The sequence below is a fragment of the Bubalus kerabau genome, chromosome 4 (assembly GCF_029407905.1).
Source record: "Bubalus kerabau isolate K-KA32 ecotype Philippines breed swamp buffalo chromosome 4, PCC_UOA_SB_1v2, whole genome shotgun sequence".
Lineage (NCBI taxonomy): Eukaryota > Metazoa > Chordata > Mammalia > Artiodactyla > Bovidae > Bubalus > Bubalus kerabau.
This window is the reverse complement of record NC_073627.1, coordinates 156,959,762-157,103,940: the sequence shown is the minus strand read 5'-3', so window position 1 is coordinate 157,103,940 and position 144,179 is coordinate 156,959,762. Positions and strand designations below refer to the sequence as shown.

The 144,179-nt window shown below is 40.7% G+C and overlaps 1 protein-coding gene and 2 pseudogenes across 7 annotated transcripts; 1 reads left to right on the top strand and 2 right to left on the bottom strand.

The window, feature by feature from the left end:
* The first annotated feature begins 38,806 nt into the window (after positions 1 to 38,806).
* Positions 38,807 to 119,727, top strand: SPIN1 (spindlin 1). 7 transcript variants are annotated; one of them, XM_055579142.1, is made up of 7 exons: positions 39,071 to 39,228; positions 72,084 to 72,301; positions 78,992 to 79,070; positions 93,627 to 93,675; positions 106,995 to 107,248; positions 111,980 to 112,213; positions 116,191 to 119,727. In XM_055579142.1, exons 2-7 carry the CDS (start codon positions 72,296 to 72,298, stop codon positions 116,388 to 116,390), a joined length of 822 nt encoding a protein of 273 aa, XP_055435117.1. In that variant the 5' UTR covers positions 39,071 to 39,228; positions 72,084 to 72,295; the 3' UTR covers positions 116,391 to 119,727. The 7 variants fall into 7 exon arrangements, with proteins under 7 accessions (XP_055435123.1, XP_055435122.1, XP_055435117.1 ...); XM_055579143.1 differs by lacking the exon at positions 39,071 to 39,228 and adding an exon at positions 39,804 to 39,959; XM_055579144.1 differs by lacking the exon at positions 39,071 to 39,228 and adding an exon at positions 39,805 to 39,979.
* Positions 54,028 to 54,506, bottom strand: LOC129651010 (FAU ubiquitin-like and ribosomal protein S30; annotated as a pseudogene).
* On the bottom strand, positions 90,981 to 91,654 carry LOC129648511 (40S ribosomal protein S3-like; annotated as a pseudogene).
* Positions 119,728 to 144,179: the final 24,452 nt, after the last annotated feature.

Sequence of the window (144,179 nt, the reverse complement as noted above, 5' to 3'; positions counted from 1 at the left end):
CTCTGTTTCTCTAGTGAAGGCTGTGTTTTAAAAGCCACTATCCTTCCCCCCATACATCACCACCTTCTTTCCTCAGCTTAATTTTCCTTAGCAGTTGGGCCCTTGTCTCTAGTCTCCAGCTCAAGAAGAAATCACACTCTAGAAAGATGATCTAAAAGGTTAGCTTAAAATTTCATACATTATCATGCTTTAGGGGATACTTTAGATGTCACTCTTGTTATTCAACCGCAGGCCTCTATGTTTCATTGCGTAGAAAAATGTTTATGGTGCATTGCGAGATTAAAACCAAAGTCAGTTTTCATAACCATTAAAAAAAATTGTGCATTATCTGTTCTGAGTTTTCTATAGAACTTTTAGAAACTATAACATAAACTATATTGGGTTGTATTGGTTCATTTTTTCCATAAATTTCATTTAATATCTAGAAAACTTTTCCCCTAGAACTCTAAATTTTTTCAGCTGTAGACACCACATATTTTTTCCAGATGGATCCTCAAAACATAAATCTGTGTTCTCCTGCAGAAACACTGTCAGCAATCTGTATCAATGGTCTTTTATCTTTTTAATGGTGGCTAAACAGCTTTTGATTCCTGGATTGGGAAGATCCCATAGAGAAGGGAATAGTCACCCTCTCTGGCAGTCTTGCCTGGAGAATCCCATGGATAGAGGAGCCTGGAGGGCTACAATCCAAAGAATCAGACGAGACTGAGTGAATAACACTTTCATTTCCTTTCCAAACAGTTCTTAGAAGTGATTCAACACGTTAAATGCAGAGGCTAGGAACTTTGCAGAGAAGAGTGGTCCTTGCTCCTTTCCCACTGTCACGTACTTGTGCAGTGGATCAATTTTCTTTCATGGCCCCATTTCATCTCTGTACTTTGCAGAGAGTGAAAATGGAGTATTGATATTTGCATCAGTAGCGCTAATATAATCTGTATTGCTTTCATTGATTTATTTTCATTACTAGGCAACATTTCTGATGGTGGGTTACACAAGTAATATCAACATACTCCTAACTAATCCATGTTTGTTCATGAATCAACCTAGCTCTTATATTCTCTGTCTCTTGCTCTTTGCAAAAAATTTTGTTTAAAAAAAAAAATTAAAGGACGGTTTCCCTGGTGCTGGTGGTGGTGGTGGAGGATTTGTCGCTAAATCATGTCTGACTCTTGTGACTTCATGGACTGTAGCCTGCCAGGCTCCTCTGTCCATGGTATTTTCCAGGCAAGAATACTGGAGTGGGTGGCCATTTCCTTCTCCAGAAGATCTTCCTCATTGGTAAAGAATCAACCTACTAACCCAGGAGGCACACATCAGATCCCTGATCCAGGAAGATCCCACATGCCATGGAGCAACTAAGCCTGTATGCCACAATTATTAAGTCTGTGCTCCAGAGCCTGGGAGCTGCAACTACTGAAACCCATGCCCTCTAGAGCCCATGCTCGACAATAAGAGAAACCACTGCGATGAAAAGCCTGCATACCACAACTAGAGAAAAGCCTGAGCACAGTAACAAAGACTTACTGCAGCCAAAAATAAATAAATAAATAAAATTAACTTTAAAAAAAAGGAATTAAAGGGGGAGCAGATGGAGCACTCTTCAGCACACATTGTCTTAAATGTGAAAATAGGCCGGGATTGATAAAAGGATCTTGCAATGTCCTCCTGTGAGCTGCAGGGACATGGGCTCATGTGCAGACGCCTCCACGAGGCTTTGCCCCTGCTTTGTGTTCTCGCCACCCTCCCTCCAACACGAGAGGTTGACAGACAGGTGCTTCTCCCTTAGTTCTGAGAATCCAGAAGTAACACTTAACTATCAATCCCCTAGTGGTCACTGCATGCCCTTGCCCAGCACCACTTTGCCCACACCTCATTTTTCTATATTTTTTTAAAGAACGACATGAATTTCAGGAGGTAGTCCACTGTCCACTTACCAAATACTGAAACTGACAGCTCTCTCCCCAAATTCCCTCTGGCCATAGTCCAGTCACCTGTAGGAACAGATCAAGAAGTGACAACTGGGCCATTTCTCTGTTTCCTTCTCAAACAAGCTAAAAGAAATTATTCTGATGCCTGTTCAAATGGTAAAGAAGACTTTTTTTTTTTCCCAAGACAATTGCAATAAGGGGCAAGAGATCAGGCTTGACTCAGAATGGAGCAAAGACAGCTGGGGGGTTACAGCCAATGAGAAGACTGTGAGGTTGGTGGACATGAAATGGCTAGGAGGAAACATCCAGGATGGGGGATTCTTGATGAAGGTATCAAGAATGAGCCATCCAGGGTAGGGAGATGAAGAGTTTGGTTAGAAATAAAGGGTGGGTGAATCTGGTTAAAGTGATATAGCAGGATCTTTTGCCAAGATAATTTTCCACAGGCCAAGGATGAGGAGCTTGTCTAAAGCCCGGTCAAGCAGAAAGTCTTTGTGAACCAGCTGACTTAAATTGGGGTAGCTAGTAGACCAAGATGACTGTAAGGTTCATTGCCTTCATCAAGAATGCCTTGGCCAAGGACCTGGTACTGACGGCGTCCTTCACCATCTGGGGTCTGATTATAACTCTGCCCACAATAAGCCCCTACACCAAGTATGCCACCATGATCAGCCAGGCTATATTCTACACCTCCCCAGTGCTCCTTCTAGATGCTGAGAGCCTAACCAACAGATTCAGCCAACTCCAAGACCCCCAGGGCTTAATCTTGGAGTGACTGAAGATACTGTGAGCACCTACATTGGCAGGGAGAAACCTCCTTCTCTGTATCCCTCAATAAATATATGAAAACTGGGGCGGGGTGGTGTGGGGAATGACTGTATGTGTCTGCGTAGGTACTTGTGTTTAATTATTGGACTAGGAGAGGCAGAAACAAGTGCTATTTTAGATGAGACAATCCATGCCCTTAGGCCAAGTTACTCCAGGCTACTTGGGGATCAATTTCCCACCTCTACTCAGAGATTTGAACGAGCAAAGGTTTGTTCCATCTGTTTTTTGAAATATAACTATAATCTCAAGTGAAACCATCTGCCTCAGATTGGGACTCCAACCCATATGCTGGTACTCAAACCCAGCCAAAATGCACACTACCTGGTTTCAGGACCTAATGAAGCTCAGGTTCTTGATGTCTCGACATAGAAAGAATACAGTAAGAGACAAAGTAATAGGTAAGAAGTGAATTTATTCAGATTCAGAGAGGAACACACTCCACAGACAGTGTAGGCCATCTCAGAGGGTGAGTTTGGCCATGAAAAGTGGTGTGGTTAGTTTTTATAGGCTGGGTAATTTCATACCCCAATGAATGGGAGGATAATTCCAACTATTTTTCGGAAAGGGTGGGGATATCCAGGAATTAGTCAATGCCCACTCCTTGGTCTTTTGACAGTGCCTTAGAGCTGTCATGGCACCTCTGGGTGTGTCCTTTAGCTTGTTGATTGAGTATCAAGATCTAATCAAAGTTGACTTGTCTGCCATCTTGGACCCATTTGATTCTAATTGGTTTATGTTGTGTCCTTGGGCCATGTCATTCTTTTAAAAGTTGTGCCCTGCCCCTTTCTCTCCTGTTATAGAAGGACAAAAAACTGTTTGTCTCAGGGACAATCCAGCAAGGGAAATTTCAAAGAAATGAGACAAGAGTTGGGGGAAATGGCCCACAGCATTGTCGTACTCATACTGCAGAATGCGTCTGGCTGGCTGCACCCCCAAAATGTCTGGGCAGTGTGCATACTAAAATCTAAGGGTAAGAAACCTGCCTTTAATCCCCAAATATTTACTGAACACCTAACTGAGCTGGGCCCTGAGAAGGTGCCCAGATCATGGTGTCTGGTCCCATCACTTCATGGGAAATAGATGGGGAAACAGTGGAAGCAGTGTCAGACTTTATTTTTGGGGGCTCCAAAATCACTGCAGATGGTGACTGCAGCCATGAAATTAAAAGACGCTTACTCCTTGGAAGAAAAGTTACGACCAACCTAGATAGCATATTCAAAAGCAGACATTACTTTGCCAACAAAGGTCCATCTAGTCAAGGCTGTGGTTTTTCCAGTGGTCATGTATAGATGTGAGAGTTGGACTGTGAAGAAAGCTGAGCACTGAAGAATCGATGCTTTTGAATTGTGGTGTTGGAGAAAACTCTTGAGAGTCCCTTGGACTGCAAGGAGATGCAACCAGTCCATTCTAAAGGAGATCAGCCCTGGGTGTTCTTTGGAAGGAATGATGCTAAAGCTGAAACTCCAGTACTTTGGCCACCTCATGCGAAAAGTTAACTCATTGGAAAAGACTCTGATGCTGGGAGGGATTGGGGGCAGGAGGAAAAGGGGACAACAGAGAATGAGATGGCTGGATGGCGTTACTGACTCGGTGGACGTGAGTTTGAGTGAACTCCAGGAGTTGGTGATGGACATGGAGACCTGGTGTGCTGGGATTCATGGGGTCACAAAGTGTTGGACACGACTGAGCGACTGAACTGAACTGAACTGAACCATTATCTTCATTACCTCTACCATAGTTTGGCCCCAGGTAAATAGCAGGGAGGGAACACAGCTTCACCCATTAACACTTTTTTTGTTTTTTGTTTTAATGAACCCATTTTTTAATGACTCCACTTTTTTTTGTTTGTTTAAATGAATCCACTCTTTTTTTGTTTTAAGGATTAGCACATTCTTATGGAGGCCCCACATGTATGTAGTATGTAATTAAATTTTATTTTCTCTTGTTGACTTGTCTTATGTCAGTGTGATTCTTAGACCAGCTAGAGGAACCTAGAAAGAGTAGAGGGAAACTTTCTCCTTCCCCAACATGGCACCATGCACTTCTTTCTGGCTAGCATTGTATTGCCTCGTTCACTTTGCTGCTGCTTTTCCGTATTCTGAGAAACACAGCAGGTCCCCAATGAATATAAGGGTGTCCACCCCCACTATGAGGAAAGGTATTGGGTTTGTAGGGGAGGAAAAAACTCTCTCCCTCTCTCTTACTAGGTTCTCCAGCTGGGGCCCTGCAAAATAGACTGATAAGAGAGACAGACTAAGAAGAGAAACTTGAGAGTTTCCTAGTGGCCCAATGGTTAAGACTCCACACAGCCAGTGCAAGGGGTCCAGGTTCAATCCCTAGTCAGGGAACTAGATCCTCCATGCTGCAACTAAGGCCTGGTGCAGTCAAATAAAAAAAGAGAGAAAGAAACTCAAATAGAGTTTGTTAATGTGAGTAGCACATATAGACCTAGGGAAACTCAGGGATGTGGGCATTTAACAAAACAATAAATTTCTAGAGAAGTGACCAGACTCAGAAAAAGATGTTCAGGATTTAAAGGCAGCAAACTTTGGAAGGTAAATATATGGAGAGAACTCATGGAAAAGAAGAGTTGTTTTAATCGGCTCATTACCTGCATCCCTGTCCTGCTATTTCAGGGGCTGAGAAGAGACTCAGATCAATCCTCCTCTTTCTGGTACAGGACAGGGAAAAAGCTTTACAAATGGGAGTTTATGTGCTTTTAGGCAGATGAGGGAGGTGTTTGGCACCTGCTGTTTCTCAATTGTCTTCAGCTCAAAATAATCTTTATGGCCATGTGGCGTATTTTTGGGGTGGCCTGTTCTGACCCCTACAGCCCTTAATAATCTCAAATCTTGATTGGTGGCCAAATACGCTGCCCTTATTTGAGGACAATCACGGTGATGCACAATTTATGTACCAATAGTACAGTAGTGTTTAAGACCCTGGAAGGAGGTGGGGCAGACTTGTCACCTTGTTCCAGAATTTTTAGGCAAAGCCTACCTAATGTGACAGGTTGTATGTCCTTGACTGTCAAAGAGTTAGATTTCTTTCTGCAAGCCTTTTAGTGAGTTACATTGAATGCCTGTGATGTGCATCGGATCCTGGTTTAATACTTTTATTCAATAATAATAACATATATTTTCCTTTCTACTTCTGTGGAGCAGTTTTCTGGGGTGGGAAAGAATTTTGCAATTGTATTTCTCCCACACTGGTCGAGAACAAGCCTCAGCACACCTGGCCGAGTGCACCTCCAAGCAGTTGCAGACAGCCCCCTGATCCAGTGAGTGCTCTTCTCCTTGCCAAACCTAAAGCACTAGGGTGCTCTGGAAAAGACCAAGGCCCTGTGGGAGCACAGGCCAATTATCACTGATCAAAATTTCTGGGGTAAATCTTCCCTGATGTCTAGGTGGTAAAGAATCGCCTGCCAATGCAGGAGACACCGGTTCAATCCCTGATCCAGTAAGATCTACATGCTACAGCCAACTAAGCCTGAGCACCACCACTGCCAAGCCTGTGCTCTAGAGCCTGGGGACTGCGACTACCATGCTCACTGAACTACTGAAGCTACCCCTACTGAAACCCGAACATCAGGAGCCTATACTCTGCAACGAGAGAAGCCACTGTGATGAGAAGCTCCTGTACCGCAGCTAGAGAAAAGCCAGAGCGGCAACAAAGACCCAGCACAGCCAAAAATGAACGAAGTAATAAAAAATTTAAAAAGTAAAAATTCTGGACTAGAGCTGGGAAATCAGTTGTTGCTGTTGTTCAGTCACTAAGTCATCTCCAATTCTTTGAGACCACATGGACTACAGCACACCAGGCTCCCCTCTCCTTCACTATCTTGAGGAGTTTGCTCAGATTCTTGTCTATAGAGTCAGTGATGCTATCTAACAAATCTCATCCTCTGCCACCTGCTTCTTTTGCCTTCAATCTTTCCCAGAATCAGAGTCTTTTCCAATGAGTTGGCTCTTTGCATCTGGTGACCAACTTATTGGAGCTTCAGCATCAGTCCTTCCAATGAATATTCAGGGCTGATTTCCTTTAGGATTGACTGATTTGATCTTGCTGTCCAAGGGACTCTCAAGAGTCTTCTCTAGCACCACCGTTCAAAAGTATCAATTCTTCAGTGCTCAGCTTTTTTTCTGGTCCAACTCTCAAATATGTACATAACTACTAGTAAAACCTTAGCTTTTACTAGATGGACCTTTGTCTCTGGTTTTTAATATGTTGTCTATTCTTGTCATAGCTTTTCTTCTTTTGATTTCATGCCTGCAGTCACCATCCACAGTGATTTTGGAGCCCAAGGAAATAAAGTCTGTCACTGATTCCACTTTTTCCCTACTATTTAATTCCAGAAAAACATCTACTCGGCTTCATTGACTATGCTAAAGCCTTTGACTGTTTGGATCACAAGAAACTAGAAAATTCTTAAAGACATAGGAATACCAGATCAACTTACTTGCCTCCTGAGAAACCTGTATGCAGGTAAAAAAAAGCAACAGTTAGAACTGGTCATGGAACAACAAACTGGTTCCAAATTGGGAAAGGAGTATGTCAAGGCAGTATATTGTCACCTTGATTATTTAACTTATATACAGAATACAACATGCAAAACACCAGGCTGGATGAAGCTTAAGCTGGAATCAAGATTGCCAGGAGAAATATCAATAACCTCAGATATGCAGATGACATCACCCTTATGGCAGAAAGTGAAGAGGAACAGAAGAGCCTCTTGATGAAGGTGAAAGAACGGAGTGAAAAAGCTGGCTTAAAGCTCAACATTCAAAAAACTAAGATCATGGCATTCAATCCCATCACTTCACAGCAAATAGATGGGGAAAAAATGGAAACAGTGACATATTAAATGCAATACTTTAACAGCATTGTCTTTTAGGATAGTAAATAGCTCAGCTGGAATTCCATCACCTCCACTAGCTTTGCTCGTAGAGACACTTTCTAAGGCCTGCTTGACTTCACACTCCAGGATGTCTGGCCCTAGGTGAGTGATAAGACCATCATGGTTATTGAGTCATTAAAACCTTTTTTGTACAATTCTTCTGTGTATTCTTGTCACCTTTTATTAATCTCTTTTGCTTTTGTTAGGTCCTTACTGTTTTTGTCCTTTATCATGCCCATCCTTCATATCATGAAGTCCTGATATCTCCAATTTTCTTGAAGAGATCTCTAGTCTTTTCCATTCTATTGTTTTCCTCTATGTTTTTGCACTGTTCATTTAAGAAAGCCTTCTTATCTCTCCTTGCTATTTAGAAATATTACTTTTAGAAAATATTACATTTAGAAAATGAATGAATGAATCATTAAAATATATACATAGTGACTTCTAAGCATTTATGCACTGATTTGCCTTGATATTATTTTGAATTTATTAATAACATGCTTTGAGAGATGAGAACTTTGTCTACTTACCTACATTAAAAAAATAAGCTGCCATTAGAATCTGTCCAAATAAGTCTTCTATCCTACTTTTTCATTTCTAATTAATTTTATTTTTGGTTGTGCTGGGTCTTCATTGCTGCATGTGGGCTTCTCTAGTGGAAGCCAACTAGAGAAACTAGAGGGAATTTATCTCTAGCTGCCATGCTTGGGCTTCTCATTTCAGTGGCTTCACTTACTGCAGAGCATGGGATTCAGTAGTTGCAGCTCCCAGGCTCTAGAGCAGAGGCTCAGTAGTTCTGGCATGGGTGCTTAGCTGCCAGAGGCATGGAATTTTCCTGGACCAGGGATGGAACCCATGTCCCTTGCACTGGCAGGCGAATTCTTAACCACCGAGTCACCAGGGGAGTCCTCTTCTATCCTACTTTGTGCACTTGTTGGCTTGACGTGAGAACCAGGTAATGTAAAATTTTTTCTACCAAAAATGAACTGTCCTTTGGTTCAGTTAAAATTCTAAATGAGTAACTTATACATGTGTTATGTTCTTTCCTTTCCTGACTGTGAAGTGAGCTCTCTGGCTTCCACACTGTCTACGGAAGCTGAAATGAAAAGACATTTGAAGTTCAGTGTTTGAACACTCTAGGATTAAAAAAGCTTTACAAGTAAGTATTAATATAACTTTATATTAAAACCAAAATGACACCCAAAAAGAGGGAGACCTTTTGCTAAATTGTATGAAAATAATATGTGATCAAGGATCCCTGTGGTAATAACTTTGTAGCAATTGTTCTAAACCAAAGGCAAGCTAAAGAATGCAGCATTTTTCATGCCATGTATACATGCGATTGCTATTTAACTTGCATTCCATTTTTCTCGTGTTAAACTAGTTAAACTAGAATGTGAATTTTATTGTTCTTGAGCTTGTTTCTGAGATAGCATGTAACATGTGTATGAAGTAACAGGCGAGATGGTTAAAAGGAAGCATGTGACTGAGTAGAGCTAGTGGATCTCCCAGGGGCTGTTGCTGGTCCGTGATCCCCTCGTTCAATACACATGAAGGTCCTAGAGGACTGACCATTCACAGATCACAAAGGGAGGGATTCTCCTTTCAGTAAGAGTAGAGTAAAGGGGACAGAAATTATCTTTTACCTTGCCCAAATGAGAAACGAAAAAAGCTATGGATTACTGCCTTGTTGGTTTGCTATCCATGGAGCATAATGGGGTTCCCAGATGTAGCTCAGCAGTGGTAGGACCTCTGGGTAAAGGAGACACAGCTCAGAGATGGAGGTGGCCAAGGCAGCTATGCTTCACAGGTGAGAGTGTCCAAAAGGAGAGATCTCCACAGAGCACTCCCCAAATCTCTTTGCAAACATGTGAAAGAGTTCTGAAAAATGTGAGTATGTGAAGAGAAGGCCAGAGAAACATCACCAGAGAGGATCAGGGGAACAATCCCCACTCACACAGTCCAGAAATAATTCATGTTCCACCAGCCAGACTGGAAAGACTCCCAATAAACAGGGCATTGAAAAAAGTAGTCAATAGTGTATTGTCTTAGGAGTAGGGACAAATTAGCCCTAGAGTAAAAATCAAGTCTCAGAAATATCAAACTATTTCCAAGGACTTACAGTACGTATCAGAATAAAGGCTAGTAACATTTAAAGGAATGATAAAAAAAATTCCTACACTCAAGAATATATTTAACATATTTATCATACAATTAAAAATTTAACAAATAGGCAAAGATCTTGGAAACTATAACTCACGATTAGTAGAAAAATAAATTGATACAGTTCCAGAAATGTCACCAATGATAGAATTAGTAGAAATGAATGTTAAAATAGCTACTATGAATGTTTTTCAAATGTTCAAGAAAGCAGAGAAAATTATATGTATAGAAGAGTTATTGGAACATATAAAGAGAAAAATAGACCTATATAATAGAAAGAACCTCAAGAAATGAAATAAATGATGCCTGAGATGAGGGGACATATGTATTCCTATGGCTGATTCATGTTGAGATTTGACAGAAAACAACAAAATTCTATAGAGCAATTATCCTTCAATTAAAAAATAAATAAATAAGAAAATTACAGTGGACGGAATTAATAGCATTTTAGACAATATCCAAGAAAAGATAAGTGAACTTGAAGACCTAGCAGTAGAAATCATCTGAAATGAAAGACTATCAGTGAACTGTGAGACAACATTCATGACAGTATTTTTGGAACTTGAGTCCTAGGGAGGGGATTTGATGAAAACCATAAAACTACAGCTTAAACAAATGAACAAGAACAAAAATAAAACTCAGCAACCCCAAGCAGAAGTATCATGAAGAAAATTACTCCAAGTTATATCATAATGCTGCTGCTACTGCTAAGTCGATTCAGTCGTGTCCGACTCTGTGCGATCCCATAGAGGCAGACCACCAGACTCCCCCGTCCCTGGGATTCTCCAGGCAAGAACACTGGAGTGGGTTGCCATTTCCTTCTCCAATGCATGCATGCATGCTAAGTCGCTTCAGTCGTGTCCGACTCTGAGCAACCCCATGGACAGCAGCCCACCAGGCCCCTCCGTCCACAGGATTCTCTAGGCAAGAATACTGGAGTGGGTTGCCATTTCCTTCTCTATATCATAATAAAACTGCTTAAAGTGATTGAGGAAGAAAAATCTCCCTGGCATCTGGAAAACAAAGGGCACATTAACAACAGAGAGATGAGGATGGCAGGGGGGTGGGGCAGTGGCCAGGGAGCCTAGGGTCGTCTGCCTGTAATGTTGGTATGTCCCTCATCTGTCCTCCTGGGCCCAGATCACAGGCCAGCTCCTGTGAGAGACAGGAAGGGACACTGCAACTCTTGATTTTTAGGGTCTGTTTTACTGATGGGGCAGGTGAGGGAAGATACCCCTCTCCCCTCACTATGTATCTGTCTCTCCAAACTGTCTTTGTGTTTAGAAGGGGTAGAGGGATAAAGACTTGCCCTAGCTGGATCTATGAAACACACTGACAACAGACACAGTAACCAGAACAAAAAGTATGTAAATTAATTTATTGTTAAGAAAATATATTTATTTATTTGGCTGTGCCGGGTCCTAGTTGCAGTACTCGGGGTCTTTGATTTTCATGAGGTACGCAGGATTTTTAGGTCCAGCATGCCAATTCTTAGTTGTATCACGTATCTGTTTCCCTGACCCAAGATCAAACCTGGGCTCCCTGCATTGGGAACATGGAGTCTTAGCCACTAGGGCACCAAGGACATCCCCCAAATAACTTATTTTTAACATCACAAGATTGGAGGAGTCTCAGGGAAAAAAAGTGAATACCCAAAATGGTGATGAGATTTGAGATCTTATATACTATCTTCATATGGGCAGGGAAGAAGGGATATGAACGTTTTAGGGGAGAGTAAATTATTTTAAAATAACAACAAATACAAGAAAAAAAAGAATCAAACAGATGGAAGTTATGGTCATTTGTCTGAGTGTGGTGGTGACTTCCAGTCTCTTCTCCCATGATAAGAATTAATTTTCCCTGCTGGGTGAAAAACTCCTGGGAGGGAATTAATGGCAACTGAGTTCTTTTGGGGGGATTTGTCTTTAGGCAGATAAGCACTTGCTTTGTTCAAGTGCCTTCAGATCAAAATAATCAATATACCAAAGAAGCATATTTTGGGGTGGTGTTCCTGAATTCCTTCAAAGGACCTGGGAATTTGTGGGTACAGAGTTAGATAGACTCCAAGTAACATCACTTAAATATCTAAAGAGTCACAAAAGACAAAGATTAAAAAAAAATACAAAACCTCGAAAGGATGTTAAGAACAATCTTAAGGGGGAGGCTGCCAATCTTAAGATAGGAGAATTAGATAGTGTACAACTTGACTGATCAAAACATGGGCTGGGAGATCCTTTGGCACAGAAATATGTCCCTCATTTTGAGAAGGATCATCTGGATTTTCTGGAGCTGAGAGAATATCGTGCTTGGGATGGTTACTTCATGCCATTCAGGTGGGATCACATTCTTGTGTCTTTACAGTGTCAATGTGTCTTAGTCCAAGGGCTTCCCTGGTGGCTCAGATGGTAAAGAATCTGCCTGCAATGCAGGAGACCCCGGCTCAGTCCCTGGGTCAGGAAGGTCCCCTGGAGAAGGGAATGGCTACCCAATCCAATATTCTTCCCTGGAGAATTCCATGGACAGAAGAGCCTAGTGGGCTACAGTCCATGGAGTTGCAAAGAGTCTAACACAGTTGAGAAAGAGTTAAAAATACTAGTATTTAAATTATTATATATAAAATAGATAAATAATAAGGACATACTATTTAGCACAGGGAATTCTACTCAATACCCTGTAATGACCCATATAGGAAAAGAATCTAATAGTGGATATATGTATATAAATAACTGACTCACTCTGCTGTACAGTAGAAAACATAACATTGTAAATCAACTATATGCTAATAAAAATCAGTTTTAAAAAATGTTAAAAGCAGGTGTAGACCTGATTCATAAATCAAGAATATAGTGTTAATATTTTTGTGCATACTTAGTATTTTATGTATTTTTGAAGTTTAGGATATTTAGGGCCCAACAATCTTGCAATTTTAGTTTAAAATGCGTAATTAAATAACTGATTAGACTATTTTTAATTTTCAAAGAAAACCTTTAACTTTGTAAACATTATTACCATGTAAAAGAACTTATAATTTATGAATCTATGAAGATTGATGACTACTTGGGAAAATTTTGTTAATTAATCAAACAACTAAAGTACTTATGCAGGAAATCAAATTTTTGCTTTTCTTAAATTGGTGTATAGTTGATGTAAATCAAGTATATTGTTAAATGCTTAAGGAGACTTAGGTTATATAAAAGTATATCATTAAAGTTTATTTAAAGATTGGCTAGATTTTGGAATAAAATAATATGAATTATGTTTGCTTAAAGAAGAACTAGGTTTTTACAACTTTAGAATTCACTAATATTAAATTTGTAACTTTGATAAACCAAGTCAGTTCAGTCAGTTCAGTTGCTCAGTCATGTCCAACTCTTTGTGACTCCATGGACTACAGCATGCCAGCCTTCCCTGGCCATCACCAACTCCCGAAGCTTGCTCAAACTCATGTCCATCAAGTTGGTGATGCCATCCAACCATCTCATCCTCTATCGTCCCTTCTCATCCTGCCTTCAATCTTTCCCAGCATCAGGGTCTTTTCCAATGACCCAGTTCTTTGCATCAGGTAGCCAAAATATTGGAGTTTCAGCTTCAGCATCAGTTCTTCCAATGAATTCAGGACTAATTTCCTTTAGGATTGACTGGTTTGATCTCCTTGTAGTCCAAGAGCCTTCTCCAACACCACAGTTCAAAAGTATTAGTTCTTCAGTCCTCAGCTTTCTTTATGGTCCAATTCTCACATCCATACATGACTATTGGAAAAACCAAAGCTTTGACTAGACAGACCTTTGTCAGCAAAGTAATGCCTCTCGTTTTTAATATGCTGACTAGGTGTGTCATAGCTTTTCTTCCAAGGAGAAAGCATCTTTTAATTTCATTGCTGCAGCCACCATCTACAGTGATTTTGGAGCCCAAGAAAATAAATTCTGTCACTGTTTCCATTGTTACCCCATCTATTTGCCATGAAGTGATGGGACCAGATGCCATGATCTTAGTTTTCTGAATGTTGAGTTTTAAGCCAGCTTTTTCACTCTCTTCTTTCACTTTTATCAAGAGGCTCTTTAGTTCCTCTTCATTTTCTGCCATAAGGGTGGTGTCATCTGCATATCTGAGGTATTAATATTTCTCCTGGCAATCTTGATTCCAGCTTGAGCTTCAAGCAGCCTGGCATTTCTCATGATGTACACTATATAAAAGTTAAATAAGCAGGTGACATTATACAGCCTTGAAGTATGCCTTTCCCAATTTTGAACCAGTCCATTTTTCCATGTCCAGTTTTAACTGTTGCTTCTTGACCTGCATACAGATTTCTCAGGAGGCAGATCAGGTGGTCTGGTATTCTTATCTCTTTAAGAATTTTATAGTTTGTTGTCATCCACACAGTCAAAGGCTTTAGCATAGTCAATGAAGCAGAGGTGTTTATGGAATTCTCTTGCTTTCTCTATGATCCAATGAATGGTGTTAATTTGATCTCTGATTCCTCTGCCTTTTCTAAATCCAGCTTGAACATCTTGAAGTTCTTGGTTCATGTGCTGTTGAAGCCTAGCTTGGAGAATTTTGGCATTACTTTGCTAGTGTGTGAGATGAGTGCAATTGTGCAGTAGTTTGAGCATTCTTCAGCATTGCCCTTCTTTGGGATTGGAATGAAAACTGACCTTTTCCAGTCCTGTGGCCACTGCTGAGTTTTCCAAATTTGTTGGCATATTGAGTGCAGCACTTTCACAGCATCATCTTTTAAGATTTAAAATAGCTCAACTGGAATTCCATCACCTCCACTAGCTTTGTTCACAGTGATGCTTCCTAAGGCCCACTTGACTTTGCATTCCAGGATGTCTGGCTCAGGTGAGTGGTCACACCATCATGGTTATCTGGTCATTAAGATATTTTCTGTACAGTTCTTCTGTGTATTCTTGCCACCTCTTCTTAATATCTTCTGCTTCTGCTAGGTTCATACCACTTCTGTCCTTTATTGTGTCCATCTTTGCATGAAATGTTCCTTTGGTTTCTCTAATTTTCTTGAAGAGATCTCTAGTTTTTCCCATTCTATTGTTTTCCTCTATTTCTCTGCACTGATCATTGAGGAAGGCTTTGTTATCTCACAGTGCTATTCTTTGGAACTCTGCATTCCCCTGGGTATATCTTTCTTTCTCTCCTTTGCATTTCGCTTCTCTTCTTTCCTCAGCTATTTGTGAGGCCTCCTCAGACAACCATTTGGCCTTTTTGGTTTTGATCACCGCCTCCTGTACAATGTGCTGGTTTTCTTCTGGCCACAGGCAACACCTTCTGGATGTTTGTTATCTGCTAGTATGCCGAAACAATGGAAACAGTAACAGACTTTATTTTCTTGGGTTCCCAAATCACTGTGGATGGTGACTGCAGCCATGAAATTAAAAGATGCACGACAAACCTAGATGGCATATAAAATAGTGGAGATGTGTTTGAAAATGTAGGATCTGTCAGCTCCAGCTCCCCTGGGGTCCCTGCTATCTTCCTCCCCGCCCCGGGTGGGGTCATGAGAACAGGGCCCAACATTTAGGAAACCCCAACACAGGTCGGTTCCCATGACTGCTCTGGGGTCAACGTCCCCTGATTTTCTGAAAGAGAAGATGAAGGGCCTACTGGGCCTGCCATGGGAGCAGGAGGCATCTCAGTGCACCTCAGCCTCGACTCAGAGCACACCTGGGGCGGGGCAGGGGTGAGATGGCCTTCTCACTGTCCACCATATGCAGACTGTGGGCCATGCACATGCATGGCCAACCTTTAAACTTTCAACATATTAAGTTCAGAGAGATCAAAAAAATGAGTGAACCCACCCCAGGGGAGGGAGAGACGGCAGGGATCCCAGGGGAGTTGGTGCCAACAGATCCTACATCTTCAAGGCCAAGGAGATGGGGGTCATGAGCTTTTCCAAGGTGGTGGGAGTGGTCGCCCCCCCCCCGCCCCCCCAGGGAACAATGACTGTCACCTCCAGTGGACATGGCTGTACTTCACACACAATTCTAATATTACTAACCTCCACCCATAGTTCTTTAAGATCTAGTCCCTTAAATCTATTTCTCAATTCCACTGTATAATCATTAGGGATTTGATTTAGGTCATACATGAATGGTCTAGTGGTTTTCCCTACTTTCTTCAATTTACATCTGAATTTGGCAATAAGGAGTTCATGATCTGAGTCATAGTCAGCTCCTGGTCTTATTTTTGCTGACTGTATAGAGCTTCTCCATCTTTGGCTGCAAAGAATATAATCAATCTGATTTTGGTGTTGACCATCTGGTGATGTCCACGTGTAGAGTCTTCTCTTCTGTTGTTGGAAGAGGGTGTTTGGTATGACCAGTGCATTCTTTGGGCAAAACTGTCAGCCTTTGCCTGCTTCATTTTGTACTCCAAGGCCAAACTTGCCTGTTATTCCAGGTATCTCTTGACTTCTTACTGTTGTATTCCAATCCACTATGATGAAAAGGACATCTTTTTTTTGGTGTTCATTTTAGATGGTTTTGTAGGTCTTCACAGAACTGCTCAACTTCAGCTTCTTTGGCATTAGTGGTTGGGACTTAAACTTGGAGTACTGTGATACTGAATGGTTTACCTTGGAAACCAACAGAGATCATTCTGTCATTTTTGAGATTGCACCTAAGTACTGCATTTCAGTTTTAATGTCTGAAAATTAATTTTCTGTTAGGTCCATACCATTTCTGTCCCTTATTTCGATAAAGGACAGAAATGGTATTGACCTAACAGAAGCAGAAGATATTAAGAAGAGATGGCAAGAATACACAGAAGAACTGTACATAAAAGATCTTCACGACCCGGATAATCATGATGGTGTGATCACTGACCTAGAACCAGACAAGCTGGAATGTGAAGTCAAGTGGGCCTTAGAAAGCATCACTACGAACAAAGCTAGTGGAGGTGATGGAATTCCAGCTGAGCTATTCCAAATCCTGAAAGATGATGCTGTGAAAGTGCTGCACTCAATATGCCAGCAAATTTGGAAAACTCAGCAGTGGCCACAGGACTGGAAAAGGTCAGTTTTCATTCCAATCCATAAGAAAGGCAATGCCAAAGAATGCTCAAACTACTGCACAATTGCACTCATCTCACATGCTAGTAAAGTAAAGCTCAAAATTCTCCAAGCCAGGCTTCAGCAATATGTGAACCGTGAACTTCCTGATGTTCAAGCTGGTTTTAGAAAAGGCAGAGGAACCAGAGAGCAAATTGCCAACATCCACTGGATCATGGAAAAAGCAAGAGAGTTCCAGAAAAGCATCTATTTCTGCTTTATTGACTATGCCAAAGCCTTTGACTGTGTGGATCACAATAAACTGTGGAAAATTCTCAAAGAGATGGGAATACCAGACCACCTGACCTGCCTCTTGAGAAGCCTATATGCAGGTCAGGAAGCAACAGTTAGAACTGGACATGGAACAACAGACTGGTTCCAAATAGGAAAAGGAGTTCGTCAAGGCTGTATATTGTCACCCTGTTTATTTAACTTCTATGCAGAGTACATCATGAGAAACGCTGGACTGGAGGAAGCACAAGCTGGAATCAAGATTGCCGGGAGAAATATCAATAACCTCAGATATGCAGATGACACCACCCTTATGGCAGAAAGTGAAGAGGAACTAAAAAGCCTCTTGATGAAAGTGAAAGTGGAGAGTGAAAAAGTTGGCTTAAAGCTCAACATTCAGAAAACGAAGATCATGGCATCCGGTCTCACCACTTCATGGGAAATAGATGGGGAAATAGTGGAAACAGTGTCAGACTTTATTTTTCTGGGCTCCAAAATCACTACAGATGGTGACTGCAGCCATGAAATTAAAAGACGCTTACTCCTTGGAAGGAAAGTTATGACCAACCTAGATAGCATATTGAAAAGCAGAGACATTACTTTGCCAACAAAGGTTTGTCTAGTCAAGGCTATGGTTTCTCCTGTGATCATGTATGGATGTGAGAGTTGGACTGTGAAGAAGGCTGAGCGCCAAAGAATTGATGCTTTTGAACTGTGGTGTTGGAGAAGACTCTTGAGAGTCCCTTGGATGGCAAGGAGATCCAACCAGTCCATTCTGAAGGAGATCAGTCCTGGGTGTTCATTGGAAGGACTGATGCTAAAGCTGAAACTCCAGTACTTTGGCCACCTCATGCGAAGAGTTGACCTATTGGAAAAGACTGATGCTGGGAGGGATTGGGGGCAAAAGGAGAAGGGGACAACAGAGGATGAGATGGCTGGATGGCATCACTGACTCGATGGACGTGAGTCTGAGTGAATTCTGGGAATTGGTGATAGACAGGGAGGCCTGGCGTGCTGCGATTCATGGGGTCGCAAAGAGTCGGACACGACTGAGCGACTGATCTGATCTGACTGCATTTCAGACTGTTTTTGTTGACTATGAGGGTTACTCCACTTTTTCTAAGGTATTCTTGCCCACAGTAGTAGATATAATGGTCATTTGAATTAAATTCACCCCTTCCTGTCTATTTTAATTCACTGATTCCTAAAATGTCAATGTTCACTCTTGCCATCTCCTGTTTGACCACTTCCAATTTGCCTTGATTCATGGACCTGACATTCCAGGTTCCTATGTAATATTGCTCTTTAAAGCTTCGGACTTTGCTTCCATCACCAGTCCACATCCACAGCTGGGTGTTGTTTTTGCTTTGGCTCCATCTCTTCATTCTTTCTGGAGTTATTTCTCCACTGATCTCCAGTAGCATATTGGGCACCTACCGACCTGGGGAGTGCATCTTTCAGTGTCATATCTTTGCCTTTTCATACTGGTAAAGCAAATATTGACTTAAAAAAACAAAGTTTGCTCCACAGAGTAGGTAAAATGTGTATGAACAGCTATTCTCAAGGATATCTTTTCTTTGAAAAGAACGAACTTTTCCAATAAGAGAGGTGCTCTGTAGGGTCAATAAGTACCTTCCCTGAACAGTAAAGGGGCAGGTGGAGCTCATTTTATACATTTCAGGCATTCTTTGTATCTTTTACAACATGTATGCATCAACTTTCTGATAAGAAAGTGTTTCAACTAGAAAAACAATTCTTTATCTTTCCTTTGTGCCCAAGGATGACCTATCACTCATGTTGACTTACAAAAATCACACACAATGTGAGATCCATGAGTTGAGTATGTTCAGGGTCTTACTGAAGATTATAGCCTGGGAGACAGTCTTTCAGCTCTGAGAAACTGTTCTGAAGCAGTAGGGGAGAAGCCAGGATATATATGAGGTTTTTGCTGGAAAACAAAACCAAGCAAAAAATGAATCATCATGGAGTTGACATCAGATTACTGCTAATCCTAAAGAATAAACATCTCAAGTTAATGATTTTAGTGCTTTTCTGTATATGAAAAGAAGCAAGAATTTGGGGTCATTGAAAGTTTTCCTTAGATATGCATCTTAGCTATTTAGGGATGGGTACCCAAAGCACAGACTGCTTCCGGTTTTTCTCCATTCTGAATTTCCCCTCAGGTGCACTGTCTTTGAGCAGCTGCAGTGACTAATGTCTTGATCTTTGTAGAACTGGAAGAGCAGGTAACATTTTATTTTCTTTACACTCAGAAGTCTAACTCTTCATCTGCAATGATGGAGGAGGGGTCTGGAGCCTGCTGAGGAGCCTGCTCACTGCTTGGAACATAAAAGGTGAACAAGGGTAATAATGGAATGATTTGTGAATTACTCCTACAAGAAGAGCTTCCAAGGGCCAGTTGATGTGACATTTTTCCTTGAGAACCAGAAATCATCTCTCCTGGAATTAAAAATTCTTCACCTCCTATTAGCACAAGCAGGTAGATTCTTTACTGTCTGAGCCTTCAGGGAAGCTCACCTATTATCTCAGCATTATCATTAGCACAGAGTCACTGCAAATACTCTAGCTGGGTGAACTTATACTGAATTTAATTGACATCCAAGGCAGAGAAGCAAAAGCTACGCTTTGCCAATTTTTTATATATAGATTAGCAGTAGTATATATGGACACACATTAGGAGCACATTCACTCATGGAATACTTGCTCAAAAGGTTTTCAACTTTGAGATCAACTTTGGTTAGACTGATGCTGAAGCTGAAGCTCCAATACTTTGGCCACCTGATGGGAAGAGATGACTCATTGGAAAAGACCTTGATCCTGGGAAAGACTGAAGGCAGAAGTGAAGAGGAAAAGTTAAAACTTGACATAACCTCCTTCTCCTTCTGCCTCTGTAACTCAGCATGCTCCTTACAAAGTCTGGATCATGTAGGTCACATAGTCTCAGAAAGTGGGGACTCACAATACTAGGAACTGGAGCTTATCTCCCTCACCCTTGTCCTGCTCTTTGCAATTGCCCAGCCCCTGCAAACCCACTTAAACATGCCTGTCCATGTATAAAAACTCTGCAACCCCTTTGTTCAGGGCTCAGAGCTTAGAGTGTTAACTCCTCTGGGCCCACTGGCATAATAAACCTGAGTTCTCCAACTGTCTGAGTGTGGTGCTTGGTTTCTCGAGTACTGGTTTCTGCAACATTTCTGGAGGCCCCAGAGAGATTCCAGCCATGCAGGCCCCTTGAGCCACCAGACTGGTGGGTCTGCTGGGCTGGAGTGAAGGAACCCAGAGAGGAATGAGGAGGTGCACCACCTGATGGTATTCTGGGTTCTCTTTCGGACCAGTGTTCTGACTCCTGAATGGCCGAGCCCCAACCATACTCATTGGAGGGTCGGACCACCTCACCAGGAATGGCCACAGGATCAGGTAAGGCCCCGGAGCCAGTCCCCAGTTAGGTCCTATCCCAACGGGTAGGAGAAGAAACTGATCATCTTCTTGAAGTTCCCAGGAAGGGAGCATCAGATAGGGAGGCATTGTGACTGATAACTTCCTTGGAGCTCCCAGGACAGGAGCAACAGTTAAGGAAAACTGGAGACTTGGAAGAAAGGAGGCATTGTGATAGCCTCTGAGTGATTGTGATTGTGTGATTGCTGATTGAATAGAGTGAGAGAAATTTTTCTTTTGGAAACTGCAAAACCAATTCTTTTTGCATATGCAATTAAAAACAACTAGCTTGTTAAAAGGCCTGCCTAGGGAAAAGCTTGATGTTAACCCTTTCCATGTCCTTGAAATACACAGCCCACTTTGCCTGAGACCTCAGCCTTGGGCAAATTAGAAGTTCAAGCAAGGAAAAAACAAGGGGGTCAAAGAGATATTTTAAATCTCAAACAGAAAACTATAAGATTTCTGTCTATCTGTCTGGATTTATGTATGTCTCAGTGTATGTCTTTTTCTGATAATATTGTTAAAGTTAAATGAGTTCTAATTTAATTGGCCTAACAATGTAAGCTGGAGAAGGCAATGGCCACCCATTCCAGTACTCTTGCCTGGAAAATCCCATGAATGGAGGAGCCTGGTGGGCTTCAGTCCATGGGGTCGCTGGAAGTCGGGCATGATGGAACAACTTCACTTTCACTTTTCCCTTTCATGCATTGGAGAAGGAAATGGCAACCCACTCCAGTGTTCTTGCCTGGAGAATTCCATGGACGGAGGAGCCTGGTGGGCTGCCGTCTATGGGGTCGCACAGAATCGGACATGACTGAAGTGACTTAGCAGCAGCAGCAGCAGCAACAATGTAAGCACTTACAAAGCAAACAATTCTAAATACAAGAAAAGTTAACCTAAATGAATTTCAGATTCACGTGAACTGGGAAATATTCAATATTAAATATCTAGTATTAATGTTTGTTTGCTAATCTAATAAGGAAAATAGGATGTATGTTTTTAATAAAAAAGGTACAAAAAATAAAATTACGTTTTATGAAGGGAAAAGAAAGTAGGTCTGACTTACAGGTGGTTGTTACAAAAAGTGATTAGAAGGTTTGTGGAAAGTGAACCCTGAAAAAAAAGTTTTGTGTATGGTTAGGATTGACTAAGTTTAAAATATGTTTAATTAAGTTTACCTAAATAAGTTTAAAGTAAGCTGGTGCAAAAACTTGAATTTGGCCTTTCTCTCGGTTAAGAGGACATATTTTCTTCAGATGCTGAACTGCTCTTAATAATAGATTTAAGTTTCTTTACCTCTTAATTGATCTGTTCTATATTTACCTTTGAAATCTTTGTTAACTTTGGCAAAGTGAGTAACTCTTATTTCAAAGTAACTTATATGATCCTCCCTGACTGAATGTTATAAACCCTTTTGACATTTATTGACAAAACTTCCAATATAACTTGACTTCTAGCTAACTTTGGGATGCTTCAGAGGGACCCTGAGACATTCCAAAGAGCTATTAAGCTACCTTGGTTCATTGGACATGTTAAATTACATAAGAAGTACTTTTAAAGGGGTGATAAATCTTTTCAGGTTATACTGTATGGTTGATATTACTAATATAGATATCCTAAAATTATGTAAAATTCCTATAGATCTGATATGCCCTGATAGAATATGGTTAATTATAATTCTAGTTATCATATTAAAGTGTTACCTATCACAATGACCAGGTTTCTTTGTCAATTGCAATAGAATCAGATTTTAAACATGCCTTCTATGATTTTACTCTCATGCCTTTAGAAGAATACTGCTAAGAGAACTGCTAGAAGAACTGCTAGTTCTTCAAGATTTATGGAAAAGACTTTCTAAGATTAAACAGATAAACAAATTTTGTTATTAACAGTAAGCTGGTGAGAGGGTAACAGGCAGGAAGGCCTGCTGCTGCTGCTACTGCTGCTAAGTCACTCCAGTCGTGTCCAACTCTGTGCGACCCCATAGCCGGCAGCCCACCAGACTCCCCCATCCCTGGGATTCTCCAGGCAAGAACATTGAAATGGGTTGTCATTTCCTTCTCCAATGCATGAAAGTGAAAGGTGAAAGTGAAGTCGCTCAGTCGTGTCCTACTCTTAGCAACCCCATGGAGTGCAGCCTACCAGGCTCCTCTGTCCATGGGATTTTCCAGGCAAGAGTACTAGAGTGGGTTGCCATTGCCCTCTCTGGGCAGGAAGGCCAGGGGTCTCCAAATGGAGGAAATAGGCTGCAAGTGTCAGACATTTTCCCACTCCAGTACTCTTGCCTGGAAAATCCCATGGATGGAGGGGCCTGGTGGGCTGCAGTCCATGGGGTCGCTAAGAGTCGGACACAACTGAGCGACCTGACTTTCACTTTTCACTTTCATGCATTGGAGAAGGAAATGGCAACCCACTCCAGTGTTCTTGCCTGGAGAATCCCAGGGATGGGGGAGCCTGGTGGGCTGCCGTCTATGGGGTCGCACAGAGTCGGACACGACTGAAGCGACTTAGCAGCAGCAGCAGCAGCAGTCAGACATTTTTATCTCTCTTAAGCGTCAGGAGGAAACAAACTAGTGATATTTTTTTTCCTTCTCTATACAAATTTAAAGGAGGTTTCTCTTAAAATACTGTGTTGCCATAATGACACCTGGTTTCACCTAAAGCTAACTATTCTCAAACCTTGAGTTAACCAATGCATTTTTCTTATGGAAATGTTTGTCTTAAGCTATGTTAATGTACTATGCATTTACCCCAAACTCTGTCTTTAAGTCAGTTCTGCCTAATGGCTCAGAACCTACTTGACAAACCAGTATGTTATACTCAGATATTGTTCCCTTAATCTATGTAAACGAAACTATTTGTATGGTAATCTGCCCTCCTACAAGATTCAGGTCAATCATTTTATGGCCCAGGATGAATCATCCGGTGCCAAGATTATCCCAAAATGCATCTTATGGATGAGGGGCCTGGTGCCATTCTGAGTTTTAAGACATTCCTTTGTTTCATTAACAGACTACTAGATCAGTCCTGGGTGTTCACTGGAAGGACTGATGCTAAAACTGAAACTCCAATACTTTGGCCACCTCATGCAAAGAGTTGACTCATTGGAAAAGACTCTGATGCTGGGAGGGATTGGGGGCAGGAGGAGAAGGAGACGACAGAGGATGAGATGGCTGGATGGTATCACTGACTCACTGGATATGAGTTTGAGTGAACTCTGGGAGTTGGTAATGGACAGGGGGGCCTGGTGTGGTGCGATTCATGGGGTCACAAAGAGTCAGACACGACTGAGCGACTGAGCTGAACTGAGTGACTATATAACATCCAGCTGAAGACTAGCAGGGAGGTACGCTTTCTGCCCCTTTCTGATGCCTATGTCAGAAGCTTTCTGTATCTCCTTTATACTTTAATAAAACTTTATTACACAAAAGCTCTGAGCGATCAAGCCTCATCTCTGGCCCCGGATTGAATTCTTCTCCTCGGAGGCCAAGAATCCTGGTGTCTTTTTGTTCAGCAACAACCTTTTACTGGTACCAGACTGGAATTTGGTCTTCTCTCTGTTTAGAGACGAGAACGCAATGGCACCCCACTCCAGTGCTCTTGCCTGGAAAATCCCAAGGATGGGGGAGCCTGATGGGCTGCAGTCCATGGGGTCGCTGAGGGTCAGACACGACTGAGCGACTTCACTTTCACTTTTCACTTTCATGCATGGGAGAAGGAAATGGCAACCCACTCCTGTGTTCTTGCCTGGAGACTCCCTGGGACGGGGGAGCCTGGTGGGCTGCCGTCTGTGGGGTCACACAGAGTCGGACACGACTGAAGTGACTTGGCAGCAGCTGTTTAGAGAACAAAGTCTTCTTAGAATGCAGCTTTCAATAACAGATTATGAATTTCTTTGCCGTTAAGTGATTTTTATTTGTTTTTAAAATCTTTTTGTTACTTTGGTAAAGTATATAAACATTATTTAAGATTATGGTACATGTAGATGAAGCTCATTCTGCTTCTACAAAAAATAACTCCTCATGGTTAGACTTTTGCTATCCTGATGTCCTTTTAAAACATGGCAATAGTCTGCTCCTAAATCAGGAAATTAAAAATGGGTAAACAACAGCTAAAAATCAACGAGCCAGGGCTATGGGAAATCCAAGACTGCTGCTTGGCTTTTCCTAGCTCCCGGACAGACCTCATTTTTATTTGATAGGTTAAAGCCTCCCCTGGCTCCAGTGTTAATACCCTCACAGTGAGTTTTCCAAAAAAGAAAAAAATTACATTTCATTGAATATTAAGTACTAGTTCTGTTCATTAAAGTCTGTGCTTACTAAGACTCACTTCTGAGACAGTTCCTTGTTATGTTATATTACTAAAAGATTTAATTAAGTTATTAAAAGGACACTCTAGGATTGTTTCTAAAGCTTATCTCAGTAAACAATCTTTGAATAAAGGTCAGATGCTCTATGATGTACAACCAGGAGATTAGCACTTGGCTATAATCATTTAACTGAGTCAGATGACCTAGGGTATACCAGGCTATACCTAATAAAAGTTCTTGACTTAAATTCTTGCTTGTGACCTTATTAATATTTGCTGCTGCTGCTGCTAAATCGCTTCAGTCGTGTCTGACTCTGTGCGACCCCATAGACGGCAGCCCACCAGGCTCCCCCGTCCCTGGGATTCTCCAGGCAAGAACGCTGGAGTGGGTTGCCATTTCCTTCTCCAATGCATGAAAGTGAAAATTGAAAGTGAAGTTGCTCAGTCGTGCCCGACTTCCAGCGACTCCATGGACTGCAGCCCACCAGGCTCCTCCGTCCACCGGACTTTCCAGGCAAGAGTATTGGTAGCTATATTCTTTTCTATGTAGGTTGCTTCAGAAGATTATTTCTTACGTTACCAAATGTGTGACGAAGCCTGTGATAAAATGCTAATACGCAGTTCCTTATGAGATCAATAATTGTAATAATGTAACACTAGATATGAAAAGAAGGAATAAGAGGAAATATTTTCCTGGACCAACAGGCTAGTAAGACAGGTATGGTCCCGAGATGTTTGCTACTTACAAGGCCTGGTCTAGTGACAACACATTGAGTGGCTTGTCAATGGAATCTTTGTTAGACCTGGGAAAGACCCTTCCCAGCACTGTGGGACACAATGACCATGAAATGCCTCCAAAACATGGTCAAATATGTGGCTTTGAAGAAGCCCTGCTGACTGGAATTTGGCCCTTGCCAGCTGCCTCTAACAAAGATTAAGTTAAGACCACTATAAGATGTTGACTTTCAACACCCCCTTCAAAGGAGTTCAGGGTGGAGACAAAAAAGTAAGGCACTCTGTGCTCTAGGAAAAACCTGGAAAAACAGGCCTTCGGATAGTCAGAGGTTTTCAGGTAAAGATTTTTATAAGTCCAAATTCTTGCATCTTCTCATGCTTAGAGAAACACTAATGTCATGAACCAATGTCTGGACCTGGTTTTCCTGGCTAGCCACACAACAGCTTTCCTACTTCTATTAATCTTTGGGCCATATATCTTTAACTTTCTTGTTAAGTTTGTTTCTCCAAGTAGCAGTACGACAAGAATATCCCCCAGCCAAGACCCAGACAATGCTGAAACAAACTGCCTTATCATTCTGTGAACTGTCGTCTCCCTCTGTAAATGCATCCCGAGGTCCTCAGGCTATTCTCCCTTAGAGATCTTATAAGGGAGACCATTCGCAGTGATAGAAAAGCTCAAGAGAGACCACCAACAACCAGCTGACCTGAAAATGTCCCAACACCTCCAGGCCCTGGGAAAAGTCTTCTGTCATATTGCCCGATAAATCTCAGAAAGGACATCCATTCTTTTGGAAAATTGGGTTCATCCCTATCAGCCAGGAGATATGGTATGGGTTAAAGATTAGGAGGAAAAAAAGAAAAAACTTCAGCCAGTTTGGACAGGTCCTCACACAGTTGTCCTGGTAATCCCTACTGCTATTAGAGTTATAGGTGTCATCCCTTGGATCCACCACTCCAGAGTCAAGAAGGCACTAACTTCCTGTGATGAGGACACCTGGAAAGCAATTTGGGTCCCCAAAAACCTTCTCAAGGTCCAGTTCCAAGGACAACAGCCCTCACCCACGAAGGATGCTGAGCCCTGCTCCAGTCGCACCGGAAGCTGACTAGTCAATGCATGGCAGAAGCTTGAGGATACGTCAGCCTTACTCCAGCCACACTCTTGCAGCTGGCTGGTCAATGCACAGTGGAAGCTTGAGGATCTGGCTATCAAAATATTGATAGATTTTCATTGTCAACCCTGGCTTCTATCCCTAATTGGTATTATTGCTGTACTCTTCATTACAGGACCAGCTAGACTCCCTGGCTGAGGTGGTTTTACAGAATAGGAGAGGGCTAGACCTACTGACAGCTGAAAAGGGTGGACTCTGCCTCTTCTTTAAGGAAGAATGCTGCTTTTATGTAAACCAATCAGAAATAGTCAGGGACATAGCCCAACAGCTAAGGGAACAAATCATAAAAAAAGAGAGAGAAATTAGCTAATTCCTAGGGTAACTGGAACAATATCTGGAGCTGAGTATCATGGCTTCTCTCTTTAACCAGTCCTCTCTTCATGTTCTTTGGGGCGCTCTTGTTTGGTTCTTGTATTCTTAATGCTATTATCCAGTTCATAACCTCTCAAATTGAATCCATAATATTACAAATGGTAACAGCTCCATATAGCCCTCTAAACAATGGGGAGCTCTGAATCTCCCACCAAAACATGAGATGATGCTTTCTACAATGAGTGATAGAAGCATCAAGACGGAGGAATGAAGAGGAAAAGTTAAAATTTTACACAACCTCCTGCTCTTTCTGCCTCTGTAACTCAGCTTTCTCCTTGCAAAGTCTGGATCATGTAGGTCACATAGTCTCAGAAAGTGGGGACTCACAATACTAGGAACTGGAGCTTATCTCCCTCACCCTTGTCCTGCTCTTTGCAATTGCCCAGCCCCTGCAAACCCACTTAAACATGCCTGTCCGTGTATAAAAACTCTGCAACCCCTTTGTTCAGGGCTCAGAGCTTAGAGTGTTAACTCCACTGGGCCCACTGGTGTAATAAACCTGAGTTCTCCAACTCTCCGAGTGTGGTGCTTGGTTTCTTGAGTACTGGTTTCTTCAACAGGAGGAGAAGTGGACAACAGAGGATAAGATGGTTGGATGGCATCACTAACTCATGGACATAAGTTTTGGCAAACTCTGGGAGATGATGAAGGACAGGGAAGCCTGGCATGCTGCAGTCCATGGGGTCACAAAGAGTCAGACACAAGTGAGCAGCTGAACAACAGGATGCCAATGCCCATTGTATGTGTTCCAGACTTTGCTCAGTCCTCTGAATCATCCTCACACCCAGAGGAGGTGCAGAGGGACCCAGCACTTACACCAAGGCTGAAGTTGGCAGAAGACTCAGTCCTGAAGGCAAATTGTGAAAACCACTCAGGGTCATTGTTCACATGCATGGTGACTTCACAGATTAAATAGCTTCCATTTTATGCTAATTTTTTCTAGTTTACAAAGCAGTGAGCTTTTATGCTCTTAAGGCAAATCTGGACAGGAGAAAAGGGGGTTGGGTTCTTTATTATAGCCTCCTAAGCAAGGACATCCTGTCCCATTACTTCATGGCAAATAGAGGGAGAAAAGCTGGAACTGGTGACAGATTTCCTATTCTTGATCTCTAAAATCACTGCGGATGGTGATGGCAACCATGAAATCAGAAGATTTGTTTCTTGGGAGGAAAGCTATGACAAACCTAGACAGTGTGTTGAAAAGCAGAGACATTACTCTGCTGACAAATGTCTGTATAGTCAAGGCTATGATCTTCCCAGTGGCCACGTATGGTTGTGAGAGCTGGATGGTAAAGAAGGGGAGCGCCAAAGAATTAATGCCTTCAAGTTGTGGTGTTGGAGAAGACTCCTGAGAATCCCTTGCTGTCCTGAGACAGCAATGAGATCTAACCAGTCAGTCTTGAGGGAAATCAACTCTGAATACTCATTGGAAGGACCGATGCTGAAGTTGAAACTCCAGTATTTGGGTCATCTGATGCAAACAGTTGATCCATTGGAAAAGTCCCTGATGCTGGCAAAGATTGAGGGCTGAAGGAGAAGAGGGTGTCAGAGGATGAGAAGGCTGGATGGCATCACCTATGCAATGGACATGAACTTGGGCAAACTTTAGGAGATGGTGAGGGACAGAGAGGCCTGGCATGCTGCAGTCCATGGGGTCTCAAAGAGTTAGACATGACTGAAGAGACTTATTGTGCATGCACACAAGCAAGGTGTACACCCTCGGAACGAGGAAAACCACACACAACACACACACAGCCAAAAGTGGACATTCATAAACACATATAGACCCAGAACAAGTGACCCCCAGGAAAGTTTGTCTTTGATTTCTAAGGAAGTCATCTGTGGATGATAGAATATTTAAACATGATAGACAATGAAAGTGGAAGATTTTGACTATTTGACAATGTCAGCCACATTAAAAACATAGAAAAATATTTAAAGACAAAATCAAATTTATCTTTTCCAGTGCTTAAAGTTATATCTATAATTTTAAGTTTTTAAAGAACAAAAAATGTTTCTGAACATCAAAGGAGAAAGAATGCACTGTTTCAGTATAGGGAAGACCTTTCTAAACATGTTAAAATAAAGAAGCAATATAAGAAAAGAGTGACAAATTTGTTAACATAAATTTTTTTTTTTTTTTGGCTATGGCATGTGGGATATTTGCTCCTGGATTAGAAGTTCTAACTACTGAACTGCCAGGGAAGTCCTCTACATAACATTTTTAAACTATGAAAAATTTCTTGACTGAAAAAATGTACAACCTAAAAGTTAACAATTGTATTGTATTTGGTGACTTCCTGAGGACTTATCCTGGGAAGCAGCCTCTCAGATAGGCAGTAGTGAGGATACATAGGAGTTTTTGCAACAAAAACCAGGTAGCAGAATTAAAGAAAACTAATTAAAGAAAACCAGACATCTCAAGGTAGCACTTTTCTATGTACGTGAAGATGCAAGAGTCTGGGCTCATTGAAAGTGTTCCTTTTATGCACACCTTAATTTCTAGTATCCTGCTTTTCTCCATCCATCCTGAATTTCTTAATGGTGAACAATCCTGGGCAGCTGCAGTGGCTGAGGACTTGATGGCTACAACATCCATTATTTGCTGGTATATTGTTCCTTCCCTTAATGAAGGGTTGTTCAGTCACTAAGTTGTGTCTGACTTTGCATCCCCATGGACTGCAGCATGCCAGGCTTCCCTGTCCTTTACTATCTCTCAGAGTTTGCTCAAACGCATGTTCATTGAGTCGGTGATGCCATCCAACCATTCCATCCTCTGTTGCCCCCTTCTCCTCTTGCCCTCAATCTTTCCCAGCATCAAGGGCTTTTCCTGTGAGTCAGCTCTTGGCATCAGGTGACCAAAGTATTGGAGCTTAGCTTCAGCATCAGTCCTTTCAATGAATATTCAGGATTGATTTTTTTTTTTTTTAATTTTCTTTAGGATTGATTCGTTTGATCTCCTTTCTGGCCAAGGGACTCTCAAGAGTCTTCTGCAGCACCACAGTTCAAAAGCATACATTCTTCAGCGCTTTCTTTATGGTCCAACTCTCACATCCCTGCATAACTACTGGAATAAACATATCTTTATCTATATGGACCTTTGTCAGCAAAGTGGTGTCTGCTTTTTAATGAAGGGAAACCTCACTAAAATAGATTTGGGAGGGCAGAAAGGGGAGCTCTCATACATGTACCCCTTGAAGTCAATAAGATCCCACTGGATGAGCAGGAGGAAGACAGATTTTCTTTTTGCCTGGCCATAGCTCAGACAATGAGAGACTGTCACAATTTAGCCGATGAAAGGTTACTATACCTTGAACTCCCAGTTTCCTTTAGTGGACTTTTTATTTACAGCAGCCCATCCCAACTTTTCCTTCTTCTCAACAAAAACTTTCCTTTCTTTGCTGGACTTGCGTGTGTCATAGTTGTATGTCTCAAATTGCACTTGTTTTATAGTCCCAAATAGATTTGCTTCATTGGTAAAATAACTGGCTGTTTTATTGCCTTGGGCTAACAAAGCGTTTGCAGGGGGAAAAAAAATACTACAAACAAAATAAAAACCCAAATTAAAAAAATTGGGTAAAATTTAAAAAAAAAATTGGGTAAAATTTTTGCTACACCTGTAACAAAAGAGTAGTATTCTTCAATGTGCAGAGTTCCTACAAATAAGGAGAAAAATATAACAAAAATCCAAATAGAAGAATTCACCAAGGATATAGACAATTCACAAGAAATAAATATCAAATGATGTTTTTTTTCATTTTTGAACAGCTTTTCCTGAGATTAAATTCATTAACCAGATAATTCAACCATTTCAAGTGTAAAATTTCATGGTTTTTAGTATATTCCCAAAGTTATGATTCTATTATCATAATTACTTTTAGAACATTTTCATTACTCTCAAAAGAAACTCTGCACCCCTTAGTCATCACCCCTCAATCTTCCTATTCCCCAGCTCCAGGCAATAACTAATCTACTTTCTGTCTTTACAGATTTGCCTCTTTGGGACATTTCATATGTAGCACTGCTGCTGTGCTGCTAATTGCTTTAGTCACGTCCAACTTTTTGTTACCGTATGTACTGTAACCCACCAGGCTCCTCTGTCAATGAGAAGCCTGCACATTTCAAGTAGAGAGTAGCCTCTGTTCACTGCTACTAGAAAAGGTTTGTACTGCTCACTGCTACTTACAGCAATGAAGACCCAGTGCAGAAAGGAAAAAAAAAAAATCGAGAAGGGTGATTCCTCAAATTTTATTCTTCTTTTTCAGTATTGTTTTGGTTATTTTGGATCCCTTAAATTTGTACGCAAATTTAAGAATCAGCTCTTCAAATTCTGCGAAATAGTCATCAGGATTTTGATAAGGGTTGCATTGAATCTGTATATCAGTTTGGAGAGTACTGCCATCTGTAAACACTCTTCCCATTTGTGAACATGAGATACTTGCAAACTTATCTAGTTCTTTATTTTGTGTGCGTGTGTGTAATAAAGTTTTATTAAAGTATAAAGGAGATAGAGAAAGCTTCTGACATAGGCATCAGAAGGGGGCAGAAAGAGTACCCACTTGCTAGTGTTAACAATGAAGTTATATAATCCAAAGAATGTCTGGAGGTTGTAAAAACCTCACCAGACTTAAAATTTACATTTTAAGATAACAGAATTAGCCAGAAGGTTTAATTCAGAGACTGTCCTCAGGCAGGATACATTATTGTTATATAATCCTAAGGAATGTAGAGAAGGAAAAAAAGTTTGTCCTTTCTTCCTCCTTGAGAATTCCAGACCCCTCTCTCCTTGGGGACCCCTAGACTCCTTATCAACCTGCCTAGGAAATGACTCTCTCATTCCCCCCCCCCCCCCCTTTTCTTTTAGGAGAATTATGTTGCCTAGGGAAAATGGGTGTCATTCTCGTTCCATAACTGCTTCTGAGCTGACAAGGGGCATTGTCCCTAAATTGGTGAGGCAACATATTCTCCTAATCCTCATATTGAGGATATCTGATCCAGGGGCCCCAAATAGTAGTTGGAGGAAGCTAGAGCAGTAGCAGGAGTTTGAGCAATCATTTGTAACTTAAAAGGTTTCATGTGGCTAGAAACAAATCTAGTTATACAGTTACAGATGCAGGCAACATAGTCATTAAAACAAAATCAAAATTAAAAGTCACATTATGTCGATAGTTAAAGTGCAACGAGTTGCACCAGTCCATTTTAGGGTTGGTAGATGTCATCAGATGAAGAAGTGGCATCGCATGTGATTGTTGTCGAAGGTATTCACAGACTTGGAGAAAGTCTTTTCCTTGAACTGGAGATGTCCACCTCTGGAAGCCTTCCACTGATGAAGAGGGGAGAGCTCCACAGACCCAGCAGTTAGACCGCCTTACTTGCTTCACGTAGGGCCTGTCATTCATTCACACAAGCACACGGTAGAGTTAGTAAAGCACAGCAGAAAACGTGTTCGCTAAGAGAACAAAGAACTAAAGCTCCAAGCATCCTTACCTTGTCCTGAAGGATCCCAGACGAGCCCCCAAGATGAAAGGTTGTTGTTGAATCATGCGAAGACACCGGGATTCTTGGCTCCTGGAGGAGAAGAATTCAATCCGGGGCCAGAGACGAGGCTTGATCACTCAGAGCTTTTGTGTAATAAAGTTTTATTAAAGTATAAAGGAGATACAGAAAGCTTCTGACATAGGCATCAGAAGGGGGCAGAAAGAGTACCCTTAGTTCTTTAATTTCTTTCATCGTTGTTTGGTAATTTTCAGAGTATAAATTTTGTACTTTTGTTAAATTCATTCTTAATTTATTCTTTTGAAATCTATAATAAAAGGAAATTGTTTTCTAAATTCCACTTTTGGTTTGCCCACTGCTACTGTATAGAAATACGATTGATTTTTGTATATTGATTTTATATCCTACAACCTTGCTGAACTTGTTTATTTATTTATTTTTTAACTTGTTTATTACTTCCAATAGTTTTTAGTGGATTTCATAGGCTCAAATGACTTTTAAATATATGAAAAGCAAACAATCTCTCTTAAAATGAAATAAATACAAACAAAAACTATCATGGGATATGGTTTTGTTCACCTACTGCACTGGTAAAGATCTAAAGTGTTCACATCATTATATGAATGTGGTACCTATTAATAGTCATATTATTTATTCAGCAATTTCTCTTCTAGGAGTATATCCAAGAGCAGCTATCTTCCAGTTCACGTGCAGTATCCCTCAGTTCAGTTCAGACGCTCAGTCGTGTCCGACTTTTTGTGACCCTATGAGTCGCAGCACGCCAGGCCTCCCTGTCCAATACCAACTCCCAGAGTTCACTCAAATTCACGTCTATCGAGTTGGTGATGCCATCCAGCCATCTCACCTTCTGTCGTCCCCTTCTCCTCCTGCCCCCAATCCCTCCCAGCATCAGAGTCTTTTCCAATGAGTCAACTCTTCGCATGAGGTGGCCAAAGTATTGGAGTTTCAGCTTTGGCATCATTCCATCCAAAGAAATCCCAGGGCTGATCTCCTTCAGAATGGACTGGTTGGATCTCCTGGCAGTTCAAGGGACTCTCAAGAGTCTTCTCCAACACCACAGTTCAAAAGCATCAATTCTTTGGTGCTTAGCTTTCTTCACAGTCCAACTCTCACATCTATACATGACTACTGGAAAAACCATAGCCTTGACTAGACAAACCTTTGTTGGCAAAGTAATGTCTCTGCTTTTCAATATGCTATCTAGGTTGGTCATAACTTTTCTTCCAAGGAGTAAGCGTCTTTTAATTTCATGGCTGCAGTTACCATCTGCAGTGATTTTGGAGCCCAGAAAAATAAAGTCTCATACTGTTTCCACTGTTTCCCCATCTATTTCCCATGAAGTGATGGGACCGGATGCCATGATCTTCATTTTCTGAATGCTGAGCTTTAAGCCCACTTTTTCACTCTCCACTTTCACTTTCATCAAGAGGCTTTTGAGTTCCTCTTCACTTTCTGCCATAAGGGTGGTGTCATCTGCATATCTGAGGTGATTGGTATTTCTCCCGGCAATCTTGATTCCAGCTTGTGCTTCTTCCAGCCCAGCATTTCTCATGATGTACTCTGCATAGAAGTTAAATAAGCAGGGTGACAATATACAGCCTTGACATGCTCATTTTCCTATTTGGAACCAGTCAGTTGTTCCATGTCCAGTTCTAACTGTTGCTTCCTGACCTGCATATAGGTTTCTCAAGAGGCAGGTCAGGTGGTCTGGTATTCCCATCTCTTTCAGAATTCTCCACAGTTTATTGTGATCCACACAATCAAAGGGATGCATAAATAGTATTCAGGTGTCATGTGATATATAGGTATGTCACTGTTTGATTCCATTTATATAAAGTTCAAAACCAGGCAAAACTAATCTGTTGAGAGAAATCAGCATGACAACATCATCATATCATTTAATTAAAACTTTTCAGGATATTTCTTTAAATCATAAGGAGTTCTTCCTTCTTAGACTAACCAAAATGCCACCATCATCCCCCTCTTCAATAACATAACTCCCCTCTATCATGGAGTTGGATGCTTGCTCTTTAAAAGTTATTATATTATCCTTTTCATAAGCACTGTATCCAGTTCAAATTCTGTCCCCCGAAATTATTACAGTAGCCTCCTACATGGTCTCCTTTATGTCATAATTCCAACTGTAAATTCTCTTCTAGATAGCACCTGATTGTTTTTAAAAAGTCACCCCACAAACCTGACTGAACATCTTCAATTATTTCCCATGGGATGGAGAAACTCGCTCACATGTGCATAGGTCTGTATAGAGTTTCTGTTGAACCTTGATATAACTCTGTGAGTAGGTAAGAGTTTAAATTCCCCAGTATCTTGGCACTTGGGGCTCTTCCTAAACCCTATGTTAACAAAGCCACATGATCCAGTATTCAGACAAGTCATCTATTCATTTATAATAAATAGTTGTTGAACCCTTACAGTCCTCTGCAAGGTATAAAGGAAATCAGATATTGGCTCTGGCCTTTGGACTTTATAATGGGGTGGGTGGTGACTTAACAAGTCAGTTCAGTTCAGTTCAGTTGCTCAGTCGTGTCCGACTCTTTGCGACCCCATGAATCGCAGCATGCCAGGCCTCCCTGTCCATCACCAACTCCTGGAGTTAACTCAGACTCACGTTCATCGAGTCAGTGATGCCATCCAGCCATCTCATTCTCTGTCGTCCCCTTCTCCTCCTGCCCCCAATCCCTCCCAGCATCAGAGTCTTTTCCAATGAGTCAACTCTTCGCATGAGGTGGCCAACAGTCACCTCATATGTAGGTAATTACAAGAGAATCAGTGCTACAAAGAAAAATAAACAAGGATGACAGTTAAAGAGAACAGAGGGCAATCTACTTGTGTAGGTGGTCAGAAGAGGCTTCTCTGAGAAGGTATCATTTTGAAGCATATATTTGGCTGCTGTGTAGAGAATGACCTGCAGAAAGGTGGGAATGAGCCAGGGAGGAAGCTGTATAGTTGGCCAGATGGCCGAACTCTCCTCCTGCTGTTTTTTCTTGGAGTCATCCATTCAGTAAATTTTTTTTCAGTACCATGTGATGTTCCCTTCATGAAGTGTAAACATTCTTGTGTATGTAGACATAGTGTCCCCTCCAGAGGCAAATGCAGTGCCCTGTGCCTGGTAGGGTCCAGTTGATATATGTTGAGCCAGGTAGTGTGAAAGACTCTTCTGGTTCTCTTTTTCATCTAGCAGTGATAGTTTCAAACTGTTGGAAAGAAGCCTGGAAGGGGCATAGTACTCTAACTGATGATTTTCCTGTGGTTTCAGAAGCAAGTTAAGCCAAGAATGAGCATGGAAAGAGAGTACCTTTTGAGAAACAGGATTCTTGAGATGAAAGTGGTCCTCTGGTTCTTCAGGTCCCACTTTCAAAGAAAGAGTATTGCAACAATCCGGCTCCCTCCCCACTAATAGGAAGACACTTTAGTGTGTGGTCTACTGAAGCTTCCTGGGAAGCAAGATGGCCAGACCTCTCTATTCAGAATGGGAAAGGAAGGGACTCACAGCCTTCTGGTTGAGGTTGTTGGGGCACCCAGTGGACTGCCTCCAAATGTGCTTCAATGGAACATTAATTATTTTGTTGAAGTTACTTACAGGTTTCCCACGTGGCATTAGTGGTAAAGAACACACCTGACAATGAAGGAGACATAAGAGACTGGGGTTCAATCCCTGGATTGGGAAGATCCCTTGGAGGAGAGCACAGCAACCCACACCAGTATTCTTGCCTGGAGAATCCCATGGACAGAGGGGCCTAGTGGGCTTCAGTCCATAGGGTCGCAAAGAGTCAGACCTGACTGAAGTGACTTAGCATGCATGCACAGTCACGTAAGAAAGGGTCAATGCAAGAGGGACACTCTGACCTTCCCCTCTGTCTCCTTAAAAATAGGAAAAAATCTCCCATGTGAAAATTGCTGAAACCATGCAACTCAGATTGGGACTTGAACTCAGTTTTAACTGAGATCACACACATGGTCTCAGGACTTAATGAAACTCAGGTTCTTGATGTCTCATCACAGAAAGAATTCAGCGAGAGACAAAGTGATGGATAAGAAGTGGATCTACTTAGAAACATTCCACTGACTTGTCAATTTTTACAGGGGTGGGTAATTTCATAAGCTAATGAGTGGGAGGAGTATTTTAGTTCTTTTGGGGAAAGGGTGGGGATTTCCAGGAATTGGGACCACCACCCATTTCTTGACCTTTATGGTTCGTCCTTGAACTGTTATGGCACCTGTGGGTATGTCATTTAGCTTGCTGATGTGTTACAGTGAGCATATAATGAAGCTCAAGGTCTAGTGGAAGTCAATTCATCTGCCATCTTGGACCTATTTGGTTGTGTCCTTGGGCTACCTCATTCTTTCAAAGGTTTCGATACCTTTCTCAGGGTGGCTTAGCAGTAAAGAATTTGCCTCTGAAGGAAATGGCAACCCACTCCAGTACTCTTGCCTGGGACATCCCATGGACAGAGGAGTGTGGGGAGCAACAGTCCATGGAGGGTTGAAAAAGAGTCAGGCAGGACTGAGTGACTGAACAATAAATACCTTTCTTGTACCAGAAGGTACAGAGAGATCCTTATCACCAGAAACAAGGAAATCGGGCTGTAAAGCCTGTATAAGCAAACCTTGTTAATTTTAAATTTACTATCCTAAGCCCAAATTCTGTTTAGATTTTTCACTAATTGAGCATCCCAACCCTATCTTGTCAACTCCTCACAAATTTATTTTTTGTCTAAAAAGTATAAAATCTGCCTGCTTTGGCCACCTCATAGATCCAATTTCTATGAGACCTATATGTGCATGCATTCAAATTTGTTTTTCTCCTGCTAATCTGTCTTGTGTCAATTTTGTCATTAGTCCACTGCATAAGAACTCAAGAGGGAAATTTCTCCCTTCCCACTACTGTCTGGGTTATAAACATTGAACATTGTGGACAGTTAATTTCCCGACGCTTTCTCATTGGTAAGTACAGTGACACACTTTTGTATATCTGTATCTAAATTGGTCCTCTAGTTGGCCTGTGAACTTGCAGTTCTTGCCAAGTGTGTCATCTGAGATGAGCACTTTGTTTCAACAGGCACGTATCACTCTTACTTGGAAGAAAAAGGTGCCAGCAAAATCCCACAGAGCAATGCTAAGCGACAATTGGGCTGCAGGTTACGGTGTAGAGAGCGCTTTCCAATAATACGACTGTCATTTGACCCGACAACATTCGGGCAGGCGGTTTATTACGAAGCTTTTCGCATTCTAGGAACCACGTCCGTCAAGTGACTCTCTGGAGGACGCCCGGGTGGTGGTGGGGTTGGGGAAGGGACGGCACCGGGCCAGTGGGGGAGGGAAATGCTGGGCGAGAGTTGAGGGGCTATGAGGACGAGGGGACAGGCGAGAGCCAGTCTTGGGACTGAAGCAGATAGAGCTCCAGGATGGCGTGCGGGGTAGGGATTCAGACTCCGGGTACAGCCTGCGGGTATTGCAATCCGAAGGAGTCAAAACTGTTCCGGACTCTTCCTTCCTCTCCCCCTCTTCCTGCAAACAACCAACCTGACACGCAAAGGGCGTCTTGGGTGAAACAGAAGGCAAACAAGTTAGCGAGTGACCGTGAGAATGCCTGGCTCCTGACTTCTGCGGAAGGCCGAGCGAGTTGGCCAGTTTGTGGAGGGGGCGGAATACGGACAAGGAGGGAGTGTGTTGTCAAGCGCTGCAAAGCTCGTCCTCCCCCGCCAGGTAGGGCAGGTGAGTGGGCGAGACCCGAATTTCGGCCGCGGTGGCGCAGTGCGGCGGCGGGGCCCGATTGGGAAGCCCTCAGCGCTGAGTGCTGCGTTTCCTCGGCCACCACAGCTCTGTCAGCGGATGGCCGTGTCACTGTATTCCGCTTCTTCCAAAAGGGCGGCGCGTGCAACGCAGGTCGACTTGCTGCTTAAATTCAAGGACAGGGAGGATCTGTCAGTCGGTGAAAACCCTCCCACCGCGCGAAAACGAAACTTCTAAGGATGCCAGACTTCCGGCGCAATTGGCGCCGTCCCCGGCCCCCCGGCCTCTGGGCCCTTAATGCCGCCTCTCGGAGCGCAGCTGGGACCCAGCCAGGCCCCGCCCCCAGGTGAGAGCCGCGCCTGGCCCCTCCCAGCTTCCAGGCCCCACCCCGGCGCCAGGCCCTTGTCCGCTGTGCTTGGCTACCAGGTGAGTGGTGCCAGGGCCCTCCTTGCTGCACCACCAAGCCCCGCCCCACCTCCAGGCCCTCCTTTAGTCGGTCCCGCCCCGCCGCCAGGTGAGCAGTCTCAAGCCGAGTCCTGCCGCCAGGCCCCGCCCTCTGTCCTCTAGGCCCCGCCCTCCAGCTGGAGCGCCTGCGCAATACGGCCCGTCGGGCCGGGGCCGGGCGGCGCTGCCGGTGCAGTCGGCGGGCGCAGTGCGCGTGCGCCGTGCGGTCGGGGGCGGGCGGCGGCGGCCGCGGAGCGGAGCGGGGGCGGGGCGGCGCCGTCTGGCTCGGTCGGGCCGGGGCGGGATCGCGGCGCGGGACGGCAGGGCCCAAGGGCTGCAGACGGCGGCCTAGGAGGCCAGCAGGTGAGGCCTGTGCAGCGCCGGGGAGCGGGCGCCGCAGCGGGGCCGCGGGCGGGGCGCGTTGAGGGGCGGTGGCGCCCAGGGAGCAGCGGGCCGCGGCGCATTGTCCGGGTGGCGGGCGGCGCCTGTACAGCGCCCCCTGCCGGCCGGGCTTCGGGCGGGGGCCTCGGGCTCGGGCCGCGCGCCTTTGTTCGCCGCCCCCGCCAACATGGCCGCCGCCCCCGGCCCGGCCGGCCAGCCCCGCGCGCTTTGTTCGGGAGGCCTCGGCACTCGAGCGGGCGGGGGGCGCGGGGTGGCTGGGCCCGGGGAGGGGGGGCAATGCGGCGGGCGCTGGCGGGGGGCGGGGCGGGTGAGTGTTGCATAACCCGGCCTGGGCGGGGGAGGAAGGAATGAGACCCTCGGGGCCTGAGGGGGGCGGTGTAGGAGTCCCCTGGGGCGGGGGTGGGGGCTGGACCCCCGGGTGGTGGGAGGGGATGTGAAGGGGGAGGGGAACGGCCCTCGGGGCGTGGGAGGGGCTGGGGCGGAGGGTGGAAGGAGGTGGGGGTGGGAAGGAGGACTGGTCTTCGTAGCTCGAGGGGCGCTGAAACCGGACCACAGAAAGGGGAGGGGGTTCTCCAAGATCGGGACCCTCCGGAGGCCTGGCGTTGCTCTCCTACCCAGGGCTGTGTACCTACGACGGCGTAACCTCCCGGGTGGCTGCCCGGGGTTCTGCAGCAGTGGGCTTGGCGGAGAAGGTGGTTTTTCGGGGATCTCGGTAACCCCCCCCCAATTCCCCCGCCCCCTTGGCTGCCTGTCCACGCGCCCTGGGCAGCTCTGCGCGGGACTAGCCGACGGCGGGCGTTTCTGCACACGCACACTCAAACACACACACACACTTTTCTTTTTCATCACGAGTGACCTTGAGCGCATTCCGCAAGCATTTGCTGAGATTAATCGCACGGCGCGGAAACTGCGCAGTGCCTACGGTTTGGCTCTGTTCATCTTTCCTGTTGGGGATGCGTTGTCGACTTTGTCGGATTGAATTTTAGTGATGGCCTCAGCCATAAATGCCACGAAATAAGCACCCCATATCTGTTTACGCAGTTGCTTCACGCTTATTTGCTTTTTTTTTTTTTATGATTTGTGGGTTGGGATTCCTGGTTTTGGAGAGGGTTTTCCATGCACGTTTAAGTAGCAAATACAGATCTGCTGTACGTCAGAAAGCAACCCTCAATGCATTTAAGTGTTAAAGGATTGCGCTGTATAACATGACTTCTGCCAGAGACGACATACCTCCCCAAATGCGAATTCCTATATAACTTCTGTTGGAATTTTCTGGAAGGAACTCTGCGGTCTGAAGGGATTGATGGAGAGTACAGTAATTGCTTTCTACATACCTTTGTTAGGAAATGAAAACTAAACCTGTACTTGAGGGTGTATATACCAGGACAGATTGAGTCTGTTAACGTTCTTAGAGGTTGTGAACTTTTAAGAGGCTGTGAAATTGCAGATGAGGGTCAAGTGAGATGAGGAAGCTTCTGCCCTTCCCCCAATCCTTGGGTAAGAGGCAAATAACCAAAAAATTGTAGCTAACAATTTATAGAACCTTTATCATCAGACTTGGTTTGTTGTTGAGCAGCTAAGTCGAGTCCGACTCTTTTTGTGACCTCATGGACTAACCTACCAGGCCTCTGTGTTCATGGGACTTGACTTGATAATTGCATGTAAAGGTCGTTAAATGTTTGTCAGAATCGTCAATAGTAGGTGTGTGTTTCTTGTGAGAAAATAGAATTTCTTTGAGTAGCAAAATGGTTACTTCAAAATTCTGTGAAATGAGTTAAGGAAAGAGACCTTCAGTCAATCTCTATGATTAACTTAGAGGTTTTTTTTTATTTTTTAAGATTTTAGATGATCCCCAGAGTTTTGATAGTACTGTTTCTTTATTTACTGGTTTAGAACCCAGTCATAATATTTACTTTGTTTTGAGTATATATATGAATTAGCGTTTAAGGTGATATTCTTTGTGACGCTCATGCTAAGAAATGCTACAGGAAAATCAAAGGAGTCCTTGGTCACCTTAGTTTGGGAAACAATGCTATATTCTTTTCCTTTTCCCCCAGGATAACAATTCACAGTATCCGGTTAGTGGTGCTGAGAAATAGTACCAACATTGTTTTCCATATTTGACCTTATATAGTTTGTTGTTTTTAGTGTAGTAACACTCATGAAATCTAGGGACCTTATAGTTTGTTGTTTTTAGTGTAGTAACACTCATGAAATCTAGGTAATGGCGAAATGTTGGTCATTGGTGTCCTTACAGGTAATGGTACCACTGTTGTAAATCATGGAGTGGGAGGTTGATGTGATTTTTGTTTGCCTGTGCATCCTGTGGGAAAGAGTACCTCAGATTTGACTCTTAACGGTATTGATATGATACAATTATGAGCTATTAATTTGAAATCTTAACTAGAAGAAATTTAATTATGCAGTGTTCTCTCTTCCCAATGACTTATCTGATTGTATACAGATAAACTCCATTGGCTGTACTCCTTAATTGTTAGCATTTTTTCCTGTGGTATGTTAGAAACACATAAAAAGGATACTGCTGTTCTGGAAGAATTATGGTGGATTATTGCAGAGATTAAAAATAACAGTGTTGTTGGATATTTCTTTTGAATTAGCAGAATTGTAATTTGTTGAGAAAAATATATGTCATGGAAATACTCCCTTATATTTATTAGATGTTTAATTGTGTGTTTTTTTTTCTTTCCTTTGAACAAAAAGAAATTGGAAATGGGGAATCCATTGTGAAAAAGATGTGAGCTCTGGAGTTGGACTTGGAGATCGAATGGCCTTCAACTCTGAAGAGTCTGGGTTGAAATCCAACCCCACTCCTTACTGGTCCAAAGCCACATACCTGGTTGATCACATAGCCCTTCTAAGCGCTATTCCTCAACTGTAAACTGGGATGAAGCCTATCATGTAAGGCTATTACAATAGTTAAATGAAATGGATGTGTAGAGTTCCCAGTACAGTTCCTGAAATGCAGCAGCTGGTGCCAGTCATTGTTGATTTCCTTCTTCTTCATGCTTTTGAACTTTGCTATAGTTACTAGCATTCTTTTTTCAACAATAGGTTGCTTAGTTGTGCTTGTCGTCTACTAAATTTTTAATTAAATCTTTATTGGGTGCTTATTTTTTGGCTTTAAAATTGCCATAAGTCAGATGTGGGCATGATACATGAAGATGTGCCCTTAGAGACCTTACAGCTTGGTAGGGAAGATACCCAGGCATATGGAGAGAAGGTGATGTTCCTGCAGGGTTAAGAATATAGGTTAGAGGAAAGCAGTCTAGATGAAGGAACAACAGGAGCAGAGTCATGAAGACTCTCAGACCATTACAATCAAAAGTTTTCCTGTGTTATCTGTTACTCCCATGTGAGTGATTCCTAGGGCTTCTGGATGTCATAAGTTCCCTGTGTTATTGATCATACAACTGCTGACACACTTAAGTTTGACATGATCAGTCTGTCTAGGAATGAATTTGGGGCCAGATTTTAAATGATTGAACATATCACATTAAGGTGGTTGCTGTTTTATTCAAAGGGTGGTGGTGGTGGGCGGGTGCGGGGAGCCATTGAAAGGCATTAAACCTTCTGAAAGATGGATTGAAGGAATCTACCAGTGTTCCAGCTCAAATTTACAAGAGTCTAACCTGTTGAATAAGGATAAAATAATTTGAAGCAAAAGCAATTTGTCTGGAGACACTAAAATGTTAAATGTGTTGACTTTTTTTGGGGTGGGGTGGTTGATAGAGAAAGGATCAACTCATCATAGATATTGTTTTATCCATATGTTGAGAGAGTAAATAAAGAGACTAATGAAGTATTTGAATACCACTTGAAATGTTTTTAGATTGTAGTAATAAAAGGCAGGACAACTTTTTAAACTTAGATTATATTTGTTTGCTTGTATTTAGTGTTCAGCTTGCTTATAGTTACATCCATATAACTTAGGTTTAATATTTGGTCCTGTCTGCAAATGATCTACATATTTATTTATAGATGGTCTATATAATTACAGACATGTATGTTTATATGACCTCAGTTCAGTCGCTCAGTCCTGTCCATGAATCACAGCACGCCTCCCTGTCCATCACCAACTCCTGGAGTCCACCCAAACCCATGTCCATCGAGTCGGTGATGCCATCCAACCATCTCATCCTCTGTCGTCCCTTTCTCCTCCTGCCCCCAATCCCTCCCAGCATCAGGGTCTTTTCCAATGAATCAACTCTTTGCATGAGGTAGCCAAAGTATTGGAGTTTCAGCTTCAGCATCAGTCCTTCCAATGAACACCCAGGACTGATCTCCTTTAGGATGGACTGGTTGGATCTCCTTGCAGTCCAACGGACTCTCAAGAGTCTTCTCCAACACCACAGTTCAAAAGCATCAACACCACAGTTCAAAAGCATCAATTCTTCGGCGCTCAGCTTTCTTCACAGTCCAACTCTCATCCATACACGACCACTAGAAAAACCCTAGCCTTGACTAGACAGACCTTTGTTGGCAAAGTAATGTCTCTGCTTTTCAATAAGCTATCTAGGTTGGTCATAACTTTCCTTCCAAGGAGTAAGCGTCTTTTAATTTCATGGCTGCAGTCACCATCTGCAGTGATTTTGGAGCCCCCAAAATTAAAGTCTGACACTGTTTCCACTGTTTCTCCATCTATCTGCCATGAAGTGATGGGACCAGATGCCATGATCTTCATTTTCTGAATGTTGAGCTTTAAGCCAACTTTTTCACTCTCCACTTTCACTTTCATCAAGAGGTTTTTTAGTTCCTCTTCACTTTCTGCCATAAAGGTGGTGTCATCTGCATATCTGCTGCTGCTAAGTTGCTTCAGTTGTGTCTGACTCTGTGCAACCCCATAGATGGCAGCCCACCAGGCTCCCCCGTCCCTGGGATTCTCCAGGCAAGAACACTGGAGTGGGTTGCCATTGCCTTCTCCAGTGCATGAAAGTGAAAAGTGAAAGTGAAGTCGCTCAGTCGTGTCTGACTCTTTAGCGACCCCATGGACTGCAGCCCACCAGGCTCCTCTGTCCATGGGATTTTCCAGGCAAGAGTACTGGAGTGGGGTGCCATTGCCTTCTCCGGCATGTCTGAGGTTATTGATATTTCTCCCGGCAATCTTGATTCCAGCTTGTACTTTTTCCAGCCCAGTGTTTCTTATGATGTACTCTGCATACAAGTTAAATAAGCAGGGTGACAATATACAGCCTTGACATACTCCTTTTCCTATTTGGAACCAGTCAGTTGTTCCATGTCCAGTTCTAACTGCTGCTTCCTGACCTGCATATAGGTTTCTCAAGAGGCAGGTCAGGTGGTCTGGTACTTCCATCTCTTTCAGAATTTTCCACAGTTTATTGTGATTCACACAGTCAAAGGCTTTGGCATAGTCAATAAAGCAGAAATAGGTGTTTTTCTGGAACTCTCTTGCTTTTTCAGTGATCCAGTGGATGTTGGCCATTTGATCTCTGGTTCCTCTGCCTTTTCTAAAACCAGCTTGAACATCTGAAATTCCACAGTTCATGTACTGTTGAAGCCTGGCTTGGAGAATTTTGAGCATTACTTTACTAGCGTATGAGATGAATGCAAATTGTGTGGTAGTTTGAGCATTCTTTGGCATTGCCTTTCTTATGGATTGGAATGACAACTGACCTTTTCCAGTCCTGTGGCCATTGCTGAGCTTTCCAAATTTGCTGGCATATTGAGTGCAGCACTTTCACAGCATCGTCTTTCAGGATTTGAAATAGCTCAATTGGAATTCCATCACCTCCACTAGCTTTTTTCATAGTGATGCTTTCTAAGGCCCACTTGACTTCCCATTCCAGCTTGTCTGGCTCTAGGTGAGTGATCATACCATCGTGATTATCTTAGTTGTGAAGCTCTTTTTTGTACAGTTCTTCTGTGTATTCTTGCAACCTCTTCTTAATATCTTCTGCTAGGTCCATCCCATTTCTGTCCTTTATCGAGCCCATCTTTGCATGAAATGTTCCCTTGGTATCTCCAATTTTCTTGAAGAGATCTCTAGTCTTTCCCATTCTGTTGTTTTCCTCTTTTTCTTTGCATTGATCCCTGAGGAAGGCTTTCTTATCCCTTGCTCTTCTGTGGAACTCTGCATTCAGATGCTTATATCTTTCCTTTTTTCCTTTGCTTTTTGCTTCTCTTTTCACAGCTATTTGTAAGCCCTCCTCAGGCCTTCATTTTGCTTTTTTGCGTTTCTTTTTCACAGAGATGGTCTTGATCCTTGTCTCCTGTACAATGTCAGGAACCTCTGTCTATCAGATCTAGTCCCTTAAATCTATTTCTCACTTCACTGTAATCATAAGGAATTTGATTTAGGTCATGCCTGAATGGCCTAGTGGTTTCCCCCACTTTCTTCAATTTAAGTCTGTATGACCTACTTATCCGTATATTAACTAATCATATCTAAATTAATATTCCTAGTATGAGTTTTAGGTCTTGACACAAGGCTAAGAATGTTCTTTTCCCTGTGTACAGGGTTGATTTGTTATTGTGTATTTCCTTTTGCTTTCTCTCCTTTAGGATCACTGTGGACCTATGGAATTTTATGTATTGTGTGTCTTAATCAAGTAGTCATCATTCTTTTTCCTCACCTTGTCCTTGTTTGGTCATGGCTTGGTGCTTTCAAACTTGTTTTCTTGCCTTGGATGTGACCCTGTTAACCTTTGAACTGTTTCTTGCTCATGTTACACGATGTCTGAGACTCACTTTGTGCTTTTCCTGCCCCATATCTATCAACCAGTTCTTTCAGCTCTTCTTAGCAGGCAGTGGAGTTTAGATAACAAAATCTAGTGCTGTGTGTCCTTATTGCCATTGAGATGCCCTTGCTGTCATTGGCCAGACTTGGGAAATACTAATGATTTTGTGTTGCTAGTTCCAGTTCACATTTAACTTCATAGGGTTTTTACTTTGAGTTTATCCTTCTCTAATGTTAAAAATTTGCATTCTTATCAACTTTAATTACTTTCCTTTATCCTACAGTATAAGTATAGTAGTTCGAAAACTTTTTAACAGTTGAATGATTGTAGGTTTTCTATTTTATTCCCTTTGTTTTAAAAATGTTTACATTCTGAATTATGGAATTATTTGAAGACATTTTCTTTCTGATTTTGTAATCAATTTATTAGTTTGGTTTATTTGAATGAAATCCCTAACATTTAAGGATTGCTTTAATGTTTTTCTAAACGTATTTTTTTCAGTGTGTAAAACATTTATATAGTTCCAGAGTCAAAGCTGCATTATAAAGGTGTGTTCACATTCTGCCTTCTTTTCCTATCTCTAAACTCTTCTCCTCATGCTCTATTTTTATTTCTGGTTTATTTTTCCACTTATTTTTGCAATATAAGGAAACATTTTTTTTACCTGCTTTTCTTAAAAAAAGTTTGTATGTGCTTTTGTTTCCAAAAAGCTTGAATACACTGTTGTTTCTTCCTTTTTACCTAATGTATTCTGGAGATCACTTCATATACACTTCTATATTCTTGGTATGTACTCTTTTGTGCTTGTATTTCATTTCCTAAATATATATATAATGTTTATATTCTGCTGTTAAAAAATTATTGCAATGAATAACGTTTGATATATTGTTTTGTATTTGATCAGGTATAGTCATCTCTGCCATTAGGGAGCCTGGCCATTGTTCTTTCCCTCTTCCTGGAATGCTTTTCTGTCCAAATTTCAGTTCTTCTTAGTCTGCTTTCCTTGTCTCAAGCATCACTTTCTGATGAAAGCTGTTTTAATGAAAGTGTTTGTAAATTTTATAATAAAGGTAGAATAGAGAATCTCAATATATCCATCACTTGCTTGCAGTAACCATCAATTTTCTGAAGATTTTGAAGTTTTTTCTTGACTTTCGTCAAGTCCTTACATTAGAGACATTGCTGTCCTTCCCAAGTGCTTATCAAAATTACAGGGTTACATTTGTTCACATGATTTAACGAGTTTTTGTTTTCTCAGAAAGGCTGAGCTTCATGAGAGCAGAGATTCTTAATTGCTTTTGTCCATCAATACTTTTCTGGTCCTTAGCTCAGTTCTTGGGTTCTGAGAGCTCACATCCCCGGGACCTAGCTAGCATTGTCCAAAGGCAGATTGAGGCTGTGTGGTTAAATGTGTGGTTTTCTCTCCAGGAGTCTGTCAGATAGTCTTATTCAGAGATCTCAGTTAATACAGTGTAGGAGCTGGCGATGCGGCTTGTGTGCCTCATGCTAGAGTTGGAGTCCATAGGACAAGAATTTGAGGAAGAAAGGTGGAAGTGCCTTGGGGGAGAAGACAGACTGGAAGCCACAGCAAGACAGATGGGAAGCTGTGTCAGTTGTGTTGCTTCTGACACTGGTGTGTGGGCATCCAGGAAGAGCTGGGCCCTTGTCTTGGAGCTGACCACACACATTGGCCCAGGAGACAGAGACTCAGGGAGCCTGGGGGAAGGTAGAGAAGCTGTTGCAGCCTCGCATCAGTGAGGCAGATGGGGAGTTAGTGAGTGCAGATGTCCTGCCAGATGTGCCCTCCGTCTGAGGCATGGTAGTCTCTCTGTGGCCCACCCAGTCCTGAAGCAAATACAAGGGAAAGCCTGGGAATGCAGTTTAGCCTAGCCAAGTTAAAACATTACAAAGCAAAATGATGAGCTCAGGGTTTTAAATTCCCAGTGAAGGTTCCCATAAGGGACCTGAAAGTTTCTGTGACTGCCCTAAAACTGCACATTGAATTCCCTGTGAGTAGGTGAGAACTTGGATTGGTTAGGAGTGGAATCCTGAAAATTGGATTAGAGACATATGGTCAGTTTCTGATTTAGCTGGAGATCTTGAAGACCTAAATTCTGTTGGGTTACCTTTGCCAGTAGAAGCAGCCTTTTCATCCCCTGTCTGAACTTAATCTCTGTTTGCCTGAAAAGCCTGCATTTGGCTTCACCTAGAATCCTCCCAGAAGGCCCCAAAGGATGAGGTGCAAAGTGCGATTCATGATGAGGTAGACCTGGGGAATAATTGTGGGAATGGATGTTAAGGGTGTGAGATGATGCTGGCGGGAATGTAAAGTTGGGTTAGGCCAAATTTACTGATGTGGACAGGACACTGACCTGGGATCCGCAGGTGCTGTGGTGACAGCTCCGTCTTGGGCTGGAAGGTCTGTTAAATGGTCTTTTTTATTTAGAAAATTAATCATTGGGTTATAATAGGTAATTTTTGGTGACTCTGGTATTTTTGTATAATCTTAAAAATTTTTCTTTAAATGGACTCAGTTCAATTCAGTTGCTCAGTTGTGTCCGACTCTGCGACCTCATGGACTGTAGCACGCCAGGCCTCCCTGTCCATCACTAACTCCCGGAGTTTACTCAAACTCATGTCCGTTGAGTCGGTGATGCCATCCAACCATCTCACCCTCTGTCATCTCCTTCTCCTCCCGCCTTCAACCATTCACAGCATCAGGGTCTTTTCAAACGAGTCAGTTCTTCACATCAGGTGGCCAAAGTATTGGAGTTTCAGCTTCAACATCAGTCCTTCCAATGAATATTCAGGACTGATTTCCGTTAGGATGGACTGGTTGGATCTCCTTGCAGTCCAAGGGACTCTCAAGAGTCTTCTCCAACACCACAGTTCAAAAGCATCAATTCTTTGGTGCTCAGCTTTCTTTATAGTCCCAACTCTCACATCCATACATGACAACTGGAAAAACCATAGCTTTGACTAGATGGACCTTTGTTGGCAAAGTAATGTCTCTGCTTTTTAAAATGCTATCTAGGTTGGTCATAACTTTTCTTCCAAGAAGTAAGCATCTTTTAATTTCATGGCTGCAGTCACCATCTGCAGTGATTTTGGAGCCCAGAAAAATAAAGTCTGACACTGTTGCTCTATCGGTTTGCCATCAAGTGATGGAACCGGATGCCATAATCTTAGTTTTCTGAATGTTAAGCTTTAAGCCAACTTTTTCACTCTCCTCTTTCACTTCATTAAGAGGCTCTAATTCTTCTTTACTTTCTGCCATAAGGGTGGTGTCATCTGCATATCTGAGGTTATTGATATTTCTCCTGGCAATCTTGATTCCAGCTTGTGCTTCCTCTAGCCCAGCATTTCTCATGATGTACTCTGCATATACGTTAAATAAGCAGGGTGACAATATACAGCCTTGACATACTCCTTTTCCTATTTGGAACCATCTGTTGTTCCATGCCCATTTCTAACTGTTGCTTCCTGACCTGCATGCAGATTTTTCAAGAGGCAGGTCAGGTGCTCTGGTACTTCCATCTCTTTCAGAATTTTCCACAGTTTGTTGTGATCCACACAGTCAATGGCTTTGGCATAGTCAGTAAAGCAGAAATAGATGTTTATCTGGAACTCTCTTGCTTTTTTGATGATCCAGCGGATGATGGCAATTTGATCTCTGGTTCCTCTGCCTTTTTTAAAACCAGCTTGAACATCTGAAATTTCACGGATCATGCGGTACTGTTCAAGTCTGGCTTGGAGAATTCTCCAAGCATTACTTTACTAGCGTGTGAGATGAGTGCAATTGTGGGGTAGTTTGAGCATTCTTTGGCCTTGCCTTTCTAAAGTATTGGAATGAAAACTGACCTTTTCCAGTCCTGTGACCACTGCTGAGTTTTTCAAATTTGCTAGCATATTGCATGCAGCATTTTCACAGCATCATCTTTTAGAATTTGAAATAGCTCAACTGGAATTCCATCACCTCCACTAACTTTGTTCATAGTGATGATTCCTAAGGCCCACTTGACTTCACATTCCAGGATGTCTGGCTCTAGGTGAGTAATCACACCATCCTGATTATCTGGGTTGTAAAGATCTTTTTTGTACAGTTCTTCTGTGTATTCTTGCCACCTCTTCTTAGTATCTTCTGCTCCTGTTAGGTCCATGACATGTCTGTCTTTTATTGAGTCCATCTTTGCATGAAACGTTCCCTTGGTATCTAATTTTCTTGAAGAGATCTTTCGTCTTTCCCATTCTGTTGTCTTCCTCTGTTTCTTTGCACTGATCACTGAGGAAGGCTTTCTTATCTCTCCTTGCTGTTCTTTGGAACTCTGCATTCAAATGGATATATCTTTCCTTTTCTCCTTTGCTTTTTTGCTTCTCTTGTTTTCACAGCTATTTGTAAGGCGTCCTCAGACAGCCAGTTTGCCTTTTTGCATTTCTTTTTCTTGGGGATGGTCTTGATCCCTGCCTCCTGTACAGTGCCACAAACCTCTGTCCATAGTTCATCAGGCACTCTATCAGATCTAATCTCATGAATCTTTTAAATGTACTCAGTAAAAGATAAAAGCAATCTTATGTGCTTTCTCTTTATAAATAGTCTTCACCACAAGTTTTAGTCCATAAAGTAGTGTTCACCTAAAATGCATTACCTTTAAATAAATAAATAATTTACATAACTGTGGGACTATAATTTGGTAGAATCTTTTTGGAAAGTGGCTTCACTGAAGAAATATAAATTGCCTATACTCTTTTTATTTTATTATTTTTTAATTGGAGTATAGTTGCTTTACAGTGTTGTGTTTCTGCTATGCAAAAGCGTGCCTCAGCTATAACTATGCATACATCCGCTCTCTCTTGAGCCTCCCTCCCATCCCCTGCGTCCCACCCATCTAGGTCATCCCAGAGCTCAAAGACAAGCTTCCTGTGCTCTGCGGAAGCCTCTCAGTAGCTAGCTATTTTACAGATGGTAGTGTGTATATGTCAGCGCGACTCTCTCAATCCACCCCCACCCCCCACCCAAAGTCCATCCTCTATATCTGCATCTTTGTTCCTGTTCTGCAATTTGGTTCCTCAGTACCATTTTTCTAGATTGCATATATATTCCATGTATACATGATATTTGTTTTTCTAACTTCCCTCTGCTGTATGACAGATTCTAGGTTCATCCACATCACTACAAATGACCCAATTTTGTTCCTTTCTATGGCTGCTGAGTAATATTCTATTGTATATATGCACCACATCTTTATCCATTCATCTGTCAACAGACATCAAAATTGCTTCCACATCCTTGCTGTTGTAAACAGTGCTGCTGTGAACATTGGGGTACATGTGTCCTTTTGAATTATGGTTTTCTCAGGGAGTATGCCCAGTAGTGGGATTGCTGAGTCATATATGGTAGTTTTGAGAGTTGTATTGATGTCTTTACTCAAATGAATACTAAGGTGAAGGTAAGAAGTGGGAGAGAGAGAGGGAGAAAAAGAGGAAGGAATTATTTTTTCCTTTGGCCCTCATCACCCTCAGCATCACCTTTGGGCTTCCCATGTGGCTCTGTGGTAAAGAATCTGCCTACTAAAGTGGGAAACTCAGGAAACACTGGTTCGATCTCTGGGTCAGGAAGATCCTCTGGAGGAGGAAATGGCAACCCACTCGGATATTTTTGCCTGGAAAATTTCATGGATAGAGGAGCCTGGTGGGCTGCAGTCCATGGGGGTGTAAGGAGTCAGGCACGACTGAGCACACACGGATGATACTTTTATTCTTAGTTATTTAAGGATCTTCCACACTGTTCTCCATAGTGGTTGTATCTGATTAATAGTAAGTAGCCAATTCCTGTTTTGGTTTAAGGACAGTTGACTTTTCAGAGTCTTGCCTTTTTTTTTTTTTTCAGTGAAATATACTGAAAGTACAGAAGTAATTACAAACCTGTGGTTTGTGACACATTACCCATGCAATTGTTACTCATTTTTGTCATTCATTTCATTCACAAGGTCATGTATAGTTGTGGTTTGTTTATGCATGTAATGATTTACTCATGTATTATCCACGGCTGTTCATTCTCCTGCTGTAAAATATTAGGTTGTTCCCACTTTGAAACTGTTCAGTTCCTCCCAAGGACAAGAAAGGAAGTTCAGATTAGATTTTGCAGTATTGGGAGAAATACTTGTGAGAGAGTGAACAGCCCCTTGCAGGTCTGATGCATGTGGAGGAGGAAGAAATTGAAGAGAATGTCTGGTAACTTGGGACTTAAGTGCTGTTCTAAGAAAGTTTTAGCAAGGCCAGTGACATGTCCTCTAGCCAAAGATGGGACCAGAGGAGTTCCTTGTCCTGCTGAAATGGCCATTCTTTAGCATCCTGCCTATGGCCAGTCATTGGCTAGAACACCCTGTGGGAAGTATTGGTCTGGGGCAAGGGCCGTGATGGATTTAGAACCGAGCAGCTCCCCATATTAAGTGATCCAGGAGGCTCATTTCATGAGTGTCACGGGGCTTGTGTAAGTGGATGTGCTCTGAACATTCAGGTTTCTTGATTGCTTTTCTGTTGGGTAGACTTAGGAGTAGAATTGTTGGGTCTTTTATGCGTATGTTCAGTATTAGATAATGACAAACATCCAGTGTGGGTATACCTATCAGTTTCTTTTCTGGTGAATGCATTCTTGTGACTCCACATCATCACCAGTATTAAGTTTAAATCTTTTCTGAGAGCGTGTGGCAGTGTTTTTGCTTTTAGTTTCTGCCTCCGAAGTTAAGTAGTCATGTGATTTGTCCTGGCCAGTGCAATGTGAGCTGAAGAGACTTGTCACAGGCTTTAAGAGCAGTGGTGAGATTTGCCGTGTTCCCTCCCTTTCGCCAGTGACCGTGTTTACAAGCGGAGCTTCTTGCAGCCCAGGTCTTTATGTGTCTAGAGGAAACTGAGAGCTGGGGTGGGGGCGGGCAAGAGTGGAGAAAAGAGGGAGAAGGCAGAAGTGGGAATTTCTTTGGTCTTAAGCAACTAAGATTTTGAGAGTTGTTTGCAATCATAGCATACTCATTAACCTAGCCTGCCAGGTAAACTTTTTTTTTCCTTATTTCCAAATACACTTTTATTTTTAAGGGCAGCTTTAGGTTCACAGCAATACTGAGTAGAAAGTAGAAAGTACAGAGTTCCCTGTACCCCCTGATCCCACACAAGCACAGCCTCTCCTGTTAGCAACATCCTGTACCAGATTGTACATTTGTTAGAGTGGATGAACCTACGTTGACATCATTGTCATCCAAGGTCACATAGGGTTCACTCTTCTTTTTAAAATATACTTGTTTGTTTATTGGGCTGTGCGAGGTTTTAGTTGTGGCATGCAGGACCTTCCATTCTCAGTGATGCGTGCGTGGTCTTTAGTTGTGTCATGCTAACTCTCAGTCGTGGCATGTGGGATCTATCACTAGTTCCCTGACTTGGAACCAAAGCTGGGCCGTGTGTGTTGGGAACATGGAGTATTAGTCACTGGACCACCAGGGTTCACTCTTGGTTTTATATAGTCTGTGAGCCTTTACATTTGTAATGTGTATCCACCATTATAATTACATACCGAATAGTTTCTTTGCTCTAAGAATCTTCTGTATTCTGTGTGCTTTTTTCTGATTGCTGTTTTGATTCCTTTGTGGTCAGAATACTATGGAGAAGGCAATGGCACCCCACTCCAGTACTTTTGCCTAGAAAATCCCATGGACGGAGGAGCCTGGTAGGCTGCAGTCCATGGGGTCGCTAGAGTCGGACATGACTGAGTGATTTCACTTTCACTTTTCACTTTCATGCGTTGGAGAAGGAAATGGCAACCCACTCCAGTGTTCTTGCCTGGAGAATCCCAGGGACGGGTAAGCCTGGTGGGCTGCCGTCAGTGGGGTCACACAGAGTCGGACACGACTGAAGCGACTTAGCAGCAGCAGCAGCAGAATACTATATAATTAAAAGCTTATGACATTTTTTGAAGCTTGCTTTATGGCCTAACATACAATCTGGTCAGGTTCTTTTTTTTTTTTTTTTTTTTTAATGATTGGGCTAAGTGGCTTTATTAGAGAAAGCCAAGATTATGGAGGACTTGAGAGTTGGCACTGTGGCCCTTCTTGCCCAAAGTGGGCACAACACTGACAAAGTGCTGGTTCTACTGCATGGGCTTCTTGGCCCAGTCTGTCTTCTTTTCCTCTTGTTTGGCACCTTTGGAGTCTGACCCTTACTTTCCCAGCAGGGGCCAGGGAACCATGGACCAAGCATGAGGCTGGCTACTTCCAGAGTGCCCAGAACCTCTAACCCACACTGGCCCAGGGTAGCCTCATCCTCTCGGGGCATGCCTGACAGGAGCAGGACTTGATCCTTTGGAGCAGTGCTCTCCAGTGAGACTACATACAGAGCCTTGATCTGGGCGACTGTCTCCTGGCTGCTCACCTGGAGAGTGTGTAGCTCCTGCGCGCTGACAGAGAGCTCCTTTTTGGCAACTAGGTCATGGACGCTGCTGCTGCTACCACAGATGTGGAGTAGTGTGGGTGAGCACATCCTTTCTGCTGCTGTGCGCCATGCCACTGCTCTGATCAGTTTTTGTAGATGACCTGTGTGTGCTTGGAAATAACGTGCTTGAACTTTGTTGGATGCAAAGTTTTATATTTGTTAGTTCAGCTTTGCTAGTTGTGTTAAATTCTTCTTGTCCTTTTATCCCTTTGGTTTGCTGGTTGTATTGGTTATCAAGAGAAATGTATTGGTATGCTTATTTTGCATTTGTCTGTTTCTCCTTAATGATAATTTTTGCTTTATCTATTTTGTGGTTATGTTACTAGGTGCATACATGTTTAGCATTGTATATTTTCCTCACCACTGAGTCTTTTAAAATAATGTGTCCTTTAAGGCAAAAGTAGTATTAGAGGTAAAGTTCGATTAGCTTAATATTAATGTAATTGCATTATCTTTTCTCTGATTAGTAGGTATAGTGTGTGCCTTTTAATTTTTTTAACTTGTATTTGCAGTCTTTCTGCATACTTTCTATGGATTTTTCTGTTGTCAACAATACATAGCTGGGATTTAAAAAATCTAGTCTGACAATATTTCTTGTAACTGGAGTGTTTGGTCTTGATATTTAACAAAATGACTAACATGAAAGTGAAGTTGCTCAGTCGTGTCCGACTCTTTGCGACCCCGTGGACTGTAGCCCACCAGGCTCCTCTGTCCATGGGATTCTCCAGACAAGAATACTGGAGTGGGTTGCCATTTCCTTCTCCAGTGGGTTTAAATATGTTCTTGTGTTTTCTGTTTATTGTACCTGTTCTATGTCTTTTCCTCATTTCTTTGGATGTCTTTTTTTTTTTTTTTTTTTAACTCTGCTAACCTCAAGGTTACTTAAAACGTGGATCTTTGACTTGTCAAAATCTAATGTTTGGTTATTTCCCCCCCCTTTGTGGACGCTGAAACTCCATTTATTTTATTTTCACTTATGTAGCTCAGTTGATGCTATTTTAACTGTGTATATTTTATCTTATACATTATTAATTTGTACAGTAATCACCATTTATTTATTGTTTTTAAAAACCCCTCATTTGACTATCTCAGATTTTGGTTGCGGCATGTGGAATCTTTGCTGCCGCAGGTGGGCTCTTCATAACTGCCTGTGGACTTTTTCTCCACTTGGGCATGCAGCCTCACTAGTTCCAGCGAGTGGTGGGATCTTAGTTCAGTGACCAGGGATCAATGCATGTCCCCTGCATTGGAGGGCAAAGTCCTGACCCCTGGGCCTCCAGGGAGTCCCCTAGTACTAGCCATTTACCTTAACCCTTTTCATTGCTCTTCATTCCTTGCTGTAATTCCAGTCAGTCCAATTCCAGTTTCATTTTCCTTCTGCCTGAAGAGCACTCTTTGTTTCTCCCCTGTTGTGTGACTCCTAATAGTGAATTCTATGAGTTTGTGTTAGTTTAAAAATATCTCAAATTGATTTTTCTTTTTGAAGGATATTTTTGATATGTATAGAGTTTTAACTTGTCGGTTTTCTTGTAAGGTGTTGAAAGAAGTTACTGAATTACATTTTCAACTTTTATTTATTTTTTTTTTATTAAGTAAACTGTCAGTTTAGTATTTGCTGTCATGGATAGAATCTTTTTTTACTTCATGCTTTTTATTTATTTATTTGGTCTTTTGTTTTGAACAGTTTTTGTGATTTTTTTTTTAAATTTATATTTTGTGTGTTTATATTTTGTAATTTTTGTATTTATATTTTGTATTTTATGTATTTTTTAATTTATATTTTGAGTTTACAGGTCTTACTGAATCTATGGTAATGCTTTTTATTCTTTTGAGACGTTTGCAGTCATTGTCTTTTAATGTATTTCTGCTGCCCTGTCTCCCAACCCTCCATGCCATTAAAATACTTGTGAGATTTTCCTGATGTTTTATTTACCCTTTGCATGCTTCATTCTTGATATTTTTTCTGATCTCCCTTTGTTCACTAATTTTTAATGAAATTAGCTTACTGATAATCTGTCCATTGAGTTTACTGTGTTTTTTCACTTCTGGAAAATCTGATTCTGTGGTAGTTTTCTACCAGTTTTATATCTCATTTTTAATCACTTTGAATGTGATAGTTGCAGATGTTTTTTCATTTAGTTATTTATTCCTGTAGCCTTCCTCCCATAACTTACTTTAAAGGATAATTTTGTAACTGCAATAGCCAGCAGCCCAGTTTAGTTCAGTTTAGTCGTGTCCAACTCTTTGCGACCCCATGAATTGCAGCATGCCAGGCCTCCCTGTCCATCACCAACTCCCGGAGTTCACTCAAACTCACGTCCATCGAGTCGGTGATGCTATCCAACCATCTCATCCTCTGTCGTTCCCTTCTCCTCCTTCCCTCAATCTTTCTCAACGTCAGGGTCTTTTCAAATGAGTCAGCTCTTCTTAACAGGTGGCTGATGAGAAGTATTGGAGTTTCAAAACTCAAAGTATTGGCGTTTCAGCTCCAACATCAGTCCCACCAGTGAACACCCAGGACTGATCTCCTTTAGGATGGACTGGTTGGATCCCCTTGCAGTCCAAGAGACTCTCAAGAGTCTTCTCCAACACCACGGTTCAAAAGCATCAATTCTTCGGCGCTCTGCCTTCTTTATAGTCGAACTCTCACATCCATACATGACCATTGGAAAAACCATAGCCTTGACTAGACGGACCTTTGTTGGCAAAGCTTTTTATTATGCTGTCTAGGTAGGTCATAACTTTCCTTCCAAGGAGCAAGTGTTTTTTAATTTCATGGCTGCAGTCACCATCTGCAGTGATTTTGGAGCCAGAAAAATAAAGTCAGACAGTGTGTCCACTGTCTCCCCATCTATTTCCCATGAAGTGATGGGACTGGATGCTATGATCTTCGTTTTCTGAATGTTGAGCTTTAAGCCAACTTTTTCATTCTCCTCTTTCACTTTCATCAAGAGGCTCTTTAAACGTTAGTGGGTCTTGCTTTTTTTGGTTGTTGTTATTTGTTGTTGCAGCTTGTTTTTATTTTGTCTCTTTGTGGTTTAACTTACATGGTTGCACATGTATTAGATTATATTTTTTAAATTGTTTGAGATAATTTGGGCTCTGGGATGGTATTCCTGGAGAGGATTTATGCTTGCTCTGCCAGACATCTGAGGGATTAGGTGGTTTAGGATAATTTTTAAGGTAGAGATGAGTTGCAGCTAGGTCTCTTACCTACCATTCCCTCAGATCCCAAGAGCAGTTCAGGATTTCGTCTTACAAAGAGATGGATATACTAGCCCCCTCCTTCCTTTGGTGGTCCCTGGGTTCTGGCCTTTGGCCCCTCACCTTGCAAAGTTGTTACCTTTAGCTGCCCCAAACACTTGGCCGTTACCCTCAGGGATAAAAGTGGTTGCAAATTTGGGGTTTACCTCTCAAGGCCCTACCTCTGGAAGCACTATCTTCAAATTCTTTGATACCTGCAAGCATGTGATTAGGGTATGTGTCAGTGTATGTGTTCAACCTTTGGCCTGTGGACATTTTCAGTCATAAACAGTTGTACCTCAGTATCTGCGGGGGATTGATTCTAGAATCCCCTGAAGAAAGCCATGGATGCTCAAGTCTCTTCCATAAAATGACATAGTTTTTGCATGTAACCTCTGCACATCCTCCCATATACTTTGTCATTTCTAAATTATTTATAATACCAAATGCAACATAAGTACTGCATAAATGGTTGCAATTGCAACATAAATGCTGTGTAAGTAGTTACCAGTGCTATGGGGGAACTTTCTGAAATTTTTTTCCCTTGAATATTCTTTATCTAAGGTAGGTTGAATCTGTGGATGTGGAACTTAGATACAGAGGGTGAACAATTTAACAGTCAAGAAAATAATGTAAAAGAACCCCCTTTGTCTCTGTGACACCACTCCAGTGATACCTTCTTAAGTTGGATAACTTCCTGGCTTCTGGTATGCGCAAGATGTTCCAAGCTCTTCATGTATTTCCTCCCCTTTACCTGGAATTAACCGTTCCTATAAGAAACCCTGGTTCCCAATAGTTTTTGTTAGTGTTGTTCTTTCAGATTTTATTTTAATATTCTAGCTTTCAGGTGAGTGGTCTAAATTACCAGTCCATCACCAGTGATGGTAGTCCGTCACTACCAGGACTGTCTGTTCCTTATAGTGATTCCTGTGTGTATCCTTGTAAAGACACACCAAAGATTCGGAGTTGTTTTTTTGCCAGTGGTTTTAGGCAGGAGTGGTTTTGTCATGGGTCTTTTGGCAGTCTGGCAAAACCTATGGATACCTTCTCAGAATGTTTCTGAATATAGTAAGCTAAATACAAGGGAGCAAAGGGGAAATAAATTGAAACATTTAAATAGTTAACTAAAATATTAAAACTTTAATTTAGTAATAGTGCTTTTTTGTTTCTGTATTATGTGGCAGATAAGACATATAGGTAAACAATTTTTATATTTTAAGGTACTGAAATGGTAGTTCTTGATGTTCATCAGAGAGTGAATTGAGGTGGCCTTTGACCTTTCACATTTGTTGTTCGTTGTTCAGTCATTCAGTCGGGTCTGACTCTGCCACCCCATGGACTGTAGCATATTGAGCCATAAATAATTTATGATAGGGAATACAGGAGAGCATTAGAGATCTGTGGGTCAGTGCATATAATCCTAAGATGCTGGCTGCTCAGAGTGAGGCTACACTTTACAGGCTGAAGCATTGTCCTCCATAAAACTGCCCTCACTGCAGACACCAGCAATAAACTTGGGGTCCACAAGCCATCCACATTTCTGACCACCTGGGTTACAAAGTCAGGGATTCCCATGACCACCTCAGATTTGAGAATTTACTAGAAGAACTCATAGAACTCAGGAAAATGCTACAGTTTCATTATAGCAGAAAAGGATCCAAATCCCCATGACCACCCAAAAGAAGAAACACACAGGACGAGGTCTGTAATAATCTGGGTGGGGATCATCCAGTTTTCTTTGGTGGAGTCAGGAGTATCACTGTCCTGCACATGGATATGTAATGGTGTGTAGGGCTGGAGTATTGCTGACCAGGGAAGCTTGGCTGTCCAAACTGTTTATTGGGGCTTTGTTATGTAAGCATGGCTGATTGAATCATTGGCCGTAAGGTTGAGCTCAATCTTTAGCTTCTCTCCTTGAAAATGACTGCTGTCAGGGGATTCAAAATCCCAATTCTCTAATCCCCTAGTTGATCTTTTTGGTGAGTCATCTTGTTAGCACAAACTGTCTAGGGGATCATAAATCAAAAGCACTCCTGTTACTAAGTACATTCCAAGGATTTAGAAGGTACTTCCTAGGAACTGGGACGAAGGCCAGCCAAACTCTTTGTTTTACAACAGTCACCAATTCTGTTTTCATAGTTTGATGACTAATACCCTGATGGCTCTGGTCATGTCTGTTCTGTGGCAGGGCATGTAACTTAATTTAGAAGTAGTGGATGAGCTTTAAAGCTATTTTGAGATCTGTAACATATGCAGTGGGGGTTGGAAAGATCTGTGATTTCTATTGTTTGAGAAAGTCAGGGATATTCAAATAATATTGTGGTTTCATACACATGATGGAAGTCAAAGGAAAATGAAGATAGAATTTTTCCCTTGTCCAAGTTCATGGTACTTGTGAAGTTTGTCCATGCTTAAGAGCTCTTATATTAGAACTTGGTGTTTAGATGTCTAGTGATTTAGACTGTTTAATGGTTTTGTTTATATTGATAGTTTGGGGCTCTGAAGGCCTTCCAAGTATACTCTTGGTATATACTGTAGCCAAACACTGGGTAGTTAATGATGTTGCGTTCAAATTGCGCCCTTCATTTTATTATTATTTTTTTTAAATTTTATTTTATTTTTTAACTTTACAATATTGTATTGGTTTTGCCATATATCAAAATGAATCCACCACAGGTATACATGTGTTCCCCATCCTGAACCCTTCTCCCTCCTCCCTCCTCCCTCCCCATACCATCCTTCTGGGTCGTCCCAGTGCACCAGCCCCAAGCATCCAGTATCATGCATTGAACCTGGACTGGCAACTTGTTTCATATATGATATTATACATGTTTCAATGCTATTCTCCCAAATCATCCCACCCTCTCCCTCTCCCACAGAGTCCAAAAGACTGTTCTATACATCAGTGTCTCTTTTGCTGTCTCGTACACAGGGTTATTGTTACCATCTTTCTAAATTCCATAAATATGTGTTAGTATACTGTGTTGGTGTTTTTCTTTCTGTCTTACTTCACTCTGTATAATAGGCTCCAGTTTCATCCACCTCATTAGAACTGATTCAAATGTATTCTTTTTAATGGCTGAGTAATACTCCATTGTGTATATGTACCACAGCTTTCTTATCCATTCATCTGCTGATGGACATCTAGGTTGCTTCCATGTCCTGGCTATTATAAACAGTGCTGAGATGAACATTGGGGTACACGTGTCTCTTTCAATTCTGGTTTCCTCAGTGTGTATGCCCAGCAGTGGGATTGCTGGGTCATAAGGCAGTTCTAGTTCCAGTTTTTTAAGGAATCTCCACACTGTTCTCCACAGTGGCTGTACTAGTTTGCACTCCCACCAACAGTGTTAGAGGGTTCCCTTTTCTCCACACCCTCTCCAGCATTTATTGCTTTTAGACTTTTGGATCGCGGCCATTCTGTCTGGCGTGAAATGGTACCTCATAGTGGTTTTGATTTGGATATCTCTGATAATGAGTGATGTTGAGCATCTTTTCATGTGCTTGTTAGCCATCTGTATGTCTTCTTTGGAGAAATGTCTATTTAGTTCTTTGGCGCATTTTTTGATTGGGTCATTTATTTTTCTGGAGTTGAGCTGTAGGAGTTGCTTGTATATTTTTGAGATGAGTTGTTTGTCAGTTGCTTCATTTGCTATTATTTTCTCCCATTCTGAAGGCTGTCTTTTCACCTTGCTTATAGTTTTCCTTTGTTGTGCAGAAGCTTTTAAGTTTAATTAGGTCCCATTTGTTTATTTTTGCTTTGATTTCCAATATTCTGGGAGGTGGGTCATAGAGGATCCTGCTGTGATGTATGTCGGAGAGTGTTTTGCCTATGTTCTCCTCTAGGAGTTTTATAGTTTCTGGTCTTAGGTTTAGATCTTTAATCCATTGAGCCCTTCATTTTAACCTTTAAGTTTTAGCCAAAGGGATGTCAGCACCGGAGACCTAGAGTGCTGGTTTTACTTGCCATCCATTGAAAGATTTGTGACTGGACTTTCTAGTAAATTCTTTTAGGTACTTAGGAAGGTTCTAAGTTGTAAACCGATGCTTTTTCTTTCCAGATTTATAAAATCTGAAACTATTGACTCTTTTTCTCTCTTACCATTTTATTGTGAAAATTTTCAAACATATAGAAAAGTTGAAACAGGCATTTGAACATTTGTATACTTGCCATCCAGATTTAGGAGTTGCAAATATTTTGCCACCTTTTCTTAATCTATTAAAAAAAAAAAAATCTCATCTTAGAAAATAAGCTACGGACTGTTGAGTACATGTAGTAATCTGTGCTGTTGCCACTAGTTCCAAACTTTGCTGTTCTCTCTCTGCTGTTCCCCATCCCCCAGGCTTTTAAAATGAAATTTCCTCTACATTGAAAGGTTAAAACTATAGCTTAATTATGCCTGTATGTTCTCCATTGAGATTTCATTTGCTAACATTTTGCTCTACTAATACTTTTTGTTGAACCATTTGAAAGTTGCAGTAAATTGCAGGCATCATAACACTTTTAAGATTTGGGTGTTTTTCTTTGTATCTGCAATATCTTAAGAAAATTATTTTTTGTTTAATGTTTAGGTCCTATTCGGATTTTAGCCATGTGTCATTTTTCATATAAATATTTGTGTTGATATAAATCCCCCCCCCCACACACACACACTCTGAACCCTCTATGATGACAACTTTAAGACCCTTGTCGGCAGCCTAAACTTCAGCTTACACGTGATGTGTTTGGCCTTTAGTGTTCCTGTGTTTTTTGCATTGGTGTTGAGACTTCTTTGGAACATGGCACTTTTGCTTAAGCAGCTTTAGGAATTTATAAATAGCACTGTTTGGTGATAGCAGCTGGCAGCAAATATTTTGATATGTAACTTCTGCTTTGTGTTTATTACTTAATTTTACATCTGAAAATTTGAAACATTAATTTCTTAACCTTTTGGAGACAACAGCGCTGTGTCATTGATTTTTTTTTTTTTTTTTTTGCCGTGTCCTTTTCCTTTATGGGCACCATCTATGTTTTTAATTTTTGTTTGGTTTGTGGGCCACACCGTGTGGCATGTGGGATCTTAGTTCACCTACCAGAGATTGAACCCATGCCCCCTGCAGTGGAAGTGCAGAATTTTAACCACTGGACCACCAGGGAAGTCCCTGTGTTTATTTTTAAAATAAGAAATATATCTCAGTAATACTTCTTGCAGCCCACTTGCGAGCTGTTTTAATTTCGGTGCCGTAGGTTTTTAATTTCCAAAATGGAACAGCTATAGTGTGTGCGCCTCATGGTGGCTGTATAGGGTCTGAGTTGTTACATGTATATCAGTGAGTGAGACATAGCATGTGCTTGAGGACAAACAACCTTTGAGATGATTATCGAAGAATTTTGAGCTCTAAAACTAAATTCATGACATTTTAAAAGTTGTGTAGCAAAATTGCATACCTGGATAGCTAGCTATATTTAATACAGATGGATTTAACAAAGGGAAATCCAAGATCATCTTTTCTCCAAATTTTATTATAAAAAATTTTATTTATTTATTTTTAAAATTTAAATTGAAGTAGGAATTTGGAGAATAACATTAGTATGTTCTTTGTTTAGATTCAGAAATTAATATTTTGTCATTTTCACTGGATTGTTTGTTGTATGTATTGCTTTCTTCCCCTGAATGTTTGAAATTCACTTGCAGACATTATGTCACCCTACCTGTAGAAATTTCAGTATGCGTTTCTTAAAAATAAGTGTATTCTTGTGCATAACTATAATGTCATCGTGCTTTTAAAGGTTAATGATAATGTCATAATGTGTTATCTATTATATAGTCCCTATTTAAATTTCCCCATTTGTCTTGAGTGTCTTCTACAGCTTTTCCCCCTCCGAACCATTCATTTAGGATTTACTTGTCTGCTTTTAGTCTCAATCTAGATCAGTATGTCTACCTTTTTTTCTTATGACATTGAACTTTTATAGAATATAACCCATTTGTGTTGTAGAAGCTTCTTACCTGCTCTAATGCATTGTGTGCTTTGCATTACATCATGTCTGGAAGACTCCGAAGTGTGGTTGGCTCATAATTAGTGGTGTTGAATGGTTTGGTCCCTCCACTGTCAACCACCGTTCATAATCAGTGGGTAATTTGGGGTGATTCTTTGGTACTATGCTCTTTGGTACTATGCAACATTATTCTCTAGAAGCCTTTCGCCTCATGAGGTTAGCAGTCTGCTGGGTTTAATCCTGAATACAGGGCTATCTTTTTTATGGCCATCAAATTAAGCTTCACTTGATAACATTTTCTGTGATATTTGAAAAAAATTGTGACTCCTGCTATCTTAGAAATGAGATTTTGCTATATCATTTCTAAGATAAAATCAGGCAGTTTGGAATAGTAATTGCAACTCAGAAATGGAGAAGGACTTTTGTATTATTAAAAAACCTCCTGTATCCTTTCCTGCTGCAGCTCTTCAATCTGTGTGTTTTACTTTCTGTGAAAGTATTGTAACAAGTTTAACCTGAAAATTTTAATGCAGTGGTAAGCAATAGAAAATCATACAAAGACAAGCTTATATCTGCTAGTGAGAAGGGTGCCTTTAGATCATCAGTAGCCAAATTTTTTATGTTATAGAACCAAGTTGATTTATTAAGTTAGGGAACATTGGTACTTGTGTAGGTTAAAATATTCTTTGGTCTTTGAAGTAGCTTTGTAAAGAATGTCAGAAAAGGAACAGAGTCGTGAGATGTTTTTAAAATTGGAAAATACTACATCCTTTGTTAGGTGCTGTTGAGAATATTTTAGTGGTAAGGGAAATTGATACAGAAGATGGGATTTGCAAAACATATGAAAGGGTTGAATTGAAACAGTTCGTCTGTTACTATAGTAGGAGAAGGTACCGGTCAGCTAATAAATTTGGTAGTGGGAAAATGAGTAGTTCTCTTTTGTTTGCTTCCATCTGACTAGCAAAAAGGAAACTTACCTGCTGAGGGTGGGCATGGTATTGTCAAAAGCTCACTTGAGATATAAGATTATAAGTTTGAAGTTTTTCAGCCATGCTTAATGGCTCAAATTGTGGTTGTAGTAAACAAGAAGTTGGTTTTGGCAGAAAGTGCCAGAGGCAAGCAACGGAGTCACTATGTAGTTGACCATCTGTGGAATCTAAGCTGAGTAATGAGGGCGGTTAGGACCCAAGGAGATAAAAATCAAGCCGTAGTTTGGAGGTGGTGGTTGTGTAAAGTAATTGTTGGCAGTAGGATGGCTGGTGTAAGAAAAGTGCAGTGACTAGAGGTTGTTTTGAGTGTGAGATGCTTAAAATAAAGATTCCAGAGGTATTGGAGTGATTGGTAATGAGAAGCTTGAGGTTGTGACTGTGGAGATAGTTGGCTGGAGTTGGGTAGATTGAAGTTAGAACCAAGGGGGCATTTTGTTCAAAGGATCTTATGTTGCCAAAAATGTAATGGAAAACAAGCAAACCAGGAACAAAATTTTCAAAAATGTGTGCAGATGACTAGAGGGTTAATAGGTAGATAGAGATCTGAAACAAAAAGTTCAGTTTAGTTGCTCTGTTGTGTCCAACTCTTTGCGACCCCATGGACTGCAGCACACCAGGCTTCCCTGTCCATCACTAACTTCCGGAACTTGCCCAAACTCATATACATCGAGTTGGTGATGCCATCCAACCATCTCATCCTCTCTCATCCCCTTTTCCTCCTGCCTTCAATCTTTACCAGCATCAGCGTCTTCTAATGAGTGGACCCTTCGCATCAGGTGACCAAAGTATTGGAGTTTCCGCTTCAGCATCAGTCCTTCCAATGAATATTCAGGACTGATTCCCTTTATGATTGACTGGTTTGATCTCCTTGCAGTCCACAGGATTCTGAAGAGCGTTCTCCAGCACCACAGTTCAAAAGCATCAATTCTTTTGAAGAAAAAGGGAGGCCTGTTATTACTAGTGAGTGCTGTGGCACGTGCCTCCACAAGAGGGTGTGGGGGGAAAGACAGTGGAGAACACGAACAACCACTTTGGAGGGAGCTACTGGATGGCGTGGACTGCCTTTCAGAAGGCAGTGGAGAGGTTTGGACAATTGGAGGTTAAGGGCTGTAGGGTTCCAGTAGGGAAAGCTACAGCAGCGTGGGAAGAGTTGAATGTGGAAGCTGAGATTTCTGGTGTGAAAGAGGTAGAGCTGTGCAAGGCTTGCATGGCTTTTGGGTGGACTCTTGGGAAAGGTGGATGTCTGTCTTTGTTGTCATGACACCTAGACTGATTTCCTCAGCTCAATGTGGGAGAGCCCCAAGGAACAGCTTGGGAACCTTGCGTGGGGGAAAAGTCACCTTTAGAGAAGGTGCTGCTGCTTCTACAGAGACCAGCCAATTCTGATTCCATGTTGGACCTGTTTCTTCAACTTGCTTTTTCTTAATGTTATTGTGATCTTACTTAATCAGTTCAGTTCAGTTCAGTCATTCAGTTCAGTTCAGTCTCTCAGTCGTGTCTGACTCTTTGCGACCCCATGGACTGCAGCACGCCAGGCCTTCCTGTTCATCACCAACTCCCAGAGCCTACTCAGACTCATGTCCCATTGAGTTGGTGATGCTATCCAAACATCTCATCTTCTGTTGTCCCCTTCTCCTGCCTTCAATCTTTCCCATCATCAGGGTGTTTTCAAATGAGTCAGTTCTTCGCATCAGGTGGCCAGAGTATTGGAGTTTCAGCTTCAGCATCAATTCTTCCAGTGAATACTCAGGATTGATCTTCTTTAGGATGGACTGGTTGGATCTCCTTGCTGTCCAAGGGACTCTCAAGACATCTCCAGCACATTTCAAAAGCATCAGTTCTTTGGTTCTCAGTTTTCTTTATATTCCAACTCTCACATCCATACATGACTATTGGAAAAACCATAGCTTTGACTAGACGGACCTTTGTTGGCAAAGTAATGTCTTTGCTATTTAACATGCTGTCTAGGTTGGTTATAACTTTTCTTCCAAGGAGCAAGCATCTTTTAATTTCATCTGCATATGATGCAGTCATCATATGCAGTGATTTTGGAGCCCCCCAAAATAAAGGCTTTCACTGTTTCTATTGTTTGCCCATCTATTTGCCATGAAGTGATGGGACGGGATCTTTGTTTTCTGAATGTTGAGCTTTAAGCCAACTTTCTCACTCACCTCTTTCACTTTCATCAAGAGGCTATTTAGTTCTTTCGCTTTCTGCCGTAAGGGTGGTGTCATCTGCCTATCTGAGGTTATTGATATTTCTCCCAGCAATCTTGATTCCAGCTTGTGTTTCATTCAGCCCAGATGAACTCTGGATGAACTCTCTTCATGACGTACACTGCATATAAGTTAAATAAGCTGGGTGACAATATACAGCCTTGACATTCTCCTTTCCCGATTTGGAACCAGTCTGTTGTTCCATGTCCAGTTATAACTGTTGCTGCTTGGCCTGCATACAGATTTCTCAGGAGACAGGTCAGATGGTCCGGTATTCCCATCTCTTGAAGAATTTTTTCCACAGTTTGTTGTGATCCACACAGTCAAAATCTTTGGCATAGTCAATAAAGCAGAAATAGATGTTTTTCGGGAACTCTCTTGCTTTTTCGATGATCCAGTGGATGTTGGTAATTTGATCCCTGGTTCCTCTTCATTTTCTAAATCCAGCTTGAACATCTGGAAGTTCATGGTTCACGTGGATGTTGGCAATTTGATCCCTGGTTCTTCTGCCTTCTAAATCCAGCTTGAACATCTGGAAGTTCATGGTTCACGTACTGTTGAAGCCTGGCTTGGTGAATTTTGAGCATTACTTTGCTAGTGTGTGAGATGAGTGCAGTTGTGCGGTAGTTTGAGCATTCTTTGGCACTGCCTTTCTTAGGGATTGGAATGAAAACTGACCTTTTCCAGTCCTGTGGCCACTGCTGAGTTTTCCCAATTAGCTAGCATATTGAGTGCAGCACTTTCACAGCATCATCTTTCAGGATTTGAAATAGCTCCACTGGAATTCCATCACTTCCACTAGCTTTGTTCATAGTGATGCTTCCTAAGGCCCACTTGACTTTGCATTCCAGGATGTCTGGCTCTAGGTGAGTGATCACACCATCATGATTATCTGGGTTGTGAAGATCTTTTTTGTACAGTTCTTCTGGGTATTCTTGTCATCTCTTCTTAATATCTTCTGCTTCTGTTAGGCCCATGCCACTTCTGTCCTTTATTGAGTCCATCTTTGCATGAAATGTTCCTTTGGTATCTCTAATATTGAAGAGATCTCTAGTCTTTCCCATTCTGTTGTTTTCCTTTATTTCTCTGCAGTGATCACTGAGGAAGGCTTTCTTATCTCTCCTTGCTATTCTTTGGAACTGTGCATTCAAATGGATATCTCTCTCCTTTTCTCCTTTGCTTTTTGCTTCTCTTCTTTTCACAGCTATTTGTAAGGCCTTCTCAGACAACCATTTTGCCTTTCAAATCTTACTTAATGGCCTGCCTTAAAGGACCCTGCCTCTCTGCCTCTTGTTCAGTCGCCAAGTACTCTTCGTGACCGCATGAACTGCAGCACACTAGGCTTCCCTGTTTCTCATCATCTCCCAGAGTTTGCCCAAGTTCATGCCCATTGAATCCTTGATGCCATCCAGCCATCTCATCCTCTGTCTCCCTCTTCTTCTTCTTTCCATCTTTCCCAGCATGAGGGTCTTTGCCAATGAGTTAGCTGTTTTGCATTGTGCGTGTGTGCAAAGTCGCTTCATTTGTGTCCAACTCTGTGACCCCATGGACTGTAACCTGCCAGGCTCCTCTGTTCCATGGGTTCTCCGACAAGACTACTGGAGTGGGTTGCCATGCCCTTCTCCAAGGGATCATCCAACCCAGTGATTGAACCCATGTCACCTGCAGCCCTTGTACTGCAGGCAGAATCTTTACCACTGAGCCACTGGGGAAGTAGCCCAGCTCTTTGCATTAGGTGACCAAAGTATTGGAGCTTCAGCTTCAGTCCTTCCAAAGAGTATATTCAGGGTTGATTTCCTTTAAGACTGACTGGTTTGATCTCCTTGCTTTCCAAGGTACTCTCATGGGTCTCCTCCAGCATCACATTTCAAAAGCATCAGTTCTACCTTGCTCTGTTTCTTTAATGTCCAGCTCTAACATCCATACGTGACTACTGGAAAGACCATAGCCTTGATTATATAGACCTTAGTCGGCAAAATGAAGTCCTTGCTTTTTAACACACAAAGTTTGTCATAGCTTTCCTGCTTAGAAGCAGCGGTCTTCTAATTTCATGGCTGCAGTCAACCATCTGTGATTTTTAGAGCCCAAGAAGAGGAAATCTGTCACTGCCTACACCTTTTCCCCTTCTATTTGCCATGAAGTGATGGGACCGAATGCATCATCTTTGTTTTTTTGATATTGAGTTTTAAGCTGGCTTTTTCACTCTCCTACCTTCACCCTCATCAAGAAGTTCTTTAGTTTCTCTTCAGTTAGAGTGGGATTGTCTGCATATCTGAAGTTTTGATGTTTCTCTTGGACTAGCTTGTGAGTCATTCGGCCCAGCATTTCTCATCGTGTGCTTTGCATATAAGTTAAATAAACAGAGTGACAATAACAGCCTTGTATTCCTTTCTCAATCCTGAACCAGTCAGTTGTTCCATACAGAGTTCTAACTTGATTCTTGACCTGCATACAGATTTCTCAGGAGGCAGGTAATGGTCTGGTATTCCCATCTCTTTAAGAGTTTTCCACAGATTGCTGTGAACCACACAGTCAAAGGCCTTAGTGTAGTCAGTGAAACAGGCAGATGTTTTTCTGGAATTCCCTTGCTTTCTCTATGATCCAGCAAATGTTGGCGATTTGATCTCTGATTCCTCTTCTTTTTCCTAAACCCAGGTTGAACATCTGGAAGTTCTCTGTTCACGTAATGCTGAAGCTTAGCTTGGAGGATTTTGAACGTAACCTTGCTAGAATGGGAGATGAGTGCAACTGTCCTGTTTGACCATTCTTTAGTACTGCTCTTCTTGGGAATTGGGATGAGGATTGACCTTTTCCAGTCCTGTGGCCACTGCTGGGTTTTCCAGATTTGCTGACATATTGAGTGCAGCACTTCACTAGCATCATCTTTTAGGATTTTAAATAGCTCTGCTGGAATTCCATCACTTCCACAAACTTTATTGTTTGCCTGTTAAACTAAAATAAAATGCCTTGCTCAGCTCATAGATAATCTGACCCTACCCATCTGTGAATGGCTGCAAAGAAAAGATTTACACATTCTTTCCAGAGGCTTGGCCATTCCCGGAGGTATTTGCAAGACTGAAAACCCTTTTTACTTTACTTCCTCACTGCCTCCCTCTCTATTCTGCCTTTTGACTGTGGTTCCTCATTGCTTCTCTCTTGGGTTCTATAAAAGAACCTGGCATCCAGACCCAGACAGGATGGTTATTTTGAGACGTTAGTCTGCCATCTCCTTGGTCAGCTGGCTTGTCTCTACCTTGTCTCTTGGATTCACTGCCCTGTTGTGCGGCAAGCAGAATGAGCATGGACTTGGTAGTACTGCTTCCAATTTTTTTTCATTATAGGCATACCTCGTTTTATTGAAAGTTTGTGGCAGCTTGGCATTGGCAGATGATGGTTAGCTTTTTTAGCAATAGAATCTTTTAAAATCAAGATATGTACATAGTTTTCTTCAGGTATAATGCTACTGCATACTTAATAGACAACAGTATAATGTGAACATAACTTTTATATGCATTGGAAACCAAAAAATTCATGTGACTCATTTTATTGTGTCGACTTAAAAACAACATGAGAGTTGTGAGTTAAGTTTTATTTGGGACAGAATGAGGACTGCAGCCAGGGAGACAGCATCTCATACAGCTCTGAGAGACTGCTCCAAAGAGGTAGTGAGGGAAAGTGAATATAAAGATTTTGTGAAGGGGGACTTCAGTGCGATCAAGCTCTTAACCTAATAAGAGGTTTTCTGCTAGTCATGAGGAGCTGATGTCTTCATGAAGGGATTTAGTGCTTTTCTAGATATGAGGACATATCAAGATTGGGGTAATGAAATCAGTTCTTGAAAATATCTAACTGTCTAAAGACCTGTTCTACCAGATTCTGTGGAGCAGAGTGCCTTATTCTCTACCCTGAACTCCCTCGGGGGGTGTTGAAGGTCAACAGCTGCAGCAGCCCAGTGTTCAGTCTCCACAGAGGCAGATGGCAAATGCCCTTGGCAAAAACCAGTTTGTAGTTGACAGTTGACAATAATCGCTTTGTTGTGGTAGTCTGGAACTGAACCCACCATATCTCTGAGGGATGCCCTATAACTTACTGCCACTTGAGATACTATCTCCTTTGCTTACTTACTTGTGTAATGTCTCTCCCCTTCTACCTTAGCTTCAAACAGTAGTCGTTCTGAATATTCATTGAATTATATAGTCCATTTGATTTTAAATTTCCCTTGAGGTTTTCTGAAGTTTTATTTGTGTAGTTAAGAATTTTTTACCAGTTAAAATGATTCCTTTTCCCCTTGTTATTTAGACTTTTAAATTATTTTAACTATTATGTTACATTTTAGTCTCTAGAAAATGCATTCCCTTTAGTTCTTAAACCTGTGAACACATGGCTATAAGTTGTAGATAGGTAACTAATACATGAGAACTGAATGTAGTCAGGTGGTTCAGTTTGTGAACTGAAATTTGTGGTAGATATTTTTGTGTTTTATGAGAATATGTTTCCATAGATGTTTTACTACATGGACTGTAAACTGGACCCAAATTTGGTTTAAAGGATAAACCATTTTTATAAGATGATTTAACTTTTTGCATGGGAATGATTGAAAATTGCTTTAAGGCTCCTCCAGAGTTACTGGATCTTTCCCTCTGGTTCTGGAATCTTGGGAGCAGAAAGGGAACTGCTAGGTCTTACTGACTGTAATCCCTTATCTTGGTTCACCGACCTTCCACCCAGCAGTGGCTCAGGCTTGAAGTGGATTCCAGTGTTGCCTCATCCTCCAGCAGTTGTTCCACTGTGTACCTGCTGCACCTGTTTCTCACTCCTGGTCTTGCTGGGTCTTTTTGTGTCCCGTCAAGAAGATGGGCTGTGCCAGTCTAAATCTTTTTTGACATACCAGTGTCTGCCCTTTTCTGCCAGCAAAATGGATTGGGATACAGCGTGGGAAGCCCAAGGCTGTATAATGTTCAACTGACCGCCAAGGAACTACCCTTTTCTTTGTTGAAGGGTCTAGTACTTCCTTTTCTCTTGCTTCTCTGTGCAGTCCTTGGCACCGAGGACTGAGAAATTAAAGTTAATTGCTTCTGGGCAAAATGCATTTTCACTGATGTTACATTTAAAATAATGTCATGTTTGATGGCTTACTTGGAGAAGTTTGCTCTTGTGTGATGCTCTAGTAATGAACTGTTATTTCACTGTTTTACAGAGTACTTAAGATTTCACGTATTTTTGCTGAACTTGTTAAAAAAAAAAAAAGCGCTTGGGATGATGGATTAACAAGAACATTGAAATTCTGTGAAAAGTTTCAAATTGGAGCGTATTGAATTTTCACCCTAGTCCAGCAGCTGTGCTGCTCACTTAAATACAGATGAATGAAGACCCCATTCGGAAAGACACCTGGCCAGCGGTCCAGAGCTGATGCAGGTAGGCAGTGCAGTTCTACACTTACTTTAGTACAATAAATTTGAAACAGTTGTAAAAATGGGGAATGCTCTCATGTAATTCCTAGTGGTTGCTATTCTTAAAGCTTTGTGTGATTTCTAGTATTTTATACATGTGAAAAACACAGGTTTAGGTTTTTGAAAGGTAGGGAATCATATTAATTTTTCCTGTGGTTTTTTGCAGTAAGTTATGGATGTCCAGTAAATTTAGCGAGTGAATTGTAAATACTTAAGAGGTTTCTAGTAAGTAAAGGTTTTATCATTGGTTTTTGAAAGAAGTGAAAGTGAGATGACTAGATGAGTATTAGATTTAGTGAGATTTAGAGTATTTAATAGGAAAAAAGGTAAACTCAGCTTTTTGTGTATTTACTTGAAGGAACTGAAATGTAATGTATGGAAATGAAATGAATATTTAATAGAAATTCTTATTTTTGTGGCATACAGCTGATACTAGAAGTTTAGACTTTGCATGGTTTTTGTCTACCCTAGAAAACTAAAAGGTAAAAATCCTATAGGCTACAGAATAAAATAGGTAAGTAATAAATACATTCTTTTGTTGTTGTTGTTTTTTCACTAAGTTGTGTCTGATTCTTTTTCGACCCCATGGACTGTAGCCCTGCAGACTCCTCTGTCCATGGAATTTCCCAGGCAAGAATACTGGAGTGGGTTGCCATTTTTTTCGTTTAGGGATCTTCCTGACCCAGGGATCAACTTGTGTCTCCTGCGTTGGTAGGCAGATTCTTTACCGCTGAGCCATTAGGGAAGCCCAGTGTTCTCTTCTGGACTTTTATTTTTCTCCATTCCAGAAATACATTTGAATATTGAAAACATCTGTCAAATATAAGTGAATCTGAGAATTCAGCTAGCAAAATTACTAGTAATCTTAAAATGGTTGCTGTGTGCTTTAGAATTTATTCTATTTATTCGCTATGGAGTTTGTAATTCCTTTGTAGAGGAGCCACAGGGATTAAGATTTTAAGTTGCTTTTATCTCTTTGATTTTAGTGCCTCTCTTGTAAACATTGATTCAGCTGTTAAATTTGTCTATAAGATTAACTTGCAGTCATGGTGACAGACTGGAGTGTAAGTCAGCTGAGGGTTTACTATTCTGATTCCAACTCTCTCATCAGTTCTATCCTGCTCTTTTTTTATTTACTTCTTAAAATTTTTTAATAATTTGTTTATTTATTTTTGTTTACACTAGGTCTCTGTTACCGCGTACAGGTTCTCCAGTTTCTCGTAGCGGGGGCTGCTCTTTGTGGTGCATTGCCGTGACTTCTTGGTGTCTAAGCACAAGCTTAGACACACTGGCTTCAGCAGTTGCCCCATGCGGGCTCTAGAGCGCAGGCTCAGTTGCCACATGTGGGCTCTAGAGCACAGGTTCAGTTGCCCCATGCGGGCTCTAGAGTGCAGGTTCAGTTGCCACATGTGGGCTCTAGAGCGCAGGTTCAGTTGCCACATGCGGGCTCTAGAGCACAGGTTCAAGTTGCACACAGGCTTAAATTGCTCTGCGACATGTGGAATCTTCTCAGACCAGGGATCAAACTTGTGTCCCCTGCATTGGCAGGCAGATTCTTATCCACTGCACCACCAGGGAAGTCCTGTTCTGCTCTTTTACTAGCTGTGTAAACATTGGTGCATTTTGTATCTTCTTAAGCCTTGTTTTTCCTTATCTAAACAATAATACTGTTATGTATCTACTGGGGTTATTATGAAAAAATAAATGTGTTTTTGTGTATGAGGTGCTTAGCTATATGCCTAGCTGCTCTGCAAAACGCATTGTTTTTGTTGATCATACTATTTTAACAAAATGTTTATTTCATCTCATTTGGTTCGAAAATTGCTGTCAACAAGTTTTTGTTGATCGGTGAACCCCTCATGTTTCTGTAGCTTGAAATAGTAATTGTACCCCAAGTTTTTTTAGGCACACCATTCTGAATTCATCACTCCTATTTTCTTCATTGATTTAAAGTCATATTCTTAGTTAGGAGAGAGAACTGATTAAAGTGATGTGTAGTATGGTATAAGTAATTGAAGGAGCTAAACCAGGAGATGTTACTGTTAAGGGAGAGATTATCTAATCCTAGCCAATACTTTGATTTTATATTTTCTTATCCTTTGATAATTCTTAGAGCATGTGGCATAGCACTAAAGACAGAATGGGTACTCTGTAAATTCCAGTTGGCCTATTGTTTAATATTTTAATGTGTAAGATCCTGGGGTCATTTATTTTTCACTGTTACGTATTATACTTTTAGGTCAATGATCCCTTTGGTCAGTATTATTTATAAAATTATTTTAATCATTTTTCCTGTTAACATAAATGGAGGCTCTGTTACTTTTAAATCCTTATATCAGTAACAAATGTGCCCATTAACAAATAAAATTCACCTAGAAAGGGGTTTCTTATTTTCATGCATCAAGAAACCTAGACAGACATTCCAGAGCTGCTCTGGATGTGCTGTGGTGGCTCAGATGTGCCCTTAGTCTGGTGCCATCTCAAAACTGAAGCGGGGAGCCTGCACTGTGTAGGGCTCCTAGGATATTTCTCTTCCACTGTGGGCCATTGGATATCTGGACTTACTACTTAAGGCTCCCAGAGCAAGTACCTGAAGAGAAACAGGCACAGATGCATGGTGTCTTCTATTGGGGGTCTTGAAAGTTATATGGGTTCACTTTTGTTGCATTTTGTTCATTGACGCAGTCTCAAAGGTCTGCTCAGGTTCAAGGGAGTGTGCATGTACTCTGCTCTATGGGAGAAGTGTCAGAGAATTATGGTCATGTTTTAAAACCACCACAGTGGGCAAATCCTAATACCTGACAGTGTTTGTCATTAGGGCATGTGTAATCAATAAAAATTTGAAAATTGAATATTTGCATTATCTCTATATACATAGTTCAACATAATAGGGATTTCTGTTTTTTAAATAACTTAGATTTATTTGTGTAATTATGTTGCATTTTAATTGGTTTCTACAGTGGTAGTTTATATATATACCTAATGATGTTGAGCCGCAAGTCCTTTTACCTGATAAAATTTTTCATGTTTTCCTCCCATAGAGTTAGCCTCCATTTTTACTAGTTTATCAAATATAAATTTTCTCCCTTTATGACATTTTAATCATACTGATAAGTACAGGGAATGGTAATAATAGATGGATGTGCCTGCTGCTGCTGCTGCTAAGTCGCTTCAGTCGTGTCCGACTCTGTGCGACCCCATAGATGGCAGCCCACCAGGCTCCCCCGTCCCTGGGATTCTCCAGGCATGAACACTGGAGTGGGTTGCCATTTCCTTCTCCAATGCATGAAAGTGAAAAGTGAAAGTGAAGTCGCTCAGTCGTGTCCGACTCTAGCGACCCCATGGACTGCAGCCTTCCAGGCTCCTCCGTCCATGGGATTTTCCAGGCAAGAGTACTGGAGTGGGGTGCCATTGCCTTAATACTCAGATTAACAACTGTTTTTACTATATTCAGATGTTTTTAAAACCTCGATTTTTATGTTTACCAATCAGTAGAAATTCATGAGTGAAATGTCAAATAGTGCCAAAGATTTTATCAAAAAGTAGGCATTCTATTCATTTTGATTTTTGCCTTCAGTATTTGTAAATAATGAATATACAGATTTTTCTTTATTAGTTATTGAAACCTGTTGAGGATTCTTTTTCACATAACATCTTTTTCTCTCATTAGCCTTTTTGTTGTTTTTTTTTTTAAATGAAGTCTATTTAATTTTTTAATTGAAATACAGCTAATTTGCAATGTTGAGTTAGTTTCAGGTATACAGCAAAGTGATTCAGTTGTATATGTGTTGCCGCTACTGCTGCTAAGTTGCTTCAGTCGTGTCCAACTCTTTGCAACTCTGTAGACTGTAGCCCATGAGGTTCCTCTGTCCATGGGAGTTTCCAGGCAAGAATACTGCAGCGGGTTGCCATTTTCTTCTCTCAGGGATTTTCCCGACCCAGAGATTGAACCTGCGTCTCTTACATCTCCTGCATTGGCAGGCAGGTTCTTTACCACTAGCGCCACCTGCGTATACATGTCTGTTTTTCAGATTCTTTTCCATGATAGGATATTACAAGATATTGAGTATTGTTCCCTCCACTATATGGTAGGTCCTTGTTTACCTGTTCTATGTATGATAATGTGTTTAGGTTAATCAGAAACTCCTAATTTATCCCCTCCCCCCATTATATCTCTTCTGGTAACTATAAGTTTGTCTTCTGTGTCTGTGAGTCTATTTCTGTTGTGTAAATAAGTTCGTTTGTATTATTTTTTTAAATTTCGCATGTAGGTGATAGCATGTGATAGTTTTCCTTGACTGCAGTTAATATGATAATCTCGAGGTCTCTACAGTAGCTGCAGTGCCATTATTTCATGTTTTTATGGCTGAGTAATAGTCTGTTGTATAAGTGTACCACATCTTTATCCATTCATCTGTTGATGGTTACTTCTAGGTCTTAGCTGTTGTAATTAGTGCTGTTATGAACATTGGGATGCATGGATTCCAGTATCATATGGTAGCTCTGTTTTTAGTTTTTACGGAACCTCTGTTCTGTTCTCCATAGTAGCTGTACCAGTTTATGTGCTCCAACCGTGTAGAAGAGTACCACACTCTGTGTAGCATTTATTGTTTATTGACTTTTTAAAGACAGCCATTCTGACTCGTGTCTGTCAGTCAGATACCTCATTGTTTGTACTTTTGATTTGCATTTCTTTAATAATTAGCAATGTTGAGCTTATTTTCATATGCCTGTTACCCATTTGTGTGTCATCTTTGGAGAAATGTCTGTTTAGATCTTCTGTCCTTTTTTGATTGGGTTGTTTGTTTTTTGATACTAAGCTGTATGAAGTTTGTATATTTTGAAAATTAATCTCTGTTGGTAGCATCATTTGCAAATATTTTCTCCCAGTCTGTAGATTGACTTTTTGCTTTGTTATGGTTTTCTTTGCTGTACAAAAATTTTTAAAGTTTAATTAGATACCATTTGTAAAATTTTTGCTTTTATTTCCATTACTGTAAGAGACAGAGCCAGCCACCCCGCCCCCACCTGCTCCCCCCACCTCCCCAAATATTGCTGTGATTTATGTCGGAGTGTTCTGTTTTCCTCTAGGAGTTTTATAATACACAGTCTTACATTTAAGTCTAGTTCCTTTTGAGTTTATTTTTGTATATGGTGTTAAGAGAATGTTCTAATTTCATCCGTTTACATGTAGCTGTCCAGTTTTCCCAGCAGTAGTAACTGAAGAGACTGTCTTTTCTCTATTCTGTGTTTTTGCCTCCCCACAAACTCTCAATTGTATATTCTTGCCACTCAGAAACTCAAAGTGTGTGAGTTTATTTCTAGGCTTTCTATCCTGTCCATTGATCTCTATGTCTGTTTTTGTGCCAGTATCATACTGTCTGATTACTGTGTCTCTGTAGTATAATCTGAAGTCAGGGAGCATGATTCCTCAGGTGTGTTCTTTCTCAAGATTGTTCTGGCTATTTGGATTCTTTTGTGCTTCCATACAAATAAAATTTTTTGTTCTAGTTCTATGAAAAATACCATTGGTAATTTGAAAGGAATTGCATTGACTGTAGATTGCTTTGGGTATTGTGGCCATTTTAACATTATTGGTTCTTCCATTCCAAGAACACAGTATATCATCATTTTCTTTTCATCAGTGTTTTATAGTTTTTGAAGTTCTGGTATTCTGCTTCCTTAGGCTTTATTTATAGATAAATTATCTTTCTTAATGCTTTATTATTATTTTTTGATATTTATTTATTAATTTGGCTCCTGTTCATGGATCACAGCCTTCTCGTGGTGAAGAGGCTTGTGTAACTAGAGATCTCTTCAAGACAACTGGAGATATCAAGGGAATATTTCATGTAAGGAGGGGCATGATAAAGGACAGAAATGGTAAGGACCTATCAGAAGCAGAGTAAGAAGGGTGGCAAGAATACACAGAAGAACTATACAGAAAAGGTCTTAATGACTTGAATAACCACGATTTTGTGGTCACTCACCTAGAGTCAGAAATCCTGGAGTGTAAAGTCAAGTGGGTCTTAGCATTTACTACCAACAAAGCTAGTGGAGAGGTGGTAGAATTCCAGCTGAGCTATTTACAATCCTAGAAGATGATGCTGTTAAAGTGCTGCACTTAATACGTCAGCAAATTTGGAAAACTCAGCAATGGTCACAGCACTGGAAAAGGTCAGTTTTCATTCCAGTTTCAAAGAAAGGCAGTGCCAAAGAGTGTTCAAATTACTGTAGAATTGTACTCATTTCACTTGCTAGCAGGGTTATGCCCAAAATCCTTCAAGCAAGGCTTCAGGAGTTTGTGAACCGAGAACTTCCGAATGTACAGACTGGTTTAAAAAAAGGCAGAGGAACGAGAGATCAGATTGCCAACATTTGTTGGATCATAGAGAAAGCCAGGGAATTCCAGAAAATCATTTACTTCTGCATCATTGACTATGCTAAAGCCTTTGACTTTGTGGATCACAACAAACTGTGGAAAATTCTTAAAGAGATAAGAATACCAGACTACCTTACTTGTCTCCTGAGAAACCTGTATGCAGGTCAAGAAGCAACAATTAGAGTGGGACATGGAACAACTGACTGGTTCCAAATTGGGAAAGGAATATGACAAGCTGTATATTGTCACCCTGTTTATTTAACTTCTATGCAGAGTACATCATGTGAAATGCTGGGCTGGATAACTCACAAGCTGGAGTCAAGATTGCCGAGAGAAATATCAACAACCTCAGGTATGTAGATGATACCACTCTAATGGCAGAAAGTGAAGAGCAACTAAAGAGCTTCTTGGTGAGAGTGAAAGAGAAGAGTAAAAAAGCCGGCTTAAAACTCGATACTCAAGAAACTAAGGTGGTATCCGGTCCCCTCACTTCATGGCAAATAGATGGGGGAAAGTGGAAGCAGTGACAGACTTTATTTTCTTGGGTTCCAAAATCAACGCGGACAGTGACTACAGCCACAAAATTAAGACACTTGCTCCTTGGAAGAAAAGCTGTTTCAACCCTAGACAGTATATTCAAAAGCAGAGACATCGCTTTGCTAACAAAAGTCTGTCTAGTTAAGCTATAGTTTCTCCAGTAGTTATGTATGGATCTGAGAATTGGACCATAAAGAAGGCTGAGTGACGAAGAATTGATGTTTTTTAATTATGGTGCTGGAGAAGACTCTTGAGAGTCCCTTGGACTGCAAGGAAGTGAAAGTGGTCAATCCTAAAGGAAATCAACCCTGAATATTCATTGGAAGGCTTGATGCTGAAGCTCTAGTACTTTGCCTACCTGTTGTGAAGAGCAGACTCATTGGAAAAGACCCTGATGCTGGGAAAGATTGAGGGCACGAGGAGAAGGGGGCGACAGAGGTGAGATAGTTAGATAGCATCACCAACTCAAGGGACATAAATCTGAGCAAATTCCTGGAGACGGTGAACGACTGGGGGCCTGGTGTGCTGCCGTCCTTGGGGTCACAAAGAGTCACTTAGCGACTGAACAGAAACAACAGTGAATTTATTTGGCTGCACCAGGTCTTAGATGTGGCCCACAGGATCTTCGATCTTCATTGCAGCATAGGAGATCTTTTAACTGTGGCATGTGAACCCTTATTTGCAGCATATGGATCTAGTTCCATGAGCAGGGATTGAATGCAGGCCCTCTGCATTGGGAGCATGGACTCTTAGCCACTGAACCCCAGTGAAGTCCTTAGAGTCTTTTTGATGCAGTGATAAATAAACTAGTTTCCTTAATCTCTCTTTCTGATACTTCATTGTTAGTATACAGAAATACAAATGATTTCTGTATATTAATTTTATATCCAGCAACTTTATCAAATTCATTGATGAGCTCTAGTAGTTTTCTGATAACATCTTTTAGGATTTTTTATGTGAAGAAAGCTGAGCGCTGAAGAACTGATGCTTTTGAACAGTGTTTTGGAGAAGACTCTTGAGAGTCCCTTGGACTGCAAGGAGATCCAACCAGTCCATTCTAAAGGGGATCAGTCCTGGGTGTTCTTTGGAAGGACTGATGCTAAAGCTGAAACTCCAGTACTTTGGCCACCTCATGCGAAGAGTTGACTCATTGGAAAAGACTCTGATGCTGGGAGGGATTGGGGGCAGGAGGAGAAGGGGACGACAGAGAATGAGATGGCTGGATGGTATCACCAACTTGATGGGCGTGAGTTTGAGTGAACTCTGGAAGTTGGTGATGGATAGGGAGGCCTGGTGTGCTGCAATTCATGAGGTCGCAAAGAGTCGGACACGACTGAGCAACTGAACTGAACTTACGCATAGCATTATGTCATCTTGACAGTTTTACTACTTCTTTAAACTTCTAAAAAAGCTTTGGCTAGAAATGTATTTATTGTTTCTGTCATGATTACTACATAAATATTGAACATTTGAGCCAAGTAATGCAGTATGGTTACTTTTTTTTGATACATTATGTTTTTCTTGGAGTTTTGTGATTGCTTTATTTTTTTCTATTTAAGTTTCTTTGCAAGTTGGAGTCTTCTAGAACCTCTAACAGCTTTATGAAACTCCTCTCAATATAATTTCCTGCATGCCGAATGTAATAGATAATCCATCTGTTCTTGTTTTTCTTAAGAGAGTCTTTTTCTAGCACCTTCTGTCATTTTCTATTTTGTTGATTATTGTCTCGATCTGATACAACATTGTCATCCTTGGAGTTTCTTTTTCCTCTTTTGTATGTTAGATTCTCCTTTTTCTTGGTTGCTGTGCCTTTGTTTCTTAGTGTGTACTCTTGCCTAGCTAAAGCGTGTACATCTTTAAAAGTTTCATGAATAGGCAGTGGATGAATTGATTGTTAGAAAGCTACAGGTGTAATGTATAGTGATTCATTCATATTCTTTTCGGTTCTCAGATTTACTGAAATTGTCTCTTAATAACAATTTTCAAAAATGCACATAAAAAGGGCTTCCTTGGTGGCTCAGTGATAAAGAATCCGCCTGTCAATGCAGGAGACACGGGAAGATCCCACATGCTAAGGGGCGATCAAACCCGTGTGCCACACTATTGAGCCTGTGCTCCACAACAAGAAAAGCCGCTGCAGTGAGAAGTCTGCACTGCAACTAGAGAAAGCCCGGGCAGCCAAAAATAAGTAAATAATACAGTAAAAGTAAATTTAAAAAAAATGCTGAGTATTTTGGAACTTGTGTCTGGATGAGCTTGTTAAAACAGTTTGAGTGTATATAGTTTTTCTTGCCTGTTATTGTTTGGGACAGTTGAAGTGACTGTACTGTTAGGTGAATCATAGAACAGTTTATTTTGTAAATTATGCTTGTTTTTCCTCACTTCAATCAACAAATAGATGTAACTGTAGCTACCTACTGAAGGGTCTTGTTCTGTTTTCCGCTGGAAAATCTGTGATCCTCAGATGGTTGATATGAAGCCATTGTCAATAACAAAGTAATTTTAGTGCCCAGTTAATATATACATACCTACCTGTTCTTCTGTTACTTGCCTTTTCCCCTGAACAGTATGTAGTTGTGACCTCTTCTTAGCAATATATAGAGAAATGGCTCATGGTTCTTTACAACTGAATAGTATCCCATTGTGTAGAAGTACGAAGTTAGTTTGTAGAGTAGTCATTTACTTGGACATTTGTGTTGCTTTTACTCAGCTATTGGAAATAATAACTGCAGTGAATAGCCTTTCCCATTTGTCTTAGCACTGTCATTGGGATAGATTTCTTGAGGTAGCACTGAATCAGATCTCAAGTATATATGTAGTTACGTAAGATGCCATCGCCTTCCCCTGTGTGGGCTTTGCACCGCTTTGCGTTCCTAGCAGCAAGCAGTTTGTCAGTGTTTCTTGCGCAGTCTTGCCAGTGGTGCATGTCACCAGCAGCGTAGGCTTTTCCCATCTGATGGACAAGGAATGGTATCGCTGTAGTTTTAAAGGCCTCTTTGGCCTTTTTCTGTTCAGATAAGAAACCCATTTTTTTCTTCGCTGCTTTCTGAAAGTCTTTTAATGTCAGAGATAGTAACTTTTGTCTGTGTTATGACTAATTTATCTTACATGCTGTTGTGTGGCATCAGCTTCTTGGAGAAAACCTTTTTGCGTCCCTTGTCTCTTGCCCCCATCTGTATGGGTCCCTTAGCCTGCTTCTCAGGAGTTGTGCTGGACTTCTGACATGGTTTCTTGAGTCCTGTGTGTCTACAGTGCTTTTCTCCCAATTTCTGGAGTATCTTCCAATAATTTTGAGAGATTTGTTTAAGCTGTAAAATTTTGAGCCCATACGTGAATGTAAATGCCAGTTGGTATTTTATCTGATTATAGAATTCAAGCTTTGAAGTAATTTTACCTCAGTTTTGAAGGCATCATTTAACTCTTGTTAATCTAGCCTAGTGTTGATGGTCAAAGAATAAGTCTAGTACCTCTTTATTTTTTTATAAAGAATTTTTTAAAAATAGACTATTATTGTAGAGCAATTTCAAGTCACAGCAAAATTGAGCCACAGGTACAATGGTTCCTTATATATCCCGTCTCTTCAGTGTTTCCCAGCAGCAGCATCCCACAGCCACTTGTACTTTTGTTAAATAGATGCGTCTGTTGCAGTGAACATCATCACCCTGAGTCTGTAGTTCACCGCAGTGTTCACTCTTGGTGATGTGTGCTCTGTGGGTCTTGACAAGTAATGACACGAATCCACCGTTGGAGTATCACACAGAGAGGCTTCACGGCCCTAAAATTCCTCTTTGCTGCAGCTATTCATCCCTGCCTCCCCCTTAACCTTTTATTGTCTGACCTTTCATTGTCTCCATAGTTTTTGACTTTTCCAGAATATCATATAGATGGAGTCATAAAATATGTAAACTTACCAGGTTAGTATTATGGGTTTAAGTTTCCTCCATGTCTTTTCATGGCTTGATGGCTCTTTTTTCTTTCAGTACTGAATAATCTGTTGTCTGGATATAGTACCAAGTGTTTATGCATTCACCTACTGAAGGATGTCTTGTTGATTGCTTCCAAGTTTTGGCACTTATGAATAAAAGTCCTATGAACATCCATGTGTAGGCTTTTATATGGATATAAATTTTTACCTCCTTTGGGTAAGTGTCAGGGAGCATAATTTCTGGATCATATGGTAAGAGTTTTGTTAGAAACTGCCAAATATGCATTTCCATCAGCTTTGAATGAGAATTCCAGTTGCTTCACATCCTCTCCAGAGTTTGCTGTTGTCAGTTTCACCATTCTAATAGGTATATTAGTGGTGTCTCATTGTTTTGAGCCTGTATTTCTCAGAGCATCTTTTCATGTGTTTATTTGCCATCTCTGTCTTCTTTAATGAGGTATATATTAAGGTTTTCGGTTCATTTTTTAAAGGATGTTTATAATCAGTTTGTTTTCTTGTTGCAGAATTTTAAAAGTTGTATATATTATAGATAACAGTACTTTATTAGATATGTCTTTCACAAATATTTTCTTAGCATCTTGAAATTGTCTTTCATAGAGCAGAAGTTTTAAATTTTAATTGTCTGACTTATCAGTTATTTTTTTCATGGATTGTGCCTTTGGCATTGTATTGAGTTGGCCAAAATGTTCCTTTGGTTTTAAAGTAAAAATAAAAGACACTTTTTTCATTTTCTTCAAGAACTTTATTGGGCAACATAATGTTTTTTGTTCCATTACCGTCTGTGATTTTTTAAGGCAACTTCGTAATTCCTTCTTCCCAAAACTATATCTTCTTGAGCAAAGAACTGTTCCAGGTGCTTTTTACAGTCTTCCAGGGATTTGAAATTGTTTCCATTAAGAGAATTTTGTAAAGACTAAAATAAATGGAATTTTGAAGGTGCAGTGTCTGGTGAAATGGTGCATGAATCAGAAGTTCCCAGCAAAGCTGTTACAGTTTTTGCCTGATCATCAAAGAAACATGTGATCTTGTGTTATCCTGATGAAAAGATTATGTGTTTTCTGTTGACTAATTCTAGATACTTCTTGTCAGGTGGTCTAATTGGGAGCAGTACTTGTTGGAATTGTTTGATTTTCCAGAAGGAGCTCATAATAGAGGACTCCCTTCCAAATCCCACCATATGTACTATATAATCTTTGGATGAAGACCAGCCTTTGGTGTGGTGGTTCCTTTTGCTTGTCCCACAATCTCTTCCAATTATTATTCAGTGTCTGCTTTTCATCACTCGTCAGTTTGTTTTAAAAACAGAATGTTTTCATTACGTTTAAGTAGAATTGCTTGCAGAAATACCATTTCTTCATGGGGCTTTCCTGGTGATCCAGTGATCAGGAATCCACCTGCCGTTGCAGTGGACACGGGTTTGGTCCCTGGTTTGGAAAGATCCCACACGTTGCAGGACACCTAAGCCTGTTGTGCCACAACTACTGAAGCCCACATGCCTCGAGCCTGTGCTCTGCAGTAAGAGAAGCCCCCACAATGAGAAGCCCTTGGCATTGCAACTAGAGAGTAGCCCCCATTTGCTGCAACTAGAGAAAGCTGATGTGCAACAGCAAAGACCCAGCACAGCCAAAAATATATATTTTTTTTAATAAGGTTTTTCCCACTTAGGTGAAACCCAAATACCAAAGTGATTAACATAACCAAGCTGGTGCACACGATTTTCAGCACTTGATTTGGATGTTTTGAGTATGTTGGCTGTCTCCCACGTGGTATAACATTGATCTTTCTCAGTTAATGTCTGGGTTTAATGGCTGTCAACTTCAACTGGTCTATCTGATAAGTCACAGCACCTTTTCCATACACTGCACAAATCAATTGTGTTTTCTTGAAATAATAAAGTTTTCTTCTGTCTTCACTATTAAAATGACTGGAAATGGCTACACAAAATTTCACCAATTTTGATAAGGTTTTTTTTTTTGATGCACACTGAGATGACACCTGTGACAGTACAGTCTAACAGAATTGTTTCAAATGAAGTTAAAGACAGCTAAGCACTACCACAGGCATCTTACAGGAAAACTGAATGGACTTTTTGGCAGACTCAGTATCTAAAATGTGTTCAACATAACCAGGGTTATCTAGATTTTCTCCTATTACTACCTTTTAGGCATTATATTTTATAGTTTTTAATTTTACATTCAGGTATATGATCTGTTACGAGTTCATTTTTGTGATGGATATAAGGTCTGTGTCTAAATTCACTTTTCTGCATGTAGCAGTCCAGTTGTTCCAGCACCATTTGTTGAAAACACTGTCTTGATGTGTATTACCTTTGTTCATTTGTCAAAGGATAGTTGACTGTATTTATGGAGGATCTCTTATGGGCTTTCTATTCTGGTTTTTTTTTTTTTTTTTTATCTATTTGTTCATTCTTTCACCAATTCTTTTACACTGTCATGATTAATGTAGCTGTATAGCGGGTCATGAAGTCCGGTAATGTCCTCCAGTTTTGTTTTTCAACTTCAATATCCTATTGGTTGTGTCTTTGCCTCTCCATTAAAAACTCTAGAATCAATTTGTTGATATCCTCAAAATAACTTGCTAGGAATCTGATTGGGATTGCATTTAAAATCTATGGATCAAGTGGGGAAGAGCTGACATCTTGATGATATTGAGTCTTCCTGTCCATGAGCATGGAATATTTATCCATTTAAATGGTTCTTTAATTTCTTTGATCACAGTTTTGTAGTTTACCTCATATATATATTTTGTATGTGGAATCAGTACTGATGTCTTCTTTCATCTTAGAGATTTATCAGTTTGGATCTTTTTGAAGAACCAGGTTTTGATTTTGTTGATTTTTCTCTCTTGACTTGTAATTTAAGTTTTGTTGATTGCTAAGTTTTATAATATCTGCTTACTTTGCATTTAATTTGCTCTTCTTTTTCTGGTTTTCTAAATTGGAAGCGTAGATTTTTGGTTTTAAATCTTTCCTCTTTTCCGATATATGCATTTCATTTAGTCCTATAAATTTTCCTTTAGTTAGTATCAGTCACTCAGTCATGTCCAACTCTTTGTAACCTCATGGACTGTAAACTGCCAGGCTCCTCTGTCTATGGAATTCTTCAGGCAAGAATACTGTAGTGGGTTGCCATTCCCTTTTCCAGGGGATTATCCCCAACCCAGGGATCATCTCCTGCATTGCAGCCAGATACTTTACCATCTGAGCCACCTGGGAAGCCCAAATACCCCTTTAAGCACTGCTTTATCTGAATCCCACAGATTTTAGTAAATTGTACTCTCGTTTTCATTTAGTTCAAAATATTTTTGTCTTAAAATTTCATCTTCGAACCATGTATTTAGAAGTGTGTTATTTAATCTCCAAGTATTTGGGGATTTTCCAGCTGTCTTTCTATTACTGAGTGTAGATCTCATTGTGGTCTGAGGATATTTCTTTTATCCTCTTTTTTTTTTTTTTTTTTTTTTTTTTTTTAGTTCTACCAGTTTATTGCTACCAACCCGTGACCCTCCACCCTCATGCACACATGCTCAGTCATGTAACCCCATGGACTGCAGCCAGCCAGGCTCCTCTGTCCATAGACTTTTCCAGGCAAGAATACTGGAGTGGGTTGCCATTTCCTTCTCCACTTTTATCCTCTTTTAAATTTGTTAAAGTGTGTTTGATGGTTCACAATATAGGCCCTCTTAATGAATACTCCAAGGGATCTTGAGAAGAAGGTATATTCTTCAGTTGTTGGGTAAAGTGCTATATATATGTCAGTTTTATCCATGTGATTAATGGTAGTATTGGGTTCAGCTATGTCTTTTTCCAGTTTTCTTAAGGCTGAAGCTGTCCATTTCTGATAGAGATAGTGAAGTGTTTTCAACTGTGATAGTGAATTCATCTGTTTCTCCTTGTAGTTCCTATTGGTTTTTGCCTCAACTAGTTTGATGCTCTGTTGTTAGGTACATACACATTAAGGATTGTTATGTCTTGTTGGAGAATTGAGACCATAATTGTTACATAATGCTTTTCTGTATCCCCAGTGAATTTTTTTGCTCTTAAATCTCTCTCTGAAATTGGCAGCTCAGCTGGTAAAGAATCCACCTGCAATGCAGGAAACCTGAGTTCGATCCCTGGGTTGGGAAGATCTCCTGGAGAAGGGAAAGGCTACCCACCCCAGTAGTCTGGCCTGGAGAATTCTGTGGACTGTGTATAGTCCATGGGATCACAAAGAGTCGGATATGACTGAGTGAGTTTCACTTTTACTGGGAAGCCCAAATACCCCTTTAAGGACTTTCTCTTGATCTTTGTTACCTTGGTACCTCTTCTCCATCTGTTTACTTTCACTCTGAATATATCTTTGTTTTTAAAGTGAATTTCTTATAGAAAATCTATAATATGGTATTGCTTTTTCATTCAGTATGACCGTCTCTTTATTGGAGTGCTTACTTAGACCATTGGCATTTAAGGAGATTACTGGATTAATATCTGCCATACTTATTGCTATATTGCCCTTGTTCTTTGTTCATATTTTTGTCTTCTACTCTTTTTCTGCCTTTTACGGTTTTTTTCTTGCTTATTTATTTATGGCTGCACCGTGTTGTCATTGCTGTGCACAGCCAAACTTTCAGTTTCTATGAGTGGGTACTACTTTCCACTTGCAGTCCTCAGACTTCTCATGTGGGGACTTCTCTTGCTGCAGAGCACAGGCACTCAGGCATGCAGGCTTCAGTAGCTGCTGCGGGCTTCAGTAGTTGTGGCACTTGGGCTCTGGAACGAGCAGGCTTCAGTGGTTTTGGTGGATTGGCTCAGTAGTTGTGGCTCACAGGCTTAGTTAGTTGCCCTATGGTATATGTGATCTTCCCAGACAAGGGATAGAACCCATGTCCCCTCTATTGGTAAGCAGATTCTTAACCATTAGACTGTAAGGCAAGTCCCCTTTTATGGTTTTAATTGAGCATTGTACTTGATTCCCTTTACTCTCTTTTCTTACCTTGTCAATTATACTTTTTTAAAAAACTTCTAGCTCTCGAGTTTGCAATATACAACTAATTCTGGTACACTGTCAAATAATGTGGTAGAGCTTCATTGGTAGTGCGAATATCTTGTAACAGCAAAGTATTCTAATTCTTCCACTCTAGTCCTTTGTATTGTTGTCTTTCGCTTACATATGAGCTCCATAATCATCTAGTACATTGTTGCTAATATTACTGTGAACAAAATGTTATCAGTTCAATTAAAAATCAGAAAAATAAAAAGTTTTTATATTACTTTCACTTATTCTATTTCTAATGTTCTTTCTTTATGTAGATCTGAGTTTCAGAGCTATCTTGTTTTTCTTCTCTTTGAATAATTTCTTCTAACATTTTTTGAAGGGCAGATCTCCTGGCAACAGATTCCCTCATCTGTGTTTGAGCAAGTCTGTTTCTCTCACTTTTGAAGGATACTTTTGCAGAATATAAAATTTTAGGTTTTTTCTTTCTTTTCACTATAAATATTTCACTCCAGTATCTTTTTGCTTCCATGCTTTCTGAAGAGAAGTAGGATCTAATTCTTAATTTTGCTTTTTTTTTTAATTGTGGCTTCTTAAGAGGTTTTTTCTTTATCTTTGATTTTTCTCACATTTGAATATGAAAAGCCTATTTAGATTTTATTTTTGTTTCCTTGGCACTTTTCCTGGTTGGTGTTCTCTGCGCATCCTTATCTGTGGTTTGGTGTCTGACATTAATTTGGGGCAAATTGTCATTATTACTTTACATATTTTTTCCTGTTTCTTTCTTATCTTTCTGATATTCTCATTATGTACATATTATACTTATGTTGTTATTTAACAGTTCTTGGATATTCTGTTTTTCCCTGCATCTTTATCTTTTTTTTCTCTTTACTTTTCAGTATTGGAAGTTTCTTTTGACATATCTTCAAGCTCAGAAGTTGTTTCCTTAGCTGAGTCTACTTGGTCTACTAATGAGTCTGTCAAAGCATTCTTCATTTCTCTTTTGGTGTTTTTGATTTCTGCTGTGTCTTAAATCTCTTTGATCTTTAAAAAATATTATTTTGGTTATGCTGGATCTTAGGACTTCCCTGGTGGCTCAGACGGTAAAGTGTCTGCCTACAATGCGGGAGACCCAGGTTCGATCCTTGGGTTGGGAAGATCCTCTGGAGAAGGATGTGGCAACCCTTGCCTGGAAAATACCATGGATGGAGGAGTGTGGTAGGCTACTGTTCATGGGGTCGCAGGCTTTTCATTGCAGTGGCTTCTCTTGTGTGGAGTCCTGACTCTACGCCAGTGGGCTCAGTAGTTGCTATTCCTGGGGTCTGTCTAGAATACAAGCTCAATAGTAGTGGCAATAGGGGCTTAGTTGTTCTACAGTATGTAGGATCTTCCCAGACCAGGGATCAAACCCATATTTCCTGCATTGGCAGTGGATTCTTTAACCACTGAACCATCAGGGAAGCCCATCTGCCATGTCTGTCTGTTTTTTCTTAAACATTCCATTTTTCTGCTTATATTACTCATTTGTTCTTATTTATTGTCTACTTTTTTCATTAGAGCCTCTTTGAGGGTGGAGATATTGATTAATATCCTCTGTACTAAGGAGGAACTTTGAGACCAAAAGTGAAGTGGGCATAAAGTGTGATTATGAAATGTAGTGTGGGTTGACAGGATCATCTGGATGACCATCCATAGGCATTTGCAGCTGCACCTCATACTGCTGAAAGGGCTGCCCACTTCATCAGTGTATGTCAACATGCTGGGTGAAACTGAGGGGGAATGGCTCTCTTAGCATTTGGGATCATGTTTGGCAGTTTTTATCTGTGAAGTAGAATGGACAGTCCTGTACAGACCAACTGACCTTTTTCATTTATCTTTTTAGAATTGTTATGTAACTGCAGAAATTTATGTTTAAAAACTGCATGTCTTAATGTAATGCCAAGGAGAGAACTTTGCGATAACCCAGAAGCCTTCTTCCTCCACCCAGGTGGATTATGTTACTTAGTGTGAATTTTGATCAATATGGTATATATTTTGAAGCATTCTGTAGATATCGATAAGTTGTTGTTTTCTTATTCAAAATATTTGAATTTTCATTGTGACTTTGTGTTTGAAACATGAAGTTTTAAAAGATTGTTTAATTTTCAGATATTGGGGTGTTTACAAATATTTATTTCTAATTTAATTCTGATGTAGTCAGAGGACTTATTTTGTATAGTTTGACATTAAGTGTATTGAGAGTTTGTATTCTGAGTAGCATATGGTGTATCTGGGTTAATGTCCCATGTGAACTTGGAAAAAAGGTTTATTTTGGCATTACTGGATTGACATTCTGTAAATGTCATCTAAGCCTAGTTGGCTGTTTGTGATGTTTAGGTCTTCTATATCCTTTTCTTATATTCTTACCCACTTGTTATATCAATTACTGAGAAGTGTTTATATTTTTAAATATGAGTATGTCCGTTTTTCTTACTCTATCAGTTTTTGCTTTATATATTTCAGTATACTATAATTAGGTTTATATACTTTTAAGATCGTTATAGCTTCCTTTTTTTATTTTTGACTGTGCTACATGACTGTGGGATCTTAGTTCCTTGACCAGATATTGAACTCAGGCCCTCAGTAATGAGAACTGGGAGCCCTAACCACAGGACCACCAGCCCTGTTGTGGCTTCTTTTTTTTTTTTTTTGTATTTTAAAAATATTTTATTAAAGATCTTTATAGAGCTACATCCAGGCTCCAGACCCAGGGGCCAAGGAAATCTGTCTTGCCTTGGTTTACCGGCTAGGGCATGGCATGCAGCTCTGGCTTCCCATTTTTCTGTTCATGGGGTTGGTAGGCAGCATTTTCATCTCTGGGTTCCAGAGTGTTCCCGTTATCAAGCAAAGGCTTCTTAGGGCCAATCTTACTGGTTGGGTCCCAAGGCAGCATGATCTTTTACCCTGATGCCCAGCACACCCTGTCTGAGCAGCACGTGGTGTGCGGAGGTGTCAACATAGTAGTTAACAGGGTCCCCACTGTGGATCATGCATGGATTTAGCCCTCTATCCTTGGAGTTTCCCAGACACCACAAAAATGAACCTCAGCACACCATAGTAGGCCCTTCGCACAGCAAGGCCTCCTGGGAGTCTGTAATGCCGAGACTCTGCCTGGACAATGGCACACAGATTTCCTGTGGCTACCTTTTCAGCATATAGCCCTACAGTGCACTCAGGGAAGCCACATCTCTTCTGAACCACAACAGTCAATTCCTGGATCCGCCAGCCCTCCTCACCAAGAGCATTCTCTGTCCTTGTGGCCATGATAATGATTTCTGTCCTGGTTGGTGTAACTCGGACCTCAACTCCAGAGTACCCATCTTCAGTTATCTCCTGAGTGAGAAACTCGTTCAGTTCAGCTTTGAAGATGCCATCTTCTTCAAAGACAGACTTTCTCTTCTTGGAAATCTGCACTACCATCTTACCTCCCACACCCCGGAAAGGAAAGAGTGTTGCAGCTTCTTAATTGACCCTGTTATCATTTTGGAATATCCTTTTTGATGCCTGATACCTTTGATTTTAATAATTGTTTCTTCCTTCTTTGTATAGTCTCTTAATTGATGTATTTAAACTATATTTAGTGAAATAATATTGTTGGGGTTGGAAAGATTTTTGCTATACATAGTATTCACAAGTAGATTGTTTTCTTTATCTTAGCAGCACCTTAAAGATTTATTCCACTGTTTTTTCTGGCCAGCATTGTTTCTGACAACAAATCTGGAGCCACTGTTTTGTTTGCCTAAATTTAAGATGTCTTTTATTGTTTGGCTGGTTAAAAGTATTTTCTGTGTCACTGGTTTTCAGAAATTGGTTAGAATGTGCCTTGTGGTTTTTCCCTTTGTTTTTTATCTTACTTTGGCTTCATTGACCTTGTTGGTTCTATGTTTATGTATTTATCACATCTGAAAACCTTTCTGCCATTATTTTTGTCACTTTTTCTTCACCCCTCTGTCCTCTTTTGTGGAGTCCGTTTCATTTATGCTGGGCCGGTTGCTATTGTTCTAGAAGTCACTGAGGCTGTTTGTGTTCTATTTTGGATATGTTGTGTTACAATGTCTCATATTCACTGCTTTTTTTATTTGTGGGGTCTGATCTGCTATTAACCACATCCAGTGGATTTTTTTTCTTCTTCATTTTGGATCATATATTTTTCATCCCTTTCATTTATTTCTTCTCCTTCCCCCATTCATCTGTTTTAAGTGTTTATGTCTTCCTCTAACTGTTTGAACATAGTTGTTAATCATTCTTTTAGCATCTTTGCTTGCTAATTACATTGTTTCGGTTATAACCTGTTTGCTTATGGGGTTATAGTTTTCTGCTTTCCCACAGACTTAGTACTTGTAGTTGGGGTGTTGGACATCCGAAGTATCCAACCCAGTTGTGGAGCATTGGGTTTTACTGGTACCCTTTAACTGAATATTGGAGCTTTGTTTTGGCAAGCAAGTTCTGGGATGTGTCTGTAGCAGCTTTTCTTCTTAGGGCTGCTTCATCCTCCTGCCAAGGGATTATCTTTATGGTTTTTCCTGATTGTCCTGTGTGTTCAAAGAGGTGGCTAGATGGAGTTTGAACAGCTCTCATGCCTTTGCAAGTTAGTATCTAGCTAAAGACTAAAGACCACCATACCTTTTCCAGATGTTTGGAGCTCCCTGTGAGATCTCTTTCCTTGCCAGCACTCTGACCCACGACTCCCAGCCCACCTCACCTCCTTAGCTTCCATCTGACTCTCAGTGTAGCACAGCCTCAGTGTTCTTGGTTACCCTTCATGCACCATTGTCCTCAAATGGTTCTTGGGATGCACTTGGTTGGTATAGGGGCCCTTGTGTGGGTTTTCTGCTCCCTGGTTCCATAGTCCTGTGCTGCCTCTTGTCCTGATGTCTGGATCCAGATGTTTCATATCTCTTGTCCCATTTTCTAGTTGTTTGTGGCAGGAAGATGAGTTCTATACCTATTAGTACTTTATGACTAGGATTGTCACTTTTTTTGGCTGTAGTTTTTATCCATGTGATTTATGTGTGTTTTATGGCCAATTTAGGCAGATAAACTGCTCTTCCTGTCATTTTATCTTCCCAGGACCCCTTATCTTCCGTTTAAAAGATAAGTAAGCAAATGGTTTTCTTACATTTTGGCTGTTGTGGGGTTTTTTTTGTTTTTTTTGGCTACATCTTGTGGCTTGTGGGGTTCTGCAGCATTCCCTAACCAGGTATGGAACCTGGTACCTTTGGCATTGAAAGCAGAGTAGTACAGAGTCCTAACCCTAGGCCGCCAGGGAATTCCCTTGTGGTTTATTTTAATTTCATACTTTATATGGCATTTTTTCGTAAGTTAACTTTTTCTTGAGTTTGAACTATTTTTTAATCCAGTTTTCATTGACGTGTACTCACTTCTCTTTTAGGCCATGCTGGTGTATCTGCAAGCATGATGAAGAAAAGGACATCCCACAAGTAAGCGGTTCTGAAACTTGCCTTTTTATTTATTTATTTTTCATTAATTAATTTTAATTGGAGGATAATTACGTTAAACATTGTGATAGTTTTTGCCATACATTGACATGAATTGGTCACGGGTGCACATGTGTCCCCCATCCTGAATCCCACTCCCTCGTTTCTTCCCACCCCGTCTCTGGGATGTCCCAGAGCACCGGCTTTGAGTGCTCTGCTTCATGCATTGAACTTGCACTGGTTATCTGTTTTGCAGAAACTTGCCTTTTTAGATAGCACACTGTGGCCTTTGGTTACATGGGCTGTGAGGTCATCTCTCTGAGGCCCTCTCTTGAACCCTCTGCGCAGCCAGCCTCACATGGAGCCTCGCTGCACACTGGGTAATGGTGTGCTTTCTTGCCCATGTTCATCGAGGACCTAGCTAGCACTCTGCCAGGCACACTCACTTCTTCATAAAATTTTCAAATGAATGAGGATATTGTAATGTAGAGAAAGTGTATTAGTGTTGAAAGATAATTTTAAGTGACAAACGTGGTATGAATCTTAAATTCTGTAGGTACTAGAGTGTAAAAGCAACTTTTTTCCTTCCTGCAGTTTTTTTGTATGTGTATAGTTACGTCCAAAAAGAAAATTTACTATCTTAAACAACAATATCCACTGGTACTGTGGTACTGTGATGGCTACTGCACCATGAAATCCTAACAAATCAACTATGATTGTATGAGTGTTCATCATAAGGTTGTTAAATATGGGAGACCCTCATGGTGACCCTAGCACCTCCCAAGACTGATTATACAATTAACTATTTTCAAATTATTCATATTGAAATGCTTGTGCCTCTTGGTCACCACTCTGTAGTAGCAGAAGAGTGTGAGAGTCCTCTGGGCTGTTATAGAAGGTCTGGATGAATAAAGGTGCCTTTCATTAATTGTTGGTAGTTAAACCAAAATATGTCTCTATTTAAAGGAAAACTTGGATATGTAATGTAAATATATGTGATACTCAGTTTAAGAAATGACTTGAAAAGCAAAAATATGAAGATAGGGCAAGTCCTGAGGTTTGATAAAACATTTCTCAAATTTCACTTATTTGCCCATCATCTTCACAGTTCTGTCATATATAGTGATCTAATAATTTATGTAATATATCTCCACTCATTATCTTTACCATAAGTAGTAAACCATCTCTTGGCATAAATAGAAGGTAATGAAAAAAAAAAACTTAAATACAATGGGAGATGAAAGAAATTACACATTAACTTTGCAAAACTAGCATTGTTCATCTTTTTTCCCCTAAAAAGGAATAAATTCCTATGCATTTGATTTTTGAAGTTCATACATGTGCAGCTAAAGAATCTCTCATCCCATCTGTTACATGATTCGGGAAATGTGATCTAGGGCTTTAATATGAGGTGTGCTTGTCTCACTTAAAGAGTAGAAGTTTTGAACATAGCAAAAAGGAGAAGTTGAAAAGTTACCAGTCATTTTCCTATTTTTTTCTGATGTCAGTGCAAATTTGAGGATGGGTGGGGTGGAAAAAAACTGAAACAGAAGTTTCCGCATATCACAAATGAAAGCTGTTAACTGTTGTCCTTGAATGGGTAAGTGGGGATGATGGGTGGTGGAGAGGCTGGCCTTGGAGTGGGAAGCCCCACTGGCCTAGCTGTGGGCTTTACCAAATCCCTCGTATGCCTAACGCTCAGCTTAACTTGATTAAGTCATGGTGTTGGACTGGAACAGTGAGGTTTTCGCGTTTTCATTACAGATGAAGTGTTTATAGCAAACAGATACAGGAAAACAGAACTTGGAGCCTCGCTCTCTCCTTGCCTGCCTCCACTGTGGCCCTCCAGAGAGTAAGGCGCTCAGACTCCTTGTGTGCAGCCACTGACCCGTGGTCATGCCTCCTCTCGCTTTCCGTGTTGGTACAAGGGGACTGTGCCATAACAACTCGATGTGCACATGCCTCTGCTTGCTTGAGAGAGTCACAGGAACATCCAGGAGACAAGGGCTGGCAGAGCCCATGTCCTGCAAATGGCACCTCCTATCTCCGTGGGTGTGAGAGGATTCTGGTAATCAGGTCCAAAGTGCTTGGAGCAGTGTCTCTGCACCCAGAAATGTTGCATAGCTGAGTCTCGTTCTCATTTTTTGAAGTAAATAGAAACTTTTGTGCTTCTTGTGAGCCAGGGTCCTTGGTGTATTTTGGGGACAAGCTGGTGGACATTTCTTTTCTGGCTTCCCAGGAGGTTGTTTGGGAATTATCTCTTCAATGAAGGCACATCTTGAAGGCACGTGTAGTTGGGGGCAAATAAGGTGGATGTAGCTGTAGTGATTCTTTGTTTTAGTTTTCGAATGTGGATCTGGCTCTTTTTCTTCCTTAATTTGGATAGTCGATAGATTTATATTTCAGGGAGGTGTGACTGGGCTTTGGTATCTTTTCCACTAATGTACATTTGAAAAATGGATCAGGACCTGTTAACACACTGAATTGAGGATTTCTAGGGAATGTTTTCCTTTTTCTAAGATACCAGTACGAGTCACTGACCAAGGCTGTCACTGTGCTCCTTCCCCTCCTCCTCCTCTTGTCCCTGGGGTAGTCTCATTCATGACATCCCTTGTCAAGTAGGGACCTTGAATCCTTCTGTGTGAAGAGAGTTTGAGTCTGTGGTCATCACATCTAAGAAATAGCTAGGATACAGCAACAGGACAGTATGATTCTGGAACCTATAGTAACTATTGATACCATGTCCTGTTTCCTGAACTGTATGTTTTATTTTCTCGTATATGAAAAATATTTCTGTCACAAGCACACAGACCTAGATCACAGTTGGAGCAAGCATCTAAATGAACCATGGTATTGACAATGATAAACTGGTCAAATGTGGAATACTTTTTAATCAATTTGCCAGTAGCTCTGTTACTCACACCAGTGAAAGTGAATAGTGCTTTGGAAAACCCTTGAGGCATTTGGATGCTTGCCATGGACATCTCTGAATACTCTGTGTGCACAGTGTGTAGACAAAATAATGAAAAGGCCAGAGTGATTTGGATAGAAAACTTGACTTTCTCCATCCTGTTTTTTTATTGTCAGTTTAAGCTGGGAATGCCAGTTTCAGCTGTAGAACTCTTAACAAGCAACAGGTGCTAGAGAAGCAGTTTTTTTCTATTTGCTGCTGTGCATCTTGCAAAAAGAATTATTTTGACTTAGTTTCTTTTGAAATCTGCTGGAACACAGTAAGGAAGCTGCTTTTATCTCACAGTATTAAAAAAATAAAAAAATCAGGAAAGAGATCAGTTAATTCATACACCAAAGTGTGCAGTATGTGGCTGTCATTACTAGTTTATTATAGGAGAATTATAATAGTTAAAAATGTAAGAAGTACGGTGCCTTTAAATATTGACTATAAAAGTAAGATATTTACTGATGAGAAATGGTACTCAAGTCATTAAGGGAGTCTAGATAAAGGGTGAAAGGCCTTCTAGCACAGATTTTGTTTCTTAAATCGACATATAATTAAGTTATACAATGTTCTAGGTGTATAACATAGTGTTTCACAACCTTTAAAGATTATAGTCCATTTACACTTATTATAAAATATTGGCTAGATTCCTTATACTCTACAGTATATCCTTGTTTGTTTTATACACAGGAGTTTATACTTAATCTCCTGTTTCTGTTTTGTCCCTCCACCTTCCCTTTCCTTACTGGTAACCACTAGTTTGTTCTCAGGAATTCTTTTCTTGATGACAGAATAATTGGAATGGTACTTTCAGTACCATTATTTAAAGTACTGAGCAAAGTACAGAAGTGTTTTCTATAGTCTTGGTTTTCCTTTTTGGGAACTTGGATGTATAGAAGTTACTGTTTATTCTGGATCAGTTCTGCTACCAAAGGTGTGGTACCTAGGTCAGCAGCGCACTTGGAAGCTTGTTAGAAAGTCTTTGGTTCTTCTTCAGACCTGCAGAATAGAATGGAACCCAGAGTTTCTGGGACAGGGCTTGGGTAACTGTTTTAAGAAACTGTAGGAGATTTGATGCATGCCTGAGTTTGAGAAGCACTGGCCTAAACCATCATCAGAACTGATACCTTAAAGCACATCAGATAACAAAGTCAAGTTGTTTGGAAATTAATTACACAATTATAGCAATGAAAGGTGATTGGATGCTGTATACTTGGTCACCATTTACTCCCATTGAAACTATAGGAAAAGCTGTTTATAGCTTATGGAGATGACAAGGAAAGTGATTATAGATGTTTAATTCTGGTTTCTCTACTTTTATCCTTGAATTGTTTGGATCCGGAAGGTGATTATAGATGTTTAATTCTGGTTTCTCTACTTTTATCCTTGAATTGTTTGGATCCTGACACAATACAGCCTTTTATTTGCCCTTGGCGCTATAATTCCGTGTGTCCTCAGTTGAATGAGATGTGTTGGTATTTGTTTATAATGTTGCTGTTTGTTTATTGACTACCTGGTAAGTGATAGTTAAGAATACTTTAGACTTTTTTCCCCAAGAAAATGCCAGACACTAAGGCTATTAAAAATAACATATCCAAGGAGAACATACAAAGCAAAATCACCATATTCCAGAAACTCTCATTTTAAATTTAAAAAAGTTAGTTGCTTTAAATTGTTAATCTTACATCCCTTTTTGTACTGGCTTGTGGGATCTTAGTTCTCCAACCAGAGACTGAAACTCAGCCTTCAGTTGTGAAAGTTTCAAGTCCTAACCACTGGACCACCAGGGAACTCCCTGAGCTGTTCTTTTTAAAAATATGTTTACTTTCTGTTCTGTTTTGTTTATTTTTGGCTGCACTGGATCTTTGTTGCTGCAACATGGACTTTCTCTAGCAGGGAGCGGGGCTACTCTCTAGTTGTGGTACACAGACTTCTCATTGCAGCGGCTTTGCTTGTAGATCGTGGGCTCTAGAGCACGAGGGCTTCAGCAGTTGCAGCACACGGGCTCAGTAGTTACAACATGCAGGCTCTAGAGTGGGGGCTCAGTAGTTGTGATGCAGGGGCGTAATTGCTGCATGGCATGTGGGATCTTCCGGACCAGGGGTCAAGCCAGTGTCCCCTGAATTACAAGGCAGGTTCTTAACCACAGTGGGACCATCATGGAAGCCCTATACTGTTGTTAGATTGAACTACCTAGAGATATGACCAGCTAAGTGTGTTTTTTATCTTCTTGTATCTTCTGCCAGTTATCTGACATGTCCTTATTCTTTACTTTTATATATACTATTTCAACTCATGTAAGTAAGCTTTAATTTTTATTAAAATTTTTCTTACTGACTTTTGAATCTGAATTAGTGATTAGAATTTAAAAAATTTGTTTAATATGTAATTTTTAACTTCTCTAGTATGGAAAATTTCAAATACACAGAAAAATAAAGTAGTAAATATTTTTTCACTCTTAACATTCATAATTTCTAGTTTAACATATTTAAAAATATTTTAAAACAATACTTGTAAACTTTGGCTGTAAGGGTATTAACAGTTTGGACATTCAGGGAGCAGTAATTGGAAAGCTTGGCTTACGATTTTTAGAAGTATTGTATTATTCTAATTACTGTTTTTGTCTTCAGTATTCATTGAGGCATCCGTTCATTCTTTTCTTTTTTCTTTTTTTTGGGGCTGCACGTTGCTGTGCAGCTCCTAGTTCCTCAAACTCGTGCCCCCTGCAGTGGAAGCTCGGAGTCCCAACCACTGGACCTCCAGGAAGTCCCATCTGTTCATTCTTTCCTGCCTCTACCTTTTCAATCAAATTAGGTTGTTCATTAAATAAATTTGGCAAAAATGGTATCTGTATTAGATCTTTAATTCTTCTTTTAGAATTAGTGAAATGGTATTCTAAAATTGAAATTACTCTTGACTAAAAAGGCAACAGAAATAAAATTTGGAATTTATAATGCTAATATGTATAAATCTATTTTTATATATAGTTTCTTGCAGAATTAGGAATCCATTGCATTAATTTAAGCATAATTACAAATTGTATTTTATCTGCCTATAAAAGTAAAGTACTTAAGTCATAAAAAAATTTGAAGATAACAAGTGAATGCAGGGAAAGGCAGCTTAATTATTTTTGATCCACCTTCATCCAGAGATTATGCCTTTCAATAATTTAATGTATGTTTTAAAAGTTTTTTTTCCCTACATATCTGTTTGGATGATTGTGTGTATTTTTAAAATGTCTTTATATTATTTCTGTGATTTTAATAGCTATGTAGTTATTCATCATATAGAAAAGTATTACTTACTAAATCAGTGAGACCTATTGAACTTCATATTCAGTTTCCCGTGGTACAAACACTGCTCAGAACATACTGTTTGCTGTAGTTTTGTGCTTGTCCATTGTTTTCTTTTGATCAATTCATAGACATGAAATCACTGAGACAATGGATGCCAGATTGTTTGTTCACTAGGAGGGTTGTATTTATTCTATAAGCAGATAGAAAATAGTACTTCACCGTAATTTACATTAAGTTTGCAGTTTTTGTTATTGATACAGAAAGATCATCCCACCAACAGATCAGAACACTGAGAAATCTCTGCAGGATACACAGCAGACAGGAATAGATTTATATCAATATAAAAACTAAGCTAATCTAAGGAACTCTCAACAACTTTGAGTTGAAAAACAAGACCTCCAAAAAGTTGAATTCTTCACACTAGACCCTAGCATCTATTCAGGTTAGAGACAGCACAGGCTGGCTTCAGTTACCTTTGTCATTACGGTGAGAAACCAGCTGCATTAGGCAGTAGGTGTTCACCTTATCTCCCCTGGCTTGAAGTTGCCACACAGTCTCAGCTGCTCTGAAATTACCTGGGTCCTGGCTGCTTTATCAGAACCTATACTTCATACTGAGACCTCAGAGACCCTGACTTGGCCTGAAGAAACACATCTCAGCTACGGATACCACTTACATCTTTCCTTGCATCTGAAAATATGGACACCAAGAATCATCAGGCACCTGAGGAACTCTGACAGCACCAAAGAAAGTCATACATAGAACAGGAGAGTTAACCTTGCTCTCCTGCAGGTGTGAAGAACGCTGCCACTCAGATGGCAGCAGATGCAACGAAAACAAGGCTGAACCCAGAAGTTCATAAGGAATCCAGAAAAGTGAAAATTATCCTCATATCAGGTGTTGCACTCATTACAAAGAAAAATCATTTAAGATAAAGAAATGATCAATTCATATAAATCAAAATGTTAGGTAAGATATTCAATAGATAGGCTAAAATTCAAGCCTATTTTACCTAATTCAAGAAATTGACCAAGTCCTAGTGAGGGATACTTAGAAACATGTCACAAGAGCTAGGGACATTTCAGAATCTAGTAACAAACAAAATTCTAAAAGCAGCTTGAAGAGCGAGATGGATTACCCTCAAAGGAGCAAGGATCAGATTGGCATTTGGTATCTGTGACTCTGGAAGATAAAAGACAATGAAAATACCTTTTTGCAGTAAAGGTACTGAAGGCAAAGGGAATTTGAGCCTGCCTTGCATACCTAGGCAAGTCAAGGATGAGAACAAAATAACAGTATTTTGAGGCTTGCAAGAATTTGTAGTTTGCATTTGTGAACCCTGTCTGACTACCAGAGAATATATCTAGAAAGACCAAATATACATGAGAAAAAAATAAATGCTGCAAAAATTTGTTGCAAAAAGCAACAAAAATCCTCTTTGTTTGCTACTAAATAAGGGAATGTTTTTTAAAAATTATTTTTAAGATAGTAGCAACCTGTAGGCAAGTCAGGAAGCAACAGTTAGAACTGGGCATGGAACAACAGACTGGTTCCAAATAGGAGGAGTACGTCAAGGCTGTATATTGTCACCCTGCTTATTTAACTTATATGCAGAGTACATTATGAGAAACGCTGGGCTGGAAGAAGCACAAGCTGGAATCAAGAGTGCCAGGAGAAATATCAATAACCTCAGATACGCAGATGACACCACCCTTATGGCAGAAAGCGAAGAAGAACTAAAGAGTCTTTTTGATGAAAGTGAAAGAGGAGAGTGAAAAGGTTGGCTTAAAGCTCAGCATTCAGAAAGCGAAGATCATGGCATCCAGTCCCATCACTTCATGGCAAATAGATAGGGAAACTGGAAACAGTGGCTGACTTTGTTTTTTGGGGGCTCCAAAATCACTGCAGATGGTGATTGCAGCCATGAAATTAAAAGATGCTTACTCCTTGAAAGGAAAGTTATGACCAACGTAGACAGCATATTCAAAAGCAGAGACATTACTTTGCCAACAAAGGTCCATCTAGTCAAGGCTATGGTTTTTCCAGTAGTCATGTATGGATGTGAGAGTTGGACTATAAAGAAAGCTGAGTGCCGAAGAATTGATGCTTTTGAACTGTGGTGTTGGAGAAGACTCTTGAGAGTCCCTTGGACTGCAAGGAGATCCAAACAGTCCATCCTAAAGGAGATCAGTCCTGGGTGTTCATTGGAAGGACTGATGTTGAAGCTGAAACTCCAATACTTTGGCCACCTGATGCAAAGAGCTGACTCATTTGAAAATACCCTGATGCTGGGAAAGACTGAGGGCAGGAGGAGAATGGGACGACAGAAGATGAGATGGTTGGATGGCATCATCGACTAAAGGGACATGAGTTTGGGTAAATTCTGGGAGTTGGTGATGAAAGGGAGGCCTGGCGTGCTATGTGGTTCATGGGGTCGCAGAGTCGGATATGACTGAGCGACTGAACTGAACTGAGCAAAATTAATAACAATTTGGAACAAAAGACTAAATTTCTGATAGTGTGGTGAAAGTGGCCAGGAAAGGGTTACTAAGGTGCTAAGATGTTTGTTTAAAAAATTTTTTTCCTTCCTTTACTAAGAATTTTTTTTGTTATTTAATTTTTTGGGGTTATTTTTTGTCTTACTTTGGTTTTTTTTTCTTACTTTGGTTTTAATTGTGTACTTTAGTAGAAAATTGTAAGCTTAATAAGTAGGTTATTTATTTATTTATTTGTATTTTTTGACCGCGCCATATGGCTTGCAGGAAGTTCCCCAAACCAGGGAGTAATCCAGGCATATTATTATCACATATTATGTAACAAAAGTTAATGATTAAAATTCCCTTAAAGAAAGTGAGAAAATAAAATCCATGCAAAAAAGGAAGGGTCATGTTTCTTCAGAATTAAAGGATATAGAAACCACTCTGAATAGGGCTGCTTGCTAGATTGATTTGAGTCCCTGGTGTTGTTCGGAAGAGGGAGGAGAGTCTCATGTACTTCCACTGGAGGTGACCGGGATGAAAATGCTTGTTCTGAAATGTGATTAAAGAGAGCATCGTGCGTCTCCCTCTTCAGAAGCCACTGCACGTTACAGAAGAAGGCCACTAGTGAGTGTAGGAAGGATGAGTGGCTGAACTGCTCTGAGTCTTCCAGTTGCCCTTTTCTGCTCTCAGTTGCTAAGTGTACTTTGGTTTTGTTGAGAATCATGGTAGTAGAAAATTTCATGCCTCTGAATCTAGGATAGAATCTTTTCTGTTTGTAGTCAGTGTTTTCCAGAGAAACAGCACCAATGTTGTGTGCACAGAGATTGGAGATCAGATCCAGGGAAGAGCTGATATTAATACCTTCAGCTGATTGGATGAGACTCACCTATGTAATGCAAGGCAATCTATCTGCTGATATACATGTTAGTTTTATGTAGAAAAATATCTTCACAGAAAACATTTAGAGTAATGTTTGACTAGGTATCTTAGTACTGTGGCCCAGCCAACTTGACACATTAAAATTAATCATCACACTGGTAAAGATGCTATATTTGCTTATAATTTTGGTAGTAATAATAGAATGTCTTTGAATTATAAAATGGTGCATATGACTGAATTCTTTCTTCAGTGAGTTTTGGGGACCAACCTCTGCCTTTGCTTTGAAGAAAACCTGATCCTGTACACAGGATGAATCACAAGGACTTTTTCCTAAAGATCAAAAGAAGATAGGTAATTGTCTATTTGGAGAAAAATGTAATGCTCGAAAAGATACCTGTATTCTAAAGAAGAAATGTAATCACCTTCACAGCCGTATATCCCCACAGAGGGCCAGTTGGATGTAGAGGCCCATTTTCAGGGATTATGAAGAGGTCTTGAGTTCACTTTTAGGTTTGAGTATTATTAGTAGTTACAAGTTACTGACTGATAGTATGTTATTAAGTCTTTTCTCTCCACTAAGTTTTATACTGCAGTCTTTTAAAATTAACCGATCTTTATTTACTTTAGTTATATAGATTGGTTCCTTACTATGAACAGTCTATTGAATTAGCTCCCGCTTCTTTGCTTTCTCTCCATTTAATATAAGGTACTCTGTTCCAAATCATACTCTTTTGTTTAGCGAATTTCTTGTACTTTACAGGTATTCTTCTTTCCCTCCCCTTTTCGGAGTGGTGGTAATTCTGTTGTCAGAGCAGATAATAGTTACATATTGCTGTATTTCTCTTTTTCTCTATGTTTGTTCTGCAGTAAAAGATGCTCACTTTTACTTACTATCAGCTTAAAAGATGCTTACTGTCAGCTCTGTGCTGAAAGCTTTCTAAGCATTCTTGATTATCTGAAACTGTCCTATACAGTGGTCCCTTGGTATCTGGGTGGATTGATTCTAGGACCCTTGACACCATACCAAAATCCACGGATGCTCAAGTCCATTATATAAAATGGCCTAGTATTTGCACATAACCTACACACATCCTCCTATATACATCAGATCGTCTCTAGATTATTCATAATATCTAACACAGAGTAAATACTGTGTAAATGGTTGTAAATACAATGTGGATGATATGTAAATTGTTGCCTGCATGTGGCAAATTCAAGCTTTGCTTTTTGGAACTTTGTTTTTCTGTCCACATTTGGTTGAATCAGGATGTGGAACCCATAGATACGAATGGCCAACTGTTAACTTCTTCAGGAAGCATCTGTAAGAACAATATTCCTCAAGTTCTTATTTGTCCACAGTTTTATCTGTGTACTTTACTTGGAGGATAATATAGAATTCTTGGCCGACTATGAAATCACCAGCTCACATTTTCTTTCCTGAGAACTTGAAGGTTCATCACTGGTGGCGCACAGGGTCACTGTCACATTGTGATTTGCTTTTCCTTACAGGTGATGCAGTTCTTTTGCTTGGATGCCAGGAGATGTTATTTTCCTTAAAGTTTGTTTGTTTTACTGGATGTCTTAGTGTCAGTAGTTCTGTGTCCGTTTTACCAGGGATGTGTTTGTACATTTCAGTCTTTCAGGATATTTTTCTTGAATTATTTTAGTATTTTTTCTGTTCTTCTGATTTTAGCTGTTGGGTGATTCTGTTATATAGAAGTTGGAATTTCATATCTGTTCCCATCTGTCTCTTTTTTTATTATCTATTTTCCTTAAATGGACATGAATTTGAGCAAACTCTGGGAGATACTGGAGGACAGAGGAGTCTAATGTGCTGCAGTCTGTGGGATTGCGGAGTTGGACACGACTTAATGACTGAAAAACAACAGTTTTCCTTAAATGCTCCTTGGTGTCAATTTCTTCCATCTTCCTCTAGTCTGGTCTTCATTTCTGCAAAGATTTCAAATTGCTGCTTGTTTCTTGACTGTGTCTGATTTTTCTTGCCTCTTCTCTCGTGTGGCTGCCTCTCATCTGGGCTCTTCTGTTTCTGACGTAAGTTCCTCTTTCATGGCCTTTGTGTGTGCATAATGTTAGGTGATAGTTTCCTTCTACCTTGGGGCATATTCTTGGGTTTGCTTCCGTTGCCCGTTGTTGCCACCATGGTCCTCTGCTGAGACTCTTGTACATGGGAAGGGGTGACACTATACCAGGAGAGCTGTCTATGCTGCAGAGCTCTTCAGTATTCCCATGGCACACTTAATACACTTCTGTGTGTTCTCCTCTGTATTACCTGTTGAGATCTGCCTAGCACCTGAACCTCATCTTTCCTTATTCCCCGGGCCTCATCCTATTCAGGATGTTATTCTCAGCTTATGGCCTCAGTGCATGGTTCTGCCTTTCCTGGAAGGCCTTTTGGCTGGGTGTGTGCAAAGCCTTAAGTGCTGGGCAGACACAGCGTCTTCTGGTCTCATGGTCTCACAATCCTGTATGTAATCCTGTGAATCCTTTTACAGTCCGACTGGAGAAGTTTTCCTTCTGAGATGTTCCCCAAATGGTGTTCCCTTTCTTGCTTAGGTAAAGGATTGTGTCAACTGATTATAGGCCTTATTAATGCAGCTTTAATGGTTTGCTGTATAACCTGTTTTCTCTGTTTCACAAACCCACGAAGTTTACCAAGCTGGTCTACTTCAAATATATACAATTGTAATTTTAAATATTATATCCTATAATAAATTACTTGTTTTTTTTTAAAGGTACATTTGTATTTATTCCATTTATTCACCACTTTTATGGTTTACCAGATGAGAGCTTTATGCCTATATGTAGCAGAAAAGCAATTCTTTTCTGCTCTCTAAATTTTTTCATTGTTGGCATATAGCAGCATCCATGTGCCAGCATGGCTTTGGCCTTCAGCTTTCATTCAAGCCAAGTCTTGTCCCTTGTCTTTGGATTGCTCCATGAAATGAAGGTTTTTTTCCTCCTAACATCAAGAGCCAGGTGTATTATTTGTAAACATTGTATGTAGGTTTTTCAATTGTTTGGAACTGATGTATGTCGCTTGAATAATTTTCAATATTGCATTGTTTGCTACAGATTTAAAGGTTGAAGATTATGTGCTTTCTAGAGAAGTAATGATGGTATAAATGCATGAATATAAGCCAGCTTGGACTTAGTTTAAGAAAAAGTTAAATGTCTAGTTTATTCTTATTGTTTAAGCCAGTGGGAATAAAGTTATGTGGGCATAAGAATGGTTGAAATTGAATAGTTACACATTTCGTTTTGACAAGAAATGGATTTCTGTTTCATAAGGCCATATGCACGTGCATTTATTTCATGTAGTCAGCGCTTGTCTTTCTTTGATTAATTTGGATAACTGTAAGTTGATTTAATTAAAAGAAATTCAGAAAGCTGAAAAGGTGATGCTTAATTTTAGGGCTTAGTTGCTACAGGCTAGTCCTGGTTTTTCTGCCTCCACACTTAAGGTGCACAGGAAGCTCCTGTTGCTTGAAACGGGCCCCCTGTGAGCCACCGCTGCATGGCTGTGGGACTGGGAGATGGCTGGCCAGAGCCACGTGAACCCTGGGTGTGGCAGCGTTAGCCTGCACAGGACCAGGGTCGTTTCTGATGAGAGCAGGCTAGCTAGCAGTAGTTGTGTTGGTAGGAGTGCATACTTTGAGAAGATACCTTATATGTGTATATGTGTGAATACAGAAAACATCGGAGCAGTGTGGGACCAAGCAAGCCTGTTTCCCAGCCCCGGCGGAACATCGTAGGCTGCAGGATTCAGCATGGGTGGAAGGAAGGGAACGGCCCTGTCACCCAGTGGAAAGGAACCGTTCTGGACCAGGTGCCTGTAAACCCTTCTTTGTATCTTATAAAATACGATGGATTTGACTGTGTTTATGGACTAGAACTTAATAAAGATGAAAGAGTTTCTGCGCTTGAAGTCCTCCCTGATAGAGTTGGTAAGTTCTCTTTACTATTTGTGCATTATATGCTTTAAAAAGGATTTCTGAAATGGATGCTTTTTGATTATTTGCATTACTGGTATTTGTCTTTTTATTGGAGAATAAGCACTTCTGATACATATTTAAATCAGTCACCTAAGACCATGAAAACTTCTGAACAGATGTCCTGAAACCACAGTTCAAAGGAACTGTGAGGGATATAAAGATGTATAAAATTGTTCCCTAAGAAGTTGACAATCTAATAATTTCTAATATGATTATTTCCCACATTTTGCTCACAGTTTATCTGGACTCTGATGGGTAAGAGTATTTCTCATTAGCTCAAATATTCAGTGTACTTATTTCATCATACAGTAACTAAGAAAAATTTCATGTGTTTATTTTAGAATCTTTTAGGTGAAGTGTATTTTTCATTGTGTGTTATTATAAAAGTGATCATTGCACTTTCAGCCAAAATTTAAACAACCAATGCATGTGAATTTTATTATATTTTTAAGGGTTTGTTTTGCAAGGTTTGTGGGAAATGAATGGCTTTTTTTCTTTTTTTTTTAATGACAGCCTCAGTTTATTTTTTATATACACAAATGGTCATAGGAGCTATGAATGACTTTAAATATCATATGAATCAGTTTTGCCTTGCATACCTTAGGCATAATGACTGGTTTTATTTTTAAGAATAAAATAAAATAGAGTTTTTTTTTAAGATCAATAGACTACTCCCAAATGAATGTTCTTTTCTTCAGAGTATTTGCATTTTTATAGTGATGCTGCCATTGCCTGAATCTGGTTTATGTTTTTGTAATTGTCCTTTAAAAGCCTGTATTTTTACAAATATAGCTTCAGCAGTTCTGTACTTGGAGGATAGAATTTTGGAATCAGATTGTCAAGGGAAGCAGCTTACCCAGTCCCCTGTCCCTTTGCTTTTATCCTTGTGTTCCTGGGACAGTGCTTCCCCATCAGGTTAAGTTTAGCAGAGCAGCAAGTTACTTTTTAATCTTTGCTTCAGATAGCAGATGTTGTATTTATTCATCCTATATAAATACAGTTCTGTTTTCACAGAAGTCTTTTTTAAATTTGTGTTTTTAACTACAGGTGACTAATTGTGTAATAGTAAATCTTTGGCATTTTAAACTTTATCTCTTTTAAGTGTGACTGAACACATTGTTCCTTGTGAGGCATGTCCTCTTTCCTCTTGATCTTGAGAGCAGTCCATTTCCCACATCAGAAACTAACATGGAAGAATCTTCCCTTCAGGGCTTAAAAAGTATCTTCACCTTTATATCAATTATTTGTGCTCATTAATTATCATAATTCTTTTTCTGACCCCTTCAAGGGCAAGACTGCTAGCTTATTTGAGATTTTACTGAATTCTGCCACATGACCTGTGTTGGTTCTTTTGTCATCATAGAGCAGAAAAAAACTTAGCTTGATTTATAAAAAAAAACTGATTTTACCAAACCAAGATATCCAGAAATATATGAGTGTCTCTGGTGATGAGATTTAAGGGTTTCTTAATGTTTTTCTTTCTAGTTCTGGGCCATTTCAGTTTGCATCAATAGACATGGATTGCTTTTCTAAGGAAAAAAAAAACAATTTTTAAAAGGAAATCCAAAGGCCTATTTGCAAAGCAGCAGTATGTTATATGCCTAATATAATTATCAGTTAATTATAGTATTCCCTGTGATATATTCTGAAAAGTTATTTGGACTTCATTTATATTCCATGTAGAAAGAAAATGGTTTTTCCTAATTTGTGTTAGGCAGTACATTTAAGTTAGTTTTGTTTTCCTTAACCTTAAGCTAAAGGTGAGAGAAAGTGACATCTCAGAGTACTGATTGCCAGAGCGTGGTCTGGGGACTGTTGCGGTTCCCTGAAGCATATTCATGAGCCTTATGAGATCAAAATTCATAGTAATCTTAAGGTATAATTTGCCTTTATCACTCTCATCCTTTCACAGTTATATACTGAGGTTTCCAAAGATCTGCATAGCTCAGTGAATATATTTTTGATACGAACAGAGTGCATGATGTTACCAAATCATGTATTGGTGAAAGATCCATTCAAAGACCAACAGGTTTTTTTTGGTTGTGGTAAAAAACACAAAACATTAAATTTACTACCATAACTGTTTTTAAGTGTACAGTTCAGAGGTATTAAGTATATTCACATTGTTATGGAATAGATTTCCAAATTTTTATATTTTGCAATTCTTTCCTCATTAAACAACTCATTTCCCCCTCCCACCAGCCCCTGTACCCACCATCCTGTTTCTGTGAATTTGCTAACTTTAGGTACATCATAAGTAGAATCATGTTGTCTTGCTTTTTTGTGACTAGGTTCTTTCCCTTAGCATAACGTCCTCAAGGTTCATTCATGTTGTAGCACGTGACTTCCTTCTTAAGGCTGAGTAATATTCCATTGTATGTGTATACCACATTTTTTCCCCATTCATCCCTGATTGGACTCTTGGTGGGTTCCTTCTATCAGGGCTATTGTAAATAGTGCTGCTATGACATGGGTGTACAAATATGTCTAAAAGCCCTGCTTTCAGTTCTTTTGGGCTTACCCTGAAGTGGAATCATACAGCAGTTTTGTTTTGAGGTGCCTGTATACATAACTGTTTTTCCATAGTGTTCATTAACATTTTACAGTCCCACCAATAGTGCGTAAGGATTTCAATTTCTCATCTTCACCAATATTTGTTATTTTCTATTGGTTTTGATTTGAATTTTTTTTGATGATTAGTGATGCTAAGCATCTTTTTATATGCTTTTTGACCATTCATATGTCATCTTTGCAGAAATACCTATTCCTTTGCCCACATTTTTGATTGGATTATTTCAATTTGTTTTGTTGCAGAGTTATAGGAATTCTTTATGTATTCTTCAGACGAATTTTAATTTAATAGTTTGACAGAAGGTTATTGATAATGATTTCAGATTCTACAGTGCAGTTAACCTTTAAGGAAAGCCAAGACTTGCTGAGTTTTGATGTGATATCAGAGGAGAATATCTAGAATTATTTGAAAAGATGAATAAAATACTCTTTTTCAACAGCATATCTTTGTGATTTTAAAAGTCAACTAAAAGTACATGCAAAAAAGATTGAATATTGAAACAGACATGAGTCTAGCTAGCTGCCTGTTTCTAAAGCTAGATATGTATTAAAATTTTGTTAGAAAATAGTTATTTTTCCTTAATGTATTTCTGTGGGTATCTTAAAATATCTTTAGATACATCATTTATAATTTTAAAAATAGTTGATACTGATATTTATCGTACATATAAACAAATACTCAAAAATTTTAGGAGTCCTGAGATCAGAAAGTTTGATACCTTCTGGTTTGGAGAAACTGGTGGGATTTTGCTTTAGTGTTGTGCAGCAGAGAATCTGTTATTTTTGGTAATTATTGCACATGTAAACAAAACTACCATTTGTGTTTATTAGAGTGTCTTTCTGATAAAATTGAATAGCAGTATCTTTAAACAAAAATAGAAGCTCTCATGAATGAGATAGAAGTGCCTTTTTTTCCTTAAAGAATTATCTGAAATATGAAGAATGGACGAATCTTAACATCAATAGGCTCCTCCATAATTATCCCAGTGTTAAAAGAGAAAAGAAGCTTGTCATTTTTCACCTGTGTTCCTAACGACAATCTAGAACAACCTGCTTTTCCTCTGAAATAATTAATTCACACAGCAGTGTTGAACCCCTATGATCACAGTGGGATCGTATGATGGGATGATATATCATCATCATATGATGGGATGATCATATGATCATCATATGATCATCCCAGCCCCTACGATGGGAAAGGCCTCTGCTGTCATCACTGTGCAGTCTAAAAACAAGTAAACAAACATGTAAAACAAGATGATTATAGATAGTGGTGAATGTCCTTAAGAAATAAAACTCAAGTGACCGAGTGGTGGGGCGCTTTTCATAACATGGTCCTGGAGAGCCTCAGGGAGGACACCTGCTCAGGACGAGCCAGCCCCTGAAGATGTGGGGGTCGTGGTCAGCCCAAGGGCATCCCAGAAAAAGATGCCTATGCTGCTGAGGTGTATGTAGGCAGTAGGAGGAAGGTGACAGAACAGGAGGGCAGAGGACCAGCAGGGAATGAAGGCTGAGGGGCTTTGGCTGTGGAGAAACAGATTGTTATTCAGATGATGAAAGGAAAATGCTGGAGTATTTTAAGCAAATGATTGACATAATCTGGTGTAACTGCCACAAATACCACTCTGATTACTGTAAAAAATAGATTGTAGGGGCCAGAGTAAAAACCTATGCCTTGAAGCTTAATATCTTGATTTTAATAAATGACCATTTTGTAAATGTAAGGGAAGGTGGGTAAAAGTTTTATAGGGACAATACTAATTTTGGAACTTTTCTGTAAGTCTGTAATTATTAATAATTTAAAATAATTATTTTAACCAAAATACTTTATACCTTGAATAAACAACTAAAATTTTTAATTAAGTACAGTACCAAGAGAGATGAATTCAGAGAAAGAAAAACAGATTCTCTCAGTAACATGACTTTGGGGCATAGTAGTTCCGTGGAATCCATCCTGGGCTGGGTCAATAATGTGAATTTGGTGGTTGTCCTTTGTACAGCCCTCCACATGATTCTGAAGCCTGATAGTGTATTTCAGAATCATTTCTTTGAATAAGTTCAGTCTTCACAGTGCATATTTTGTAAACCATTGTTTGCTTTTTTTGTCCCTAGCAACATCTCGAATCAGTGATGCGCACCTAGCCGACACAATGATTGGCAAAGCAGTGGAGCACATGTTTGAGACAGAGGATGGCTCTAAAGACGAGTGGAGGGGAATGGTCTTAGCACGCGCCCCTATCATGAACACATGGTTTTACATCACCTATGAGAAAGATCCTGTCTTATACATGTACCAGCTCTTAGATGATTATAAAGAAGGCGACCTTCGCATTATGCCCGATTCTAGTAAGTATAAATCAACAGCTTTTACTTTTGATACTTCAAAAGGAATTTGAATTTCAAAACAAGATCTTTGATTAATTCTTATGGAGATACATTTACAATTTTTAATTATTAGGGATAAGTGATTGTTTTAGTTAGGTTGTAAAATTATTCACCCTCTTGTCAAGAATATTTTCCTTTCCCTGTTCTGAACTTTGGGTTTTTATATGAATAGAATATATAATATAGGGTCCTTTGTAACTGGCTTCTTTCACTCAGCTTAGTGTTTTCAAGACTCATCCATGTTGTAGTGTGTGTCCATACTTCATTTCTTTTAATGCCCAAATACAACTCCATTGAATAGATACACTATATTTTGTGTATTCGTTTGTCTCTGAACTTGCCTTTTTGAATCTAGATATCCTGGTGGTAGTAAAATGATACCTCATTGTGATTTTGGTTTTCATATTTTTGATGACTAAAGTTGTCAAGTATCTTTTCTTGTGTTACTGGCCTTTGGTGTGTCTTGTTTTGAGAAATCTATTCATGGCCTTGGCCTGTAGTTTCAGTTACGTTGTCTTTTTGTTACTGAGTTAGAGTCAGTAGTCTAGGTACAAGTCTCTTGTCAGATACATGACTTGCAGATACTTTCTCTTATTGTCAGAGTTGTCGTTGTACTTTCTTGATAGCCTTCTTTAAGTACAAAAGTTTTTAATTTTATGACATCCAAATTGTCTATTTTTCCTTCTGTTGCCCATGCTTTTGGAGTCATATCTAACAATCCCTTGCCAAGTCCAAGGTTATAAAGATTTATACCTCATGTCTTCTAGAAGCCTTGAATATGTTGGTCTTTAACTCTTACTTGGATTTTTGATACATTTTGAGTTAATTTTTGTTTATGATGTGATGTCAGGTCCAACTTCATTCTTTTAAGTTTTAAAATCAATAAGTGTGAATCTTCCTCCTTTTCTTTCAGAATTGTTTTGGCTGGTCTTTGCAATTTCATATAAATTTTAGAATCAGCTTGTCGGTTTCTGCAAAGAAGTCAGCTGAGATTGTGTTAGATATTACGTTGAATCTCTTGGTCAGTTTGGCATGAGAGTATTTCCATCTTAACAATGTTAAGCTATTGATCCATGAGCGTGGGGTGTTTTTTCATTCATTGAGATTTTTTTCTGTGAATAATGTTTTGTAAGTTTTGCACTTTTTACATGTATTTTCTAAGTTTTGCACTTTTTACATGTATTCCTAAGTATTTCATTCTTTTTGATGCTGTTGTGACTAGAATTATTTTCTTAATTCCAGTTTTAGGTGAGCCTTTTTTTTTTTTTTTTTTTTTTTAACTACTCAATAGCTTTTCCTCAAGCACATGAAGTCTTGGCCTTAGACAAATGTGTCCGATAGACAGTGGATATATGAGCAGTGTGCTATCCTCTCCTCATTTTTGTGTCTTTTTTTTTTAAGCTCTCCCTGTGAACATGCTGCTCAGTAAACCCACTCATGGTCATCTGGCCCTGACTTCTGCCTTCTTAGAGTTTGTTTTTTTTTTTTTTTTTTTAGTTTGTGTGTATCTGTTACAAATGTATAGTGGAAAGTGTTTATATAGGCAAGAATTTAGTAATGAGAACATTCCTTAAAAGCTTTTCTCCAACCTATATGAAATTTTTAACGTTTTTGTAGAGAAATGTCTAAAGCAGGTACTGTTGGCTTGGTAATAGAAGTTATGGGGTCACTCGCGCATTACCCATTGCCTGCACCGACCATGTCTGTATCCTCTCGCTCCTTTCTTCTGAACGGTATGCAAGTTTATTTGCTGTTAGAATCTGTGATGATGTTCTGATACAAAGAGCTCCATGGTGGCCTTTGTTTGACTCTCTTGCTTCTTCATTCATGGTTGCTATAAAACGTATGGCAGTCATGTATATGGGATTTCTTCATCCACATGAGGTGCCGTGAAAGTGTGGTAGGGTATGATGCTGCTACTTGATGGAAGAGCGCTATTGAAGAAGAGTTCAGCTTAGATTTCCTCTTTACTCCTCCAGAACTGATAACATGCTCATGTGGATTATTTGTATTATGTGAGATCAGAATTGCAGGTTCCGTATTATATCATTCAGTGAGAGCATTTATTATAATCAAAGAGCAAACTGCTGTTAATGTAAATTCAAGGTATGGTCCAGACCAAGATACATGTGGAAATTAAAAGGCGCACTGCTAACTAGTGTGTCAGGATGACTGGCATAAGCATGGACAACCGGGATACCTGGTCATCCTGCTTGAAGGCTCTCTGTTGCTCCATAGGAAAGGGTTCCAGTTCCTCAGGACCAGTAAGGGGTTTCTTAAAATAGAAATGTAACTGCCTGGTGCCATCCCCTTGCCAACCGCCTCTCCCCTTCGTACATTGTTTCTTTGTTATTGATAGTGATAATTTGCTCTCATTTTTATGTGTTTTCCTAGAATTTACAGAGTTCTTGTTAGGTCGTAGGGTGAGCAATGTTTTCCAACACTCAGATTTTCTTAGGGACTTTTAAAAAAAGTTCAGGTGCCCCATCCGTCCTCTGAGATTCAGTTGAGTTCACCTAGCACCTATTTTTATAGCATGAGAAATCTCTTTTATTTTGAAACTGGATTAGGAGGACCATGTGTAATGAAACGAAGTTGAGGGAGAAAAGCTTTAAGGAGTCCCAAGATAAGGCAGGGATTCTTAGGCATTTTAAGTGTGTAGTACATTCTCAGTAATCCCAGTAGGCATTGTCTGCTTTAAAATCATTTCAAAGTAAAGCAAGACTTTGTTTCACTAAAAGGAATTAGATTTATTATGTATTTTTGGCTGCATCAGGTCTTAGTTGTGGCATTCGAGATCTTCCTTGTGAAATGCGCAGGCTTCTCTCTGGTTGTGGTGTGCAAGCTCCAGAGCCTGTGGTCTCTAGTTGCAGCATCCATGTGCTTTAGTTGGCCTATGACTTGTGGGATCTTTGTTACCCGACCAGAGATCAAACCTGCATTCCTTGCATTGGAAGATGGATTCTCAACCACTGGACCACCAGGGAAATCACCAGTGCAGACTTATTTTTAAGAAGTTATAAAACGCAACAATTGTAAATCAACCTCGTGGTTCACAGGTTAAAGCATCTGCCTGCAATGTGGGAAACCTGGGTTCGATCCCTGGGTCGAGAAGATCCCCTGGAGAAGGAAATGGCAACCCACCCCGGTAGTCTTGCCTGGAGAACCCCATGGACTGAGGAGCCTGGTGGGCTATAGTCCACAGGGTCACAAAGAGTTGGACACAACTGAGCAACTTCACTCACTCACTTATATGTCAATAAAATTTTTTTTTTTTTAAGAAAGATATTATTATAGTTGACAACTGAACAACTTGGGGGTTGAGGCGGGGAACTGATCCCTCTGAGCAGTTGAAAATTTGCATGTAACTTATGGGCAGCCCTTCATTTCTGTGGTTCCTCTGTATCCATGAATTCAACCAACTGCAGATCTGTTTACTGTTGGAAGAAATCCCGGTATAAGTGGACCCATACAGTTCAAACTCCTGTTATTCAAGGGTGAACTGTATTTAGTTTTTTCTTGACCTTTTCTTTCTTTTAGTCCTTATTACTTCATTAGGTAACTATAGCTATAATTAAATATGAGCCAGAGGAATTTCTGGTTATGATTTTTGAAATTGTTTACATATCTAGATTTTTGTAAATAAAGTTCTATTGGCACACAGTCACACCATTCATTTATGTGTCATCGGTGTCATCACAGATGTATCATCACAAAGAGATACAGCTGAGTAGTTGGTACAGAGACCATATGGCTTCAAGCCTGAAATATTTATTTGTTTGGCCATTGAAGAAAAAGTTCGCTGACTTTTGGTCTAGAAAATCAAAATGAGTGCAAGATACTAAAAACATTTTTAAAAATTATTAAAATATGTGAGTTGGTGTGTATCTAAAAACTGACTCTAAATTCTTTTTTTTTCCTCCCCTCTTTAAATATAGATGATTCACCTCCAGCAGAAAGGGAACCGGGAGAAGTTGTGGACAGCCTGGTGGGCAAACAAGTGGAATATGCCAAAGAAGATGGCTCTAAAAGGACTGGCATGGTCATTCATCAAGTAGAAGCCAAACCATCTGTCTATTTCATCAAGTTTGATGATGATTTCCATATTTATGTCTACGATTTGGTGAAAACATCCTAGATGTCATCACGAACTTTACCAAATTTGTGGAACTATTAAATGTATAATTTGTAGACATAAAGACTTGATTGCTTTCCAGTTTAATGAAAGCTTAAATGTCCCTGCGAACCCACAATCTCTGCCAGCAGAACTGGTTTTGTTCTGAATCGTACAGATTTATGTGAACACAAAGCATTTTGTGTAAGGAACTCCTTCCTCTTAAAAGAAGTCTGTCTGTTTGGAAGGGAGTTACAGGCAAGTCTGGTAAAAATTAAGCTAGTATCATAGTCATTTAAAACCGTAATAGATCTTATCCACTTTCCCCTTCACTCTTAACACTTATTCTGCTGCCACAATGCAAGCATAGTTTGGTTGCATTTTTGTTACTGCCTTTTTTTTTTTTTTTTTAAAGATATATATGTATGTATATCTCTACCTATCTATATCTGTGTGTATACATATATAATATATATATACACACACACACAGATCTGTGTACACACACACACACACACACACACACACTTCATTGGCAGTTCTTTGTGGATTGAGGTAGGAGTTAAGTAATTTTCTCCAGTTTAACAGGAGTGCTTGACTTTATATCACTGCTGTTTATTTAAAAATTAAATCTGGGCACAGGAAGAACATGGGGACATTCAGCTTGTGTTGAAAGTCAGAAGTTCAGAGCACCATTTCAATCCAGAGGGTTTAAACTGTAAATTCAAACATGAATCACTTGTGGATATTTAATGACCCACATTAGAATTTACAAAACAATTAGAAATCTAGGTAAAAGGCTGCCTTTAATTCTAAGCTTTGTACATTTTTTGTTTACATTTTTTTTAATCTTAAATACTTTTTTTAAAGCAAAGCCCAGGTACTTGGTCCACATTGTGTAATACAGGTGTGTTTTGGATGATGCATTTGGTCCACTATTTGTACAAATTAGTACTAGTCTGGGTTTTAGTACATGGATTTAAAAGGCAACAGTATATCAGTGGTTTATGTGTATTTGGTAGGTTCCTGGAAGAACATAGTACTTTTATATTAGAAATGTAAGAATGGCATTGTTGTCTTTTACCAAGTTCTCTCGGATCCCTTTGTTATTATTACTGTTATTACTGGTGTATGATTATGGTCAGAAGGCTTTTCCCCCTCAAAGAATATCTAGACAATTAACAGCTTAAATTCCTGACACCTTTTTTGGTGCTGTGTGTTCTTGCTCACGGTGTGCTGATAATGTGGATTCATTCCATGTGGTGGGTCCTGCCACATCAGGGTCGGTCACCTGCGCTGGCTTGTGGGTGTGACTGATAGCAGCCCTTAGCTGTTGAAACCTTCCCTGCAAGGTTATTTGAACTCAAATAGAACTGCAAAAGTGGTTCGTTTAGCAGCAAAACATCAGCCTATCACTTTGTTTTAGATGATCCCTGGCAGTTTGAAAGCTGGCTGGGAGAAAGATGGTTTGTGAAACCATCTTTCAACCTTGTAGAGGTTGAAAATCTTACCTAAGATTTGGGCAGAAAGCTTAAATACATAGGCTGGCAATCAAGCACCAGGTCTGTGACCCCTCTCATAGCTGTTCTTGATGTTAGTTTCAAGGCCATGCTGTACGTGGTTGGTATGATGCCCATTTTCGCTCTCAGGAAGGCTTTGCCTTGTTTTGCTGGGGTACGGTAACCTTGTGCACCATGTAAATCCAGCACCTGGTTCTCTGCAGTGTGCCCTCACCCAGGGTGGTCAGGGTGAGCTTCTCCATGCAGTGAGTATCTAGGTCTTAGGTGTTCCTTCTGTGGTTGAAACAAGTGTCACACTACAGAGCTGTCATCTGTTCTGCTGGTGGCTCTTGTAAGAGTTCCTGCATGTGAATCTCGAGGCTGAGCCCAGCTCCCCGAATCCAAGAGGACACGAATGGCCAAGAGAGTGGTGTCCAGTGTGCACTGCGTGAACAGGACACAGTGGCTGTAGGCTGAAAAACAAAGTCCTTTGGTGGTATCTTGAGGGTTGGATCAGTTGAAACAATTCTTGCATTACTTAATGACTTGCATTGTGGTTTTTCTGCAAGTACCTTTAGGAACTTTTAATATACCACATGATCTGCCACTGTCTAGATAAATGCGACATGTGATTTGTTATCATTATTTTAATCATTGTTCCATTTATTGCCTTTAGGGTTGAAGGAAGGGGAAGGGGTTTTATGTTGTTATTTTCCCTTTTTTTTTTTTTTTTCATTCTTTTTCTTTTGGTGGCTTAAACCACACTTCCTGATGCCGTGACTAACTCTGCTTCCCAGCTGAGTATTTCAGGCTTCGTTTAGGCTCATGTTTCAGATCTGCATGCGTTGCTTGCATTTTCCTGGTATCGGAATGTTGGTTCCTTGTTCTAGGAATACAACATTAATTTCCAAAATTATCATGGGACTTGTGACAACACAAGACATGAATCTCTGTATAAAATGTATTGGCCTTTCTCATTGACCTGCTATAGTATTATTGTGTCGTGTGTGTGCGTGTGTGATGTCTGGCTGCCACGTAAAGCTTCAAAGGAAGACCTTAAAAGCAGACCATCCTTTTTTGCATGCTCTATTCTAAGTAGAATGTTCAATGTAACTAACTAAAATTGCATGTTAAATATATTTAGGTTTTTTGTTTTCTATCTTTGTTTTTATTTGTTTTCAGTTTCTGTATATTTGCTTAACTGTGCTGTTTTAGTGGTTGTAGGATATAAATGCACTGGTGAAGCAAATGTAGTGCCAACGGAAGGTGATTTTCCTGTTGTGTATGTCTTGCAGCATTTGAAGGGACTGTGCATTCTTAAAACAATCACAGTTGCTTCTAAACCAGATTTCATTTCTATTATTGTTTTACGTGCCAAACCCCGAAGTGCATTGGGCTTGAATCTCTGAACGCTGTGGACCCATTAGAAGACTGTTTTGATTGTCACAAATTGTAGTGCCTGAAAACATTATTAAGCTGATTGTCTTAAAAAAAAGAAAGTTCTCCAAAGACAAAACAGGAATAATTATTATAACAGAAAACAATTATGGTTGAAATGTCTGTGGTTCCTTGGAAATGCTGCGCTTTTTGTATTTTCCATCATTAGTGCAGTTGAACGAATGTGTATAGTTCAGAGGTCTTCGTGTTCGCATTTTAAAATTAGGTAAATGACCTCATCTTTCAAGCTTGAATTCATTTTTAATTTTAATTTTATTTTATACAATGTGTAGACAGTTCCCTGTTCTCTGCATTTAGAAGTATAAACAATATAATAAAGCTGTTAATTCTGTAAGTAATTTTTATAATTATGATGTAACTCTATCCTATCCTTAAAACATTTAAAATAAACCCTTTATGTGCAACTTTTGACTGCAAATTTTGTGCTTATGAGCAGACTGTGATGTGTTAAACCTGCTTCTGTGAAAAGATTTTTTGAAGTTTGACTTGAAGATTTTAAGTAACCTTTTTCCCTCTTTTCACCAATGTAAATGTCAGGCATACATATAGGAACAAAAAGAAGTAGAATTTTTATTTGAATGGTAATTACTACTACCTAAAAAGAAAAGGGGCAATAATCAGTAGCCCCAATATATTATATAGTCCAAAGTATTAAACTTTGTGATTAGAAATTAAGAAATTTCAATTTATCATAAAATTTTAAATTTAAAAAGAATTTTTAAATAGGATAAAATAATGTGTTTTATACTTTCATATCTTTTCTTGCTGTAATTGCATATTGCTTTTATTAATACTTAAATACCAATTAGATTCTGTAGTGAAAAATCTTCATTTTAAGCACCAAGGCATATAAGTACTGAAACTGTATGTACTGTTTTATCTTCCTGGATAATTTTATCAGAGGAAAAAGTAGAATTTATGGTATTCCTACACTTAAATTAGATTTTTTTTTTTTTTTAATGTTACCCTGTTTGGCCCAAGGATCTGTGGTTAAAGGTGACGGGACAGGTCTTCCTGCTGGCAGAGTGGCGGGAGAGGCTTGGTGTGGCAGCCACAAGGGCCACTGCCAAGGCCATGGCCAGGGGGATGCAGGGTCACCTCTCAGGCTCTGGTGGGAGGAGCCACAGACAGATACAGGAAGGAGATGGACCTGGAAGCATAGGGTTCACCCTGAGCGAGATCTTATAGTCTTCTTGGAAGTAATCACTCATTGCAATAACTGAAGGTACAGCTCTGGAAATATTTTTTCCCCAAAATAACAAGGCAGGCTTAGTCTAAAAGTGGGCGGTTGCTGACTGATACTTGTAAACTGAAGAACTGCTTCTAAAGCAGTCACCACTGTAGGAGAATTGCAGGGGTGGGCTTACTTTCCATTGTTTCTTCATTTGGTACTGTCAGCTCTGTGATAATAAAAGCATTTGACACTAATAAAGCACTAGCAAAAGTGCTTAATAAGTACCTCACCAAGCACTTTCCACCCATTTCTTTTAATGCTTTTTGTTTTGGTTGTGTGTTTTGTTTTGCTGTTGGCGTGTGTGTGTGTGTGTGTGTGTGTGTGTGTGTGTGTGTGTATGTTGCCATGCCACACAGCGTGTGGGATCTTAATTCCCCAACCAGAGATTGAACCTATCCCCCCTGAAGTGGAAGCACTGAATCTGAATTGCTCAACTGCCAGGGAATGCCCTTCATTTCATTCTTAATCCTGTGAAGAAGGCATGATGTTTTTTCATGTTGTGCTGATGTAAAAGAGATGAGGGTGGGGTCCCTTGTACAGGATTACAGAAGCGAATGAAACTCAGACCCCCAACACTGTGCCAAGGCTCAAGCTGCTTCATTCTTGCATCGGAATTAAATTACTTCAGTGGAGTGATTAAGTCACTATAATGTAGAAAGCTATATCTCTTTATAGTGAGAATTATAACCCAAAATGATAGCTAATAAAAGATACAAAAATATCTATTATTTAGAGAGAGATTATATGGGAAATATTTTAAGAATTTCCAACACAAGGATGTACTATTTTATATTTTCAAGACACTTCAAACATCATTAAATTAATACTCCTATTAAACCTGGACTCCTATCTAATTAGAGTAATTAGCTTTTCATTCATATATATATATATATAGTTCTTTGGTTGCTGAATTTATATGTAGTTCTCAAGTTCTTAGGCTGCTGAATTTCAGAAGATTAAATGAGTCTGTAAACTCTTTCTCCAGACATTCTTAGATAGTCTCTGTCCTTACATTGTCCATAAAACTCATAGGTTTTGGTAACTCAGTGGCAGATGGTTTTGGGGTACTGCCTTGGCACATTATTTTGCTTAAAATGACATTGCATTCTTTCTGCTTAATTTTTATGTGAAGGGCACTGGACCAGGTGGTGTTTTGACACCAGTCAGCTCTAGTGATAGCAACCCGGAAGTTTGGGGCCTTTCCATGCATTTCTTTTTTGTGTTGGCTGTTAACAGTAGGTGAGTAGGCTGCCATGTGTGCTGTTAGGCACGTGCCTGCTTCTGTTTTCATCTCCATCATCCTCCATTACTTTCAGCTTACGCCTTGAAAATTCATCCTCTGGGAAAACATAAGAGCTTGAAGTACCATGTGAACTACCTGGAAATCCTTTACAGGATTGGCATATTACATAGGGCTTTTGAATTCTGTGTCTTCATGTTGGAACCAGAGCAGATCATGATGTGAAAAGTAGAGAAGGAAGACTGTTTTAAACCCTTGACATTAACATAAAGAGTTAACAACTGAACTGAAGATCAAAATCCAGCATTCTAAATTGTCTTCAAATATTGATTGTGAAAGTAGCTTTAAAGCTTTTGCCTTGCATTTGTCTCCTAAAGGATCTATAAGAAATCTGGACGTGACTGCTAGTACACTGTGCACTTTCCCACTAGAAAAGCAAGGAGAGTAGTCCCTGGTGACCCAGGCTTTTCTCACAGGAGTTAGACTTTGTGGTGGACTCTCTGTGTGCCTGATTTATGGGGGACCTGTTTTGAGCAAAGTACTGCTTCGTGTCCTGTAGTATCATGGCTAAGTAGTTTTAACCACTGAATTTGTCTTTATTCCAAATCTGATCTGTCACACTAGAAGGACAAGGTTGTGGTCGTTTTCAGACCAGTCCAGCAGAGGAGAGCAGTGAAAAACGTCTCAAGGGATGGAGTCCACGGTCTGCATTGTCCTACAACCAGAATCACTGCTTCTGATCAGTTTGTAAGGGGGAGATCACACAGAGCACAGGAATCTTAACACCCATTACTGGATGTCTCTTGAATTCACAAGCATTTGTTTAAAAAAAAAAAAGGCTGTGTCACTGACCCTTTTTAAAAATTTGATAATTGTGGTTTTTTAAAAAGGGCCATGCTCTGCTCAGATTACATGTGGTAGACCAGTGGAGGATTTTTTTCTGCTACTGCTCTGCATATTATATGTATCAGCTCAGGCTGCTGTAACAAACACCACAGACCCCGGGGCTTAATAAACAATAGTCATTTGTTCTCTCAGTTTTGGAAGCTGAAAGTCCATGGTTGAGATGTCAGCAGGCTGGTTTCTTCTGAGGCCTTAATTTTTGGCTTGCAGACATGTTCTCTCCTTCCATCTTCACATGGTGTTCCCTTTGTCCATGTCCTGATCTTTTCTTGTAAAAACATCAGTCACATTGGATTAGGGTCCACTGTTAACCACCTCATTTAACCTTAACTGCTTATTTAAAGGGTTTCCCTCGTGGCTCAGACTGTAAAGAATCGGCCTATAATGCAGGAGACCCAGGTTTGATCCCTGGGTCGGAAAGTTCCCGAGAGGGCAGTGGCAACCCACTCCAGTATTCTTGCCTGGAAAATTCCATGGCCTATTTAAAGACCCTGTCTCCAAATACAGTCACACTTTGAGGTGCCAGGTAAATTTTGAGGGAATGCCATTCAATCTGTAGCACCATGTTGGATTTTCTTATTGTTAAACTTACAATGGAAAAGAAATCTTATTGGGAGGGCATTATTTTTGACAGTCTACTAATTTAAAAATTAATACTAATTCTGGTTTTATATAATAGAGATGGATAAATTCAGTGTACTAAAAAGAGCATTAAAAGAAGAACCAAATCTGAGTTCTAGTCGCTCACTTTCTACTGGTGTGAACTTCGGCAGATTACTTAGCCTTTGTACCTTCTTTTCCTCATCTAGTTAGGCAGAATCCTGCCCTACACACTGAAGATGCCTGTGAGTTTCCGATGATGCAAACCTGAGCCTGATGCAGGAAGGACGAGTCCCTTTTGTGCTGGGATTTCATTGAGTGGCAGAGCCTCACACAGGCAGTGGCTCTGTCCTTTCAGGCATTAGCATGTTTTGCTTTGATTTTATAATCTTTGAGATCCTAAGTTTAGTTTCACTTATATAACGTCAGTTGGGAAGATTTCCGTTTTTATGTTTTTTCAGAACACTAGCATCTCCCAGCATATGTAAAAATTGTTATAAAAAGCACTGCTGAAGGGTTAGTGGCTGTTCCGTGTTTTCCATTTTATTGTGACTGAGAGGTAGACTATGAAGGTAATCTTGATGGATAAAGCTTTACTTATGTTCTCACATTGTCATAGGGTTCATGAACATTGAACTGCCTCCTCAGTGCTTTTGTTAAACGTGGTGCTAGAGGTTTGCGGTGTCAGCCGGGAGCCCGGTTCAGAGTAATTTAAACAGCGTCCACTCTCAGAATGATTTGCCGCCTATGAGGGGAGATGTGTCTTTAAACCAGGATAGTTAGGCTCCATGAAATGTAACTGTTACGTGCAATAGAGTAAGGACCACTATCCTCCCTCCCACCCCAGGCGAGGCCTTGGTTCACTGTGTCTTCAATCACCACCGTTGCTTTTTCTCTAATATGGTCTGAAATCGGTCCCTCTTTGGAGAGGTTTTAAAAGTTAAATATGTTTCTGCATGGTCGCGGGGGTGGTGTGGAGATTTATGGGTATTAAAATTCACCTTAGTGTTTGACATCCCATCATTAATTTCTGGTATGGATTTTTAACATTGGGTCTCTTACACTCTAAGTAATGCCAACAGCTTTATTTAAACTGCAACAGAATTTCATTTTCTTTTCATGGGTGCTAAAAGAAATGACCCTCAAGATTGTGAGAATGGTAGCTGGCAGCTGGTACATAACTGTGCCATTGCCTGTGTTCTTCTGTGGGGCACCTGGGAAGTGGTTGAGGGTGTGTTTTGTCCTTCTGAGAGAGTGAAGACAGCAGGCTGCTTTCTTCTAAAGGGTTAACGTTTAGGGAACATTCTAGACCTTTGGTCTAGAAGTTATAACTGGAGGTGAGGGTTTATACAGACTTGAGAGTGAAATTTCAAATGTTGCTATGTTGTGTTTATTATAACCTGTCGTAAGTCAGTTCTAAACTAATTCAGCTTTAATACTCTTCAGATAGTAGTAGAAATATACGTTTGCCTGTAGTATATTTTGTAAATGTGGATAATATACAAATAATTTCATAAGATACCTAAAATACTGTATAGAACAAAACAGGTATACATTGTTACTTTGCCCTTGAAAATTCTCCACCCTTCAGTGCATTTTTAAGTCTCCTGTGGAAAATTGCTCTTTTTTAAAAAAAATTTTTTTTTAATTAATTTTGATTGGAGGATAATTACTTTACAATATTGTGATGGTTTTTGCCATACATCAGCATGCATCAGCCACAGGTATACATGTTTCCCCCCATCCTGAACCTACTTCCTTTCCCACCCTATCCCTCTGGGTTGTCTTGTCTCTTTTCAGATGATATAAATTGATACAGTGTACTGCCACCTCAGAGAGACACTTCTCTGATATGACTCCTAAAACTTGTGATCACTGTTACATGGTTAAATTCACCAGTGCATGAGTTTTATGGTGGTTATAAGTTGGGACTTTGGGGGACACTGTGGTTCAGCAGCTGGACCTTACAATGTAAATTCACAAGGCCTAACAGAATTAGCATTGGGCAGATATCTGCACTCTGCTCTCTGTTCTGTTTGAAAATATCTCTGTGCTGTTTCTTTCTTTGCATGATTTTTTTTTTTAAACATCTCTGAACTTCTCATTTGTTTACCCAGAATAAGTTACGATTTCCCGTTCGTTAGGAAAGGGTAACTTTTTTTTTTTTGCAAAAATACCTCAGAATAAGTGACCTTATTTAAACTATGACATTTAAACTAGTAGAGTAATTTGGATAGCAATTAGCTTGTATCTGTTCTAAGTATTACTACATCTCAGGCTTCCCACTGCTCACCTGGTTCAGCAAGTTGCCTTATGTCAACGATTACCTTGGCTGATGAACATGAAGTTTATGAAGGTGTTGTTCCTAACCAGTGTCATCCCTACTAGGCTGTGCCCCATGGAGTAGCTTCCAACTGCCATATAAGCATTTTAGTTCTCTGTGACACTAAAGAAGGGTGTGGTGTAACTTTTAGGATGAGAAAACAAAATGCAAATTGCAGCATGTTCTCAGTCAGAAGTCTCCCAGCCAACCACCATTGGCCAACAGACTGCTAATGCATTGCAATCCGCTAGGGCTGTTACTGCCCAGCCTCCTCCAGCCAAGGGCTTTCTGCGAGGTAGCAGGACAAACTCGTGTTCCTTGTTCCAGCAGGATTTGTTTGGCTGTGGTCAGGACCTGCCTGGTTGGGTTGTCATACCTGTGCTTCTCAGGTTTTACACACCCTTTATAATTTTATCGTGAGGTGCAAAGTTAGATTTCAAGTTACTTACCATTACTATCAGAAAAATCCAAAATCTTTCCCTCAGTTTCTGTGTCTTTGTAATTTAAAATATTCTAAAATTGTTTGTCATTTGTTTCCATAGTGCTTAAAACCGTTCTGATTTCACACGGAATAAGAGTAAAAGGCATGATTTTTTGTCTAGATGCCATCTTACTACAGTAGCTCTGTTTTCTTACCTCTCTCTCCTTTGGAGAAAAGACCAACTTTACCTGCATTATCTTTCTGATCTGGGAGAATTTACTGGATTTCAAAACATTTTAAATATTTTGAGGAGAGAAACTATTAAAATGGGACCTTTGTGTACCCGTTTTTTAAAATATTTTCATTATACTGTAGAAAGCATCCTAGGTTTGACGTAGTTTTTATGCTCCTTTAGCACTGAACTGAATTAGAAATTTTTCAAAATTTATTTGAAGCTTTTACTCTGAGACTGATTGTTAATTTTCCCAAGAAAATTAAGTTTGTTTTGTACCTAACCATATTAACAAAATTCCTTTGCACTTTGTAGAAACCATAGTTTCCATAAATTAGATGTACCTTTATTTTTATTTTTCAGGGTCATGTTAATATAATTTTGTGCTTAATTTATTTACTTTTTATGATCTTTAAAGGCGAGATTTTAAGATTCTTGTGTCACAGATTTTTTCAGATAGTGAAGTCCTATCTAGTTCCTTGGGAAGTACTATCCAGAGTATCCTTTTGAAAGAGTTCTGGTGTGAGTTATTTTGAGCAGAAAATCCCCCCAAAAGGGAAGTATATGAAAGTATGGTACTGGAAAAAGGAGTAAGCTAATACAGTGCCTAGGTTACTTTTATGTGTTAGAAGAAACACTCTGAGCAGATCCATCTCAGGTTCACCCGAGAGTCCCATCTTTAAATGGCTCTCCACCTCAGGCTGCCTGCCAGCTCCCGAGTGCCTGACAAATGTGTGTGAAGCTGCGTGCTTGGGCAGAGGCCCACAGTGGAGTCGGGAGGGCCTCCATTAGGCCTCTCGCTGCCCGCAGGGCATGTCCATAACACTGTGACTGTGTCACTAAGAGTCGGTGCTCTCACCTGTCATCCCTCACAGCATCCGTCAAGTCGAGGGAGCAGCCCAGGCCTCAAGGGCCAGTGGTGAGTGCAGTCCCTGGCAAAGAGATTGTGTCCTGTCTGCGGGACATTGAGATGGCACTCGCATCTCAGGTCACAATATCCACCTACCCCCAACTTCTTCCTGGAAGGAGGAGTAGCGAGATAATTGCTCTCTTTGCACAAAGATCAGTTGTGTAACCACTGTCTCAGTTGCACTCCTATTGTGAATGGTCAGGAGGCCCTGGAAGAAAATGGTCATAGACAAAATGCATCAAGTGCAAATCCCAAGTGACCATAGTGGACTTACAGCTTTGAGAGACGGTCCTCCCTGACTGTTAATGGAGAATGTGTGTGATGGTGGGTTTGTTGTGGCAGCTATGCACACTTCACATTTTTCAATGTGGGAATTCTTTCTCTGAGTGGTGCCTGTGAAGGCCAGTGAGGATCTAATAGCTCCCTTTCACCTTAGTACCACACATTGGTGACCAGGATTGCAGAGAAAAGAGCAGCTACCCAGCCCCAGGTTGCTTGTTGGAGCTGATGGCTAAGCAGGTACACTTACTGTGATGAAATGTTGGCTGATGCAACCATTTTCTCTCACACAAATTAGTCCCGAGTCTCTTAGTGCTTTTATTTCCCTAGCCCTAGAGTGAAAACCACAATCACAGAAAACTAACCAAAATGATCACATGGATCACAGCCTTGTAAAACTCAATGAAACTACGAGCCATTCTGTGTAGAGCCACCAAAGATAGATGGGTCATGCTGCAGAGATCTGACAAAACGGGGTCCACTGGAGAACGGAATGGCAAACTACTTCAGCATTCTTGCCTTGAGAAGGCCATGAACAGTATGAAGAGGTGAAAATATATGACACTGAGAGATGAATCCCCCCAGCTAGGTAGGCGTCCACTATGCTACTGGGAAAGAGTGGAGAAGTAGCTTCAGAAGAAATGAAGAGGCTGAGCAAAAGCAGAAATGATGCAGTTGTGGATGTGTCTGGTGGTGGAAGTAAAGTCTGATGCTGTAAGGAATAATAATATTGCATGGAAACCTGGAATGTTAGGTCCACGAATCAAGGTAAATTGGAAATGGTCAAACAGGAGATGGGAAGAGTGAGCATCAACATTTTAGAAATCAGTGAACTAAAAAAGATGGGGCTGGGTGAGTTTAATTCAAATGACAATTATATATACAGCTGTGGGCAAGAATCCCTTGGAAGATTGGACTAGCCCTCATAGTCCGCAAAAGAGTATCAAGTGCAGTATTTCCATGCAGTCTCAAGAGTGACAAAAAGATCTCGGTTGTTTCCAAGGCAAAACCAACATGACAGTTAGCCAAGTCTATGTCCCAACCACTAATGCTGAAAAAGTTGAAATTGAACAGTTCTGTGAAGACCGACAAGATCATCTAGAACTAACACAAAAAAAGATATCCTTTTTATCATAGGGGACTTCACTGCAAAAGTAGAAAGTCAAGAGACCTGGAATAATGGCAAATTTGGCCTTGGAGTACAAGATGAAACTGGGCGAAGGCTAATAGTTTTGCCAAGAGAATGTGCTGGTCATAGGAAACACTCTCTTCCAACAATAGAAGGGACGACCCTACACATGGAAATCACCAGATGGTTCATTCCAAAATCAGATTGATTATATTCTTTGTAGCTGAAGATGGAGAAGCTGTATACAATAGGCAAAAACAAGACTAGGAGCTGACTATGGTTCAGATCATGAGCTCCTTATTGCAATATTGAGACTTCAAGTAGAGACAACCACTAGGCAATTCAAGTGTGACCTTAATCAAATTCCTTATGATTACACAGTGGAGGTGATGAATAGATTCAAGGGATTAAATCTGATAGAGTGCCTGAAGAACTATGGACAGAGGTTCGTGACATTGTATAGGAAGTGTTGACCAAAACCATTCCCAAGCAAAAGAAATGCAAAAAGGCCAAATGGTTGTCTGAGGAGGCCTTACAAATAGCTGAGAAAAGAACAGAAGTGAAAGGCAAAGGGGAAAAAGATATACCCATCTGAATGCAGAGTTCCAAAGAATAGCAAGGAGTGATAAGAAAGCATTCCTCATTAATCAATGCAGAGAAATAGAGGAAAATAATAGAATGGGACAGACTAGAGATCTCTTAAATTAGAGATACCAAGGGAACATTTCATGCAAAAATGGGCACAATAAAGGACAGAATCAATGTGGGCCTAATAGAAGCAGAAGATACTAAGAAGAGGTGGCAAGAATATACAGAGGAGCTATAAAAAAAGTCTTAACGAACCAGATAACCACAATGGTGTGATCACTCACCTAAGAGCTCTCAGACATCTGGGAATGTGAAGTCAAGTGGGCCTTAGGGAAGCATTACTAGGAACAAAACTAGTAGAAGTGAAGGAATTTCAGCTGAGCTATTTCAAATCTAAAAAGATGATGCTGTGAAAGTGCCGCACTCAATATGCCAGCAAATTTGGAAACTTAGTAGTGGCCGCAGGACAAGAAAAGGGCAGTTTTTATTCCAATCCTAAAGAAGGGCAATGCCAAAGAATGTTAAAACCACACAGTTGTGCTCATTTCACATCACATGTTAGCAAGGTAATGATCAAAATCATTCAAGCTAGGTTTCAACAGTACGAGAAGTGAGAACCTCTAGATGTACAAGCTAGGTTTAGAGAAGGCAGAGGAACCAGAGATCAAATTGACATCTGTTAGATAACAGAGAAAGCAAAGGAATTCCAGAAAAACACCTATTTCTGCTTCATTGACTATGCTAAATTCTTTGTGTGGATCACAACAAACTCTGGAAAATTCTTCAAGAGATGGGAATAGTGGACCACCTTACCTGTCTCCTGAGAAACCTATATATAGCAGGTCAAGAAGCAACAGAACTGGACATGGAACAACAGACTGGTTCCAACTTGGGAAAGGAATACAACGAAGCTGTATATTGTCACCCTGTTTAATTTCTATGTTGAGTACATCTTGCAAATTGCCACGCTGGATGAAGCACAAGCTGGAATCAAGATAACCGGGAGAAATATCAACAACCTCAGATATGCAAATGACACCACCCCTACGGCTGAAAGCGAAGAGGAACTAAAGATCCTCTTAATGAAGGTGAAAGAGGAGAGTGAAAAGGCTGGCTTAATACCCAACATTCAAAAAACTAAGATCGTGGCATCCAGTCACATTATTTCATGGCAAATAAAAGGGAAAAAAGTGGAAACAGTGGCAGACTTATTTTCTTGGGGTCCAAAATCACTGTGGATGGTGATTGCAGCCATGAAATGAAAAGATACTCGCTCCTTGGAAGGAAAGCTATGACAAACCTAGTCAGCATTTTAAAAAGCAGAGACAAAACTTTGCTGACAAAGGTCCATCTAATCAAAGCTATGGCTTTTACAGTAGTCATGTATAGATGTGAGAGTTGGACCATAATTCAAAGTCCAAGAGTTGGTGAAGGCGTTTCAGAGTCAGACATGTTAGCAACTGAACAACAACGATTTCTTCAGCTGAGCGCCAAAGAATTGATGCTTTCGAATTGTGGTGCTGGAGAAGATTCTTGAGAGTCCCTTCAAAAGCAAGGAGATCAAACCAATCATTGCTAATAGAAATCAACCCTGAATCATTCCAGTCATTCATCATTGGAAGGACTGATGCTGAAGCTGAATCTCCTATACTTTGGTCACCAGATGCGAAGAACTGAGTCATTGGAAAAGATCCTGATACTGGGAAGGATGGAGGGCAAGAGGAGAAGGTGGCAGCAGAGGATGAGATGGTTGGATGGCATCATCAACTCAGTGGACATGTGTTTGAGCAAGCTCTGGGAGGTAGTGAAGGACAGGGGAGGCTGCCGTGGTGAAATTCATGGGGTTGCAAAGAGTTAGACATGACAGCAACTGAACAGTTTCTGCATGTGCTACTTTATGAGGTTTCTCCATATCAGTTTCCAGTTGCTGTCATTGCAAGGGAATTCCTCCACAGTCATAACTGGGAACACCTTGCTATTCCTCTTGGGCATTTTGCACGTTCTTTGCAGTCTGCCCCTGCATCCTGGTGTTTCCACGGCCTGGATGTTTTACTCAATAAGTTAGTGGTCGGCTAATGCCACCCACAGCCTTGACCTCAAGGGCAGTGACCGCCAGTTCCTCATTTCTTCTCAGGTTTGGGTGTGCTTCCTCCTTCAAGATCCAGACAAGAAAGACAGCTGCATCCAGATGCAAAGGGAAGAGAGCCACCTTCCACGTTCCAGTGGGACTTCCGGTCCATTCTTTGTTGTTACTGTTACTCAGTCCCTGCGTCATGTCTGCCTCCATGTGACCCCATGAACTGCAGCATGCCACGTTTATGGGAGATCACCTCTAGCTTCTGCTGACTGCACTTTGCCATGAGAACTTTTAGCGTGCACCATGTGTCCCAAAATGTGTCGTGTTTCATGAAAACCGAAGCTCTAAGTAGAATGCCCACACTCTAATGAAGACAAATGTTCATGCTTAGGAACTGGTTGCCATCTTTCACAGCATAGGAACATAAGACTTTGAGTCCAAGGGAAAAGGCAGCCAGGTGATACCCATCTCTGTTCTTACGGCAGCCTTGGCCTTGGCCTGTGCTTTGTTTTATGGCCCATGTCTCAGAAGCCTCTGATGCTAGTCATTTCAAAGCTGCTTTATTTCATGTCTGTGTAAATGTATTCGTCTCTCTGAATATCAGTGATACTCTTGTCTAAATTATGTACAAAAGAGTAAAACCTAATATCAGTCCTAGGTTATAATGTCTTTAATTATATAATGTATTTTGGAGAGGTTGTTCACCACAACAATGAATTAATGGTTAATGAGTAACTCATTAACCTCCATCCTTCTCTCCGTCTGGGACCCACAGCAGTTGTGGATTGGAAGGCCTCCTCCAGGGGTGTGTCATGACTTCGCAATAAGTTGAAATTGTCTTTTAAAATCCACAAATCCACATTTAATAATTTCTAAGGAAGTCCTTAGAAATACGGTTGCCTGGTGTTTGCTACTATGAAATGGGATTTACTGGTGCATCTTTGAATGAGAGATGAAAGTCTCTCAAGAATAAAAGGTGTTTTTTTCCAAGGGGCACACCACACAGCATGTGGGGTCTTAGTTAACCTGTGCCCTCTGTGGTTTAAGTGCAGAGTCTTAACTGCTGGACTGCTGGGGAATTCCCTAAAAGGTGGTTTGGATTTGTGGATGAAGGACCTAGAAAGAGAAGCATGCAACCCGTGGCTTGTGGAGGATTCTGGTGGAGAGACGTTATGGACCTTTAGTTATCACTTACCCCTCAACCGCTGATGGCTACCAACACAACGGTGAGCAATAAACACTTTCCAAGGGAGTAACAAGCAACTCAGACCTCACCAGGGTAAAGCAGCTGAAATCAGGGTAAAGTCTTCTGAAATGACCTTGCATTTCCGAAGAACATTCTTGGAAGAATCCAAGATGGAGAGAAATCCTGGGTAGGACAGGAATGTTGCAAGCATTTCAGAGTCAGATTTCCTCAGGCCTTTAAGGGATCAGAGTACTGCTGTTCAGTCACTCAGACATGTCATACTCTTTGCGACCCTATGGACTGCAGCACACCAGGCTTCTCTCTCCTTCACTATCTCCCAGAGTTTGCTCAGTCATGTCCATTGAGTCAGTAATGCCATCCAACCATCTCGTCCTCTGTCGTCTGCTTCTTCTCCCACCTTCAATCTTTCCCAGCATCAGGGTGTTTTCCTATGAGTTGGCTCTCCGCCTCAGGTTGCCAAAGTATTGGAGTTTCAGCTTCAGCATCAGTCCTTCAAATGAATATTCGAGTTGATTTCCTTTAGGATTTACTGGTTTGATCTCCTTGCTGTCCAAGAGACTCTCAAAAGTCTTCTCCAACACCACAGTTCAAAAGCATCAATTCTTCAGCGCTCAGCCTTCTTTATGGTCCAACTCTCACATCTGTATGTGACTACTGGGAAAACCATAGCTTTGACTATATGGACCTTTGTCAGGAAAGTAATGTCTCTGCTTCTTAATACACTGTCTAGGTTTGTCATAGCTTTTCTTCCAAGGAGCAAACATCTTTTAATTTCATGGCTCTCCCACAGTGATTTTGGAACCCAAGAAAATGTAAGTCTGTCACTGTTTCCATTGTTTCCCATCTATTTGCCATGAAGTGATGGGACCAATGCCATGATCTTAATTTTTTGAATGTTGGGTTGTAAGTCAGCTTTTTTACTCTCCTCTTTCATCAAGAGGCTCTTTAGTTCCTCTTCACTTTCTGAAACAAGGGTGGTGTCATCTGCATATCTGGGTTGTTGATATTTCTCCCAATAATCTTGATTCCAGCTTGTGCTTCATCTAGCCTGGCATTTCGCATGATGTACTCTGCATACTAATTAAATCAGCAGGGTGACAGTATGCAGCCTTGACGTACTTCTTTCCAAATTTGGAACCAGTCCGTTGTTCCATGTCCAGTTCTAACTGTTGCTTCTTGACCGGTATCCAGGTTTCTGTATCTCATATCAGAGACAAATCAGGACTCCAAGGAGAAGCATGTGTGTCTGCATGAAGACACTTTGCAGAAACTTGAGCCCATGTGTAGGCTGTGTCTCCCCAAAATTACTGTGTTAAATCCTGATGCTCCATGTGATGGTATTAGGTGGGACTTTTGGGAGGTGATTAGGGCATGAAGGAAGAGCCCCTGATGGGATTGGTGACCTTACAAAAGAGACCCTAGAGATCTCCCTTGCCCCTTCCTGTATGTGATGGCGGACAGCAGTAAGTCATCTGTCTATGAACCAGGAAGCCGGTCCTCCTGCTGGTGCCTAGATCTTGGACTTATAGCCTCCAGAACTGTGAGCAGTTCTTGTGTATAAGCCACCCAGTGTTTGGTTTTCTGTCACAGCATCCCAAGTAGACCAAGACCCAGTAGTTACTCAGATGTATCAGGCGGCAAAACACCACGTGTGTATCTGCTGGGAAACTGGTTGCTTTGTGTGTATGTTTCATATATGAGATATAAAAATCTTACAGTAACTTCTTCAAGGTTAGGCACTATCATCATTTTACAGATGGGGCCACTTGAGTGTCTGAGTAGTAAGACTTATACCTGTGCTATAGAAAGCTGAGCTTGCACTGAGCAGCTTAGACAAGGCTGTCCAGTTAACCTTGGGGGATGAGGGACATATTCTGTCTCTGCTGCCCAATGTGCTAGCTGCATGTGGTTTCTAAGCACCCAGAATAGTCCTTGGAGCTTCGGAACTGAATTTTTAATTTTATTTCATTGTAATATAAATAGCTACATGTGGCCTGTAGCTGCTCTGGCAGATAGTGCGGATAAGGCCTTAGCATAACCTAACCCGGGTGGTTATCTGTCTCATTGCTGTTCTGTAAACTGTACAAGTAAGTCTTGATACCATGTATTCCTCAGTAGATAGGGTGCATTCTGGGCCGAGAGGAGCAACCCCACATCCAAGGAGTGGCAGCTGCATGGGCGCAGGAAGGCCGAGAGGAGCTACTCCACGTTCAAGGTCAGGAGGGGCACTGTGAGGAGATACCCCCTGTCCGAGGTAAGGAGCAGCAAACCACTGCAGTATTCTTGCCTTGAGAACCCCATGAACAGTATGAAAAGGCAAAATGATAGGATACTGAAAGAGGAACCCCCTGGGTCGGTAAGTGCCCAATATGCTACTGGAGATCAGTGGAGAATAACTCCAGAAAGAATGAAGGGATGGAGCCAAAGCAAAAACAATACCCAGTTGTGGATGTGACTGGTGATAGAAGCAAGGTCTGATGCTGTAAAGAGCAATATTGCATAGGAAACTGGAATGTCAGGTCCATGAATCAAGGCAAATTGGAAGTGGTTAAACAGGAGATGGCAAGAGTGAACGTTGACATTCTAGGAATCAGTGAACTAAAATGGACTGGAATGGGTGAATTTAACTCAGATGACCATTATATCTACTACTGTGGGCAGGAATCCCTTAGAAGAAATGGAGTAACTACCATGGTCAACAAAAGAGTCCGAAATGCAGCATTTGGTTGCAATATCAAAAACAACAGAATGATCTCTGTTTGTTTCCAAGGCAAACCATTCAATATCATGGTGATTCAAGCCTGTGCCCCAACCAGTAACGCTGAAGAAGCTGAAGTTGAACGGTTCTATGAAGAACTACAAGACCTTTTAGAACTAACACCCAGAAAAGATATCCTTTTCATTATAGGGGACTGGAATGCAAAAGTAGAAAGTCAAGAAACACCTGGCTGCTAAGTCACGACAGTCATGTCTGACTCTGTGCAACCCCATAGACGGCAGCCCACCAGGCTCCCCCATCCCTGGGATTCTCCAGGCAAGAACACTGGAGTGGGTTGCCATTTCCTTCTCCAGTGAATGAAAGTGAAAAGTGAAAGTGAAGTCACTCAGTCATGTCTGTCTCTTCAGGACCCCATGACTGTAGCCTACCAGGCTCCTCTGTCTATGGGATTTCCCAGGCAAGAGTACTGGAGTGGGTTGCCATTGCTTCTCCGAAGAAACACCTGCAGTAACAGGCAAATTTAGCCTTGGAATATGGAATGAAGCAGGGCAAAGGCTAATAGAGTTTTGCCAAGAGAATGCACTGGTCATAGCAAACACCCTCTTCCAACAACACAAGAGAAGACTCTACACATGGACATCACCAGATGGTCAACACCAAAACCAGATGGATTATATTCTTTGCAGCCAAAGATGGAGAAGCTCTATACAGTCAGCAAAAACAAGACCGGGAGCTGACTGTGGCTCAGATCATGAACTCCTTATTGCCAAATTCAGACTTAAATTGAAGAAAGTAGGGAAAGCCACTAGACCATTCAGGTATGACCTAAATCAAATCCCTTATGATTATACAGTGGAAGTGAGAAATAGATTTAAGGGACTAGATCTGATAGACAGAGTGCCTGATGAACTATGGATGGAGGTTCATGATATTGTACAGGAGACAGGGTTCAAGACCATCCCCATGGAAAAGAAATGCAAAAAAGCAAAATGGCTGTCTGAGGAGGCCTTACAAATAGCTGTGAAAAGAAGAGAAGCGAAAAGCAAAGGAGAAAAGGAAAGATATAAGCATCTGAATGCAGAGTTCCAAAGAATTGCAAGAAGAGATAAGAAAACATTCCTCAGCGATCAGTGCAAAGAAATAGAGGAAAACAACAGAATGGGAAAGACTAGAGATCTCTTCAAGAAAATTGGAGATACCAAGGGAACATTTTATGCAAAGATGGGCTCAATAAAGGACAGAAATGGTATGGACCTAACAGAAGAAGAAGATATTAAGAAGAAGTGGCAAGAATACACAGAAGAAGTGTACAAAAAAGAGCTTCATGACCAAGATAATCATGATGGTGTAATCACTCACCTAAAGCCAGACATCCTGGAATGTGAAGTCAAGTGGGCCTCAGAAAGCATCACTACGAACAAAGCTAGTGGAGGTGATGGAATTCCAGTTGAGCTATTCCAAATCCTGAAAGATGATGCTGTGAAAGTGCTGCACTCAATATGCCAGCAAATTTGGAAAACTCAGCAGTGGCCACAGGACTGGAAAAGGTCAGTTTTCATTCCAATCCCTAAGAAAGGCAATGCCAAAGAATGCTCAAACTACTGCACAATTGCACTAATCTCACACACTAGTAAAGTGATGCTCAAAATTCTCCAAGCCAGACTTTGGCAATACGTGAACCATGTACTTCCAGATGTTCAAGCTGGTTTTAGAAAAGGCAGAAGAACCAGAGATCAAATGGCCAACATCCACTGGATCATCAAAAAAGCAAGAGAGTTCCAGAAAAACATCTATTTCTGCTTTATTGACTATGCCAAAGCCTTTGACTGTGTGGATCATAATAAACTGTGGAAAATTCTGAAAGAGATGGAAATACCAGACCACCTGACCTGCCTCTTGAGAAACCTATATGCAGGTCAGGAAGCAACAGTTAGAACTGGACATGGAACAACAGACTGGTTCCAAATAGGAAAAGGAGTACGTCAAGGCTGTATATTGTCACCCTGATTATTTAACTTCTATGCAGAGTACATCATGAGAAACGCTGGGTTGAAAGAAGCACAAGCTAGAATCAAGATTGCCTGGAGAAATATCAGTAACCTCAGATATGCAGATGACACCACCCTTATGGCAGAAAGTGAAGAGGAACTCAAAAGCCTCTTGATGAAAGTGAAAGTGGAGAGTGAAAAAGTTGGCTTAAAACTCAACATTCAGAAAACGAAGATCATGGCATCTGGTCCCATCACTTCATGGGAAATAGATGGGGAAAGAGTGGAAACAGTGTCAGACTTTATTTTTTTGGGCTCCAAAATCACTGCAGATGATGACTGCAGCCATGAAGTTAAAAGATGCTTACTCCTTGGAAGGAAAGTTATGACCAACCTAGATAGCACATTAAAAAGCAGAGACATTACCTTGCCAACAAAGGGTCATCTAGTCTAGGCTATGGTTTTTCCAGTGGTCATGTATGGATGTGAGAGTTGGACTGTGAAGAAAGCTGAGCGCCAAAGAATTGATGCTTTTGAACTGTGGTGTTGGAGAAGACTCTTGAGAGTCCCTTGGACTGCAAGGAGATCCAACCAGTCCATCCTAAAGGAGATCAGTCCTGGGTGTTCATTGGAAGGACTGATGCTGAAGCTGAAACTCCAGTACTTTGGCCACCTCATGCGAAGATTTGCCTCATTGAAAAAGACTCTGATGCTGAGAGGGATTGGGGGCAGGAGGAGAAGGGGACGACAGAGGATGAGATGGCTGGATGGCATCACCGACTCGATGGACATGAGTTTGGATAAACTTTGGGAGTTGGTGATGGACAGGGAGGCTTGGTGCTGTGGTTCATGGGGTTGCAAAGAGTCAGACATGACTGAGCAACTGAACTGAACTGACATGGTCCAGAGGTTGAAGGTGGACTTGCTGGGACAGGGCGTTTAAGCAGAGGCCTGAAGCGGGAGGAGGACTAGTGAACTGAAGAAAGGCAGAAGAAACAGCATGTGCAAAGGCCCTGGGGTGAGGAAGCACATGGCTTGTTATGGTAGAGAAACTGGAGGGTGGGCAGTGAGGGTGGCAAAGAAGGAGAGATGGGCGGGATGAAGTTTGGTCTCAACAACCATCTCAGGCAATATTTTAATAGTCAGTGTTAGTGTACTCAGGCCAGAGGGGGCCAGTGAGAGCTACACGTGCTTGTGTCCTGTATCCTCTAACACGCTCTCACACTTTGTATTTCTGTTTTAATTCTCTCAGACTTATTTGTAAGATCAGCTCTTATCAATAAAGACTTTCTAATTTCCTCATGGGGGCTTACCTGGTGGCTCAGTGGTAAAGAATCTGCCTGCCAATGCAGGAGATACAGGAGACTCAGGTTCGATTCCTGGATTGGGAAGATCCCCTGGAGGAGGAAATGCAACCCACTCCACTGTTGTTGCCTGGAAAAGTCCATGGACAGAGGAGGCTGCCAGTCTAGGGTTCATAGGGTCACAAAGAGTCAGACAGGGCTAATGACCATGAGCATGAACTTCCTCATGCCAAATATTTGTGATCTGTCAGAGAGCCCTCCATGCATTTTTAGTTCATTCAAGGGTGTTACAGGGATTTCCATTTGTAGTTACAATTGAGGTCTATGGGGCTGCGCATTGGCTTCTGAAAGCAATAGTCCTCTCTGACAGAGTCGTTGCCTGTGGACCAGATCTCTGTAGCAGAGAAGGCAAGGGGGTAGTACACAGAGCCCTGTGTTTTAGGGGATCCTCTGTAAGCAAAGCAACAACACAATATATATTCTGTTCTGGCAAAACAAGTTTGGGTGCCAGGACAGTAGGTCGAGGTCCTGTGTATGTGTGTGTGTGTGTGTGAGAGAGAGAGAGAGAGCGCGTGTGCGCAAGTGAGCAGTGGCAGGGGTTACAGGGAAAGGACAGTCAGAGTGCCAGCTGTTCACCATGTGCTTTTAGAGGCTTGAAGGACGCTGTACATGGGGAGCCTGCAGACAGTTGACACAGGTACCTTGAGCTAATGGTTTCCATTATTGTACATGAGGAATCTCTCAGTGGAAACTAACCATCACTTAGCAAGAAATCATTTCAGCTCTTCATGTCCTAACAGGCGACTCATCTCTGCCTTCATGCCCTGTCATGCAGATTCAGATCTCCACCTTTAAAATGGGCTCATTACGCCCTTTAGGACCTCTTTAAGGGGCTGCCACAGGGAGTGAGTGTGACCTCCACCAGAGTGACCCCAGGAACAGGCAAAGGCACTGCAGGTCTGACTAGACGCACCTGTCAAATCTTGATTCTGAACTGCCTTGTCTCCCTGAGATTCCATCACATTCAGTAGGAAAAGTATCTGGCATGATACAAGATAGAAATTTTAGACAAAGTACCACCTAGGGTATTTTCCACAACAGCGACAGAAAACATTGGCTCAGACAGGAATGGGTCATCTCCCATAACTGAAGGCTCTCAGAAGGGGAGGTGTGATGAGGCGTAGTACATCAGGGTCGCCTCTGTCTTCTCCATCATCGGTTTTACCCATAAAACTGCATCAGTCTAACAGCAAGACGGGTGCTGCTGTCCCAGGTATCATGTCCACTCCCCGTCCGAGGACCTAAGTCTGTTAAGGGACAGTAGGACCCTGGGCGAGAGGATTAGGACATAAGCGAGAAAGTCCACACAGACAGGTACTTTCCAGGGTATCCCCCTTGCCTGCTGGGAGGCCAGACAGAGGGGTCGGAGTGGTCAGGACCCTGCTCTCAGGATGCACGCCAGCTTACCAACAATCAGGGCAGAGACAGATGGACTGCTACCTTGCTGCACTTCCCAGCCCGAAATGCATACCAGATGGGCTTCTAGTACCAGCAGCACCTAGGCACTGAATCTGGGGTGGATGGGCCCTGGAAGAAGACTCAGTCTAGCTGCACAGAGACGGCCTGGGGTCTGGGGTGTGATATGGTTTGAACCTTAAAGCCCATCGTTAGCGTGGGAATGACAAGTGTGGTCCTCCACTGGAGCCCATTGTCAGTGCATTAACAGTGGGGCACAGGTCCAGCAGAAGCAGGGGTGCTGGCGTGCACATCTGGGTGGTGCCTCTGAAACACACGTCTTACATGGACAGCCCCTGGGGAGGAATATGCAGCAGTTCCTTTCCTGGGAGGAGTGCTCTGGTTCTGCCCACTCCTTACCACAGTTTGGAGCTGGATCTGGGATGATCAGGTCCTGGGAGAGACCTACTATAGAGGCGGCCAGGTCCCATGCGGCAGCACAACTACCCAACTACCTTCGTCCCTGTAGCCACAGTGCCCTGGCCCCCAGCACCAGCCCAGGACGAGGTGTAGGATAAACACAATGGGGGAAAGGATGTGACCTTGGGCTGCTTGCACGTGACCATGGACTACAGCACAGGTGGTGAATGGGTTCACTGTGACCACAGGGACCTCGGTTGCTTCAGCACTCACCTCCTTTGGGACAGAGCATGCAGTCAAAGGCAACAGAATGTTATTTAATCCATCCATCAGGGCTTCTACTCCAACAACAGGGGAGCAGACCCTGCCCCTGACAGGGCTGTGATGGCTATGGAACAGAGAGGAGCCCCTGCCCAATAACCAGTGCTGGCTCTGGATATCACAACATTAATTACACCCACTGTCGAGTGGATAGGGCTTCCCAGATGGCTCTGAGGTAAATAATCCATGTGCAGTGTAGGTGACGCAGGAGACACAGGTTCGATCCTTGAGTTGGCAAGATCCCCCTGGAGGAGGAAATGGCAACCCACTCCAGTATACTTGCCTGAAAAACCCCATGGACAGGAGCCTGGTGGACTATAGTCCTTGAGGTTGCAAAAAGTCGAACATGACTGAGCAGCTGAGCACAGCACATCACGTGGGAAACAGCCAGCACACACTGACAAAAGACACCCGTATCAATACTGGACTCACACAGTCCACACAGAGGAGCTCCCACAGAAAAACACCCCTTCAAGGACCATAATAGGTAATTTTCCCCTAAAGTTATACAGGCAGAGATAGTGAAGTAAAATGAAAAATCAGAGGAATCACTCTCAATTAAAAGAACAAGAAAAATCCCATGAAAGAACAAATAATGAAACAGACCTCACCAGTCTACAAGACACTGAGCTCAAAAAAGAGGTAATAAAAAGGCTGAAGGAAATAAAGATTTTAAATAGAAATGCAGATCACTCTAACAAGAAACTAGAAACTGTAAAAAGGAACCAATCAAAATTAGACAACTCAATTGCTGAGATAAAAACCAATCTAGAACACTGATGTATAGAACAGTCTTATGGACTCTGTGGGAGAGGGAGAGGGTGGGAAGATTTGGGAGAATGGCATTGAAACATGTAAAATATCATGTATGAAATGAGTTGCCAGTCCAGGTTCGATGCACGATACTGGATGCTAGGGGCTGGTGCACTGGGATGACCCAGAGGGATGGAATGGGGAGGGAGGAGGGAGGAGGGTTCAGGATGGGGAACACATGTATACCTGTGGCGGATTCATTTTGATATTTGGCAAAACTAATACAGTTATGTAAAGTTTAAAAATAAAATAAAATTTAAAAAAAAAAAACAAAAAACAAAACCAATCTAGAAGCAGTTAATACCAAACTAAGTAACACAGAAGAACAAGTAAGTGATCTGGAAAATAGGATAATGGAAATCACCCAATCAGAACAGCACACAGAAAGGCAAATGAAAACAAATGAAAGCAACATACGAGATTTGTGGGATAATATAAAGCATGAAAAATAAAGGTACCAGAAGGAGAAAAGAGAGAGAAAGGGATCAAAAATGTATTTGAAGAAATGATGGCTGAAAAATTCCCAAACTTCAAGAAGGAAATAGATATTCAGGTGCAGGAAGTACAGAGGGTCCCAAATAAGATGAATCCAAACAGACCCACACTAAGACATAAATATTATAATTAAAATAAAGAGTTGATATAATTAAAGAGAGGATTCTAAAGGCAGCAGAAGCAGGGACAGAGGATGAGATAGTTGGATGGCATCACCAACTCAGTGAACACAAGTTTGAGCAAACTCCAAGAGATAGTGAGGGGCAAGGAAACCTGATGTGCTACAGTTCATGGGGTTGCAAAGAGTTGGACATGACTTAATGACTGAACAAAGGTAGCAAGAGAACCTTCAAAAGGCTATCAGCTGATTTCTCTGCAGAAATTTTGCAGGCCAGAATGGAGTGGCGTGATATATTCAAAGTCCTGAAAGAGGAAAACCCACAACCAAGGATACCTTACCCAGGAAGATAAACATTTTGAATAGAGAGAAAGAATTTCTCAGAAAAGCAAAACCAGAAGAATGCAACAGTACTAAACCTATTCTAAAAGAAATATTGAAAGGTGTTTTCTAAATAGAAAAGGAGCAAGAATCCATAGAAAAGGGAAAATCACAATAGGAAAGGCAAATATATGAAACTATTGAAGATCACTTTAAAAAGTCAGTTGTTTAGGCACTAAGTTGTGTTGAACTCTTTTGCAACCCCATGGACTGTAGCCCACCAAGCTCCACTATCCATGGGATTTCCCAGGCAAGAATACTAGAGTGGGTTGCCATATCCTTCTTCAGGAGATCTTCCCAACCCAGGGATCAAGCCTGGGTCTCCTGCATTGGGAGATGAATTCTTTACTACTGGGTCACCAGTTGTTCAGTCACTCAGTCGTGTCTGACTCTTTGTGACCCCATGAACGGCAGCGTGCCAGGCTTCCCTGTCCTTCACCATCTTCCTGAATTTGCTCCAACTCATGTCCATTGAGTCGGTGATGCCATCCAACCATCTCATCCTCTGTCCGCTTCTCTTCCTGCCCTCAATCCTTCCCAGTATCAGGGTCTTTTCCAGTGATTTGGCTCTTCACATCAGGTGGCCAAAGTATTGGAGCTTCAGCTTCAGCATCAGTTCATTCAATGAATATTCATGGTTGATTTCCTTTAGGATGGACTGGTTTGATCTCCTTGCTATCCAAGGGACTCTCAAGAGTCTTCTCCAATACCATAGTTCAAAAGCATCAATTCTTTGGCACTCAGCCTTCTTTATGGTCCAGCTGTTACACTGGAAAAAATCATACCTTTGGCTATCTGGAACTTTGTCAGCAAAGTATGTCTCTGCTTCTTAATACACTGCCTAGGTTTGTCATAGCTTTTCTTCCAAGTAACAATGTCTTTTAACTTTATGGCTTCAGTCACTGTCCACAGTGATTTTGGAGTCTAAGAAAATAAAATCTGTCACTGTTTCCATTTTTTCTTCTATTTGCTATGAAGTGATGGGACCAGACACCATGATCTTAGTTTTTTGAATGTTGAGTTTTAAGCCAGGTTTTTCACTCTTCTCTTTTACCTTCATCAAGAGGCTCTTTAGTCCCTCTTGCTTTCTGCCACTAGAATGCTATCATCTGCATATCTGAGGTTGTTGGTGTTTCTCCCCACAACCTTGATTCCAGCTTTGATTTATCCAACCCAGCATTTCACATGATGTATTCTGCATAGAAGTTAAATAAGCAGGGTGACAATATACAGCCTTGTTATACTCCTTTCCCAAAATTTGAACCAGTCCTTTGCTCCATGTCCAGTTCTAACTGTTGCTTATTGTCCTGCATACAGATTTCTCAGGAGGCAGGTAAGGTGGTCTGTTATTCCCATCTCTTGAAGAATTTTCCAAAGTTTGTTGTGATCCACACAGTCAAAGGCTTTTGCATAGTCAATGAAGCAGAAATAGATGTTTTTCCAGAATTCCCTTGCTTTCTCTATGATCCAACGAATATTGGCAAATTTTATCTCTGGTTCTACTGCCTTTTCTAAATCCACTTTGTACATCTGGAAGTTCTCTGTACATCAGAAAGTATATTGGTCTCCGGAGAAACCTGTATGCAAGTCAAGCACATGTATACCTGTGGCAGATTCATTTTGATGTTTGGCAAAACTAATACAATTATGTAAAGTTTAAAAATAAAAAAAATAAAAAAAAAAAAGAAGTAACAGTTAG

Excerpts from the sequence above, each read along its gene's own strand:
- SPIN1 (XM_055579142.1), top strand. Across the intron at positions 79,071-93,626 it reads AGAAATATCAACAACCTCAG|GCCATGCTGGTGTATCTGCA; the intron begins GTATGTAGATGA and ends CTTCTCTTTTAG. Across the intron at positions 112,214-116,190 it reads TCGCATTATGCCCGATTCTA|ATGATTCACCTCCAGCAGAA; the intron begins GTAAGTATAAAT and ends CTTTAAATATAG.